General features: G+C 37.4%; 1 protein-coding gene across 2 annotated transcripts; it reads left to right on the top strand.

Moving 5' to 3' along the window:
• Positions 1 to 32,944: 32,944 nt before the first annotated feature.
• PLOD2 (procollagen-lysine,2-oxoglutarate 5-dioxygenase 2) lies at positions 32,945 to 138,468 on the top strand. 2 transcript variants are annotated; one of them, XM_065876003.1, is made up of 20 exons: positions 32,945 to 33,056; positions 73,824 to 73,915; positions 76,804 to 76,940; positions 88,309 to 88,472; positions 91,793 to 91,905; positions 93,452 to 93,515; positions 94,727 to 94,824; positions 116,385 to 116,486; positions 120,347 to 120,472; positions 122,135 to 122,256; positions 125,526 to 125,630; positions 127,984 to 128,109; positions 130,303 to 130,444; positions 131,632 to 131,694; positions 132,699 to 132,812; positions 135,355 to 135,420; positions 136,494 to 136,598; positions 137,765 to 137,911; positions 138,021 to 138,146; positions 138,313 to 138,468. In XM_065876003.1, the coding sequence occupies exons 1-20, from the start codon at positions 32,945 to 32,947 to the stop codon at positions 138,466 to 138,468; spliced, it is 2,280 nt and encodes a 759-aa protein (XP_065732075.1). The 2 variants fall into 2 exon arrangements, with proteins under 2 accessions (XP_065732075.1, XP_065732076.1); XM_065876004.1 differs by lacking the exon at positions 131,632 to 131,694.
• The last annotated feature ends 1,255 nt before the right edge of the window (positions 138,469 to 139,723 follow it).

The raw sequence follows: 139,723 nt of genomic DNA, 5'->3' as shown, positions 1-139,723 counted from the left end.
TTACACTTATTTGTATTAAGTAGTTAAAAATCACAGTGTATTAGTGAATACACTCTGACAAATCAACTTGCCTCTACTGCACTTTAGCTTCTTATCTGGACCTGAACTGTGTTCTTTCAACACAGCCAGTACATAGAATGGAATGTATTCTTCCACTGCTCTTTATTAGAAGAAGCAAGACTGAGTGTTCTTTGGTATGAGATGAAGGCCTTCACCCACAGTTCCTATTGAAGTGAAAGAAAGGTGACTCATTTTAAAATTATATTCATCTTTTCATGGTAAATGTTGTTTTACCCAGTTTCTTGTAATGTTCATTTTTATATGCTACTACTAGCTTTCTAAAAAAATGTAAAAACTGCTTGTTTCTAAAATAATAATTACCTTATATTTAAGGCAATTGTAGTCTTAAATGGACAGATATATTATTTCTTATAATGATGTCTGACATTTGATAGAGCAAATCAGACAATAGTATTCAGAAAGTTTACTATATAAACTTTCCATTTTTACTTGCCTACATCCCTACATTCTAAGACCTGATGCATACTACTAAGAAAAAATTATTTCTAGCGTGACATTTCAAATTTCTGTTTTAAGTTGTTGTGGTATTAACATGTCTCTTACAATTTCTTTCTTTAAAAATAATACTATGTTTCTTATATTTTTATACTACAGTTTATATTATAATTTTTATGTTTCTTAACGATATTTCATTGTGTAAAACTGATCAGATTGATTAACAAAACAAGCCATTCTCTGAAATGTGTGTGTTTTCATGTTTCATCATATTGTTTTTGGCTTCTAAATAAATATATTATAGTTTATAGTAAAATACTGTTTTATTTTTGACTTGTGATTGAGGCTTTGCAATAGACTGGATGTTTGTATTCCCCCCACCCCAAATTTATGAATTACCTGTGTGACGGTATTTGGAGTGGAGCCTTTGGGAGGTGATAGGTCGTGTAGGTGGAGCCCTCATGAATGGGATTAGTGCCCTTATAATCTGCCAGCCTTGATCTTGGAATTCCCATCCTCCAGAGTTAAATGTTTGTTGTTTAAGCCACTCAGTCTGCAGTATTTTTGTTATAGCAGCCCGAACAAACTGACAGAAATTGGTACCGAGAAATGGGGATGCTGCATAACAAATAAGTAAAAATACGGCACTGGCTTTGGCACTGGGTGAGGAATAGAGGCTGGAAGTTTTAAGGTGCATACTGGTAAAAACCTATATTGACATGAACAGAATTTTAAAGATAATTCTGATGAGAGCTTAGGAAGAAAAGAGGCAAACTGTAGAGAAAACCTCAGTCTTCTTAGAGAATACCTAATTAAACATGAACAGGATATTGGTAGAAATATGGACAATAAAGACCAGGATGGAAATGAGGAACATGTTATTGAAAACTGTAGAAGTGATCCTTATCGTAAAGTGGCCAAGAGCTCTGGCAGAATTGTGTCCATGTTCTAGTGTTTTGTGGAAGGTAGAACTTGCAAGTGGTGAAATGGGATACCTAGCTGAAACAATTTCTAAGCAAAGTGTTGAAGTGCAGCTTGGCTCCTCCTTACTGCTTACAGTAAAATTCAACCTGAGAGAATGGACGTAAAGATGGGATTGTTAAGCAACAAGGAAGCAGAATTTATTTACTTATTTAGAATTTTATTTTATTTATTCTTTTATACAGCAGGTTCTTATTAGTCATCCCTTTTTTTTTTTTTTTTTTTTTTTTTGCGGTACGCGGGCCTCTCACTGTTGTGGCCTCTCTCGTTGCGGAGCACAGGCTCCGGACGCGCAGGCTCAGCAGCCATGGCTCACGGGCCCAGCCGCTCCGTGGCATGTGGGATCTTCCCACACCGGGGCGCAAACCCGCATCCCCTGCATCGGCAGGCGGACTCTCAACCACTGCGCCACCAGGGAAGCCCCTAGTCATCCATTTTATACATATTAGTGTATACATGTCAATCCCAATTTCCCAGTTCATCTCACCACCCCCCACCACTTTCCCCCCTTGGTTTCCATATGTTTGTTCTCTACATCTGTCTCTATTTCTGCCCTGCAAACTGGTTCATCTGTACCATTTTTCTAGGTTCCACATATATGCATTAATATACGATATTTGTTTTCCTCTTTCTGACTTATTTCACTCTGTATCACAGTCTCTGGATGCATCCACGTCTTTACAAATGACCCAATTTCATTCCTTTTTATGGCTGAGTAATATTCCATTGTATATACATGTACCATATCTTCTTTATCCATTCGTCTGTCGATGGGCATTTAGGTTGCTCCCATGACCTGGCTATTGTAAATAGTGCTGCAATGAACATTGGGGTGCATGTGTCTTTTTGAATTGTGGTTTTCTCTGGGTATATGCCCAGTAGTGGGATTGCTGAGTCATATGGTAATTCTATTTTTAGTTTTTTAAGGAACCTCCATACTGTTCTCCACAGTGGCTGTATCAATTTACATTCCTACCAACAGTGCAAGAGGGTTCCCTTTTCTCCACACCCTCTCCAGCATTTGTTGTTTGTAGGTTTTCTGATGATGCCCACTCTTAACTGGTGTGAGGTGATACCTGATTGTGGTTTTGATTTGCATTTCTCTAATAATTAGTGATGTTGAGCAGCTTTTCATGTGCTTCTTGGACACCTGTATGTCTTCTCTGGCAAAATGTCTATTTAGTACTTCTGCCCATTTTTTGATTGGGTTGTTTGTTTTTTTAATATTGAACTGCATGAGCTGTTTATATATTTTGGAGATTAATCCTTTGTCCGTTGATTTGTTGGCAAATATTTTCTCCCATTCTGAGGGTTGTGTTTTTGTCTTGTTTGTAGTTTCCTTTGCTTTGCAAAAGGTTTTAAGTTTCATTAGGTCCCATTTATTTATTTTTGTTTTTATTTCCATTACTCTAGGAGGTGGATCAAAAAAGATCTTGCTGTGATTTATGTCAAAGAATGTTCTTCCTGTGTTTTCCTCTAAGTGTTTTATAGTCTCCAGTCTTACATTAAGGTCTCTAGTCCATTTTGAGTTTATTTTTGTGTATGGTGATAGGGAGCGTTCTAATTTCATTCTTTTACATGTAGCTGTCCAGTTCTCCCAGCACCACTTATTGAAGAGACTATCTTTTCTCCATTGTATATCCTTGCCTCCTTTGTCATAGATTAGTTGACCGTAGGTGCGTGGGTTTATCTCTGGGCTTTCTATCCTTTTCCATTGATCTATATTTCTGTTTTTGTGCCAGTACCATATTGTCTTGATTACTGTAGCTTTGTAGTATAGTCTGAAGTCAGGACTTTGATTCCTCCAGCTCCGTTTTTTTCCCTCAAGACTGGGAAGCAGAACTTAAGATTAGAAAAATTCTCAGCCTATCCATATTGCAAAAAATGAGAACACTAAGGGCGTGGTCAAGTGACTGATAAGGAGATTAGTATGGATCAGCCATCTGATCAGAAGCCAGGCACTATTCTCCAAGGCAATGAAGAACGACCCCCAAAGGGGATTCAGAGATCAACAGAGCTGCCACTCCCATCACAGGCCCTGAGTGCAAGGGCCTGGGGAGCAACGTGGTTCAAAGAAGGGACCACCAGCACCTGTGAGACCTTTGTGCCAGCTGTATGGTGCCATTCACATGTAGAGCTCTGATCTCTGTAGTCTGTGCCACACTCCTTCAACACCCCAGGTGAAGTTCTGGTAGACCCCCAGTGTAGCATGGGCCTCAGTGGTTGCCCTTCCAAAGGGCACAGGCAGCAAACTTTGGTGATGACCATACGACCCTGTCTCCATTGGCTCAGGTCTGGTGGGGCATGGCTGCCTTTACCTAAATTTCAGAGGATGGGGTCACCTGGGAGACTCATGGGCCAAGGACCCCAGACCCAGAGAGCCATGGAGCCCAGGCAGAGAGTCGCTACAGGCCTTCCTGCTGAGTCCTGGGATGATATTGCCATCCCAGTGGGTCTAGAAGGCAGGTCATTGAGTCAAAGAAGATTATTCTTGAGCCTTAAGGTTTAACGTTGTTTGTTCTGTTTGGTCTTGGCATACCTGGGAACTTTCCTCCTTTATTCTTTCCTGTTTTACCCTTTTGAAATGGAGATGTCTATGCTATGCCTGCCCCACCATCGTATTTTGGAAGCACACAACTTGTTTGGTTTCACAGGTTCACAGCTGGAGAATAATTTGCCTCAGGATAAATCACACCTTGTGTCTCACGCATAGCTGACTTGGCCAATATTTAAATAAGACTTTGGACTTTGTAGGAATAACTAGCTTTCTGATATAACCAAGTTATTTATAAGTGCTTATTTGTAATTCACTTATTTAAGACACATTTAAATTTTAAGTATAATTTCAATGCCAGTATATCATGCAGAAAAGCTGCTAGAATTTGTAACTGTTGGTGAAGGGTACCTTTCAAACATTTTTTTTTCTTAATGACAGATTTCCCAGAAATATTATAAAAATCTGGTTACTAGACTAATTTACTAGCTGAATTTTCCAAACAACTAGATGTTAAATTAAGCTCAAGTCTGGAATAAGTAGTGATTCTGGGGAATGTCATCCTGCCTCTGATGGGACTGCTGGCTACTTTTCAGTCCTTTTTCCCCCCAGTAGTCAAAGTTGAATGTAATTTATACTGAAAGATGCAAGCTTGGGAAACCCATAGGTCCAGATTTAATCAACGAATACCAAACTCAGCTTTTTGGCTGGTGATAGCTGATATTTAAAATGGACCTATTCCCGTAAGTTGGTTGACCATTGCAGAATGCATTTCCCATTTGCCTCTAGCTCCCTAAATTGTAAAACCCAGAAAAGAGAAAAACAGAATGACGCATTCCAAGTGTAGTCAGAGTGAGGCGCATAGTATGCTACCTGATTAGACGTGGTACGGTTAGTAATAGCACACGGTAGGCGTTCACTCAGTAGACATTCACCTCTGCCTAACGAATAACAATAAAGTCAGTGGATATATTTTTGCAATATTTGTTATAGTAGCCTGTAAAAAGTTTTAACATCCTCTCCACTATTTCGCTCTATCAATCATTACTTTGTTGAGCATCTTCCAAATTCAGACACTGAGCTATTTCTGAAGCAGAGGGAAGCACAAATGTGAAAAGTACATAATTACTACTCTCAGGGGCTCACAGGCTAGTGGATGAGACAGATTTTTAAACAAAATACACGTCTTTGAGGACCAGAGTGGACATGTGCTCAATGGGTTGTTGGCATATTCAATAGAGGCCATGTCACTAGCACAATCTAAAGTGTTGGGTGATATATTTCTGTCCCATTTAATCAGACAGGCTGGCTGGTTGTGTCATAAGCTCAGGTAAACTTCCTGGCATGGCTGGAGATGAGTAGGATGCATTTTACAGTGTGTTGGCAAACTGAATACCTGGTGAATGTAACTGAAATGGTCCATTTAGTAAATCTTCATCAAACAAAGCGGGGATTGATGGTTTATTACAGTAAACATAGAGCTCAAGACAGTTGTACATTTAAGATGCTCAATGAACATTTGTTATCTTTAAAAAATTTATTGATGTAAAATTGGCATATAACGTTACACTGGTTTCAGTTGTACAACACAATAATTTGAGAATTGTGTACTATGAAATGATCACCACAGTAAGCCTACAGGCATACCTTGGGATATTGCGGGCTCGGTTCCAGACCACCACAGTAAAGCAAATATTGCGATAAAGTGATTCACACAATTTTTTTTCTGTTTCCCAGTACATGTAAAAGTTATGTGAATGCTATACTGAAGTCTGTTAAGTGTAAAATAGCATTATGTCTAAAAAAAAAAAGTACAGATCTTAATTTAAAAATAGTTTACTGCTAAAAAATGCTGTCATTTGAGCCTTTAGCAAGTTGTAGTAACATCAAAGATCACTGATCACAGATCACCATACAAAGTATAATAATGTTGAAAAAGTGTGAAATATTGCAAGAATCACCAAAATGTGACACAGAGACATGAAGCGAGCAAATGCTTTTGGAAAAAATGGCACTGATGGACTTGCTCTACACAAGGTTGCCATAAACCTTCAATGTGTAAAAAACGTAGTACCTGCAAGCACAATACAGTGAAGTGAAATTAAATGAGGTACGCCTCTAGTTCCCATCTGTCACCATACAAAACTAACTTTTTGGCACCTTTCACGTGTGCTCTGCAATGTTACTGACTATAGTCACGATGCTGCACATTCCATCCCCATGACTTATTTATTCTATAAGTGGAAGTGTGTACATCTTGACTCCCTTTCACCTATTTGACTCACTCCTCAACCCCCTTCCCCTCTGGCATACACCATTCTGTTCTCTGTACCTATGATTTTTGTCTTGTTTTTTAGATTCCACATATAAAGGAAATCATTCAGTATTTATCTGTTTCCTGTAGCATAACTTCCAAAGGTCCATCCATATTTTCACAAATGGCAAGATTTCTTTCTATTTATGGCTGAGTAGTATTCCATTGTGTGTGTGTGGATAGATAGATAGATAGATAGAGATAGATACATGTATATACAGATATACCACAATTTCTTTATCCATTCATCTTTTAGTAGACACTTAGGTTGTTTCCATATCTTGGCTATTGTAAATAATGCTGTAGTGAACATGAGGGTACATGTATCTGTTTGAATTCGTGTTTTTGTTTTCATCGGGTAAATACCCAGAAGTAGAATTGCTGGATTGTATGGCAGTTCTATTTTTACTTTTCTGAGGAACTTCCATAACATTTTCCATAGTGGCTGCACCAATTTACATTCCCGCCAATAGTGCGCAAAGGATCTCTTTCCTCCACATCCTTGCCAACACTTGTTATTTCTTGTCTTTTTTTTTTTTTTTTTTCGGTATGCGGGCCTCTCACTATTGTGGCCTCTCTCGTTGCGGAGCACAGGCTCCGGATGCGCAGGCTCAGCGGCCATGGCTCACGGGCCCAGCCGCTACGCGGCATGTGGGATCTTCCCGGATCAGGGCACGAACCCGTGTCCCCTGCATCAGCAGGCACACTCTCAACCACTGTGCCACCAGGGAAGCCCTATTTCTTGTCTTTTTAATGATGGCCATTCTGACAGGTGTGAGGTGATATCTCATTGTGGTTTTGATTCACATTTTCCTGGTGATTAGTGTTGTTGAACATCTTTTCATGTGCCTGTTGCCCATCTGCATGTCTTCTTTGGGAAATTATCTATTCATATTCTCTGCCCATTTTTAAATTATATTGTTGGTCTTTTGCTATCGAGTTTTATGAGTTCTTTGTATATTTCGGGTATTAACTCCTCACTGGATATATGATTTGCAAATATTTTCTCTCGTGCAGTAGGTTGTCTTTTCATTTTGTTGATGGTTTCCTTTGCTGTGCAGAAGCTTTTTAGTTCGATGTAGTACCACTTACTTATTTTTGTTTTGTTGCCTTTACTTTTGGAGTCAGATCGCACTGCCAGAGAGGCAGTGGGAAAATGCCTTGACTGTGCCTGCCAGACAGCTTCAGTGATGCAGCAGGAGAGTGCCTTTGTGTGCATGACTGCAGGCTTTAGCAAGGGAGTGGGAGAATGATGCCACAACTCATGCTCACTGGTCCGAGCCAGGGAGCTTGGGGGTGCTGCAACCTTTGACCCCTGCCAGCCTCAGCAAGGCAGTGTGAGGGTGTCACATCCACATATGCCCTCCTGTGCTGTCAGGGTAGAGAGAGAGTGCAAAAATGACGTCAACCATTGTCTTTTTCTCTGGAGAGAGTCCCACCTGCCACCCTGCCCCTCCAGCAGCACTAAATATGTTTACTGTTTCTAATGCTGTTGTTAAGTAAAAAGTGATTCATTTAAAATGGTGCCAGATCTAATGGAAAAAAATCTAAACCACACACACATTTATATAAATATATGTAACTGAATCACTTTACTGTACACCTGAAACTAACACATTGTAAATAAACTATATTTCAGTGAAAAAAATTTTTTAACTAGGTATAATAAAAATATTATACTTAAAAATAAATTAAATGGTGCCAGCTATTCTGTAAATCAGACTCAGATAAATTTATTTGGCGAAATTACAGGAACATTCTTTTCCTTGAACAGTTTTTTAAAAAAAATGTTTGCTCAAGTTGTCTTAGCTAACAGTCATTAAATATAATTTATTTTTTAATTCTTCTCATTATAACACATAAACACAGTTAGAAATTAGACAGTTTTAAAAACTCTTGATTTTGCAGCAATAGGTACATAGAGGGTGCCAGAGAGACACAATTAGAATGACAAAATATTTGTCTAGTTTTACAGCACGCCCTACACCTTGTCAGTCTACTATAGGGGGCAGCACCAGCTCATGGATTTCTTTAGTACACTCTGCTCATTTTTTTCAGTCAGGAATATATTGGTACTAATCTATAACTTTTAATGAATAGAATCAAAAGACTTTAGACTTAGAAGGGCATTAAGGTCTATCTGCTCTACATTCTAATATATAAATGAAGAAATTGAGAGAGGCCCTGGTCATGTGTCCAAAGTTATAGCAGGAATTAGTAGCAGAACCAGAAGTAAAAATGGATGTCCATTCTTTTTTTTTTGCTGTGCCACGAGGCTTGCCGGATTTAGTTCCCCAACCAGGGATTGAACCCGTGCCGCCACCGTGAAAGCACCGAGTCCTAACCACTGGAGCGCCAGGGAATTCCCAGATTTCCATTCTTTATTCCAGTTTCCTTCCACCAGACCAAGAATTTAGCAGCGATTTAAAACATTTTAATGCAACATCTTTCATAACACCAGCATGTTAACCAATAAAAAAATCAAAACCCAATTTAAAATTTTTCTAACTCATTTTTAAGCACATGCATATAGAGTCTACGGTACTTCAATACACCATACTAATTTCACAGAGGTCTCCTAACTACAAAGGAGAAACTAAATTACAATGTTACAAAAACAACAACAAAAACATTTAAAATGTTTATGTCATGGGTAACATAGAGGGTTACTTATTTATCCATTTATCCACTGATACAATTGATACCTTTTATAGTCACCACTCACATCTGAGTTCAATTTCCTGATTAAAATATGTATTTAGATTTTTTGGTAAAAGGCTCTTCATTGTTTAATAGATTTTCCTGCTTTGAAGAAATATAATTGCTAGTTCAAAATGGAGTATCAGTTGTGCAAAGACAATCATAGCACTACCCTGAGTAGGGAAATGGAAATACAGACAAATGGACAGTTGAACACAACTCTTGCCTAGATGTGTCCTGGTCTGCCTGCTGGCCCATCAGATGACATGGAACAGATGACGTGGCTGAGGATGTGGGAATATTTTATTCAGGGATCTGGTAGAGGGGGTGAGAGTCAGCAACGAGGATTATTCCTGATAATGCTCAGTGTCTATTTTATCCCCTTAAGTTGCTTTGCTATCATTTTTTTCTGCTAGATAGACCATTTCTATTTTTCTCTCTGTTTTCTGTGTTTGTATATCTCTCCCCATTCTATAGGGCTTTGTGTATGTCTGTTTACAACATGTTCATGGCACATGTTTGAGATAAGGCCACAGGACTCGCCTGGATGTGGAAATCAGGAAGAGTTTATGCCATTTCCCTCACTGATAGCTCTGTAACTATTTTTTTTTAATTAATTAATTTATTTTTGGCTGTGTTGGGTTTTCGCTTCTGTGCGAGGGCTTTCTCCAGTTGCGGCAAGCGGAGGCCACTCTTCATCGCGGTGCGCGGGCCTCTGCCTCTCACTGTCGCGGCCTCTCTTGTCGCGGAGCACAGGCTCCAGAAGCGCAGACTCAGTAGTTGTGGCTCACGGGCCTAGTTGCTCCGCGGCATGTGGGATTCTCCCAGACCAGGGCTCGAACCCGTGTCCCCTGCATTGGCAGGCAGATTGTCAACCACTGCGCCACCAGGGAAGCCGAGCTTTATAACTTTTAAAGGGAAACTGTATCTATATTGCTGGTGTTTTGAAAGATTTATCTTGTGAATGAAATTAATTGCGAGGTAGACAAGGGAGGGAAGCACAAATTATTTTTATCCTCGTAAGGCTGTTTTAAGGATATTGGGGGTTCTCTGGCAACAGTAGGTTTACAGAGTGGTATAGAATCAGTTACCTTCCCTGTCTCAGGCAGAGCTGGAAGACAGGAGGAGTTCCTGGTGAAAACTTGCACTTATAAAACTTACCCCATAGAAGAGCTGGGAATGTCGGGCTGCCTCCCCAAAGAGAGGCAAAAACAAGCAACTGCTTGTGTCCCGTTCCTTCTTTTAAACTCACTAGCTGGATAAGTCATCCTTGCTCCCTGAGGCAAGTAAATGAGGGGAAGGAGAGTGTCCAGCAGTGTTCTCCAGTGCCACTGCCATCGCATGCAGCGTCAGGAGTAGTGAATTATTGCAGTAGAGGTGGTTCTGTCCCCTCAAGTCTCCTCTCACCTTCTTCCATTATATTTTAGCTTCTGATTTCATTGATTCACAGTGAAGCTTTGAATACACATAATATTTCCTTGACATGGTGACACGGCAAAATTTTGATCCATTAAATGTGAAGTCTGGCAACTTCTTTAAAAGATAAATGACACATGTCACTTGCCTCTCATTGATTCCCCCTTCCTGAAAGCTAGCAAAACAGATCAAGCTTTTAATAGTGGATACCTCTGGGAAGTAGAATTGGGGAAGTTCATCTTTATTTTAGATGCTATTTTATTTCTTGGATTTATTATAAAATTTTTATTATAATTTTTTCATAATTTAGAAAAGTAAAAATAAACTTTAAAAAGTTTTCTATAGCTGGCTGTCTCTAGGATGTCATATTTTAGGCTATAATTTAGGGCTTCCTAATGCTGCAGGTACATTGAAAATTGACTTTTCCTTAATTGCAGTGTAGGGGGCCTGCCCCCCCCCCCCACCCCGCTCCCCAGACACTGATTTAATTGCTCTGGGGTAGGATCCAGGCACAAGTGCTTTCAAAAATTCCCTTAGACTTCTGTTTTGTATAGTACAGGATGAGAATCACTGGACGTCAGTCACCAGCTTCTTGCTATTCCAGTGTCACCTGGGATGCTTTGAAAAATTCCGTCCCCTGGCTGAGTCTGAGAGCAACAGCACCAGAACCTGAAAGCCTCCAGGAAGCTTCCAATTTGTATATAAGCCCATAAAGTAAACCTTCTTATTTGTATCCATGTTTTAGCCAAACTAGTAGGGTTGCTAGATAAAATACAGGATGCTCAGTTAAATTTGAATTGCAAATATCAATTTTTAGTAAAAGATTATCCCATGCAATATTTGAGACTTGGCACACACATGAATTATTCAGTGCTTACGTGAAACTCACATTGAACTGGGCTTTCTGTATTTTTACTTGTGAAATCTGGCACTCCTACCAACAAAACAAATGCTACTCCAAAAATCACAAAAGAGCAATGTAGACTTTCTCTGTATGTAAAGGATCTTTAAGGAGGTTGAGTCCTTGAGGAGAAAGCAAAGAGAGATCACATTGCTAATGCCCAGTAAAACAACCAAAAAGTCTTTTTTATCCATCCCTCTTACCCAGTAGTCCTATGTTTTATGACAACTGGCTCAGTTTCTTTGCTGGATTCCACCCAACTTAATACATAAGCGAGTTACCCCAAAACTCTGCTCCTGTCGCTCTCACACCACCCTCCATCTTTCCTCCTTCCGACCAACCAACTAAATCAACCTACTTTCAGATGTTGCTAATTTTTTATCTGAGCCACGCAGAAAAGGTACTAAACCAAGAAACTGTTCCGGGCTTCCCTGGTGGCGCAGTGGTTGAGAGTCCGCCTGCCGATGCAGGGGACGCGGGTTCGTGCCCCGGTCCAGGAGGATCCCACATGCCGCGGAGCGGCTGGGACCGTGAGCCATGGCTGCTGGGCCTGCGCGTCGGGAGCCTGTGCTCTGCAACGGGAGAGGCCACAGCAATGAGAGGCCCGCGTACCGCAAAAAAAAAAAGAAAATGTTCCTATGGGTTGACCAGTGTGTGTGTGTGTGCGTGTGCGTGTGCGTGTGCAGAGCTATTAGAAACCTTTCTTTAGGTGTCATCCCGCTTTTAAAATTCATGTGGAAATGTAAGCTTCAGGGTATATAGCCTGTCAGTGTTGAACTAGGAATTTGGGTAAATTTATTGGCTAACTGCTGCTTTCAGTGTCAGTTTCAACATAAACCACAGAGTCACCTTCAGTCAATGGTCTGTTGAAGAGAAAGAAAGGCTATTGTCTCTGCCAACTTGAAAATTTCATTGTCTAGAATTCTCCGTTAACCACACAAATCACAGCTATAGATCACAAATATATGATAAGAAAACAAGAAAGTTTAAATTGTATACAATGTCTAATATTCAGGTAGCGGTGGGGAAGCTTGTATCAGGTAAGTATTGGGTGTTTTCTGCAGAGACATGTGATGTATCAGAAAGAATGTAGTAGACTTTGTGGGGCCCAGACTTTGCTCCCTGTTCAGCTGCCGCCCTTGCTAACTAAGCGACACTAGGCTTGAAATGAAGCTCTTGTGCTCCACCACTTCTGTATCTGTAAAATTAAAACCATAATGTCTGACTTGTTCCTTTTGTTTGTTTGTTTGTTTTGCGGTACGTGGGCCTCTCACTGTTGTGGCCTCTCCCGTTGCGGAGGACAGGCTCCGGACGCGCAGGCTCAGCGGCCATGGCTCACGGGCCCAGCCACTCTGCAGCACGTGGGATCTTCCCTGACCGGGGCACGAACCCATGTCCCTTGCATCGGCAGGTGGACTCTCAACCACTGCGCCACCAGGGAAGCCCCAAAACCATAATGCCTGACTTGTTTTTATAACAGTGTTATTGTGAGAATTTCAGTGAGACAATTTATGTGTGTAAAATTGGACTTTTTCACACATCAGCATTTTTACTAAGTACAAGAAAAGAAGGAAGAGTAGGACAGGGTTTGTTTTGCTGTATATATACGAGGAAACTTAGCCAGGCTCTTGTGTAGTCTGTAATGAGATATCAAAGCAAACTGGTCCAGAAATACCCACAAGGGATGAAAGAAATGCCAGTTAGTAGGCCAACTGTAAGCACTGATTTTTTTAAAAGAAAAAGAAAAGATGAAAAGTGCCAAAGCCACAAGGTTAGTTTCTTCAGAGGCTCCTGGCATCCTAACTGGGAATCGTGGATTGTTAAATGATCATGTTCCCTTCCCTGGGTTAGATGGAAGCATTAAGTCATCTGAACCAAGGATGAGTCACAGACAAACTTACGGGAAGATCCTCAAAGTCTGACTGGTAAAGTCAATGAGATGGAAAAAATGTGTATGGATGCCATGTCTCTATATACTTAAATAGATTAGCTAGGTTAAGTTTCCCTTATGAACCAGAATCATTTCTGTTTTTAGAGTTCAAGGAAACTGCATTACATCTGGCTTCTCTAAGTTTGAATATGTGATCATTTGGACAAGCTCTGGAGTCAAGTATACTATTACAGTTTTCATGAAGAATCTAAAAAAAAAAAAAACAAACAGTATACTTAAATCCTCCCAAAAAGAAAAAAATTTAAAAAGTAATATAAGTCATCATATTATCTAGCTACATATAATTTACATGTTCAGTCCTTTACACTAAATTCTTTATAAACTTATCTGCCCTCATTATATATTATATATTTGTATATCTCATTAACAATGGTATATACTTCCACTGTATACACACAATGTATATAACAATGGTTATATACATCCATTGTTAATGATATATTTACTCTTTGTAAGGACTCAGTGAGGGCAAGGCTGGTGTGGGAAGCCTTCTGTGGTCTCTGTTGCTAACAGGGTTTTGAAAATCATCCTTTAGAAATGACTTCCCAAACTACAAAACTCAGTTTGTACCATAAACTCTATGACTCCAAAGACTCACTGACGACATTCACCTACTTATCTCAAATCTACTCTCAAAGATTATCCAAATTAAGTTACTGCCTTCTGAAAACGCTGCAGTAGCTTTCCATTTATCCACATGTCAAAAAGCAAACTGTGTTTCCTCTCTGGGCCCTGGATCATTCTTCCCAGATCTTAAGTTTGCTTTTTCCTTGTCTTCACAGTTCACCTCCTCAGAAAGGCATGCCCTAGTCCCTTATCTAAAATATTTCTAAGTCCCCCAAATTCACTCTCTCCTTGTTGGCACCCAACACCATCAGAAATATTATTTTTTGTTTATAATAATTACTGAGAAGGCAGGAATTTTGTATGTCATGTTTATCGCTATATCCTCACTGCCTACAAGAGTGACAAACAAGAAGCAGAGACTAATGAATGTTGAATAAATGCCATTGAATATAGGTAAAATAATATGATAGTTTCTGTGAAGATAGTTTTAAAAGAGGAATTTAAAAGGGTATGAATGAGAACAGCATCATTAGAATAATTGCATCTCTAGCCATGTTGACTACTTTGAATGAGACACTACTTTTTTGGACATATTCATTGGCCATAAGAAAAAAAAGAAGTTTTTTGTTTGAAAATACAACACATTATACGTACACACACGTGTATGCACACACAAACTCACACAACTCATAAACATTCTCACTCACATACATGCAGACGTAACACTGAAAGAAACACATCAGAATGTAAACTCTGGTCACTTCTAGGTGATGAGTGGATTATGAGTGATGTTATTTTATTTCTACATTATTTTCCCATTTAGTTCACCGAGCTTTCTTATTCAAATTCCTCATACCCAGCTCTGCACCCAGAGAACCCTTGATTCTTCTCAAGCCCAATCCAGCCAAGTTCCAAGCTGTCCAAGTCTACCTCTCACTCCCTGGGCTCTGAAGCCACTCCTGTTCATTCTTCATCCCTGGGTCCAATCTCACAGGGTTAGACATTCTTTACCTTAAGCTCCAAAGAATAGCTTCCTTGCCTGGAACTCAAACAGTTTTAAAACATTGTCACAAAATTCTTTGACACTAGTCCTATTGAGTGGTGGGGTCTATGTCCTCTCCCCTTGAATACAGGCAGTCTTGTGATAGACTGTTTCAACCAATCCAGGATGGTGAGAGTGATACTATGTGACTTATGAAACTGTGTCATAAAAGGCACTGCAGTTTCTAACTTGTTTTCTGGAATACTCACATTGAGTCCCTGTGTCAAGGCTGACTACCTTGAGGCTGCCATGTTGTGAGTTAACCTCAGATCCGTGGAAACACCATGTGTAGGTGCTGAGACCAACAATGAGAGTGAATGAGCTCTCAGCTGATCCCAGCTCTATAGGGTTTCTCCCCACCTTCAAATATTTCCAGCTGAGGTCCAGACATGGAGAAGCAGAGTCAAGCTGTTTATATTGTGCCCTGTCCGAATTCTCTACAGGAGAATCTTTGAGCTTAATAAAATGGCTGTTTTAAAATGCACTGCCAAATTTGGGGGTAATTTGTTACACAGCAATAGCAGCCACAACAGGAAACTTGAACCCAATTTGAGTCAGACTTCTGACAAAGAGCTGGTCAGCCTTTTTTTTCTTTTTTAATGGCCCAGGAGCCAAATGCAACCATTCTCCTCAGGTTGATATAATGCTTTTCCCAAGTGTTTCATCAGTCTAAGGAACCTGAAAGAGAAACTCTGTTTCCTATTACAGAGATGCCCAAGGAGGCCCTAGGAATTGTTAGAGACTCCTTTTAATATGTTATATCCTTTCCTTAATAAGGAAATATCCTTAATAAGTTGTTTCCTTCCTCTGTGAAACTTTTGGACCCTTGGAATTTAAGGACTCATTTTTTTGCCTCCCAGGTTCTAGAAATCTTATCATTTCCTAAAAAGCATGCACTATCCTGCCTCCTGGCCCTCCAATTTGGATTTAGCTGAAGATTTTAATTTCTGAGAATTTTCTTCAGGCTTGACCTAAGGCCACATATACCACGAATGTCAGAGATCCGAAGAGGAGATGAGGTAAAAGTAAAGAACAAGAATAGAAATGGAAAGTACAGGAGAAAATTAGGAACTAAAAGAAATGTGAAAAGAATTATCATTCTTGGTTATTTACAGTGTGCCAGTATGTTACATGTATTATATTATTTCAATATAACATCAGTCCTAGTGATGAAGGTATTTTTATTATCCCCATAATAAATGGATGTACAGATTTTTCCCAGGGTGGCAGAGCTGATAGTCATATCCAGGAGTCTGATGTGCGCTCCTGCCCTCTTAACCACTAGACCATACAATCTAGAAATAGTCAAAACTATTTTCATAATAATATTAAAGTTTGACTTTTTTCACCCTTATTTTCTGAGTGTGCAGTGAATTTTCCTTTGTGTATTGGGAACAGCTGCATGACTCAAAGACCCAATGTATCTCAAATTTCCAATGCACAGTGTTATAACGTCACATGTGGGTCAAAGATCCTTTCAAAGTGCAAAATAGACCAACGGATTTTAATCTAACAGGGTGCCAAACGTTCACTGACATGGTTTGGGGTTTCACTTTGCAACTAATCTTTCAGAAACTGCTACTTTTCAAATGTTCATGTGACATCAAGGAAGAATGTGAAAAGTCAGTTACAATAATCCTGTCTTTTTAGACTACATATTTGTGTGAGACTAGATATTCTCCATATACTTCAACCAAAAAGCAAAAACATTACAACAGATTGAATGTAGAAGGAGCTATGAGACTCTAGCTGTTTTCTATTAAGACACATATTAAAGAAATTTACCGCTCTTCCTACTAAGCTTTTTGTTATGGAAAATATAGTTTTTTTCATAAAAATATGTTACTTATGTATAGTAGCTTTTTCACTTGTACTTTAAAATGAATAACTAAATATTATTAAAAAGTTTGTTTTAAATTTGAATTGGTAAATATCAATGACTATAACCTACATAACCAAAAAGTCTTTGGGAGTTGTCTTAGGCAATTTGGGCCGCTATAACAAAATATCTTGGACTGGGTGGCTTAAATAGCAAGTATTTATTTCTCTTAATTTTGAAGGCTGAGAAATCCAAGATCAAAGTGTCAAGAGAATCCATGTTTGGTAAGCACCCTCTTCCTGGTTTTGCAGATGAATATCTTTTTGTTGTATCCTCACATGGCAGAAGATAAGATAGGTCTTTTTAAAAAGTCACTAATACGATCATGGAGGTTCCATCCACATGACTTCATCTAAACCTAATTACCTACCAAAGGCTCCACCTCCAAATGCTATCGCATTAGGGATTAAGCCTTTGGGCATATGGACAAATAAATTCTGGGGGGACAAACAAACATTCAGTCCTTCAAGACCTTTAATAATTTTTAAGGGTGTAAGGTGTTCCTAAAATCAAAAAGTTTGAGAGTCTCTGGTCCAGAAATTGGGTGGATGGTTATGTGGAGCCAAAAAAGTGTGTCTTTTGATTTTATTATAATGGAATCTGTAGTGTGTACAAGTGCTTTAGAAAAGTGCAAAGAAAGGTGTTGCAGGTATAGGAGAGAAGGCCATTGATAAGGTCCAGTATGTGAGTGAGTTGAAGGGATTCATCCTAGAGCACAGGTGGAGGGACCCACCTGGCAGGGTCAGTGATGGCAATGAATGAACTTACATCTTTCATTGGAGCAATGGGAATAGGGAGAGAAGGTAGTTCAAAAACCTTCACACTGTTGGCTTCCACTTTTTCTATTAAGTAGAAGACAAAGGATTCTTTTGAGATTGCAACTGTGAGTTGAATCTTGAGGAAAGAAGTATAGAACTCTACAAACTATTATGGAAATGGTAGAGAAAACTCCCTGGGAGCATGTAGTCTTATGTTAGCAAATGATTAAAAATAAATTTTTGAATTCCTGAAACTTCCTATGGAAAAACAAATTTTTTGTTGTTATTGAATTTTGTTCTTTCGTATGTGCTTAGCCCATGTGAAGAATGAAAAATGAGGAAAAGGTTGTTATAAAAAAGATATGACAACATCTTGGAGTTAAACGTCTTAGGTAAATCTTATTAAACTGCATAGCAAATCAATGGGTTTTTTTTCTTTTAGAAAAGTCACTACCCATCTTCTTTTTGCATGTCCTACTGTAGATTAAAAGCAATGTGATTATTTCAGATTTAGTTTGTAGTTTAAAAGGGTAGGGCAAGAGTTACACTATTTGTAAGGTTGAAAATTCACACTTGATCAAAAATCTTTTCCTGGAACTAGCACGCAAAGTTTCCTAAAACAGAATTGCACTGACATAACTTTAAAAATACGTGGTGGGCTCTGCCTTGTTTTTGTTACAACCCAAGATGACATGTCTATTTCTCAAGCAATTCTATGAAAGTATATTTAAAATGCTGTATCAACTTAATTCATATTTCAGAATGCTGAAAAATGTTTTCATGGGGGGAAGTTGGTTCGGAGTTAGAGCCTGCAAGGCAGATGGAAGGCCTTGGTATAACTCTGGGCCCGTCACGCGAAGCGGGCTGGGAGGTGAGAGAAGGCAATTTCCAGTGAGAACTCAGTGGAGAAGCAGAAGACCTTGAGGCACAAAAGGTGACCTTATTCATTATTATATCAATAGAATCATCCTACTTTTTACAGTCAGCTACATCCCTCTAGGCGAGGCTCCGTGTTTCATTGCTGAAATGCACAAGAGCTTAGTGACACCAACGATGATGTCAAATTGTATCAGCAGAGCCTTGTGATGATTCAGGGAATGTAAAACCTATGTCTCATGTCAATGACAACCTCTTCACACTGTCATGGGACCAAAAACCCTTCTTCAAATGATGCATCAAAAAGCCACATACATATCTTTCATAGATGGACATATGAAAGTCTCAGTAACAATTGACGAGAAAAACACAATATCAACTTGGATTTTCTTGACGGTGACCAAGGGCCAAAGCCCAAATCTTCACCGTAGCCTTTAATACTCTATGTTGTCTCCTCTGCCAGTATGAACCCTCCGCCCCGCCCACCGCCACTCCATTCTCCTTCTCTAGTCCATTTCTCCTCCCACACCCCTTGCTCATTACTAGTCAGCAATTTGCTCTCTTGCCTGTGATCCTCAGATTCCTAGAACACCCTCTCCCCAGCTCCTCCTTCAGCTCACCCTTCAGGTCCTTGTTTAAACATTTCCTCAACAAAGTCTTCCCTGGCTATGTTAGCCTCCCACACTCACCCAGTTCCAAGCACTTTGCGCTTCCCCCTTTCGTGACACTTATCACGCTTGTAATTCCTCTTTCCACCTTTGTCCTCTCTGATAGGTTGGAGGTTCCAGGAGGATTGCGAATACTTCTGTTGAGTTCAACACACTCTAGCCCCATCACTCAGGATGTCCACAATGCTTAAAACTTCACAAATGAATTAATATGTTTGGCATTTAATAAAGCATCAAAATGGGTTTCATAAAAGATGTTTGCATCCAGACCTTTTGAACTACCTCTGTTGATTTAAAATACTGTTAGCACATTTTATTTCTTCAAGGGAAAGCAATAATAAAGCAGGGCAGTTTAGTTGGAAGCACAAATACATTTCTATTGACAGATAAAACAAGCACAGACTGTCTATAAAAACCTCTTTAAAACATTTCTCTCCAGATCACCTCATTCCTTTAGATCAAGTTTAAGTTGTATTGAAGTATAATTACATAGATATATCAGATGCACAAATCTTAACACGGTATCAAATATATAACCTATGTAAACAGTACACTAGTTAAGATATAGAGCATTTCCATCGCCATAGAATATTCTCTCATCTTGCTTTCCAGTCAATTCCCCTCCTACCCCAGCAACAACTACTGTTCTGATTTCTATTCCCAGCAACACAAAAGAAGGAGCAATTGATTCAGGCCGCCATATGAATGAATCTCGAAAATATTACGTCGAGTGAAAGAAGCCAGACACAAAGAACCCACACTATGATTCCATTTCTGTGAATAACCAGATTTTAAAATGCTTTCTTCAACATAACTCTGGCTGCCGTCATGTACTGATAAGGATCTGCTCTGCACTAAGACACATGGCAAGTCTTGGTCCTCAGGCTTTGGAGGCAGGCACACGGGAAACATTTTAAAAATACAAGAAAGATCGCTAATTCAAAAATTCTTTCTTCAAATACTTCTATGCTTTCAAATTTCATCCAATACACTGTACTCATTTTTTGAAATTTCTAGCCCCATGATTGCAATGAATTATATTATTATATGTGTAATGATTGCTAGGGGCACACCAAGACCTACTTATCTATACAATAAGAAAACAAGCATATGTTTAAATAAATTCCCATGGCCCCAAATTAAACTTTACCTATTTAGCCCCTCAAAACACATGCAACTTTTGTCCTTAAAAAATTCCACAATTCTATACACTGGAGAAACAACAAATATTTTATAGTAAACAGTTGATAGGAAAATGAATGTCTTCTGAGGAAATCATCATGACATTGTGTTATTAATAAAGCCCAGTCAAGATTAGTAGACTTTATAAAGTACTGGCCTATATATTATTAAAATCAGAAAAAGTTTTTATCAACCAGGTATAGTTTTGTAAACTTGCCTATAAGCTGCCTCTTGTTGTTCCATTGACTTGGATTCCAATGAGAGAGGTACGCCTATAGAAAACATTTTTGGTTCTTATTGACATATTATTTCAAACCTGATAAATTATCACACTTGTTTTAAAATATTTTTTAAATGCCAGTTTTGAGATAAATTCTGATAAGTTTCACAATAAGTTAAAATGTAAGACTGCAAACTAACACCGTTTTTCATTTATAATAGAAGTTTAGAATATGGCAGGGAAAAAAAAGTATGGTTCAACCAAACACCCCTCACAGGACTGAAAAAGTACATGTATCGCTCTTCCCAAAATGATACATGTTGACAGGCTTAATACCAGCTTCCTAGCATCTGACCAAAAAGATGTGGAGAAGTGGAGATTCATATATAATGATGCAAAAGAAAAGAGCAATTAAAAACAGGGAAGTGCAATTATGATAGTCTTTGGATCTGGGGTGGTTAAAATTATGTATGAAAAGTCAATGTCCTAAAACAAAAAAAAAAAGAAAAGTCAATGTCCTGTTTTACTATTCCGAGTATAGTAAGTAAAATAAAAATATATCAATTAGTGAAACCTGGGTTAGAAAAGGGGGCCAATGAATTAGATTTTTGCATGTGACAGAAAGGGAGAAAATAACAAATGTAGTCATTCATTCATCAGATATTTATGGCACGCCAGCAGTTTTCAAGGCTTTATGCCAGGACTGTGAGAAATACACACATGAATCAGGCCCGGCTCTGCCCCAAAGGAGAATACAACCCATGTGTGAGGAAGTATGTGAACTTTGAGATAACAAGGGTGATGAAGGGATGCAGATGAAATACCAGGCAGGGCAGAGAGGGAGGGAGGACTTGCAGCTGCTGGGATCAGGGAAACCCTTTAGTGATAAGATGATTAACTGCTTCCCTTTTTCAATGGAATGTCCAGGCACCACTGAATTCATTCTTTAGTGACTGCATTCATCTTGATGATACAGTTTTCTAAGAATATACCTTTAATAATATGTTGATCACTTGGACTTTATGTATCCTTTAGTGATGATATTTTCTATCGGGCAAAATTAGGGTAGTCCCTCAGTTTTTGATAAATGAAAGTTTCAGAATTAGAAATATTAGAAATATTTATAGATCCATTTTCAAGTCTCATCTGCCCCCCTCTCACAAATTATTTTATTAAAATCAATAATTTTCCTTTAGGAAATGATTACAGAAATATAATTATTTATAACCAACACAAAGAGATAATTATTTGCTGGGTGAGGCAGAGGGAAATATATTTTCCTATGCATTATTTACTGTGTGTAAATATATGTACATTTCTTATATAACCTTAATAATAATAAATATTAAGTTGCTGCTTTCTATGTGTTAGGAAATATACTAAAATTTTTCATGCTTTGCCCCTTTAATCCATCGACCACACCATGAGGTAGGTACTGTTAATATTCTCATTTTACTGATGGGGAAGTTGAGACTTACTATAGCTAAGAAACAGAAACCTGGTTAAACATAGCAGATTAAACACATGCCTTTATGTCTACTTTCTCCAGAAATCCCACTAAAATGTAAGTGAAGGAATAAAATCCAAATGGGTAAACCCAAAAGGTGATATGAATAGAATGGGAGTGGATGATGTCAGTAAATTATTGGCAGATGTAAAGCAGATACATCCATGTTAACTCTCTTAGCAGGGAGGAGGAAGCTGAAACCTGATTGCCTGCAGAACAGGGATTTCAACAAGAAACAAAACAGTTTTTTCTAGTGAAAGGCTCATAATTGGGAACTATCAAACTCCTTGGAATGTAAGTTTAAGTGGTAGAGCTACAAGCAAAACCTTGGTTTAAGGTATGTATAGGAAGGTCTATGTAGATCCCCTATCCAACAGGCATGGCCAGAAACCCATCCCTCCAGTGAATTCCCCCTTCCCTACCCTCCAGGAGCATGGAGATTTATTCTCTGCAGAATATGGAACAGAGAGGCATGGACACAGGGACCCAGATCCGCTGAAAATGATATAAAATACCACACTGAAAACAAGATAGTTAAATTTTTTTAAAATGTAATTATTAATTCCAGGAAAAGCAGAGAGAGTATAAAAAAGGAAACAAAACCAAAGTAAATTATCTAGCTTAACAGTGAATATTATTTACATGGCCATAATCATGCAAACCTTAGATATTAATCTAACTAAAATCATGACATACTTTGGAAGGTTTGGAGAAGGTGTGTGTGTGTGTGTGTGTGTGTGATGAGTACTGAATCCTCAACTTCCTTGGTAGCCAGTCAACTAATAGATAATGAGATATGTTGGCTGTCAACATTTACACATTCTTCCCAATGGAACCTAACTTCGTTTAAGTTTCCAAAACAAACTCTCTTCATGTGACTCACAGAAAGCCAACCCTATCCACAGCTCTAGGGAAAGATCTCCACTAGCTAAACAACCTTTTTCCCCCACCGTGATTGGTTTAAAGATGACCATGTGACCTAATTCTCACCAATGACATCAGGGGAAATCTTTTGATATGTTTTTTTTTGGGGGGGGGCAGCTTCTGGACGTGAAAAAAAGCAGCTTCTTTCCTTTTTCTGGATATCTTCCTGTAAATGTAATGCCCAGAACCCCTGCATGCATGTTACTACCAGCCCAAGAACCAGAGTAGGGCATGTCAAGAACATCAGAGAAAAATAGGGCCAGAGGCTTAACACACTGTGCCTGAGGACCTCCCTACTTCTGGACACCTTTGGATGTGCAATAGTAAATTTTCTTTAATTTCAGCCAGTTCAAGAGATTAAGAAACCCAGTCACAGGTACTACGTGGTAGAACTAGGATTGGAATACATGTTGTCCTGAGTCAAAGATTTGAGATAAACATAATGCCATATCAGCATTGCTGAATTATCTTTAGGGTATACCTTAAAAATTAAAATCAGGGCTTCCCTGGTGGCGCAGTGGTTGAGTCTGCCTGCCGATGCAGGGGACGCGGGTTGGTGCCCCGGTCCGGGAATATCCCACATGCCGCGGCGTGGCTGGGCCCGTGAGCCATTGCCACTGAGCCTGCGTGTCCAGAGCCTGTGCTCCGCAACGGGAGAGGCCACAACAGTGAGAGGCCCGCGCACCGCAAAAAAAAAAAAAAAAAGTAAAATCAATTTTGTGACAGAGAAAGAAATGAAGGCATATGAAATTTAAGTGACATGCCCTATTGATCAAAAGTAAAGACTACATTAAAACCCTAATAACTTTCATTGCTTTATTTTTTGCAATAAAAAGGGCATTTTTTTTTGGTAACTGACGTATCCAAATTAATTATTTCCTTGGTCTACATTATATCAATATTTCCCGAAAAGACTGATACTGAGAATTGACATGGCCAAAAAAAAAAAAAAGACCTGAAAGTACATAATATTTCATACTTCTATTATTCAGCTATATACCAAAATCAATATACCTTATCCTTACAAACAACAAATGACAAAAATATATTATCTTTAGAGGATAATTCAAATTATTGTTTTATCTGGGACATTAAGATATACAAAATAACGTAATATCCAAAAAAAAAGATGGTTAATATTTTTTCTTTAATAAATTTTAATTTAGGTATATTATAGACTACAGAAATGCATAATATGATTTAGTTTACTATTTAGCACAATGATTTACACATGCATGAATAGCTGAACAACTGTGAACCTACTTTAAGGAAATCATGGGTAAGGAAGAAAAGGGATTTTTGCCTTTGTGATGGATTTGGGGCAATTTTTCTGTGTGGATGCTAGTTGTAACATTAATTTGTTTAAACATTAATTTGTTCATACAATAAATTATAATTGCTGAAAAACTGTAGAATTCAAAAGGAAATATTAGAGTAATTAGAGTAATTGCTAATATTTCTCAATTTGAGAGATTTTTAAATGTTTAAGAAAAGAAACCAATTCTTATTTAAAAATCAATTGATTCGATAATATTTCTCATTTTGAGAGACTTTTAACTTTTTAAGGAAAAAAACCCAATTCTTGTTTAAAAACTTGTTCTTTTTATTTTTTTGCGGTACGCGGGCCTCTCGCTGTTGTGGTCTCTCCCGTTGCGGAGCACAGGCTCCGGACGCGCAGGCTCAGCGGCCATGGCTCACGTGCCCAGCCGCTCCGCGGCATGTGGGATCTTCCCTGACCGGGGCATGAACCCATATCTTCTGCATCGGCAGGCGGACTCTCAACCACTGCGCCACCAGGGAAGCCCAAAACTTCTTCTTTAAATGATTATTTGCCTTTTATAGTCTATACCTAAAACTAAAAAATACCCATAATCCTGTGCACCTAAATAGTGTTTTCACTTTGGGCTAAAATTGGCCAAATAGTTATCTTTAAATTGTGATTTTTAAGAATCATATTAACCGTTGGGGGAAAAAGTAACACTAGAGCAGCAATTAAGAAAAACACTGTGATTGAAGTAAAATATAAATTAGAAGGCAGTCACCAAATGGCTACCTGCAGGGAGTTCACTGAACATTTCACATACAATATGAAGACGCTCAGAAGCAGTCAGCAAATGGGCTACATGATCATTATGGTTAGCTTCAAAAAGTATGAAGGGGCTCTGTGAATTATGATCTGTGTCTATAGTACAGAAAATTATATCTGAAGCAAACCATCCCTTTTGGAAACCTGTAATGGAAAATGCTCTAAAGAAGACAATAGTTATAACCCTGGGTGTTGCATTCAGACTGGGCACGGCACGCTCTTCCCTATTGCTACACCCTTTACAGTAAATTCTCCTTCAGTTCCATTGCCAAAATATTTACTTAGTGTATGTCACAAAATTCATTTTCCAGATTTTAGGAATGATGGATTAAAAATAATACTAGCACTTTTATGACAGATTTCTAAATAATATCCATTTATAATAACCTTTATGATTTTCTATTATTTTATCCTCTCTGTTCTTTTTATGATATCTAATATTAGAGTTACTTACATCTATTTTATTGTGTGATGGATCTGTATATTTTCTTAGTTAGGCTCTGCTTCATTTCAAATAAGCATTCTTGGAGTTCTCACCAAGTGACATTATAATTCAGTTATTTAACTCATAGTATTCTGTTAAATCAGACACTTGTAATCAACATATGTTAAGTTCAATTCTATCAAAATCAGCTCTGCCAGGACAGAGATGACCAGAATAAGCAGACCAGCCAGTAATGGGGCAGGGGACATAAGGAAGCATCCAATAGCAGGTGGTAAGGTAGTACCAGCAGGAGGCCTGGAGGGGGTTCAGAGGTGGGAGGCAGTTACAGAACTCTGTTCTCCGGAGATTTACGAGATGACAAGGAAAGATCTTGGTCTGAGATGAAGTAGGCTATCAGACAGTGATCCAAGATAAGGACTAAGATGCTTGAGCTAAGGTGCATAAGGGGGACTTCCCTGGTGGCACAGTGGTTAAGAATCTGCTTGCCAATGCAGGGGACACTTGTTCGAGCCCTGGTTCGGGAAGATCCCCCATCCTGTGGAACAACTGAGCCTGTGCGCCACAACTACTGAAACCCGTGCGCCTGGAGCTCGTGCTCTGCAACAAGAGAAGCCACTGCAATGAGAAGCCCGAGCACCGCAACGAAGACCAAATGCAGCCAAAAATAAATAAATTAAAAAAAAAAATAACAGGTGTGTAAGGAAGAGCTCAGTCACAGAGGAATAAGGTAACAATTTCATTATAGGAAACTGGGCAGAGTGTAGGATCCTAGTTGACTAAGGAAGACCCATCTCGGTGCTGAGCCCAGAAATAGTTGATTGTAGACTCCTTATAGTCGCAATACTTATGGAAAGGATTGGGTCTAGATTCTAGGGATAGGACAAGGAGCGAATCAAAGTTTAATGAGGCCTAAGGTTTATATCATTTTAGGGATCGTTAAGAAAAAAAAAGACGATAGAGTTACAAATATAAAATAAGGTAAAGAAGTGAGTACTTATTTAGGATAAGAAAAGAAAATCTAACCACTTAAAAATTTATGGGATTCTTGGGCTCCAGTCTTTTTTTCCTAAGATCTCCTTGGATAGTTTCTGAGAAATGCTTTCTTAGTAATTGTTCCTGATAACAAACTGGCTTCCTTCCCAACCCAGGATACTGTACAATCCCCAGCCACTCCCAACACTCACAGAGGCCTTTGCAAGTGAGGGACACTGACACTTAAACTTTATTAGCTTCATGGCAAATCTGCCTCTGGACAGAGATGATTCCAGAGAAAGGAGTTCAATGGTCCTGGGAAGCAGGAGAATGAGGGACCATAAGAGCAGAGAGCCATAAAAAAACATGAGAAACTACAGCTGAACAAGAAATTTTTGACACGAGGCCATGTAATTATGTTAATCATAATTAATGTTATTCTGGAGTTACCTATGTCAATAAATATGTCATAGCTTAAAACTTTGGTAAAATATGTTTGGAAGACTGAATGCAGAAGCCACAAATGTCTGCTGGTGACTCATGGCCTAGATAGTTCTATCCCAATCAGTGTGACTAGTCAGAAAACATCTGCTAGGATCATCTTTGGAACACTTGTATACTCTCTGGCTCTCTTTACTATCCTGGCCTCCTCTTCTAACTCTGAATCTGGCTGCGTATAGTTTTACATCTGACATCATTCTGCTAGTTACAAGGGTTTCACAATTCATATCTGCAGAGGGAAGATTCTATATAATCACGTTCAGATGACTAAAACATATAATGGAGGTTAAAAAAAATGGTGCTTTGGCTAGATGTGCTGAATGAGAACCAGGGTTCATAAATAAAGCGTTCTTGAAACCAGAGGGAGGAGTAAAAACCTTCAGAAGATCACCAAGGCACATTTCCCCTGTGATAAATAATTGTTTTTGTTGGCTGAAGAAATCTATTTTGCTTACCATCTGTTAAACAGTTCACCTTCTTTTCTCACACTGGTTTTGTTTGGATTTCCAACTCTTGAAAAAGTCACTCTGGAAATTGTTCTCTTCAAGTTGCAACTTAAAGAATTTAAAAAGAAAACAGCTGGGGCCACAAGCCTCTCATATACAGAGGGTACCTTCAGAGTGGTGGCAATTTTCTCACCCTGCAATTAGAAAGGTGGCCCCCTGACATGGGCAGGAGAGGTCTGATTTAGTTGAAGAGTCACAGAATGAAAGCTCTGTCTCACGGGACCCTCCACTCCCTCATCTCCAGTTTGGACCTTACATTCACTGTCCTTTCTGCTCCCATCTGAAGTTTGATATGAAACTCGTGTCCCCAGTGCTAAAAATCAATGACCTTTTCTCAGGCTTCCTCTTCCCATTTCCCAAGTCTCTCTTCAGTAGATGTTTTCCTGTTTGTCTGACTATCAGTCTCCTTTGCTGACTTCTCTCCTCCTCCACCCCCTATTGGGTCTGGCTTCTCCGAGTTTCAGCTCTTGGCTGTCCGGTTGTTTTTCCTTCTCATCTACTGCATTTAACCCCTCCCTCCTTCTCCACCCCCAGGGCTTTTATATGTGTTTTCAAGGCTTTACCTTTCATTCATTCAACAAATATTCATTGAATAAATATCTTGACTCCTTTTTTTTCCCTCTTAACACCCACAGTCAAACCATTAAGTTTTGTTGGCCCTACAATCAAAAATCTATTTCGAACCTGACTTGCTTTTACTGTTACCAACCAAGCTGAAACCACCATCATCTCCTGGACCACTGCCTTAGACTCCAAATTGGCCTCCAGACTTTGCGGTTCATTTTCCCACCCATCTCCCTCGGTTTAGTCTCTCTCGGCATCTGTGATCCTTTTCAAAACCTACGTTGAATCATGTCACTGCTCAGCTTGCAACCATCCAAATGGTGCTCTCTCTTTTTTCCAATTGCAGTAAGAACACTAAACACGAAATCTACCCTCTTAGCAGATTTTTTAAGTGTACAATAGAGTAGTGTTATCTACAGGGACAATGCTGTGCAGATCTTTGGAACTTATTCATTTTGAGAAATGGAAATTTCACCCCTGTTGGTTAGTAGTTCCGCTTCCCCCCTCCCCCTAGCCCCTGGCAACCACCATTCTATTCTTTGCTTCTAAGAAGTTGATTACTTTAGATATAAGTGGAATCATGCAGTATTTGTCCTTCTGTGAGTGGCTTCTTTCACTTAGCATAATGTCCTCAGGTCAAAGTTGATATCAGGCTCCACACAATCACACTGTGATTATCTGTTTACCTTTCCCATCCCTTGCTTGTTACCACCCAGGCTTCAGATCCTACTAATCTTACAGTCACTGAACTCCTTTCCAACACTTCAGACATGTTCTGGCCCCAGGGTCTTCGCACTTCCTGTTTTTCTTCCTGGACATAGTTCCCCCATAGAGAATGACTACCTCTCTCCCTCACCACTTTCAGGTCTTTGCTCAAGGATCATCTTCTCAGTGACGGCTTCTCAGGACAGCCCATTTCAAAATTTCAGCATAACCTCTCCTTCTTATTTAGCTTTCCTAATTTATTTTCTCTCTACAACTTATCACCATTGTGTGTTTATTATCTCTTTCTTTACACAAGAGTAAAAGCTACATAAGGGAGGGACTTTGTTTTTTTCACTGATCTATCTGTCTTACCAGCATCTAGAACAGTGCCTAGATGTAGTAGGCACACAGTGGCTGCATTTTGAATGAACAACTGAATGAATGAATACACGCTATTATGTGCCAGTACTGAGTATAATGATGAAGAAAAATTGGATCCTGCCCTTGATAAACAAACTGTCTAGTGAAAGACTGTCAAAAATGAAAGAGTTTTGTTTAAACAGTTAGAAAGCATGGAGCAGGGATACTTAATCTGTCCGGAGATAGGATGAGGCACTCAAGTTGGGCTTCCTGTAGGAGGTGGCACCTGAGCCTGACAGAAGTTGGCCCAATGTAAGGAAGAGGAGAGATTTGGAGAAGAGTTTTTTTGTTTTTTTTCCTTGAGAACATTTACCTTTAATTCTTTTTGTTAATTAACTTTTATTGGAGTATAGTTCCTTTACAAGTTGTGTTAGTTTGTGCTGTACAGCAAAGTGAATCAGTTATACATATACATATATCTACTCCTTTTTAGATTCTTTTCCCATATAGGTCATTACAGAGTATTGAGTAGAGTTTCCTGTGCTATACAGTAGGTCCTTATTAGATATCTATTTTAGAAGAGCTTTTAAAATAGAGAGATAACATGAACAAAGGCATGGTGGCTAAGAAGATGCTGTTACTGCTTTTCTCATTTCTCCTCAAATCTCCTTACCACTTCTGAGCATGCCAACCTCACTTCTCGTGGCTAAGACGTGCATCATTCTTGGGGAGCTACTATGCCTGTGAGCATAGCAGGCTGGGAATGTCTGAGAATGAATGAGTGCCCCCAGCCCTTAATCCATGACAGATGAGTGTTGGCATATATATATATATATATATATATATATATATATATATTCCTATTCTCCTGCCCCTTGGCTAGGATATTTCTGTGGGGCGTACTTTACATCAATTCTGTGGGATTGTGGTTACCTACTGTGGTAGATTTAATAATGTACCCATTATTGGCCAGTTTCCTTTTCTGTGTCACTTCACCCTCAGCTACCCCTTTTCCTTGAAACTCCCAACAAACTGCTGGTGCTTGAAACTTGGCTCTGGGTTGGCCTCTGTAAGAACAAAGGGGAAGATGGTGACTACTTCCCAAACTTTAGAGAATAAAAATTACAGTCTTTGGTCTGCTTTGGGAGGTAATAAAGCAAACCAGATCGGCTATAGGGAGAGGTGAAGTGAAGGAACTTGAATTCTAGGTTAAGAGAGCTGGTTTGCTTCCAAATTTTTTCTGAAATCTTTGAGTTTGGGGATAAAGTAATTGAAAGGATATTTGAGTATGATGAATCTAGCTGTGGTACGTGGGGTCAGGGAGGGTGTACACAGAGGGTGATCAGTTAGGACACAGTTCAAACAGCACAGTTAGGAGTGCATTAGTGAGGTGGCAGTGAGAATGGAAAGGAAAAGAGGAGAGGCAATGTGAGGGGGAAAAAATGACAGGATTTGGAGTCTAGCTCTGTGTTGTGGGGAAGGAGGTAGTGGGAGGAGAGAAGTAGAAAATCCCGGAGGCTCTGTGAGCTAAAGAGCAGCAGTATCATTAACAGAGATGAGGAAGCCATGAGTGGGATCTGGATTTCATGAGTTAAAGACATTTGGAGTTTGTGCCAGTGGAATGTCCAAGTAGAAATGTCCAGCAGACAGCTGGAAATATAAGAAGGGAGGAAGGATTTGGTTTCAGGATTGGGGCTCTTTCAGGCAGCGATAAATGTGGCTGGCTATTTTGAAAAGCCCAAAGAAACACTTAACTTTTTTTTTTAATAGATCTTTATTGGAGTGTAATTACTTCCCAATACTGTGTTAGTTTCTGTTGCACAACAAATCCAATCACTTAACTTTATACAAGTCTTATAGTCCTGAGCTTGTGACTCTCAGTAGAGAAGGAGGAATGTCATAGTAACCTGCAATTATTGGTGGACTTTGCAGTTGAAACACACACACCCTTGTGATGTGGAGAGGCTGTAAGTATGCATGTGGGCAAGTGGGGGATTGGAAGGGCAGAAAGCTAGGCTCTAACCATGCAAGTTCTTGAAGACACTGGACAACCAGGGAAGTGAGAAGTCAAGTTCAAGGACTTTGGCAGGGTCAGGCACAGCAGACAGATTTGGAATTCTGGAGACTGAGATTTGGCCAAAAAGACCAGCCAATCCCAGCAGAGACCTCAGATTTAGAAGACTGATGCTCTTTGTTTTCTGCCTAGTTTTATGGAGCGGCACTGGCCAGACACAGAAGGATGTTATTAAGGAATCCCTTCCTTAGCCTTTTCTTCTTCAGGCTAAACAATCCTTATTTCATTCTCACGTGTCATACTTTCCATTTCTTTATTTGTTGCTCTTCTCTGAACTTTCTCCAATATCCCTCTTAAAATACGGAGACCAAACCTTACACACACCATGACAACTGGCTTAGGGCTGGGCACAGGAAATTATTCTTTTTCTTAAGTGTCACACACAGGCAACATTTCTTTACAGGTTTTCCACCTGTTTTTAAGGTGACCATTTAGTACTCATCTAGACATCATGCTAATTTCAGACAAAATGTGATCATAATGGAACGTCTTTTCCAATAATTTTCTGTTTTAACTTCAAAGGCTCATAGTTGGAAAGGGTATTGGCTCAAATCAGCTCCCCTCCCCTCCCCCGCCCCTGCATTTTAGGAAGATAGAGGTAGAACATTATCGAATATTGCCATACTAACAATATGATTTTTTTTCTCCCATAGGACAGCTCGTGTCGTGAAATATACGAGGCAGATTGTCAGGCTTTGGCTTTAATTTGTGCTTTTGCCCCTGCTCATCCCAACAGATTAAACACTGGGCTAGCTAAAATGTGCTGAGAAGTAATACATTAAAAGGAATTTTCTCAGACATGAGTCAAAACTGGAAGCAGGGGAGGACGCGCCAGGGAGCTGAGAGATCGCTCGCTCTGACAGCATCTCTGGGAGTAATTTTCCATGTAGACTGAAGGAAGATCTTGTAAGGCAAAGCCCCGGGTTACACATGCTGGACTCCGATTCCGCAGGATTTACAAGCCATTACTGGAGAGAGTCTAAGGCTCTCCTGGCACAGGCAGAGGAGGAAGAAATGTTCAATGGACAATAAAAACTTTCTGTTTATAGAGTAAACTAGAAACAGGGCCTTCCTTTCACAGGGTTTAGAAATTTGCCCCTGAGTTAACGGGGGTGCGGGATGTGTCTACATTTCCATCGTTCATTGTCGGGCGAGGTCCCATTCAACCAGGATTGCTGTGGATTTGACGTCGCTTCTGCTCTGGGGGTAGCATCTAAATGTAGAGAAGAGCAGATTCGCACCCTTAGAGGCTACCGGGAAGCTCAGGGCGCTGAGGAAGCCGAGAGGAGGGTGCGGGGAGCGCCGCCCGTCGGCCAGACTCTCAGCGTCTCCTCCCCCTGTCTCGGGCCCACTCCCAAACTTAACTGCACGCTTCCGGGTTCCAGCCAGAAGCCCTGCGTGAGCCTCCACACGTAGCGGCAGACGGCTCCTTAAATAGGTCGGAGTTGAGCAAACAATCCCAGACGTGGGGCTGGGACAGGCGCCCAGGCAGGCGAGCGCAGGCAACCGCACGGTGCACTCAGCAGCGCGGCGGGTCAGCCGGCGGCCAATAGCCGGGGCGCGGCCCGCCCCGTCGCCTCCCCCTCGGGGAGCCTATAAGTCACCCGCGGCGCCGCAGGCGCCCGCCGCTCTGCGCCTTCCAGACCACCTGATTCCCGCCCCTGTCCACGCCGCTTGACCTGCTGGCCGCGGTTACCCTGCGCCCACTCTGCCCGGCCGCCTCCGCCCTCCTTCGTCGGCCCGGGGCGGATCAGGGGTCCCCACTCTCGCGAGAAGTGGGCCGCTGCAGGGCGTCAGGGGCGCCGGAGCCCGCGCGGGCCCTCGACGGGCCGAAGATGGGGCGGTGCGCGGTGCAGCCGCGGCTGCTGCTGCTGCTGGCGCTCGTCCTCCAGCCCTGGGACCCTTGCCTGGGTGCAGACTCGGGGAAGTCCTCCAGCATCCCCACAGGTGAGCACTCCCGCGGGCCGCCCTGTCCCGCGAGGCTCGGCCGGATGGGCAGTTCATTCATCCACCGGTCCTTCGCGTGGGGTCGGCCGGGTGAGTTGGTGGAGGGGAGCGCCCGTCCCTCCGAGGTCCACAGAGGTGATTTGGTGGGAGCCTGTCCTTCCGCAGGACCACCGAGGTGAGTGGGGGTGGGCTGGCCATCCTCCTCAGGACCGCCCAGGTCTTCCCCAGAACTGCGCTCGGGCTGTGCTGATCCCCAGGGGAATGTGGGAGCATCCGCCCTCGTGGGCTCTCGGAGTTCTCCTGTAACCCGAGAGCGCACGAAGTTTTCTTCAGCACGAGTTGGGGTTTCCTTTTGGTCTTGCAGGTCGGTGGGCACCAACACCTTTCCTGCAACTTTGCTTTCTCCTCCTTTGCTGGAGTTGGCATGATTTATCCGTTTTGGACGAAGCAGTACTCCCTCTGTGACCTAAACACTGGGCTAGTGTACTTTCTGATTGATGGTGACACATTCCTTCCAGCGCCCCAGGAAGTAGCTGGTAACACCTACCTCCTGCCAGAAACAACGCTCAAAACCGTGGTTGTTTTCAGTAAGGCTGCTTGGCTACCTAATACCTCCAGGAGGTAGCTTTCCTCTTTGGGGATTATGGAGGGGAAGCTGTCCACAACTTTTCCGCTTAGCCACCTTGTTCGTAAGCCTGGTGCCCTTCCTTGTTTTCAGAAGCTGGAACTGCAGCAAATAGTCAAGTTCATGTAAAATAAAACTTTTTACATTTAGCAAGATTAAAGGGAGCCTCACCACACGTTTGTCGAAACATACTTTGCTGCCATTTGCTGCACGTGCGATATCCTTGGAGTGTTCCACTTTTGTGCTCTAACTCTGTGCTCTCTGAAATTAGATCTTGCATTTAAATGTCCTTCTGCTGTACCACTTTTGTTTAAAAATTAAAATCATTCTGTCATTTTTTTGGGGGGGCGGTAAATAGGGCACTTTTCTTTTGAACTTTACTTAAGCACAAGGACAGAAATTTCTATTTTAGGTTTACATTCAGAAGTTGACATTTGCTGTAGAACCCAGTCAAATCCATGTAAGCAATACTTTTGTTTTCATCTGAAACAAACCTTTCCTAGGGTTTGTTTCCTAGGGTTTGTTTCAGAAAACTTCAGTGGACTAAGTTGCCCATCTTTCTACATTCCTGCCAAACAGTACTTGCTTTGTTAGTTTGAGAAACTTCAGCATTTGGATAGATTTTTGTCAGTTACAGTATACTTTTCTTTCTCTCAGATATATGTGATGGCTTCAAAATGAGTTTCTCAACTCTTTGTGGTTTCTTTAAATTTGAACTGAATTTTTTCCATTATTTTAAAATTATCTTTTACTGTAACATCTAGAAAATAGACAAGAAAATGCCTTCAGCAAACCTGGAAAAGGAGACATTAAAAAAAAATTCCCAGAAAAATGACTTTCTTTGTTGAAACACCCAAGGAGACTTACTGGGAAATAAAATAACCTCTAAGGACTTTGCCACTTTTAGAGGGACCTCTTCAGCCTTTGTATATTTTATTTCACTTCCTTATCAACACCCCTTACTTTTTATAGAAGACATCTCTTTGTGGCTGAGTTTAGGTTTACATTCAAAATTATCTTTCTTTGCTAATCTGACTTTTACGTTTCATGGAGCTGGACAGTGAAGTTTTAATGGATTGTAACATCAGAGAAAGGAATTTCAGATATGAATGCTTTTCTCAGAAAATGACCACAGAAAACCCACTGCTGACAACTGAGGACTGATTTTGGTGGGTGGGCATGGGGAATTCAGACATCATCTAAATGCAGAAAAATATTGATTTGTCATAGATGGAGCCAGCAGTAGTCAGTTTGATTATGAACTGTGTATAGGTAGGTGGGATAAGCCAATAAATATAGATGGTACAGTGCTTGATAACATGGGGAGAATCGTGGATTATGTTCCATTTTCTCTCTAAACTATTACAACGGAAAATTGCTAAATTGGAAACTTATCTGTGTAAATATCAAGCAAACTTTAGAACTCTTAAGTTGTCTGGCTTGCTTAATAGGAGGTCTTTAAGAAGCGTGCTTATCATCTCTAACCCGCTATTTTTGTCACCATGTCCCAGCTAAACATGAAGAAATAGATTAGACCAGGGTTATGTGGCTGTATTTACATTTTGAGCTAGATAATTATTTATTGTGGGAGACTATCCAGTGCATTTTAAGATGTTTAGCGGCATCCTTGGCCTCTACCCACTAGATGCCAGGAGCACCCTCCTCCAGGAGTGAAAATGAAATGTGTCTCAAAATTAAAAATGGCCATATGTCTCCTGAGGGACAAAATTGCCCAGGGTTGGAAATCACTGGATTAGACAAATCTATGTGTATTTGAGGCAATGTGGCGTTATAGTGTACTGGAATGATAATGGCTACTCTTTTTTCGAAACAAATATTTATAGTGATTTTTCCATTTTTCCACTGTAGTAGGGAATGTGTTGTTTGAATCACATTACATTAATCAATTTTTGAAATATAGTTTTTCCTAGCTTTGATGCTGTGCATTAACCAGAGTTGAGAACACTGCTTTTTGTTTTCTTTGCTGAGAGTTCTACTGTGTACTGCATTCATTCCTTTTCGGTTGCCACTTTATTCTCAGCATGGAAAGACTCTAAATAAGAATTTGGTTAAAAACAATCATTTTCTCCTAGAATCATTTATAGGAATTTTGCCTTAAACTTTTATCTCCATGGGAGCTTTCGAGGCAAAACCCTCCTAACAAGCATCAACAAATCAAGTTCATACCCTGATTTATGTTTCCTACACTTTTTTCCTTCTCAATGAGAGAAGGTGTATTCCTGCCAAGAATTTGTAACTGAGTCTCCAGACCTAGATCAACATTTGGTGTGTTTTCTAAGGTACCTTGCCTATTCCATGATCTAAATTGGGCAGAAACCAAGTTTTGCACAAAAATGGAGGAAATGGTTTCAGATGTTTCTGTCAAAACCAGTATTTTTCAACCATGTTCATTTATAAACTCTTTAATTTACCCTGGCACATTCAAGGAGGAAAGGAAAGGTCTGTCCCTATCTGCTGATGCAAACTGACAATTTACGGGGTGGAGAGGAAAAAACCAAGGTCCTGGAAAAACCTCGAGAAGAAGAGAGGGAGGCTTGTGCTTTGTGTACTTTGTGTGTCCTGGGCTCCAGCCACACAGAATGACCAGTCTCTGCCTTTTGTTCGTGTAAAAATAGACATACAAAACAATTCTAGAGAATGTGAGGACCAGAAATGAAAATTAAATTGAGATACCCTTTTCTACCCATCACATTGACTAAAGCATTAAAAAAATAAACTCTGATCATACCAACTGTTGTGAGGGTGAGAAGTCTCAGGAAGCACAACACCTTTGGAGAACAATTTAGTAATGTCTAGTGGAATTGAGAATCCGCGTATCCTGCCATCCTAGATACACATGTACAGGTCTCTCACATTTCTACTTCTGTCTATTCTCCTTGAAATTATATTCTTTGTTTATATGTAGCTCCTAAGAAATTCTTCTCCATCCTACCTTTTGTTTGGCTCTCTTTCTAACTGCTTAATGCAGTTGGTTTATACGATCATATCTGCTTTGTATGATAGATGTTCATGTTTAATAAATTAAATTTTTTGGAATAAAGGACTGAGGCTTATTCATTTTTGTGCCCCTCACAGTACCTTCCCTGTTCTTTTAACACAAAGAAGATTCTCAGCTTATGTTTGTTGAGTTCCTGACCGCCTCGGAGAATTATGAAAAGTGGCATGCAGTCAATGAGATTTCTAGCTGCTCCTTTTCCTAGGGTTTTAACTAAGTTCACTGAGTTTCCTTTCTCTACCCGGGGACCCATGCACTACCATGATCAAGGAGCTTACCCATGAAACATCAGGCAAGGCTTTGTTTCTGAACAAGTTGTTGGCGACTCTTTTTTTTTTTTTTTCTCTTGGCTGTGTTGGGTCTTCGTCTCTGCGTGTGGACTTTCTCTTGTTGTGGTGAGCGGGGGTTACTGTTCACTGCGGTGCGCGGGCTTCTCATTGCGGTGGCTTCTCTTGTTGCAGAGCACGGGCTCCAGGTGCGTGGGCTTTAGTAGTTGCAGCGTGTGGGCTCAGTAGTTGTGGCTCGCGGGCTCTAGAGCGCAGGCTCAGTAGTTGTGGTGCACGGCCTTAGTTGCTCCACGGCATGTGGGATCTTCCTGATCTAGGGATCGAACCTGCGTTCTCTGCATTGGCAGGCATATTCTCAACCACTGTGCCACCAGGGAAGTCCAGTTGTTGGCAGTTCTTCTCCAGAAGTTATATTTTCTGCTCTACCTAGCTTTCTCAATATAAAATCATACCTTCAGAAATACTTTCATGTGGTTGGATACCATGATCCTTTTTTTATAGATGGTGAAATAGACATTTAGATGGTTTGTTACTTGAAGATCAGATACTGAAAGCAACACAAGAGGGACTTGTGCCCTTACTTCAGGCCATGCTCTGTGTCTTCCCTGACCCCTTTATGCTTTTGTACTTTCGGTACCGATGGGAGAGAGATAGAGACTGGGCATCAGAGATCTGAAGAAGCAAAAGGGCTGCTTTGCTAAAGAGCACTAATTTTGTAGGTTTCTATAAATGGAGGGGAAAGGGATAGGCAGGGGCTGAAGGAAAGCTGGGCCCCTGGTCAGGGATGACAAACTACAGCCCATGGGCCAAATCCGGCAGACTATAAACAGCTACCTGTTTTTGTACAGCCGGTGAGCTAATGATGAGTTTTACATTTTTAAATGACTGAAAACTATAAATAAATAAATAAATAAATATATATATGTCTCGTGACATATGAAAGTTATATGAAATCCAGTATTCAGGGTCCGTAAAGTTTTATTGGCTCACAGCCACATTCGTTCGTTAACATATCATCTGTGGCTGCTTTGGTGCTACAAGGCAGAGTCAGTTAGTTGTCACAGAGGCTATATGTCCGGCAAAGTCTAAATTATTTGCTCTCTGGCCCTGTACAGAAACCCTTTGCCGACTTTGGCCTTAGGAGATGACATTCCCTCTTAAGCCATGTCTCCTGCAGATCTGCTGCTCTCTTGGAAGGAGACCCATTCTGGACAGTAGCAGCTGGCTCTGGGCACTTGAGAGAGCTGTTTTTCATTTTAGCCTTTGCCAGTGATTCCTGTGGCATTTTGAATTCAAACATAGAGCTTCTCTGTTACATCTTTTTAAAGCTGGTGCTTGATGCTAACTAGACATGTACTTTGGTGTAAATAGTGTGCTTAGGATAAAAAATGGATTTATATATACTACCAAATGTAAACTAGATAGCTAGTGGGAAGCAGCCACATAGCAGAGGGAGATCAGCTCGGTGCTTTGTGACCACCTAGAGGGGTGGGATAGGGAGGGTGGGAGGGAGGGAGATGCAAGAGGGAAGAGATGTGGGGACATATGTATATGTATAACTGATTCACTTTGTTATAAAGCAGAAACTAACATACCATTATAAAGCAATTATACTCCAATAAAGATGTTAAAAAAAAAAAAGAATAAAACACCCTGGTGGCCGATTGGAAAGGAGATGCATATTTCTTTTTCGGAGCTTGTGTGTGTTCTAGAAATTTGGTCTAGAAACTTGACTGTGAATCTGTGGCTTGATTCCTGGGAGGAAATGATTGGCACATTTATCAATGACTATTTTTATTCTTCTTCAACCTTTGCTGTAAAACTTAAGCTAAACTGAGAAATTGGTGCTTTTAAAATGACAGATATTTTTCTTTTACATTTTACCCCTTTGCATTTGCTGCGATATGTTTGCCTCACTAAACTTAAATAACAACTAATTTTCAGAACTATTGAGATTTTAATTAGCCAAGAAATAGTTATCCAGAGTCGTAGAATTATAAACAGTGCATTATGATTTGTTGTCCTTATGCTACTTACTATCTTTTTCAAATTGAAATACACTTGATTTGCTACTTACTGTCTTATGGCCTATTATGTTGCAACCTTTGTTTGGTAATGGGGCTACTGAATTTTTCACTACGCTATTAACTGTGTCACGAGAACGCTCCGTCAAAAAATACTGTTTATAATTAAAAAATACGGAAACTTTAAATACGTTTTAATGTTTCCCATTCAGGATAACTTTATTTAAAACAAAATTTAAAGAGTGAAGGTATGTGATTTTTATACCCAGAAGGAAGATTTCCATTACATATTTTCTTTTGTGTGTTAAAAGAGGCACATCAACTTCTGTTAATGATTTTGATTTCGTTTTTAAATATAAATCTCTTTATTAAAAAAATAAACTAATTCAGGTTAGTGCATTTACGTACTTAGTTACTAGATTGATTCATCGTAAGTATTTTTCAGGCCTTGGTTGTATTAGTAGCATACTGTAGCAGTTATGGGAAGATAACATTTTTTATTCCAATTGAAATGTGGGTATATCTCCCCCCTTAAATTTATTTCTTAAAAAAAGATGTGATTATATGAGAAAATGCTTGATTTGCTAGTGTGGACATATACTTTGTTTACTGTTTATATTCTGCTGTAAAAATTTTGGTTTAAAGTTTAGTTTGTATAGGGTTGGAATTGCATTTTATGTAGTTAGGGAGAAAACTTTGAATAGTGAGTAGACTATCTTTGCTTTATAACGAAAATCTTCATTAGAAATGGAAAAAACACTTTAATTTCATACAATTGAAAGAACATGCTTATTGCTATTAATATATTCTGTGAAATTTTTAATACCAAAAGAGTTTTTGAGGACATACAGCTAAAATGAGGGGGCTAAATGGTCAGGGAAAGTGCTTCTAAAAAACATGGTTGAGTTTCCAAAATGGGCTAGGGTTATAATAAAATCTCATTTGTTATATTGATTTTAACATTGCTTTTATTATTTTGGATGTATAAGACATCCTGGTGTTATTACATTAACTGACCATCTGCTCATTTACTTTAGGGTTACATACTAAAATTTTTAAAAGGAATTCTGTTTATTTTTCTAGTTACTGCTAATCTGTTTCAACATTTCTTCCAAAGAGAAAGAGAGAGGGGATTTTCCTCTGATTAAAATGCTGTGGTTCTGTTCTTCTAATGCTGTGGACATCATATGGTAAAGATTCTTATGGCAGGAAGGAACTTGCAAGCACATGTAATTTTTATCGCTCTCATCACCAGCCCTAGTCAGACCCAGACATTCAGTGGTACCGAGGAGACACTGAATATGCATCACGCCACCCAGCTTCACTGCCTGCAGGCACAGCAGCAAGTGGAAGAAGGACGTGAGGTCCTGGCAGTCTTGAGTTCCTGATTCTTGGACACTGTCCAGGAAAAGCCCCAGAAACTCTGCATCTCAGTTCCAGTGACCACAGAGCCCCAACACAGAGCCAGTGTCCCATCAGCAAGGCTCTTTCATTGACTAGTCTGTTTTACTGGTTTGAAGCTACAACTTTTATTGGGCCTTAGGGTGCTAATTACTTTTAGGTGCTACACACCTGGCTAGGAAGGGAGCCAGTTACTTTTGGATTTTTAAAATTCATTCTCAAAACTGGTTCTTTAAATATTTGATCCTTTTCTTCCTGGGTCTAGCAGTATGCTAAACACGAGCAGCTGTTTTAGCATGCCAAACAACAACAAAAAAGCAAATGTAGAATTAACTTTTTTTTTTTTTGAAGGAAACTGGCTAACAGTTTGTAGGCAGATTAAAATGACCTCCCTAATTCAATTGCCTAGGGAAGTCTTACAGAGCCATCATGCAGAAGGCAAACTGGCTCTCTGATGGGATTTTCCAGTCGTGCCCAAGCCAGCTCCGGGGCCCCTTGTCTTCCGAGGGCCCCTTGCTCTCCTGCGTTAACCTTGCAGACCTCTCGCCTGGCCTCCAGCTGGCACCACAACTGTGACCAGGGTGCCTTGGTCATCCAGAGCCTCTGAAATTCCTGTCGGCCACGTCGAGAGAGGGACAATTCTCCTTTTCTTCTTAGTTGAGTTTAAACAGGGGTGGAATTTTTTAAACAGTGACTTTACTGGGTAACCAAGGGCAAAACAAAACAAAACCCCAAACTGGAAAAGCACCAAAGCAAAGCAATGAACAGACTTACAAATTAGAGACTCAGAGTTCTTACTCCACTGTGACTTTACTTAAAGACCTGCCTACCTGCACATCCTCGGGGATTCATAGGTTCTGTGTTCGTGCGCAGCTTTTCTTTCTCCTCTCTTCCGTCCTACTTCTCTTCACCAGCTTCTTTTTACACAGACAGCTCTTTCTTCTCCAGCATTGGAGTCCATGAAGTTCATAGATAGATAAGTGTTACTAGGTTGTGAAATAATAAAAAATGTGTTTATTTTGATCTCAACAGCCACCCCCCTCGCCCCATTCCTGCTAATATTTGGCCTTTGAGCCTTGTTCCTGACACAGAGCTCCTAAAACCCTTGTAATTTCCTGAGTGATAGGAGTGTCTGACACAGAGCTCCTCTATCCCTTGGAATTTCCTAGGTGATAGGAACATCTTTTGTTCTAATGAGACACCTCTTGGTGGGCTCTTGGGTGGAGTCTGGTCACTAGAAAGACCAAGCCGTGATTAGAAACTTGGAGCTTTCAGCCCTACCCCCCGTATTCCACGGAGGGAGAGGGATTTGAAACTAAGTTAATAATCGACCATGCCTGTGTGATGAAGCCTCTACAGAGATCCCTAAAGTTCAGGTTTTGGAGAGCTTCTGAGTCTTGGAATGCATCTACAAGCCAGGAAGGTAGTACATCCCAACTCCAGAGGGGACAGAAACTCCTGCCCTGGGGACCCTTCTAGACCTTGACCTATGTATCTCTTCATCTTGCTGTTCATTTGTATCCTTTAAAATATTTTTGTAATAAATTGGCAATAGTAAGTCAGCTGTTTTCCTTGCTTCTGTCAGCCACTCTGGAAAATTATTGAACCTGAGAAGGGGGGGTCTTGGGAACTTCTGATTTGTAGCCAAGTCACATAGAAGTTGTGGGTGACCTGGGGACCTCCTACTTGCGATGGGCATCTGAAGTGGGGGCAGTGTTATGGGGCTGAGCCCTTAACCTGTCGGGTCTGTGGTAATTCTGGTTAAATTGAATTGAATTGCAGGACACCCAGCTGATGTGAGAGAAGGGGTCTGTGTGGGAAAAAACCCACACATGGATGTCAGAAGTATTGTGTGTGTATATAGTAGAGGAGAACACCATAGTGTTTTCTCTAGGCATCGGTGGACGAGATATTTTTATAGTTTCGTAGGGACCTATCAGCCTAACCCTAGTCATTCATTTTCTTCAATGGGTAAGTTTTTAATGCATTTTTGCTCACAGCTCTTTTGATAGTGCTTTTTTCTTGGTTTTGAGTAGTAATTTACATTGGCTTATATGAATCTACACTCTTCAATAAATCTACACTTATTTAAATAACTTTAAAAATTCTCCCAGAATACACTTTTTCTAGAGGTAATTAGCAGTATTGTAACTTCTTAGATACAAATGCACGCTAAGAACAATTCCTACTGTGTAATATTCTGAAGTGTCACAATTAATATTTCAAAATTTAATTCTGTGAGTATTTATTGAATGGCTAGTCTGTGTTCCAAGTTGCCTTATGTGGAGGAAAAAGAGAAAAAACATGACAAACCAAAAATGTGTTAGGCTCAGTTCCTGTTCCACATTGAAATTCTAAGATTCTTACATAGAAAATAATGCATATATAAAACTGAACAAATCGAAAGAGCACTTATGATGAAGCCTGGCCTGTGGGGAAGACGATAGACATCTGGGCATCGGGAAGCTTACATCTAAGTTCTAACCCTTCCACTCACTAACCTTGAGTCAATTACCTTGCCTCACCCAACTTCTTTGTAATTTATGATCTCTCTAGCTCTGTTATTTGATGTTCCTTGAATTCTAAGTGTCAGGATGTGTAGTGGAGACAAAGTGCTGCAGGAATCAGAAATGAGGTCTCAAGGAAATTTACTACTGATGATTTTTTTAGGCCAAAGAAAGCATAGATACAAAGTTGTTTTGTATTTTAATATTCTAGTTATTCTATCAGGAGCTGGACTTAGGCTTTGATTTTTTTTTTCCTAATTAACTTTTGATTTAGAGGTAAGAAAATAGGGCCAAGAATAATTAAATTTACATTTAAAAATATTTCAAGTGTTTTAATGTGAGAGGAGAAAACAATCTGGTCTTTATATGAAGCTATTTTCCATCTCCTGAGAGGAATCATATACTCTTCAGTACATTTAAATATTGTGTTTTTTCTTTTTGTAAGCTATTTTTAAAAATAACTGTATATTCCTCTGTTTCCACCCTGTTTAAGGCCCGTTGGTTAACAAAAATGATGCTGATAACTCTTTCGAAGTTAAAGAATTTTTTTAATGAAATGTGCTGTTTAAAAATTGGAAGCCCTCCTCCAGATTGTTCTGAAACACTTATCAAATCACCTAGATCTACTTTTTCGAGTCATTAAATACTTGTAAAATATGATTGCATTTAGTAAACTAGAAACATGGTAAAGAAAAAGAAAATCAGCTCATGGGAGAAAAGTTTTTGTGTGCATTGTATGTGTGTATGCATAGTGTTTGCTACCCACAGAGATAACTGTTAAGCCTTGAGAGTGGAATAGAAATTTGGGATGCCTTTCGATCTGGACTTTTCTTGGATATATTTTTCGTTCATTGTCACAGTAACATTTATTCTGCATGTGTTTGCACCCCTGGAGTGAAACATATCTAGTAAATGGTATAGTCTTAGACCCAGGCCTTGGAAGAGGTGGTGGTGCTTTTCTCTTCGTACTATTTTTCCTACTGCTGCAGATGGATTTTATGTAAATTGAAGGAAGCAGTTCAAAGAAAACAATGGGATGGGAAAGAGGGTGGCTTAGTTTTGAAAACATACAGTTGTTAACTTTTTCAAGTATAAGATTACCAAGAAATCACAGAACCATTTAGTCTGGGTGTTGTTTTTGGAGATTAACTGTGATTTATTGAATAAGCAAGTAAACATTAGCAGATGTTTCTCCTGTAGCGTTGGTAAGGTTGAAGAAAAATCTGTTTCAATAAAATAATTACTTTTGTATTACTATAAAATAGCTGATACGTTTATGTCCCTCAAGTGTAAGCATGGGTTGTTTTCATAGGGTATATAATCCTAAATAGTCAAGCTCCTCTTCTCCATAGCAAGTCGCTGAATGGCTCTGTTACACGAGTGACAGCAGCATCACGGGTTGCAGTTACAGCGGGTTACAGTTTATGGCTGAGTGGGATTTTTTTAGGTTGAGGTAAGAGATAAACTAAGAAGCTTATTTTAAATCGTACACGTAAACTTAAGAAATGTCCACACTTGACAGTTCTGTCTCTTCTAAAGCTGGATTTAAATTCTTCGTTGATGTAAGGTATGACTTTTTCTTAATAAGTGTCAGAATAGTCCACATTTGAATGAGTTTAAAGCATATCTGAATTGTAGAAGATTCTTTTGAAAAACGAGTCTTACTCAGTGTGAAGAGGTGATGGGAGGTAGAGGTGAAGTGGAGGAGAGGAGCTGAAATTGCTTGCAAGCCTGTTAGAAAATTATACAATATGTGATTCGAATGGGTTCAGGCAATTAATTCAGAAATACCTGAAAGTGCCACGGCCTCAAATGCTGGCAGGGGGCAAGTTTGCTTATGTAAAACTAGACACTCCCTAAGCAGAAATTTGGTTTGAATAGTTTCACATGAGGAATTTCTTTCCCTGGTTTGTGCTAACTGATAGCGTAGCATTTTGTTTTAACCATAATAAACCATACGTCCCGGCCATTCTTGCCATGCAGTGACTCCCAGGCTGCAGGCCCGGGTGCATGGATCCTGGTGGGACATGCACGCTGAGACAGTGTGCAGTACTGGATTTGCTTTTCATTTGGTCATGGGGAATTAGCCGGTTGCTGTGGTAATCAGCAGAGGTTCAGAAACCTAGACACTGTGACTCTACGATGCCAACCATGGATGTGTTCCATGGTGGAAGAGGTCACGTCACATTTCTTGGTGTTTCTGATAAATTAAGGTGCGAGTCCGTTGTGCTTTGAATTATCTGGAAAGCTGTATTGTTCCTACTTTCATCCTGAATATATTATTAAGAATTTGAGCAAGATGCTACTTTGCTCTTGACACATTAGGGCAACTGCAAAGGCAGTACAGAAGGGGATGCTTGCTTTCTAGATATAGCCAGAGAGGGTTCACCATACAGGAAGGGGGCTAGACACCTCTAAGTGCGAATTAAAGGTATGTATGAGCTTGCCTGTCTTACTGTGATACATGATTTATTTTAAGGCCAGATGTTCATAAACTGCTTGTGTGCTAATTATGAAAGATGCCCCGTGGAAGACAGTATAGGATAATGCTAAGGAGATGGGATTATGGAATCAGACAGCCTGCATTTAAATCCCATCTCTGCCACTTATTTGCTGATTGTCCTGGGAACAAGTTAGTTAACCTCTTTGAATCATAGTTTCTTTATAACAGTAATTGCCTCCTGGGTTTGACTTGAGGATTAAATATGATAATGCCAGTAAAAGGCTTAGCACAGAGTCTGCAAACAGAAATTGCTCAATAAGTGCTACTAACTAAATTTATCATTTAGTTAGAGTATAATTTTAAAGAGTAGAATTCCTGTTAGCATTATTCTAAAGTGGAGCATATAAGGTATGGAATTAATTCTTGTGTTCTGATTGATAATGGAGAGGAAAGAGTGGGCTGTCAATGAATTCTAGAAAATAAGTTTTGACAAGTTAAGATATAAAGACAACTCTTTCCAGGGGAACCCAAAGGAAATAAATAAGTTTAGTGGTGCAGTCTCTTTGGTGATGTTCTTCGATTGCTTATTTGAATTCAAAATTTTGAAGTCACTTTTCCTCATTCCTCTTATTTACTCTTAATATTCAGATATGTTGAGTTTTACCCATTATTTTTTCTCTCTCCCTGTTTTTTGTTTCATCTATAGTGGAAAGCATATATATATATATATATATATATATATATATATATATACATATATATGTATATATGTATGATTACATACCACAAACAGATAAGGCCTGTCTTTTTTTAAACATAGTCTTAAGACTGTTATCACACTCAATAGTAATTCCTTCATATCATCTAATACTTATTCAAGTTCACTTTTGCCCCCTGTTCTCAAAACTGACTTTTAACTGTTTATTTGATCAAGATTCATCAGTTTCTCCTAAACACCCCTTCAAGCTGTCATCACCTTAGTCTAGGCTACTGATCTCTGGCAGCTTGAGGGTCAAATTCAGCCTGCTTATTGTTTTTCAGAAAACTTGAACTAAGTCCTGTGGTGGTGTTTTTTTTTTTTGCGGTACGCGGGCCTCTCACTGTTGTGGCCTCTCCCGTTGCGGAGCACACGCTCCGGACACACAGGCTCAGTGGCCATGGCTCACGGGCCCAGCCGCTCCGCGGCATGTGGGATCTTCCCAGACCGGGGCACGAACCCGTGTCCCCTGCATCGGCAGGCGGACTCTCAACCACTGCGCCACCAGGGAAAGCCCCTTTGTTTTTAAAATTAGGAAAATTTACTGAAGAGTCTGGAATTTATTTCTCTTGGGGTGGGGTGGGGTGGGGAGGAGGCCTGGAGACCCTGGATTTGCCCTCCCACGTGGCAGCCACAGCCGGCTGTTGCTGAGTGGTGTTCCCCCGTAGGTGGTACTTGTTCGCCATACTCTCCTGTTCGCCATACTCTCCCCGCACCGCCCCACCTCTTCACTGTTTATTGTGTGTTACAACTCCTGGTCTGGGCACACATCACAGAATAAGATAGTTATACTTGCTTCTTAAATTGTTAAATTATCTTGCCTCATCTTTCCATACTAATCTTTCTCGAGTCTAGTGGCTTTTAACTGGGAGTGGTTTTTTGCCCTCCATGGCATGTTTGGTAACATCTGGAGACATTTTTGATTGTCGTGAGTGGTGGGTGCTCCTGGCATCCTATGGGTAGAGACCAGGGATGCTGCTAAAACATCTGACAATGCACAGCACAAGAATTATTTGGTCCCACGCGTCAGTAGAGCTAAGATTGAGAAACTCTGCTCTTGTCTGATGGCACATTTCCAATTTCACTGCTCTGTTTAGAAACTTTCTGTGCCTTCCCTATTTTCAAATGTATTTATCACTGTTTCCCAATTTTCACTTGACAATGCATACTGGACTCCTTATCCAGCCAAGATACCACAATTTTATCTTTTTTTAGTAATATCTGTTTTTCCAGTTTCTTCTCACTGTCAAAATCCTACTTAACATTTTTTTTAAAAAATTTTTAATTTTTTGGTCTCGCTGCGTGGCATGCAGGATCTTAGTTCCCCAACCAGAGATCGAGCCCGTGCTCCCTACAGTGGAAGCATGGAGTCTTAACCACTGGACCACCGGGAAGGTCCCCCCTACTTAACATTTTTAAGTCCTCTGTTTTGCCCCTTCATGAAACTGGTTTTTTTTATGACACTTTTCCACATTATTCTCCAAAAATCATCTTATTAGAACTGGAAACTTTCTTAAAGATGATCTTTAAACTTTCTTAAAGATGATCTTTCCCTCAATACTGTTTCTGCTTCTCCAAACCGAGAAACTGCATCTGGAGGTATTACATGGTATATGCAAGGTATCTCCTAGTTCTTTGTTTTTCCCCTCCGTGCTGGACTCCTGCAACATTATTTGCTAGCTTATAATCTGTTACTTAATTAGGGATTTAGTATGTTATTTTCAGACTTTTCATGTGAATTAACTTCATATTCTCTGCTGGATTTTAAACTGCAATAGGACAGAGACAGTATCTCTTATTGTTGGTACCAAGTCTGTGATTTGCTGTGCCTCAGACCTTTCTTTGCCTGTAGGCCCTACAGAGGGGTAGTCAGATAACCCATGTCACCCCAGTCACAACTAACAAGGTGAGTGGGCACCTGTGTTTCTCCATTCCGTTCAGGAAAGAGAGACCATTCTAGATATCTTGAGCAGAAGGGGATTATTTAACAAAAGTAATTATGGGTTTATGCAATTGTTGGAAAGGCTGGAAGAGGAGGCTTTAGGCTGAGCGTCCAGCATTGATTCCTAGAACAGCAGAGAGAGCTAACCAGGCTCGGAGGTTACGACCTCAGTCCCAACTGGGGGGAATCAGGAGGCCTCCATTAGAACTACTGCCACACGAGTATATGATGCTGTAAATGTAATCCCGGGATCAGGAAGCTTTCTCCATTGACTTCTGCTGCACCGGAAGCTGGTGACTGGACTCTAGAAAGCAGAAATCAACCACTGCCTCTGCTGCATATCTGTCTGTGTGTCTCCCTCCTGCCCTCCATCCCTCCCTCCACAGAGTGGAAGACTGGAACACTGAGGTACCTTCCTGACCGTATTTACCAATGGAATCGGCCAGCAGTGGCGGGAAGACCACCTGTCTTCCAGATTTCATAGGAATGCATCTGAAAAGGAGGGGCGTGATTTTCATCGAGAAGCTTAGCTCCAAAGGAGTTGGGGAAATGTAGCTTTAATATTTATTTTTCCCATGACTTTCTTCAGTAATTGTTCTCCTTGCAGCTTGATAAATCATTCAATAATTTTAGACACTTATAAGTCTTTTTGACAGTAGGAATGCAAGTATGGGCTCAGCATTACGTGAAACACGTGCTCTGAGTGTTAACACGGACTCTGTTATAAAGTTTGAAGATTATTGAATACTTTCCCAAATTTCAACAATTACTGAAGACAGTCATGGAAAAATGAAATAAAACCATAATATAGAGGAATTTACCTCGCCTTGCCCTCCAGTTTTAGGCCAGTGGATCATAACTTACGTAGTGCAGCTTATCTCTAATTACCATTTTGTAGTGTTTGTTTGACTTCCAGCTATTTTTTTTTCTTTTTTTTTCAGCTATTTTAAAATTTTATTTTCTAGTCCTTTCATCTTATACAACACCCTATTAATTTCAGTAAGTACTTAGCTGGCTAAAGCGACTTTTCTGAGATGAAACGACTGGGGCTTACCCAAGGCTTCTGGAATTTGAGAAAGTCAAGAGATAATGGAAAAATTCTGGCTCATTTAGGAAGGAAGGGTTTTATTTGACTCCACTTCTTAAGTATTCATGGAAGCAAAAGTACAAAACAAAACAAAACTCAAAACCTTTGTGGATCACCATAACTACACTTCATAATTATACATTTATTTTTAGTGATTTTTATTTGAAAGCTTGGTTTTCAGGTAACACTTTTTTTTACCTTTGTAGTTTCTCTGCTCATAGCAGAAACTATAAATAAGCTTGTGGCTGAAACTTCTGCTGAGCAAATCTACAGAAGATTATCTTGCATTAGACTTTGAATGTTGGTTTTCCTTAAAATTTCTTAGAGTTGGGACATGCAAATATGCTTCATTTTATTTGACTTTTCTAGGTTCTTCCCAACTACACATTTATTTCTTTTTAAATTACATTTGTTTTGCTTATTGTTTGTGATAATTCCAGGTGATAAATACATACACTTCAATGTTAAAATGAATAAGCAGACAGAACTAGTTTGGAAATGGATGGATTTGGTTAATAATTACCTATATAGGTTTAATATGCTGCCATGGGAATTTTAGCTTTTTGGTTTTGTGTGTGTGTGTGTGTTTAAATGAAACACCTCCAAAATTTTCGCTTTTGTTTTGATGAAGATAAAAATAAACCTTTGGTGAATCTGGATTTATTTTGATGACATGTGCCCAATACTGTAACATGTGCCCAGTATGCAGTCAGTTTAACCTTCTCTCATAATGTTTTTATCTATAAATCATTCTGAAAGCTTTAGTAAGAAATGACAGATCTTTTGTAAGAAATGGTGAAACACCAGTAGGAATCCCTAAGAACTAGGATATAACAAACTTCATGAAAATGGTATAACTTCACTTAAAAATTTGCATTTTTGGTTACAATGAAAATAAGTGCTTATAACTGAAAATAAAGACATTTAAGGAGATTAAATTTGTTCTTGCTCTCACTATCATTAGCAAACAATGTAAAATATTGTGATAGTATTTTTTTCCTGTTCATATATCCTCATATATTTTCTTTATAAAATCAGGATACATACACATATTGACAAACATAGAGAGATAATTTTTTATTCTATGTTATTCACAAAACACTATATTGTAAGTATTTTCCCATGGCTTTGAATAATCTTCAAGTCATGAATTTTAAGTAACATTTTGATAACTGTCATGAGATTATACCATACTTTTTATAGCCACTATCCTGTTATTAGGTATATAACAATATTCAATATGTAATAATATTGGATATATAGTTTGCAATTTTGTGCTAACAGAAGTAATATTGTAGGGATGTTCTCAAAAATGAGTTTTGGCTTCTGTTTTTACAGGATAGGTCCAAGAAACAAGACACTGAAATCAAAGGATATGAACTCTTATATCTCTTGTTCCACATTCTTGGGTCACTTTCCAGAAGGTTGTACGGATTGGCATCTCCCCTAACAGGGTACCAGATGGTCTGCAGCATGAAATTCTCAGCAGCATTACTTTTTAAAGAATCTCTTCTAATTTTTAGGGAAAAATAAGTTTTGCTTCTCTTTATCCTCCTTTTTTAATTTCTTAAATTTATGGTGACTTATTTCTTTACTTGCCAAACTAGACACTTTCATTCAGTTTTTTAGTCACTGCTATTTCTTCTGTGAGCCGCATATTCATATCAACGGAGTGTCCATCTTAGTGGAACGAGAAGGGACAATAAATAGATGTATCTAGTGGATTCAAGTACTAAGAAGAAAAGTAAAGTGAGATTAGGGGCAAGAATGCTGAGGTCAGAAATGCCATTTTAGGTGCTGCTTTCAGGGCAGACTTTTCATACTGGTTACATTTGAGCACGGACCTGATGGGAGGGGATTTTACTAGGAGAAGAGTGAGACTGACAGGCAGCAGGGATCACAAGGGCAAATGCCTTGAGTGTAGAATGTGCTTGATGTGTTCCTGGAACAGCACATTTTCCCACGTGCCTGCAGTGCGACAGGAGGGGGCTGGTTGCTCCAAGAGGAGATCAGAATGACAGGACCAGATTGCTTAGGGACTTGGGGACTATGGTGCGGAGTTTGGATTTTATGGAGAACAAGAAGGAAACTGTTGAACTATTTTGAGTCAAAAAGACACAAGACACAAGATCTGTGTGAATTAGAATAAGTTACCACCTGTGAATGGAGTGGGGCTGGATTTCAGCCCCATCTCCCCTTTGACTTCTCTGTTGGGTGGCTGGGTGCAGTGCAACCGCACAGCTGTACACTGCGGCCCGCAAGGGACAGAATTGTAGACATGTTGTCTCGGTTGGTGGCCATGTAGAGAAGATTGAAGTGGGCACGGGTGAATGAGGGGAGATCCCTTAGGAGGCCATTTCATTGTCCAGGGAGGAGATGATGGTGCCCAGTCCCAGAGGCTGGTCACAGAGAAGGTGGGTATGTGAGGCTGGATTCTCTCCTGCTGGTAGAACTTGCAGATTGATTGATTGGATGGGGAATGTGAGAGGAACAGAGGAGTTAACACTTCACATGTTAAAAGTTGAAATTTGGGAATTCCCTGGTAGTCCAGTGGTTAAGACGACTCACTTCCACTGCAGGGGGCATGGGTTCGATCCCTGGTCGGGGAGCTAAGATCCCTGCAAGCTGCGCAGCACGGCCAAAAAGAAAAAAAAAAAGTTTAAATTTGCCGAAGCCTGCATCAATTAGGAATAACTCTACCAGCCATGCTTTATATTCTCCCTCTTGTTTACATGGATTAAAACTTCCTTGTGAAGGATTTTGGTGACTCTTTTAGTTATCTTAATAATCACCGTTATTAAATTTATAGTCTTTTTTGTGCCTCTGCTGTTGGTACCGGGGTGTTTATTCAGTAGAGTGTGAGTGCTGAGAAACAGGCCACCGCAACAGAAACTTTGCAAGGGAAGGCCGAATGTTAAGCTCTAGGAAGAAGGCCAAAACAGCTGCTGTGATTCACTGAGCTGTGAGTTTGGAAAACCAGCACTCTGCAAAATGGTAAAGTGCTGAAAAATTACAGAGCAGCTTGAAGCAGAATTTTAAGTTTACAGGAATTGTCATGTAACCAAAGCAAGTAAGATGGGAACAAATAGTGTGCGGGGAATGTAGCTTCATGACTATAGGCTTAGTACTGCTGCAGTGCACCCCCGAGTCAGCTGTGGTTTGTACCAAGGCATTGGTGCATTTGATTTGGCAGGGGAGCAGAATGTGTTGACCATGCCCTTCTCTTATACTTTGATGCAGTCTATTAATCAAAAAGCTTTATTGTGAATTTAGTGTTTATTGTTATTTTTTTATGCTTAAATTATGTTTAAAGACAAGCACTGGGAGATATATGTGACCGGAAAGTCCTCCCCTCTCCCTCTGCTTTCCTTTTAGTTCGGTGGGAAAATTAACCTTGTGAGATGAGAGGTTTGGGTTTTGTTGGATTTTCACTGATTATCCTTTGCATAAAAATGCCGCTACCCTGTACTTGGAAAAATGGTCCCTAGAGATTCTGATATGTGCCACTCTTAGTTTTCAGAAGCAGATGGAGGAAGAAACACAGGAAAAAGAGACTGAAAATGAATAGGCAAAGGGAGGATACTTACTTAGGTTGCTTCCACGTCCTGGGTATTGTACATAGAGCTGCAATGAACATCGTGGTACATGACTCTTTTTGAATTATGGTTTTCTCAGGGTATATGCCCAGTACTGGGATTGCTGGGTCGTATGGTAGTTCTATTTGTAGTTTTTTAAGGAACCTCCATACTGTTCTCCATAGTGGCTGTATCAATTTGCATTCCCACCAACAGTGCAAGAGTGTTCCCTTTTCTCCATACCCTCTCCAGCATTTATTGTTTCTAGATTTTTTGATGATGGCCATTCTGACCGGTGTGAGATGATATCTCATTGTAGTTTTGATTTGCGTTTCTCTAATGATAAATGATGTTGAGCATTCTTTCATGTGTTTGTTGGCAATCTGTATATCTTTGGAGAAATGTCTCTTTAGGTATTCTGCCCATTTTTGGATTGGGTTGTTTGTTTTTTTGTTATTGAGCTGCATGAGCTGCTTGTAAAGTTTGGAGATTAATCCTTTGTCAGTTGCTTCATTTGCAGATATTTTCTCCCATTCTGAGGGTTGTCTTTTAGTTTTGTTCATGGTTTCCTTTGCTATGCAAAAGCTTTTAAGTTTCATTAGGTCCCATTTGTTTATTTTTGTTTTTATTTCCATTTCTCTAGGAGGTGGGTCAAATGAATGGATAAAGAAGATGTGGCACATATATACAATGGAATATTACTCAGCCATGAAAAGAAACGAAATTGAGTTATTTGTAGTGAGGTAGATGGACCTAGAGTCTGTTATACAGAGTGAAGTAAGTCAGAAAGAGAAAAACAAATACCGTGTGCTAACACATATATATGGAATCTAAGAAGAAAAAAAAAAGGTCATGAAGAACCTAGGGGTAAGCTGGGAATAAGGACACAGACCTACTAGAGAATGGACTTGAGGACACGGGGAGGGGGAAGGGTAAGCTGTGACAAAGCGAGAGAGTGGCATGGACATATATACACTACCAAACGTAAAATAGATAGCTAGAGGGAAGCAGCCACACAACAGTGACCACCTAGAAGGGTGAGGTAGGGAGGGTGGGAGGGAGGCTCAAGAGGGAGAGGATGTGGCGATATATGTATACATAGAGCTGATTCACTTTGTTGTACAACAGAAACTAACACAGTATTGTGAAGCAATTGTGCTCCAATAAAGATGTTAAAAAAATACATAAAAAGGAAAAAAAAAGGGAGGAAAAAAAATAGTAGAGGGAAGCATCAGGAGGATGGTTTGGTACAGCTGCACAGTGAATTTGACACTAAACCTTTTGGCTAATTGAATCAAACACGGAAACTTGTTGGATTATATAATTGTCTACTTAGTGGAAAAAGAAAACGCTGTACACATATTGGTTTAGGCGACAAAAATCTGTTTAGAAAAAAATGGTTTCTTTTAATGAAGAACGTTAAATAACAGTAGATGGTAGCTTCAGTTGTGGTTAATTTAGAGTTACTTTCAAAGGGATAAGTATTTTCTTCCTCTTTTTGAAAAGTAAGGAAGGAATGGTGTTAAATTGTAACTCGGTAATTGCTTTTCTGACAGGAACATCTGGTCAGTGACACAGTAAGGGGCATTGTTACCAATCCTGTAACTCTCTGGGGGCAGTAGTGAGAGAACCCAGAATAGATGACAAAGAGGGGACCTCTGAAATGTCGATATTGCTGGATAATATTGAATTCCACCCTCTTATATACAAATAGCACATTTCTTCACCTGGAGTCATCTTTCCTTCAGGTCTCAGCTTTAATCTAGTTCCTCAGAGTTCTTCCCTAACCTTCCCATTTAAAACCACTTCCTCTGTTAAAATCTCTCACCTCATTCCTGTTTGCATTCATTTTTAAAATTTACCATAATTTCCACTTGTACTTATTTATGCAGTTATTTACTTACTGTCTGCCACCCCAGCCCTACCCCCCACTGTATTGTAAGATCCACGAAGACAGCGATTGATTCTTCCAAGGCTATTTATTGAGTGCCTGCTACGCGTCAACTAGGAGTTGGGGATACATCTGCTCCTGGAGTTTAGATTATCCTCAATTCTAGTGTATGGCTTTTTTTACGATCGTATCTCTAACATTTAGTACAGTGCGTGGTTCACAGAGAATGGTTAGTAACTAGTTGTTGAAAGAATGAAGGTAGAAGTTGTTGAGGATTATTTGCAGAGCTCAGAGGTAGAGAGGAGTCAAGGCTTAAATCTGTAGTTCAGGAATATAAACTTCTTCTGAGGCTGGGGGCTCCTTTTTCCTACCACAGGCTGAAATTTCCAGCTCCCCCTGCCTCTGTGGTGCTCCTTGGATGCGCAAGAGTTTCTCTCTGACCACGGTGATCTCCCTCTCTGAAAGGGGAAATAAGAAGAACCCAGAGATTATGAATGATGAATTGGTCTGAGATGAGTTCTGGGCTCTTTAGGTGACTGTATTACACATGCAGGGTCCAAAATTACATCTTCTAAAGCATGAAGAGTATGGAGTTTTTGTCTAGAGGGTTCTCTTCTCGTCAAATACTACTTGTTTTATTTTGGCAGATGAATTTGTAGGTAGGGTTGTGTGCATGTTTGCGTGTGTATTTTCTTCCCCTGAAGGAGTTTTGAATTTTTTCCATACTGCTTGAATAAATAGCAAAGCAACACAAATTTTCAGCAAATACCATGGAAGTCTGAGATATTTTTCACTACTTCAGCTTGAGAATGTTTTAGGGCAGCCTGATTTTTCTTTCAATATAAAGTAGAACCCCCTTAGTGTTAGAACTTATTCTGTAAACTGCATCTGGGGAGTATATATAGTTTAAGCAGGCTGCAAGATAAATCTCTGAAGACTTCGTGTGGTAGTGATCATTTTATTATTGGTGAACACTTATAAAATACAGCAATTTAAATTTTAATATAGTTTGTACTTTTCTTTTTTTGGCCATGATTAATCTAAACCTCCAGCTGTTTCTTTATATTACTTATAATTAAAGATGGGAAAGCCATCTTTAATTTATTTAATATACAGTATGAACAAATGAGTTTTCTACCTCTGTGTACATAATATAGTATAAAAATTATAAGGGGGAGGTAACTGGAGAAACGTGCTGTGTTACTGGTGGAAGCAGGCATTCTGACACTCAGACATCAAAATGGAGACCAAGAAATTAAAGATCTGAAACAGCATGTGAAAAATAATGTCTGAGCCCCCTCATTATGGGGATAAATGGCTGTGGAGAATGAGATGCATTTTGGGGAATTACTGTATCACTGGAAGGTGCAGTAAGAAATGAACATGAAGCATCAGGAAGAGGTTATATTTGTTTGGAATTCTTTGCTTAATTATAGTATTTTATACAATGATTTCTATTAAAAAGTATTTAGAGAAAGATTAGACTACTGGGCATGTACCCTAAGAAAACCATAACTCAAAAAAGAGTCACGTACCACAATGTTCATTGCAGCACTGTTTACCATAGCCAGGACATGGAAGCAACCTAAGCGTCCATTGATAGATGAATGGATAAAGAAGCTGTGGTACGTATATACAATGGAATATTACTCAGCCATAAAAAGAAACGAAATTGAGTTATTTGTAGTGAGGTGGATGGACCTACAGTCTGTCATACAGAGTGAAGTAAGTCAGAAAGAGAAAAACAAATACCGTATGCTAACACATATATATGGAATAAAAAAAAAATGATTCTGAAGAACCTAGGGTCAGGACAGGAATAAAGAGAGATTCAGACGTAGAGAATGGACTTGAGGACATGGGGAGGGGGAAGGGTAAGCTGGGACGAAGTGAGAGAGTGGCATAGACATATAGACACTACCAAATGTAAAACAGATAGCTAGTGGGAAGCAGCCGCATAGCACAGGGAGATCAGCTAGGTGCTTTGTGACCACCTAGAGGGGTGGGATAAGGACGGTGGGAGGGAGATGCAAGAGGGAGGGGATATGGGGATATATGTATACATATAGCTGACTCACTTTGTTATACAGCAGAAACTAGCACATCATTGTAATTATACTCTAATAAAGATGTTAAAAAAAAAAAGAGACTCCACAGCTTAAATAAGTGGAATTCTCAATGACAAAAAATGCTAACAGAGAGTAATTTGTGAATTTGAGAAATCTTCTCTATTCTTGTTTTAAGCTATGTTGTTTATTTCTGAAAAAATACACAGTGTCATTTAATCCAGATTCTTTGAGGCATATGAATATTTAACATTATACCAGTTAATGACATCATTGTGAGTTTTCTTCTACTTTGAGAAATTTTGGAATTAAGAGGGAGTGAGGAATGTTGCAGAGGTACCCCTATGCTAAGAAATACTGAATGCTTATCCCTGTTCATCAGAGCAGCTCTCTGATGAGTCATGCTAGGACCCCTTCAGCAGTGGGAATGTCTTTGATTCTGGTGTGTAGAGGCTTCTTGAGAGCTTGGACTTTTGAGGAGTCTTTGCAGCAACTGGCCCCATGTGACACTGGCCAAGCTTTCCAACTAGGGGATCTTCGTCCCTGATACACAGGGTCCCTGATTGAGCTGCTGACTCATTCAGATACACCCTGACCCCAGTATACAGGAGCATCTCCCCCCAACTGGATTTATACTGCTGAGATTAGATTGCATTCAAAAGGGAGCTATTTTATAAACATCTGCTTTAAATATGTATGTTGTTTATGACAACTTCATGACTTGCTGTGTTTTTGTTCTTCTTTTTGAGGAACCAGTGGGTGAGGTATTAATTGACTATGATTGTTCAGGAGATGGGGAAAGAGAGAGGGAGGGATCAACGTTTTCACAGTGACCTTCCTCTAACAGTGCTCTTTGCCAGCAGCTGATATTTCTTTCCCCAGTTGCTTTTCTACGTACATGTTCTAATCCCCTACGTACATGTTCTAATCGAATCTGACACTTCTTACTAATGACTTAAAGTGATGGCATTTATACAGGAATGTGCAAGTATGCCTTGCTTATTCTACAAAAATAGATTTAAAAAAAAAGAGAAAACCTCTGCATTTTGATTTCTGCCTAAAACTAGTGAGAATCTAAATAACTATTATGAAGTACAGAAAAGCTTTACATTTTAGGGTGAGCTCAGCCATGATCCTATTTTATGTATTAAAATAAACTACTTCGTTTATGTTTAGGTTGTCGATAGTTGGGGTCCATCACTGCTCCAGGAGCAAACAAGTAGCAAAAGAGAAGTTATAAGGACTATCTCCTTCAGGACAGGGAGTGTGGCATTTAGCTTTTGTATCATCTTGAAGGTCACAGTAATCGCCTTTGATTTAAACATTTTCTTACCATTTTACCCATGCAGCAGACTAATCTTTTAAGGTTAGTCTTCTTAAATCAGTCTGGAGTCCTTCACACCTTTCTTTCAAATCCCACATTTAATGTCATTCAGTCTTGTTTAATCTATCAAAACATATCCAGACTGATCACTTTTTACCTTCTTTACTGCTACTCCTTGGTGCATGTCCCCGTGGCCTAGATTATTTATTTGGTTGTGCCGGGTCCCAGTTGCAGCAAGTGGGCTCCTTAGTTGTGGCATGTGGGCTTCTTAGTTGTGGCATGTGAACTCTCAGTTGCGGCAGGCATGCGGGATCCAGCTCCACGAGCAGGGATGGAACCTGGCCCCCTTGCATTGGATGTGCCAAGTCTCAACCACTGTGCCACCAGGGAAGTGCCATGGCCTAGATTATTGTTGTAAATTTCCTCCCAGTCAGGCTTCCTAATTTTACCCTTGACCTCTTTCAGTCATAGCAACCAGAATGAATAAACTTTATTCGGATTTTGTCAGATTTAAACTTTAGTCAGATTTTGGAATGCAGTACTGTATTGCAGTTACGGGCACAGACTCTGGAGCCAGGCTGTCTGGGTTCTTATCTAGGTCCTGACATTTATGGTGTGTTTAATCTTGGGCAACATATTTAAATATAAAATTGGAATAGCTGTAGTGTATGGATTAAAAGTTAATAGTAACTACATGGTAGACACTATTATTAGTATTAGTATCAGCAGCAGCAACAGTGGTAGTTGTAATAGTAATAGTATTAGTATTTGAACAACTGTTATGGCGTCCTTTGACTCAAAATCCTCTAAGAGCTTCCCGTTGCATTCGGAATAGAAGCCAAAATCTTTGCAATGACCTCCTAGGCCCTGCACAATCTCGTCACTCTGATTTCTGGATGCATCTCCTTTTCTCCCTTGCTTAGTCTCCTCTGTATTCTGGTGCCTGTAGTGTACTCCCCTCTCTCCCCCAAGCATGTGTGAGTCCTGAAACTGGCTCATTCAGATTCTTTGCATTTGTTCCTTCCACTTACGGGAAAGCATCCCCTCAGATACCTGCAGAGCTAACTCACTTCCTTCACTTCACATCACCCTGTCCGTGAAACTTGATTATGCTATCCCAAATGCCAACAATTCAAGACTCCCTATGCCCCTTCCTCCTTTCTCTTTAGCCGTGTAAGTTAGATGAAGTTATTTTTTGTTTTGGTTTTTGTCCCCCTGCATTAGAATGTAAACTCCATGATGGCAAAGATTGATTTTTTGTCTCTTGTGTCCACTCTGGAATCCCCAAACTCTCGAACAGTGTCTGGCATATAGTAGGCCTACAATAAATATTTTTTGAAGGAGTGAATGAAATTATGGCACCTTAACAATGTTAATTCTCTGCTCAAACCCTTCTGTGGCATTCCTGTCCCTTACAGAGCTCGGTGCCCTTGGCCTTGGCCTCCATGGTCTGCCACATCTCAGCTGCCAGCTGGTCTCTCTCACTCCTAAATTATGATTTGCGATTAACCATTTGCTGTCGTTCTGGATACTGAAAACACTATTATTTCCTCCTCATTTCTGACTAGCTAAGTCTTATCCCATCTTTGAGGCCCCCTAAATTTTTTTTCTTCTATGGCACTACCCCCCCCCCCCAACTACTTTTGATTTCTTTCTTCATTGTTTAACCTCTTCATTGGGCTGTTATCTAGAATTAGAGATACCGAAGTGTGTATATTCACTGGCCTACCTAGGATGTGGTTCTTAGAATGCGATCCTTGTTCAGCATTATGAACATCTCCTGGTGTTGATGCCTGGTGCACAGAAATTATTTCTGAACCTCTCCTAAGACATAACAAATCAAAAATTCTGGGGGTGTGGTCCAGAAATGCATGTTTTAGTAAGGCTTTGTGTATTTCTGATGCAAGCTGATGTTTGAGAGCTGCTGGACAAGGACATCAGCATGATGGACCAGACTGGGAGTGTCTGAATTAAGGAACCAGTTGAATCTTCAAAGTTCAGCAATCCCCAGAGACGGGAGGAAACTAAAATGGGTGTAGGAGGGCCAGAGGTAGAATGTTCCAAGAATGAAGTAAACAAAAACTTTTCTTTGAAAAAGAAACTAGGAAACATGTCTACAGGATAAAGGACAGTCAGGGGAATGGAACTCTGTTAGTGAATGCTTATGTCCGTGATTCAGATTTTCTTCTTGTGGAGTAGGTTTTGGACAGTAGAAGGTTAGCAGAGAACTTGGAGGTTGTGAGCATTAGCTCTGGGCAAATCTTGAGAATGGTGAGCCATGCAATGTCTGAGGCAGCACGTATGGCCTTTCCTGGTAAGCGTTTGGGGTGCCGGCTCTGAGACCGGAATACTTTGACAGGAACTAAAATTGAGGAAGAAGGTACAAAACCAGATTCTTCTAGTCGTCTATTGAAATAATATGTCATGATAGGTATCTGATCACTGATGGGAAAAGTGAAGGACAGACAACCCAGTTATTAAGGAAAGGAACCTGTCTCTGCAGAAGAGCTTGGCATGGAAGCACCTGAGGACTGAGAAGAGGTTGGTATGAACTCTGGGATGGAGGTTAAATGGCCTCAGGGGTGGGTGTTTAGAGGCCTGGGGTGGGGGTGGGGGCGGTTATCACAGAAACCATTAAAGTCAACAAGTAAGTGTCAACTCTGTGTTACATATCAAATTAAATATTTTACTTGAACACAGGTAATGTACCAGTATACATCTTTCTATCTCTTTATTGCCTGAATGATAATGGATTGAAATCAAACACTTAAAATGACTGGCTCTTTATAAGGACTTATTTTAATCATATAATTGTGTTTGCTATATGATACCAATCTTTTTGAATTTTTTTCCCCCAATTTCAAACTCGAATTAAACTGTACTTCAGACACTGGGAGAATATAAACACATGTTCAGAAGGATCTTTGGCTTCCTGTTAAAACTGACCTATCATACACATTATAATGGGCACTGAACTTAGAAAACTTAACATGTTCAGGGCTTTATATTGTCTTGCATGAGATAGGCTGAAAGGTCAATCGGGTAGATTTCTTCTGCTGCTGTCCTTCAAGAGTTCTGAGCCGCATGTTGAGGTGCATGCTTACCCACACACCACACCATCCCTACCCTATGGAATCAACCTAGATCTGGAAGTGTGGTACAGGGGTTCTGATGAGCCATGACTGATGTGACTGAGGCCATTCTGGGAGGTTGGTTATCTCAAGGTCCTGAGGTTGATCAGCCACAGACTTGTTCAACAATGACTTGTCAGTGAGAATCATCCATGTATGTCTTTTAACATATGACCTGGTTCAGAATTCAAGAACGTCACTATTGAAAACTGAAAGAAGAAATATAAGAAGGGAAGAATATCAGGCACTTAGACAACAGGGAGCTGATTGGGTCAGAGATAATTCCATCTTAGGGGAGTTTTTGTCAGTGTGGCAGATGGGAGCAGGTAGAGGACCTTTTATGTGGGACTTTATATCCAATCAAAATAGTGTTATAAAGCCAGTTTTACTTACAGAAAAACAAATTACCGGACAGTATTCTGTTCCTGTTACTTTTAGTGTTCTCAGCCTTTGTATATTTTGAGACATTTTTTGGGGTTTTTTTTCTGTCTTTAAAAAATCATAGGTCACCTTGCGATCATAGTTGAAATAATTACTATTTCTCTTTAAAACATTGCAGGGAGCACGGGTTTGATCCCTGGTCGGGGAACTAAGATCCCGCATGCTGAGCAGACTGAAATGAAATGAAATGAAATAAAATAAAATAAAATGAGAGGGCTATCTAGAAAAGAAATCTATCTATCTATCTACCTACCTACCTATCTATGTATCTATCTATAAAATTCAGAATGGAACCCAAGGACTTCCTTGTTTGGAATAATATGAGAGAAAGCCTCAACAGGTTCAGCATTTCATTTATTCCACTTCAGCCACATGATAAAAGAAATAAATATGAAAAAAAATATAAAAAACTGGAAGAAAATATGGAAGAATTATTTTATAATTATAACATGTGGAAAGACTTTCTAAAGTATAACACAAACCTAGGAATGTAAGAGTTAATGGCTGATAAAAACAATATTGTAGGAAAGGGTATTTTGCCTGGCAGAAATCATATGTCAAAACAAAGTCAAGGGCTTCCCTGGTGGCGCAGTGGTTGAGAGTCGGCCTGCTGATGCAGGGGACACGGGTTTGTGCCCCGGTCTGGGAAGGTCCCACATGCCGCGGAGCGGCTAGGCCCGTGAGCCATGGCCATTGAGCCTGCGTGTCCGGAGCCTGTGCTCTGCAACGGGAGAGGCCACAACAGTAACAGGCCCACGTACGGAAAAAAAAAACAAAGTCAAATAATAATAGTGATAACGAATGGGAGGAAATCTTTGACTCAGAAATTCTATTTTGAATTTATTCTACAGATACAATCTTACATGTAAGAAATTACTTATATAAATCATTATCAATTGCAGATTTTTTTTTTGTACAGTATTATATTGGAAATAATTTAATATCTGCCACTAGCATGGTGGTAATTAAATTATGGTTCATCCATGTAATGGAATACTGTGCTGCTGGATTCCATTTGAAAATATCTCAAAGATATGTAAATTTTTTTTAAAAGATGCAAAAAAATATTTAACTACAAAAATAGCCAGAAAATTAACAAAATGGCAATAAGCACATGCCTATCAATAATTAACTTTAAATGGATTAAATCCTCCAATGCAAAGACATAAAGTGCCCTAATGAATTAAGAAAAAAGGCCAAGACTCATCTATGTGCTGCCTACAAGAGGCTCATTTAGATGTAAGGAAACACACAGACTGAAAGTGAAGGGATAGAAAAAGATATTCCATGTAAATGGAAACCAACAGAAAGCTAGAGTAGCTATACTTATATCAGACAATGTAGACTTTAAAATAAAGACTCTAATAAGAGAAAAGGTTCCCTTGTGCAGTGTTGGTGGGAATGTAAATTTGGTTCAGCCACTATGGAAAACATTATAGAAGTTCTTCAAAAAATTAAAAATAGAACTATCATATGATCCAGCAATTCCACTTCTGGTTATTTATATGAAGAAAATGAAAACACTAATTCGAAAAGCTATGTGCACAGTCATGTTCATCACAGCAGTGTTTACCATAGGCAAGATATTGAAGCAGCCTAAGTTTCCATTGATAGATGAACAGATAAAGAAGCTGTGGTACATATATATACAATGAAATATTATTAGCCATAGAAAAGAATGAAATCCTCCCGTTTGTGACAACATGGATGGACCTTGAGGGCATTGTGCTAAATGAAATAAGTTAGAGAAGGACAAATACTGTTTGCTCTCACATGTGGAATCTTAAAACATATATATATTTATACACACACACTATATATATATATATATATATATATATATATATATATATATGTACACATACATATATATATACACACACATATGTATGTACACACATATATATATGTTCATGGACACAGAGAACAGATTCATGATTGCCAAAAGTTGGGGAGTTGAGGGGTTGAAGAAATTGGTGAACTGGTTTTTTTTTTTAAGTGTAAATAAATTGAAAAAAGGAAAAAGAAGCAAAATGGGGTATAGATTATAAAGTGTTTGGCATTGTATGCATTGACATCTCTTGACACATCCATAAGAACAATATCATTGGTATCTCCTGAGGGAAAGTCAGCTATATGTCTGGGAGAAAGGGCTGGGAAAGAATATCACTTCCCACTTTATCACCCAGTCCAAAAATTAAATTACAAAAAGTGGCTGCAGAAGGAAAAAGCAGTCATGTGTATATACAAATATATTGTTTTAATCTCTAACTTGGCATAGTGAATACTAGAATATTTCTTTTATTTTCTGGAATATACTCCAAACAAATAAGACATTTCTCATATAAAGATGATAGTTTATGACATTTTATGACACAAAGTGAATAATGAAGCTTTCTTTTGGAGTCTTGTAGTAATTCCATAGGAGAAGGTATTTATAGTTGTAGATGTCACATCATCTACATTTAATTTTATGTCCCTGAAATGTCTAATGTGCTGATTTGGTTTTATAGTAATCTTTTATATGGCAACTTCAACTTGTTGGACATTGTGGGGAACTAGCAAGTTGTGGGGGAGGATTCTGAACTGCCAGCAAAGATGCCATAAAACTCTCAAGGCAGGTGAGGATGGGCTGCTGCTCAGATTAATGGTACTCATTTTATGCTACCTGGGTACAGTAGAAAATGCCCTCTTAAAATATATATAATTATGTGTTCATGGCAATGTGGAGTGGGAGAAGCAAATGTTTCCATGTACTCGAAGATGATGAGTTACAGTTACGACTTTTCATTTGTTTCCTTTCAGCCCCTCCACACTTTGTCAGGTCTGCTTTTAATTTTACGTCCCACATTGATTTATTTTCATTCCTTTAGGTTAAGCAGACTTCTTTAAAAAGATTTTTTTGTTTTCCATTATCGAGAAATAAAGGTCATCTTGGCTCAGGCACCTCACCCTTGCAGCTTTGTCTCACATGGACCACAAGTGCATCTCAGGATGTTCTCTGCCCTAGGACAACTGTTTTTTTGTGGGTTTTTCTTTCTTTCTTTTTCCATTTGTAGGTGAATTAGCAACAGTATATGATCTCAGCCCCTGCTGTTTTGTTCTGGTAATTAACTTTATTATTGATGCCCTTTGCTGATGAGTCTGGGAAATACTTTCAGTGCCTATGCAAAATATGGAATAAAGAGCAGTAGATCAGATTGTAAATCGAACACAATAATTTGTTTGAACAAACCGTACAACCTTGGGACCAAATTTCTGGCAGGCGGGTCATACTCTCTGCTAAAGCATTTGGCCAGCAGATGGGTTATATCATCCCACTCAAAGGAGGTTCTCATTACTGGTACATCTTTCTATTTTGGAGGTTGCTGCAACCTCTTTTTAAAAAAAATTTATTTATTTATTTTTGGCTGCATTGGGTCTTTACTGCATAGGGGCTTTCTTTAGTTGCCGCGAGCGGGGGCTACTCTTCGTTGCGGTGCTCAGGCTTCTCATTGCGTTGGCTTCTCTTGTTGTGGAGCACGGGCTCTAGGTGCGTGGGCTTCAGTAGCTGTGACATGCAGGCTCAGTAGCTGTGGCTCGTGGGTTCTAGAGCGCAGGCTCAGTAGTTGTGGCGCACGGGCTTAGTTGTTCCGCGGCATGTGGGATCTTCCCGGACCAGGGCTCGAACCTGTGTCCCATCCATTGACAGGTGGATTCTTAACCACTGCACCACCAGGGAAGTCCTGCTGCAACCTTTGAGCCCTTGAAATTCAACAGATTGGAGTCAGCTCTGGCTGAGAAGAGGGCAGGTCCTTTTTCCTTTGACATTAAAATTACATTCAAGGTATGCATCTCATAACTTTTGAAGGGATCAGTTGTGCTCTCCAAGTCATAAATTCTGGAAAATGGTCCTGTGCTATTTATTTTAATACTTGTAAAGATAGGAAATGCTGCTTTTCCAAGACAGTCCATTCAGCCTGGGTGCTTTTAACTGTACTTTGTATTTGCTACGACCTGAATGTTTGTGGCCGCCCAAAATTCGTATATTGAAATCCTAACCCACAAAGGTGATGATATTAGAAGGTGGGGTCTTTGGGAGATCCTTAAGTCATGAGGGTAGAGTCATCATGAATTGGGTTAGTGCTCTTATAAAAGAGGTTCCGAAGATACCCCATCCCCTTTCACCATGATAAAATTATGAAGGTGCTTATACTATGAAATATTCGATCCCATTTGTGAGAAGGATATTCATTAGAAGGTCTACTTAAGCAAATATCCAGAGACCAAAGCTTATTCTTATTTGCCCACTATAACAGTTCCCATGGATGAAAGTGTTTCATCAAATAGCCATATTTTTTAGTCAACAGGTTGGTAACTATAATGGTCTGAATGTTTGTGTCTCCCTAAAATTCATATGTTGAAATCCTAACATCTGAAGACGATGAAGTGGAGCCTATAGGAGACACTTAGGTCATGAGGGCAGAGCCTTCATGAATGGGACCAGTGTTCTTATAAAAGAGACCCCACAGAGTCCCTGGCCCCTTCCACTATGTGAGGACACAGGGAGAAGGTGCTGGCTATGAGCCAAGAAAAAAGCCTTCACCAGAACGTGTTCGTTCAGGTGCTGTGATCTTGGACATCCGGCCTCCAGAACTGGGAGGAATAAATTTCTGCTGTTTATAAGCTACCACGTCTGTCGCGTTTTGTTATAGCAGCCTGAACAGAGTAAGACAGTATTGATAGAAAATTTGCCTCCTCTCCATTAATTCTTCCCCTAGCTAATTATCTCTTTGAAAATAAAACAGAGGAAATCCTTTTTATTTTTTCTCTTCAAATATGGTGAGGTAGAGAGGTGGTGAATCTTTCTTATCAGGTAGAAAAATTCTCACTTCCTCACTTATTCAATATGTGAAATGATTGCCAAACCTCTAACCATGCTGGTCAAACTCCATGTTTGTCAAAATTCTCCTTAATGTAGCACGCCAAACGTCCGATAATTTTTTGTACATGAACTGCACAGGTTACAGTGGGATCGTCGCCTCTTTCGTTAAGATTGTGTTTTTGTTTATTTTGGTCAGCAGTTCACACATTGGCTCATTTTTGAGTTTGTATTTGAGTAATGTTATGTGAAAATGAAATGCTTCTCAACCAGCGGAGGAGCAGGGTATGATTGTCTTATCTACCAAATATTTCCTTTATGGAGTCTATTTGGAGTCTTTGCTGTATGTCTCTAGCCTGGCCTCTGAGCCCAGAATGTAAAACTCAGCCATGTATCCGACATAATCAGTTAGGCGCATAGTGTCTCTTTCAGATGAAGAAATGCTGCCTGTAGCTGGAAGCATAGTGGGTCAGCTATCCCCAAGACAATGTTCAGATTCAGCAGTTCAGTAGGAGGACTCAAACGATGCAGTGTATCGTCATATTGATAGCTATGACTTTTTACATTGAAAGAATACCAAGCAAAGGCAGCAAAGGGAAAAGGCACGTAGGCAAAGTCCAGGGGAACCAGACACAGCTTCCAAGAGTCTTTTTCCAGTAGAGTCACAGAGGATTAGCTTAACTCCTCCAGAAACTAGTTGTGACAACACACGTGAAACGTTATTTGTTGGGAAAGCTCATTAGAGACTCAGTGCCTAAGGTTTTTATTCGGGGCTAGTCATAGAGGCAACCCCTGTACCAGAATTCCGAACTCCTAGAAGGAAAGCTGGTGTTCAGCATAAATACCTTGTTTGTACAATTCAGATACAATGAGCTGTTCTTATCTGGCAATGGTGGGAATCCTCTCCAAATCCAGCTTTCCAGATGCCAGCTGAGGATCAATCCTGCAAACTAAGATTGAAGTTTTAGGCTTGCTATGTTATCTCTTTTCTGTACATTTAAACAGATTTTAATTTTAATTTTAAACAGATTCTAGCCTCTTGACCTCTTACCACCAAGTGAGGCCACATGAAACATTGGAAAGAAATGGACTTTGAGGAATACCCAAAGTTCCACTTCCAGCTTTGCTAGTAACTTGTTGGGTGACTTTGGCTAAGTCAACCTATTTAACCTTATTTTCTTCATCTATGAGTTGGATGTAATAACGCAAACTACATAAGGATTTTGTTGGGAACAAATTATTTTATACACCCACACAGATAAAATATAACATCCCTTGTTCCTGAATCCACTCATTCAACAAATATTTATTAAGAATCTACTATATGCTAAACACTTTGATAGGTCCTGGAGGTGTAGTGCTGGGCAAAAAACATCCTGCCTTTCTGGAATTTACAGTCTAGTCGGAGAAAGAGACTTTACTCTTGAATAATAATCATGCAAATTAATATGTAATTAGAATTTGTCATAAGTGCTCCACAAGAGAGGTAGAGAATGCAGTGAAAATGTATAATGGGCACTGACATACTTGAGTAGGTCAGGGAAGTTTCCCCCAAGGAAATGGCATATGTGTAAGAATCTCAATGAATTGAACAAGCAGTGGCTGCATCAAGAGATGAGAGGTGACATTAGATAAAGGTTTGGCATAGGCTCTTCTCCTCAGGGCGGGAGGGAGCAGGCATTGCTGGAGAACTGAAAGAAAAAGAAAAACTGTGCAGTTGGAGCAGAGAGAGCAAAGGGCAGAGAGATAGTGGGTGAGATTAGAGAGGATAGAGGTAGTCAAGGGCCACATTAAGGTAAAGTAGCTTGGCCGCAGTGCTAATAGCAATGGAAAGTCATTTCAGGATGTTTAGCAATGGGGTGACATGATTAGATATCTAATTTTTTGGAAAAGATTAAGTGTGCTTTGTAGAGATACGATTGGAGTGGGTCTAGTGGGATTTAGGAGGGTATTGTGGAAACCTGGGCTAGTGATGATCGTAATTTGAGTTAGCTTACTTGGAGATGGAGAGAAATGAAAAGATTTGAGACAGTGTATCTGTAGTTACATGCTAAATTATTTTAGTGCACAGTTTAAATTGAACTCTTTTTACATAGATTTTTTTCCCCGCATTACAGTTGCCTCCACCCCTTATCTGCGGCAGATAAATTCCAAGACCCCCAGTGGATGCCTGAAACTGTGGATAGTACCGAATCCTATATATACTCTGTTTTTACCTATCCATGCATATCTATGATAAAGTTTAATTGATAGATGAGGCACAGTAAGAAATTAACAACAACAATAATAAAATAGACAGTTATAACAATATACTGTAATGAAAGTTATGTGAATGTGGTCTCTCTCAAAATATCTTATTGTATCAAGTTAATGCCTTTTTATCTTAATTAAGCACTTACCATGCACTGTGGCCATGACTTTTACAGTTTGAGGCAAGACAGCAAATCTAGCATGAACTTCTTTTTCTTTCTTCACAGTTTCACAGACAGATTTGTTCCTAGCGTAGATCTTAGCAACCTCAGTGTATGCTTTCCTTTTCCTTATTAAATCAAGAGCATTCACCTTTTCATTTAAAGGAAGCGCTTTACAGCTTTCTTTGGCTTATTTGAATTACCAGCATCACTACTCTTGTGCTTTGGGGCCATTATTAAGTAAAATAAGGGTGACTTGGACACAAGCAGTGTGATACTGTGACAGTGGATCTGATAACTGAGATGGCTACTAAATGACTAATGGACAGGATACACTGGACAGAGGGATGATTCACATCCCAGGCAGTACAGAACGGGATGGTAATTGATTTTACCATGCTACTCAGAATGGTGAGCCATTTAAACAACTTATAAGTTATTTATTTTTGGAATTTTCCATTTAATATTTTCAGACCATGACTGACCCTGTGGGTAACAGAAACCTCGGGTAAGGGAACAGTACTGTACTGGCATCATAAAATCTTGAGAGTTGAAAGAGATATTTGGTTCTTGAATGAATAACTCTGGTAGAGAAAAAGATTGAGTTGCATAACTTGCTGAGATTTGCACACCAACTCCCTTACACATTTATCTGTTGAGTGGAAATAATAAGATACTGTCATTAGACCTATGTATGGACTTAAGTGTATCATCCACTTTACATATATTAACTCATTAATTCTCACAGCAAGGCTATCAGGTGCTATTATTACACACATAGATGAGAAACAGATGAGACACAGAGTTTAAGTAACTGACCAATTTCAAACAAGTAATAAATGGTAGGTCTGAGATTGGAACCCAAGAAGTTTTTTGTCAGATTCCTATGGCCAACCACAGTGGCAAACTATGACCCTTAGGCCAAATCTGGCCCATGGCTGTTTTTGTACAGCCAGCCAGAAAACTAAGGATTATTATTATTTTTTATTTTAAAAAAGTTTTAAAGAAGAAAGAAAAAAGGAGAATCGTGACAGAGATTGTATGTAGACCACAAAGCCTAAAATATTTACTATGTGGCCTTTTACAGTGAAAGTTTGCTGGCCCCTATACTAACCATTCCTAGGAAAATGCGTTCCTTGAATAGAAAGTTGAGCACCACTGATCCTTTCAGATGAAGGACATGTCTTTCATTAAATGAGTTATTGCAGAGTAAAGTATATACTCAGAGCTCCTTCTGTGGTAGAATTATTTTTCTTGATTTTTGCAAATTTAAAATTAAGACTGGGTGTAGGGAAAGTTTCTTGGGAAGTAGGGAGAATTATCCCTCTGAGTGAGAGCAAAGGCAGCTGGGCTGGCGCTGAGTCACTGAATATGATGCCTGTTATTAAGACAATTAATTTCAGCTGGATTTATGGGCTGATTTTTTTTTTTTTTTTTTTTTTTTTTTTTAGCAGTTTGGAGATAGGATATATTAGCACAAAAACTTCCTGTTTTAAAGCCATGATTTGTTTTTGGAAAGAAAAATTATATCAGCTCTAAAAATTGATGAATTCTGGTATTGTATCAGCAACTATTTGGAGAAAAAAAAAAAAAAAAAAGACTAACAATGCCATTTTTCCTCCCCAGAGCTGTAATTTCATTAGTAAGAAAGGACATAGCGGGGTGTTTTTTGCCTTTCTAAATAAAAAAGATTTAAATTATTGGAGAAATTCTGTTATTCATGTAAATTTTCGTAGGGGGCTAAATGTTAAGCTATTTAACAAATATTTATTAAACCTTACTACGGTGCTAGGTGTTTTGAGGGACTTTGTAAATATGATTACAGAAGGTTTTTTTTTTTTTTTTGCTATGATGTGATTTTCATTTGATAAATGGTTGTAATAGACCACACTCTATAGATGATTTACATGTTTCTTGCTCATGCAAACTGTATTAACTGTTTTCTAACAGAGTCAGGCAGTGGCTCTAGAGTTTATGTTTGGTCACAGTTGGGCTTCCATTTGTCTTTTCTTTGACACCATCTTAGACTGGTTTTGGTAGTGGTTGATGGGTACCCATTATTCAAGCCCATTTCTTCAATCATCTCACTTGATCCTTTTGGTTGTTGTGGGTGGATTGGGTAAGGTACTAATTATAGTTGTTTAAATTATAATATTGTCTGGTTAGAAAATTTCTGCTGTCTATTCTGTTTTTCCTTTTACTTAGATGATTCAGATTGTTGAAAAGAGTTTTATATTGAATATTTTTCTGATTGGAAGATTAGGGATTGTGCATAAAGTTGAACTCTCTTTTTTTAATTTAGGGATTTCCAAACATATGTAAATGGAACCCACTTTTAATAGTCATCATACGTGGGCAGTCTTATTTACTCTTTATCTTCCTCCTCCATTGTCTCCCATCTACCCCTAATAATTTTAAAACAAATCACAGACACTACTTCCTTTCATTGAGTAAATACTTTATTATTTGTCTCTAAATTATAAGAACTCTTTAAAAAATACCAATGCCATTAGCATGCTAAAAAATTAACAATAATTCCGTAATATTGACAAATACAAGTTAGTGTTCAGATTTTCCTAATTTTCTCATAAATACCCTTTTACAGTTGACTTTTCAGATCAGGACCCAAATAAAGGCCGTGATGTATGTTTGGTTGAATCGTCTCTTAATTCTGGTGATATACTATAATAGTTTCCCTTTCCTTTTTTCTCTTTTGCCATTGATTCTGTAGATCAGTTGTCTTCTGTCGTTAATATTTCTGATAAATTTGTGGTATAAATTTCAGTGGAATCTAAAGTGTGTGTCAAATGTAGGTTAAATTTTTTGACACACATACTTCGTAGATGGTGAACAAGTTGGACTGTTGAACTGGTTGGCAAGAACTTGTGAGTGGTGCATGTCAGCACTTTCTTCTTTTACTTCCCCCAGTTGAGTAAGATTTATTTCTCATCATAGTCACGATAGTGAATAGCAGGTAAGAAGAAACAGAAGTTTCTACGTAATGTTATTGAACAGGCCTGCTTTTGACAGAACTACTTATTTATTTCTTGGTTTTGCTTTTTTGTAATTAGCAACAGTACTGAAGCAACAGGAGTCCTTATTTGGCATAGGCTTGCCAGACACAGTCAGACTACATATTTTTAGTTTTGCCTTCTGAGTCATTAGATTCCATAACATTTCTGTCTGCCCAAGGGTCTGGCCAACATTACTTTTTTTATTTTTTTAACATCTTTATTGGAGTATAATTGCTTTACAATGCTGTGTTAGTTTGTGCTGTATAACAAAGTGAATCAGCTATATGTATACATATATTCCCATTACTTTTCCTATTAAGGATGATGAAATCCTTGCTTTTAATTTTGTACTGGAAATTATAAGTATAAAAATCCATCCAGGTAAAATCTATAAACTTCTTTTGTGTAGAAAAAGTTAAGAAAGCAAGCTATCTTGTCATTTTATTATGCAGAAAAGAGACTTAAAAAGTATTCCTTTTACTCTTATGAAATAAAATCTTGTGTTGCCTATTTCAAAATTTATTGTAAATGATAAATAGGTCAAGTTTTCTTAATTGTTAAGCCCTGTTTGAAACTTCACAAATGAAATTTTGTTTTTTAAAGAATAGTTAATTGAAAAAGTACTCTTAAAATATATTTGCTTCAGCCCTGACAGCTTTAATGAAAATGACTTTTATTTTTCCTTAAATATCTATTTCTCATAATGGTGAAAGTTATGTGAGAAATACATATTTCTAGAAAAATATCTAAGAATGTTGATATTTATTTTCATGAAAATGTTTTCCTTTTTTTTGGTTGACTTTTTGAATTTCTTTATGTGTCTTACACTTATGTATATTTTGTTTAAAGTATTTTCAAAATTTGATGATTACCTTGGGTCATATGAAATTGTTTTTAATTGATTCCTATAATACATTAATGCTATATATTTCATTTTCAATGATTGTCTACTGTTTAAGGGATATTTAACACTGTCTGACGTTTTTCTTATTGATAACAATCAAGTGAGAGTCAAGTGATATAACTCAGTGCCTAGAATGTTAAAAAGATGTTAATTTTGTTTTCTTAGTCCTTTGGTCCTCCTATATCCTAAAGTTAAAAAAAAATGCCCTGGCTGCTAACCTTTGGCATTTTCTGACGCACTTGTTTCTTTTATGCATTTTTCCAACATGTCTTTTCCTGATAAGCATTTTCCTTAATAGCTTCTGTAGGTATTTTGAAATGGCTCCTTAAATCTATCTACTTCTGCTAAGAAGAGGTGTTTTGTTAGATTGAAAATAATAATTCATTATAAAATGGTGACTCAAAGCTGTATTTACCAGGGAAGTGCTGATTTTAGTTCCTTTTATTCTTTAAAGAAAAAACAAAGCACTGAAGGTGGTGTAAATGTGGATTTTATAGACTTCCCATATACAAAAATTCATTGATAGGAGGAAAAATTAAGATTCTCTCTCTTTCTAAATATTTGTTCCCAATTCATCATAATTTATTTTAAAAAATTAGGATCAGTCTCATGATTGGATCTCTTCTTTTTGTACATGTGCTTTGAGGAATATAATGTGCTTCTGGACTCACTGATGTGTGTAATAAATCAGTGATGGTTTATAGGTGACAGTGAACCTTGTTGGTTAGATAACATTTAGGAGAGTTTGTCTTTACAGATAAAAACTTTGTGCGTTTTATGCAAGTGTTTCTCTTAGTGTTGAAATCCTCTGTTGAGGGCATGCTTTACCTTAAAAATAAATGCACTTTTTTACCATTAAAATAATTCATTGTTTGGCAGTAATATAACCAATTTTAATTGCCTAGTTTTTCAACAGCTCTTTGTTTAGCCTCATGTAGATGAACAAACCAGAACATTCCCATAAGGTTTAATGAGGTCTCTAATCACTGCAGTGATCTGTAAAGTGTGAGGAGTTAGCCTCTTGGTAAACTGTCTTATGTTATTCCCTCTGTCTTTGCAGATAAATTATTAGTCATAACTGTAGCAACAAAAGAAAGTGATGGATTCCATCGATTTATGCAGTCAGCCAAATACTTCAATTATACTGTGAAGGTATGATATATCTTTTAATTCATGGAGATCTTAGAATATGTGCCTGAAGTACATTTTTCATAACAACAACAATAACAACCATAACATGATCTGCAATCCCCAGAAGGATGATGAAATTGGGTTACATAATGGTGTCAGTTTACCTGTACTTGATTGTTTTAAAGATACGTTTTGGCCTTATTAATACTCTGCCACTCAGACAATAATTTCTTAATATTTGCTAATGCTTTGTGTAAACATCTTCTATAAAACAACAGAAAAATATATTTATACTTATATTTCTTTTGGGGGGTCATGTACAAGTACAGCATAACTTAGATTTGACGGTAATTTTTTTCACTTACTTTGAAGAATTGTAATGGGTTTGTCTACCCTGAGAATTGGAAACATTACTGTGAAGGAGATACCTTTTCTGTTCCAGTATTGAGAGGTGCTTTTCCTGTTTATTTGTTTGTTTCAGAGGAATTTAATAACATTATAAAAGTATAAAAGGGTTTTAGAAGACTTATCTCCAGGGAAATAGCTCACTGATAAATGATCAGAGGAAACCTGGCATATTAGGTAGGACTAGTAAACTGAGCTGTGAAAGGCCTGCCTTTAAAAAAAAAAAAAAAAAAAACTTATTTATTTTCTAATAGAAATTAGGCTATGTCATCCAGGTCTTTTCCACATGCAGAGGAGAATAGGGAAATATCCCAGGTAGGAAAACAAGTAAACTTAGTTCATTTACAAAACAAAACAGCAGAGCTTCCCAGGTGACGCGGTGGTTGAGAGTCCGCCTGCCGATGCATGGGATATGGGTTCGTGCCCCGGTCCGGGAAGATCCCACATGCCGCGGAACGGCTGGGTCCGTGAGCCATGGCCGCTGAGCCTGCGCGTCCGGAGCCTGTGCTCCGCAACGGGAGAGGCCACAACAGTGAGAGGCCCGTGTACCGCAAAAAAAAAAAAAAAAAAAACAGCAAAGCAAAAAAAAAAAAGGGAGAGAAAAATTGCTTTTTTGCTTAGGGAAAAACTGAGCTATTTCAGAAAACTGAGCTATTTCAGAATGTAATGCACAAAAAGGTAATATTTGCTACCTAGCCACTGGAAGACTAGGTACGGATGTTAATACAGAATAACTATTAAAGAGGCTAACTTTGCTAGAAAAGAGATGTAGATGTTTAATGTAGGATAAATGAGAAATATGTTAGAGAAGTTTGTTAGAAGGGAAATATTGTAGTATGCATTGATAGGGGGCAATATGAAAGAAAAATCAGGGTAAAATAATGCTGAAATCCAATGAGGGGCATCTCAAGGGGAGAGTGTGGAATATTTTTTACATGTGAGGCACTGTTAGGACCTTCATATATGGTATGCTGTTGATTCTTTGTATAAACCATGTAAGGTAGGTATTACTTTACTTATTAGTGAGGAAAACTTGCTCCAGGGTACGCACCTGTAAGGCGTCAAATGTTGGACCCCAGCCCCGTTTGACTGACTCTGGAGTTTCTGATCCTCCTGCTGTCTTTCCGTTGTGAAATGCAGTGGTTCTCAAAATGTGGACCCAGACCACCAGCATCATCTGGGAAATAGGAATGAGGATTCTTAGGCGCAACCTCACTTACTGAATCGCATACTCTGGGAGAAGGGACCAGCAGTCTGTGTTTTAACGAACCCTCCACGTGATTCGGATGCATACCAAAGTTTGACACATGGATGCTGTGGAAAGAAAACAGAGACTAGAGCTTAATCAACAAGTGCTGCACAGAGTAGGCGCTCAGATGCACTTAGGCCCGGTATGACTGCAATATTGGAGAAGTCCAGAAGGGTTGTAGAACAGAAGTGTAACAAATCTTAGGGCCGGAGGAGGTCACTTAGGGCAAAAACAAATAATTCTATTAGAGTAGCCCCTGTATGAATCCAGATGCCCGCCACAGTTTGAGTTAACATTTATCCCTTCAGCATAAGTAGTGATGAAGTGCTCACTAGAGATTTGAGGCTGGGAACGCCACGAACTCTTGTATTTGGCTCGATGTTAAGTAAATTTGGAACTAATAATATTTATTTTCTAAATTAATTTGATCTTTTTCTTTTGTATTCTTAATTTCATTCCCCCTGAGTTTCACAAATCTTTTAGTAGATCCTTATTTTGGGAACTTCAGACTTTGTTTTGGTGAAACTAAGATACAAGGTGTGTGTGTGTGGTGGCAGGGGGCGTAGACCTGCTTCCTGCTCCCTCCCAGCCTCCCAGGTGAGTCAGCAGGCATATGATTCAGGAGGCAGCTGCTGAGGCTAAGCAAACAGAGCCGAGAATGGCTGCAGGCTTAGCTCTGAGTAATTGTGCTTAGGCGATTTCTTGTATTGATAAATTATTAAACTTTTGAAGATAACCTAAACTTAAGATTTTTAAGGTAAAGAAGGTGCCGTTTGACTTGATGCCCTCTCTGTTTCTCTGGACAACCCATCTGGTTTCAGCAGGAAAATCGCTTAGGGGCCCCAGCCAGGAATCACTGAGCTTCCAGGGCTCCCAACGTTCATCAGATTTCCAGCCAGATTGAAAAGTGTTACGGAAAGTTTCTTCATTTTCTTTTTCATTTCAGTCTGAATAAAGAGAAATAGGATATGAGAAATACTTTCTAGGGTTTCCCCCACCAACCCCCAGCTTCCTTGGATTAGACTCCACTTTTGAAATGGTAAAATTAGGAATGGCATTCCACAGGGTAAATAATATCGAAGAATTATGACCTAAACGAGGCATCAAACTTTTTTCTGTTTAGCATCATGATTTAGTGTAACATTAAAAGAGTGACACTGTGTTATACTGTACAAGTTGCTGGTGACTTCCAGTTTTTGTAATACTATCATAATCTGAGTTTTGCCCAGGGATGAAATGTTGATTTCATTTATAGGTCCTTGGTCAAGGAAAGGAGTGGAGAGGTGGTGATGGAATTAATACTATTGGAGGGGGCCAAAAAGTGAGATTGATGAAAGAAGTCATGGAACATTATGCCAGTCAAGAGGATCTGGTTGTCTTGTTTACTGAATGGTAAGAGAAAGAACCTGTGGCTTTCTAAGTCTGTATTAAATTATTTTAAAAGAGTTGAAATTCTTATTTGTAGATTATATATTAAATTATTTTATTCACATGGGATCATTGTTTTAAAAAGTAGATGTTACTCACAATTATAAAACCATGGTCTGACGTAGTTATGTAATATGATCAAATTTGATGAGTTACCATAAACACCAATGGGAAAACAGGGCATGAGCTAAAATTTTTGTGAAATTCATGTTTTAATCCTCACTTGAGATGGAATAAAGATCATATTGAATTTTTCTATTGAGAGAGCAACTCAGTGGATTCTGGTTGTCTGGGAGAAAATACATCATGTAAGTTATAAGTGAGAAATAAAAAAGCCTATGTTTAATAATAAAGAAAAACCTTTCTCATCCGTAAATATCTTTTTGTCTACTAAATTTGGAGTGTTCGCTGTGTCTCCATCTTCTCACATGTTTTTAATAATGTCAAGTTGTCATGAACCATTATTGGTTGCCGCCTTCTTTCTTCCATTTTCTCTACATTCTTTTTTTTTTTAAAACATTTTTTTTTTGGCCATGCGGAGTGTGGGATCTTATTTCCCTGACCAGGGATTGAACCCACATCCCCTGCATTAGAAGCGTGGAGTCTTAACCACTGGACCACCAGGAAAGTCCCCCTTCATTCCTTTTTATTTTTATTTTTTGGTCATTGGTCATCATTTTAAATCCCTTTGCATTTTCCTCTTTAACTTAGGAAAGTTATTTTATATCTCTCCCTCAATTTGAAAATCCAAAACCACAGATTATTACAGGTGAAAGTAAGAAAAATGCTTTTATGCAAATGTTAAATAAAGGCAGAAATTTTGAAATGAAATGGACATACTGAAGTCCTGGTGCCATCAACACTTACAGGTTTTGAAAGGGTCCATATACTTGCATCTTTAGAATTTCTCTACTGTCTCCTGGGAAAAAATAAAGTTCTGCTTATAGTTATTTATTCTTGCAACATGAGATGTGGTATAGATGGGTGTTAGCTTGTGTACTGAGAATTTTTCTACAGAATCTATTATTATATATATTTTTTACCCTTAGAAAAAAGAGGAAGAAGTTGATAATAAACAGTTTAGATTAAATATTGAGTATGTTTGAGTTAAAATTACCATGGATTTTAAACAACTATTTTGGTCAGCTTGAACTTGCCACACCTGTGTTTTGACTCTGACTTTGAGGCAAATTCTCCTTGTAGAAGTTACCACATATGAGCCAGTAATAGTTTTGGATTCCCAAACCTCTTTCTGCATTTTAGGAAGGACTCGTTTTCCTCTCCCTTTACTCTCCTGTCAGACTGCCCCTCCCCGCTATCCCCCATCTAAGATTTAGGCTTGGAAGAAACTGGTTTAATAAGGGGCCAGTTTGTTTCTAATAAGAAAAGGGACACTGTGAGATATCTGAAGACTGCCTGAGGTTGCATTTGTTTATTTAGATGATACTTTAAGATCCAGTGTGACAGAAAAGACAACAATAAAATTTTAATGGGAGGTCCAGTGTGTGCCAGGCACTGTCAGTATTTGGGATTTATCAGTGAACCAAAGATTAAATTTCTTGACAACTCCCTCGGTGAGAACAGCCAGCTAACCGAAAACATGCAGGCCCAACTCAGCCAAGCCCTTGTCTAGGAAGAAGCGTTAACATTTTTCTCTGTCATCCCCACCTGCCATATCTGTCCTCCTGGAGAAACCTAGGGATAATGAATAAGTAACCAAGATAAGGAAGGATGGACAACTGGTGCCACTTTAGAGCTCTTTTCTCTTCTTTTTTTTTTTTTTTTTTAAACAACACCCTTTTAAAAAAGTACTGTGTACAAGTAATCAATACAGTAGAAATTGTGGGTAATCCAAGGTCTAGGAGAAATGAATTAGACTGTAAGTTATTTGAAATAGGAAAACCATTTTGTAACAATATTGCTAATCTCCTAATTAAGCTTACCTCTGGTTAAGGCTACAGTTCAGAATTTATTGTAATTTTAATAAATCAAACGAATTCCTACTTCTTATATGATTTTTTTAAAGGACAGTTTAACTGTACTAATTAGTTTTATGGAAGCATAGATTGCTACTATATGAAAAAAATACCAAGATTTATGTACTTAATAGTTTAAATAGTATTTTTTTTAAAAAAAAACAGCTTTGTTGAGGTAGAGTTTATATACTGTGACACACTTATTTTAAGTGAAAACTTCAATAATTTTTATTAAATTTACAGAGTCATGTAGTTATCTTCACTATTCAATTTTAGAACGTTTCCAATAACCCACAGTGATTCCTTGTGCTCATTTAGATAGGCTTTTGTGAATTAACTTGGAAGCAATCTTATAGCATCGTATCCATGGGAATATATTTTCTAAACTGACTTTTGGATGAACGTTTAAAAGTAGAGACTGGGTGTTTATAAATATACTCTCTAACTTAAGATTTATCATGTTTATTTCAGATAAAAATAAATATTTTGCAAGGGTTTGGGTTCTACTTAAAATGAAAACTGAAGCTCTCCATATGAGAAAGTACCACAGAATTTTTTTCAAGTTATTTCATACTGCAACGTGTGTGTGTGCACGTGCGTGTGCATATGTGTTTTATTGCAATTAAAAAAGTTTGTAAAGTTGACAATCTCCCTTTGATTAGAACAGCCACCAGTAAATATAATGGATTTAATGACTTTCATGGACAAAGCGTGATGAGTTCTTTTGAAATAGGCTCATAAAGATTTTGGGGACAAATATTGTAACATGATAGCTGAAGATTTCCTATGGATTAAAATTATAATGATTTTATAATTCACCTGGGTCAAGGTAGCTGAGCATTTTGAATTTATAATAAGGTACTTTGCATTACTTTTAGAATTACCTAGTAAAACATGTATTTCTTTTAGTCTAGTCACATTGAAGACATATGGTCAGACCTAATTATTATTACATAGTGGGCAGTTTTTTGTTTTTTGTTTTTTTTTTAAGGATAATACGTAGGCCAGTATATAACAAAAGGTGGTTAAGTTATTGTGAGTAAATTCGATACATACTGAATATTCCCACAAACTTGTTCTGTGCTGGGTACAGTAAAACATAAACCAGCAGAGTCCAGACCTTGAAGTAAGTATGTTGTAGAATACTTTTGAGTATCAGATAAATAATAAAAACTTTGGTCATTTGTTTTATTCGTTTTCTTTTAGGCTAAAGAAAATTCTTTAGAATAAAAGTAGTTAGAAATACAGTTGGTGTGATTGAGTTTGAATTTGGACGGAGCAGAAATTTATATTTTTTTGGCGGCACTGAATATAACACCATTAAACAGAATACAGATGTGCTTTGTTTTGAAAGACTCCCAATATATGAAATAATTGAAAGACGTATTTGATGGTGGTTCTTGGCCTCACCAAAAGGAGTATTTCATCTCTGAAAATACCTACCCAAGGATTTTGCTATATAGCAACTCCCCAGTTCATTAAAGTATAGCAGCTCCCCAGTTCATTAAAGTATTTGTTTAAAGATGACTAGCTCTATGACTTTGAGGTAAGATAAGGGAATTGACTTTGTAATTTATAGGCTTTTGCTAACTAATGATAGCAGTAAGGTAGACTGAGTTTAAAAAAAACTAGAATGGTACTCAATGTCACAATATAAAAATAAAGTTGATATTGAATTAAAATGAATATAAAGTAGAGCTTCCCTGGTGGCGCAGTGGTTGAGATGCCTGCCGATGGAGGGGACACGGGTTCGTGCCCCGGTCTGGGAGGATCCCACGTGCCGTGGAGCGGCTGGGCCCGTGAGCCATGGCCGCTGAGCCTGTGCGTCCGGAGCCTGTGCTCCGCAACGGGAGAGGCCACAACAGTGAGAGGCCTGCATACCACAAAAAAAATAAAATAAAATAAAATAAAAAAATAAATAAATATAAAGTAAAGCTGATATTATAGTAGTTTTCTAGGTGGCTGTGTTCTGGGAGATTGATCCAGCAAACACTAGTTGAAAATTGAGGGATAGTCTTAGTAACAGAAATCTTTGCTGTTAGTGTATATGCCTCATCTCACTTTGATTGTATATTGCTAGCTTTTGTACACTTTTCATGTTGAATTGTAATTGTTTTTATGCTTCAGACAGTGAAGCTTAGAGCTGTACCTGATTTACATATTGTCAGGGTAAATAGCAAGGAGTCAATAAATACTAGGTAACAGTATATTGCATTAAAAGACGGAGAAACATCTTGAAAGAGGCAGAAATATGGTGGATGTTTTGAGACTATTTTTAAAGATTTTTTCTTCATTCATTTGGAGAAATAAAGTGACTTAAAGGGAGGAAGGCATCCACATTTTCTAAATCTCAAAGATAGAAATTATGTTAAAAATTGATTTTTGATTAGAAACAATGAAAATGCTGCTGCTGCTTCTTTTGATCTTTCCCATGTCAACCAATGTTTGTTTCTTTTAACTTCTAATTAAATATTAGAAGTGACATCAGTGAGCATATTTTTCACTTTGCATTCAGCATACATGTCTTGAGCAGAAGCTTTGACCCAGGTATTGAACTTAACGCTGTAGAAAAAGAGATCGACACAGATCCCACCCTCAAGGAATTCTCGTATTATACTAATTCTGCAAACAAAACTGAACCAATCAAATTTAGAAGAGAAATGTGTGTCTTCAAAAAAAACTTGAATGTTGGCATAATCTCTTTAGAATCATATACTTTAGAAAATTGTGAAAGATTATGTTTTATTTGATCATTTTGCTAATTGTGAAAATATTTTTATGATTTTGTTGTTATTAAGAAGTATAATTTATATATATTAATTCTTCAGGGGACCAGATCCTATCTTATTTTATTCTATGAAATAAATATTTTATATCTCTCATAATTTAGGTTACATTCCCAATATGCCTACATTTTGTATTGTCTTACATAGTTTACACAGAAAGCAGAGTGAAAATTTTCTAAAAGCAAAGCTTTTTAAGAATGATGGCTGGGCTTCCCTGCTGGCGCAGTGGTTGAGAGTCTGCCGGCTGATGCAGGGAACGCGGGTTCGTGCCCCGGTCTGGGAAGATCCCACATGCCGCGGAGCGGCTGGGCCCGTGAGCCATGGCCGCTGAGCCTGCGCGTCCGGAGCCTGTGCTCCGCAATGGGAGAGGCCACAACGGTGAGAGGTACCGCAAAAAAAAAAGAATGATGGCTAAAATTTTAACTAACTATGGCAGATTTATTTGATGGACTTCTTTTTGGCAGTGAGGGCAGCTTAAGTGTGCAGACACAAAGAACCTAGTCATTAGTGATGGACAACATTTCATTATATTAGTATGAAAGAAAGCCAGAACACATCAGAGTTTTCAGTTTCTACACTGCTTTTTATTTTTTTTGAAGGAAAGGTTGAAATCTTTAGCTGACACTGAGACATATGCAGTGCCTTAAGGCTCCTCCATGGTAGTGTGAAGTATGAATAGGAATTATGTAGGAAATGAGTGACATTTTTTCAAATTGTTCAAATGTTCTTATCAGTGTTTACTGAGTATATTGGTGGGTATGTTGAAATAAGGAAGAAGCAGATTGAATACAAAAGAAGCATTGGTTGTTCATATATATCTAGATAAATGGTAGTAATTTGTCTACTTTTTGTGTCTGTACGTGTATATATCTATCTATCTATCTATCTATATATATATATAATTTTCCCCCAAACCAGATTATCCTCTCCTTGAATCTTGTTTTTTTTGAGTAAACATATATTAAGTATCTGTTACTGTGTAAAATATGGTGCTAGCTGCTGTGGCTGGATCAGGGAGGTGACTGGGACAGAAATTTTGCCCCCTGGATACATTTTTCTATCCATAGGTTTGTATATGTTGTATCTGGCATGCTGTAGCTACATCATAATAAATGCTGGGGATTAAAAGCATGCTTCTTGATTTCTTCATTGATTCAATGAATGTTTATTGTGCACCAAATAGTTATCAGATTTGAAAGTTCTAGTGTTGCAGAGATAAGTTTAACTATCATTTAAAATTAGAGGGAGATTTTCATTTCACCATTTATTTTACAATAAAGAGACTGATCCAGAAACACCGAGTGATAAGGACAGGTAGCTAGCAGCTTGGGCAGTTTGAGGCCTTTGCCACGTTCTCTCCTTGGCTGCCCTCTCTGCTAGTGTTGCTCCAGCACAAGGCTACTCTCAGGAAACTGTCTGGAGAAAATGACCCTCCACCTAGCCAGTGTCCTTATTTGACTCCTACCTCTACCCAGCCTCAGTAAAAATTCTATATTCAGAAAATGAAATTATATACCATTTGGAGGAAAACTCCCCTAAGTAATAGTTTTTAAAACCCACTTTATCCGAACTAATTCCTTCCCCATCCTTCAAAATTTCTGAAATAAATTCAATCATTTCTATTGGGATTTCATTGTAATCTATTATGCAAGTTCAGTTGGGTGGACATTTCCAACTGCTTTTTCCTTTAGGTGTATGTGGGGGGAGAGTGGTTGCATAATACTGGTTTGTGGCATTAATTAGCTATGAAAATATAGATACGTGTTTAAGGTGAAGACATGAAGGACCTAGAGTCTGTCATACAGAGGGAAGTAAGTCAGAAAGAGAAAAACAAATACCGTATGCTAACACATGTATATGGAATCTAAAAAAAAAAAAAAAAAAAAGGTTCTGAAGAACCTAGGGGCAGGACAGGAATAAAGATGCAGATGTAGAGAATGGACTTGAGGACATGGGGAGGGGAAGGGTAAGCTGGGACAAAGCGAGAGAGTGGCATGGACATATATACACTACCAAACGTAAAATAGATAGCTAGTGGGAAGCAGCCACGTAGCACAGGGAGATCATCTCGGTGCTTTGTGACCACCTAGAAGGATGGGATAGGGAGGGTGGGAGGGAGGGAGACGCAAGAGGGAGGGGATATGGGGATATATGTATATGTATAGCTGATTCACTTTGTTATAAAGCAGAAACTAACACACCATTGAAAAGCAATTATACTCCAATAAAGATGTATAAAAAAAAACAAAGACAGAATTATCAGGTGTGTTGCTACTTGCTTGCTTCAGTTTCATTAGCTTTTAAGCTTTTAAACACTAGCTGCTAATAGTTTGGGTGATTATAACTTTTGGCTTAAGTTTATATCAGTGGCGAGGAACAAATAAATACGCTTAAGGAACACTTCTGTTGCTTTCTTCTCTGGCTCCCCAGTAGGGGGAATATACAGATGAATAAAGTCGTGGATCTAAAGGAAGACCATGCATTCTAGTATAAACAGGCAATCCCAGCATGAAGAGTAGAAGATAATACATTCTGTGAAAAAGGAGAGGAAAAGAGCTGTGGAGGTTAAGAGCAAGGAAACAATCTTTTACATTTATGCTGCTCAAATAGAGGTTTGTAGAGGAGGTGACCTTTGAAATGGGTCTTGAGGGTGAGTGGTTTGGACATGATTGGGAATAGACGTGCTAAGCAGATGAAACATGGTTAAAGATATGGAGGACAGATCAAATAATTCAGTGTGACATCAGAACAGGTTATTTAATGGAACGTTATTAATGTGAGACTGATTCATTTAGATTTTATTTTACAGGCCAGGGTTTGGTAGACTATGGACTGGCCCAGGCTCTTTTTTGTAAATAGTTGTATTGGAGCACAGCTATGCTCAATTATTTGCATATTGCCTATGGCTGCTTGGTACCACAATGGCAGAGTTGAGTCATTCAGCAGAGACCATATTGCCCTCAAAGCCTAAGGTATTTTCTGTGAAAGGCTAGATAGTAAATATTTGCTGAGTCCTGCTTTAGACCATAGTGGAGAACGACCGATTCGGTCAGGGGACTGGCACGGAATAGTTTTCAGGAGAGTTTGTCAGACAGTCCTTGTTAGAAGTGGGGAGGAAGGTGGGTGATGTGGAGGCTTGTAGGGTGTTTGAGTTAATCTAGTCCAGTGACTTCTAGTGGGAGTAGAGAGGCTTTAAATTCTAAATAGATTAAGTAGATGGAATCAATGGGATCTGGAAAAAGATTTGATGAGACAAGCCTTGGAAAGGGAGGAGGGAAGGCTGAGTGAAAGATTTTCAGCTTGGGTGACTGTGTGGTTGCTGGTGCCGCAGAAACAGGGAGCACAGAAGGACAAACACTTGTAAAAGTTTCAATGACCTGTTAGAGCTAGAACACTGACGTGTCTGCTAGAGGACTCGGTATGACCACATGAGGTTTCTACCTTATGGTTTTTGCAGGACCCAGGAATATTTACCACAGTTAGCTGTGGAAAGTTTTATTTTATTCTTCCTATTTAAATGGACCGATTTACTATGAGAATTATTTTTATGACTGTTGTGCATTTTTTAGAAAGTTTGAGCTTTTGGGTTGTTGTGGCTAAAATAATTTTAAGTAGAAAACCTTTCTTGCTCTTTGAAAAGTTAAATCGGTTCAAAGAACTTTCCTGAAGTACTTAAACACAGAAACAGCAATGCTACTAGAAGAAAAGGGGAACATTTCAGCAACCTTCAATTTTTATTCAAAGTCAGATCCTCATTTGAATTACATGAAGATAATTTTTGCCTTTTACATTTTGCTTTACAGGAATTGCTTTTTGTTTGTAAAGGTAATGCCTGCTTATAAAATACTAAATTATAAGAGCACAAGTTGCTAACACTCCTTCTCAAGCTACTGACGTCTGCTAATAGTTTGAGCTATACTGTGGAGATACTATATCCTTTGCCAGGATTACAAAGACAAAACAATCACTTTGCCAACTGTGCATTTATAGCTTTGAATACATGATGCTACCTACAAAATATCTGAATCAATTTGGTCCAAGTCTCCAATCATATGATTCTCTGACATAATGAACTCTCTTCATCCATCTCTCCAGACAATGTGTTGGTGTTCCTCTGCAACTTGCCAGGCAGTCTCTGCCTCAGAAGGTTTGCTTTGCTTGCCTCACCGCTCATGGCTCACTTACACGTAAAACTGGTCTTATTTCCTAATCTTCAATATTAAAAAAAAAATTATATTGGTGACTAGTAGTCTTGAGGAAAATATCCCTGTTAGAAGAGATAGGATTATCCTAGGAGACAAAAATCTAAAGTGATCATACTGATGAAATCAGTTGTACTTATAAGAAAAAAAGAAACTTGTTGTATTTATGTAAATATCATTTTGTGAAGTCAGATTAATTCAGTTTTGTAAATAAACAGGGAGGGAAGAGTTGGCTTGAGGTTTTAGTCAGAACAAATTTATTCTGATTTAAAATTTATCTTAAAATGTATGTGTATTTGGCTAAAAATAAAGTTGTTTAAAACTACAGACTGGTGTAAACTTAAAAGTGAGTTTTTCTCCTACCTCTTGTTTCCTCCGTCCCTTTCCTATAGTAACAATAATGTTAATTTTGTTAACTTTTTTGAGAGATTATAATGTGTCAAGTATTGTTAATTTTTTATTTTTAACAATAACTTGATGAGATAGGTACTACTTTCCCCCTCATTTTATACTTAAAGAAACTAAAACATAAAGAGTTTAAATTACTAACTTGTCTGTGGTTACTCAGATAGCAAGTGACAGAGCTGGAATTAGAAACCCAACTGGCAGACTTCAAATTGTACGCACTGAGTCACTTTATGATTATGTTATTAATAGTATTAAAAATTTCCTGCCCATTGATCCTAGAAGAAAAAAACATATGCCAAAAAGTGTATCTATGTACACATATATCAATATATGTTTTAATCCTCTTTTTTAAAAAAAAAAAGATTGAGAAATGGACTGTCTGGTGAGGACGTGTATACTTGTGAAGTCTGGTTCTTTAAGGGAAAAAAAGAGAGAGGAAACAGAGGGTAGGCAGCTTCCTTTTTAAAGCACAAGACCTGGAGACTGCAGGAACACACTAGTTCCACTCACACTCTGTTGGACAGACTTGGTCATGTGGCCACATGGCTTCAGAGTAATCTTTAGCCATGTGCCCAGTTATCATGAGGGATTCCATTGTTAAAATAAAGGCATAGGAATGCCTTTGGGGGCATATGGGGGTCAGTTAGCATCTCTGCCATAAGTATAAACTTACGCTATTCTCCCTAAGCTAATTTTTTAAAGTTTCATTGGATTTTTTTTATAGAGATGAGAAATAGTCTTTTATTTTGATAAAATAATTCATATATAGAAAATTATTAAATGTTGCCTAATGCATTACTACTGTCCTAGCATATTAACAAACTCCTTGAGAGCAAGTCTGGCAAAGGCATGTGGAATAGCCTCCTTACTCCCCAATTCAGATATCACAGCAGTGCATTTGGACTATTGGCTATTAGGAAGACCTGGTGCTGAATTAAAGAGCATTAGTGGGACTTCCCTGGTGGTGCAGTGGATAAGACTCCACACTCCCAATGCAGGGGGCCTGGGTTCGATCCCTGTTCAGGGAACTAGTTCCCACGTGCATGCCGCAACTATGGAGCCTGCCTGCCGCAACTAAGACCCGGCGCAACCAAATAAATAGTAAAAATTAAAAATATAAATAAAATTAAAAAAAAAAAAAAAGAGCATTAGTTTACTCTTCTTGTTTGCCACCTGGGATGTCAAGTCATTAAATTATTATCTTTGGAAACCTTTGGTTTTGAGGTACTCTGATGTTAAAAAAAGTTGCAAAAGAATTTGTAGTTGTAGCAAGAATTATAAGAATTATTCTAAGAATTATAATAATTTCATATTATAAGTCATTATGATTCTGTGGATGAACTATGAGGAATAAAGTCCCCAGAAAAATCAGTGAAACTATACATTTCATTTTTTACATATTTTTTTCAAGTGTATGCAGCTTTAAAAAATGCACTTGTCCATATACTTTTATTTTCGGATTTCAGGCTAAAGAGTGACTCAAATATAAATTTATATTGATGACATTTAGTAGGTAAATACATTTTGTAAAAGATAAATCTTCAGAAATTGTAATGGATGGGTACAAATTAGATAGAAACATTAGGCAGTTACAATGGCAGCTTCTGTCAATGATTGTGTTTATATTATGTTATACAGCAAGTTACTGATTTTTAACATTTCAACACTGTTTTAGAATTTTGATTTTGGAGAGTAAGTGATTATTGAAAAATATTAATGCTAAATAAAAAAGCTGTCTTTTATTTGGATTTCATTTGCCAATGTAATGTAAACACTAATAATTTAATACAATCCATATAATTTAAGTTGAGGGAAGCTTGTTTGGTTTACTCTGTAAATAGTTGGTATTAATCCTGTGTTGGATTCTAAATTCTGACTTTTGTTAGAGACTGTTTCTTGGTTTATATGTCTAAATTCTGGCAACTATATTTTAAAACTTCTTTTTTCCCTCATCAAACAGTTTTAATGTTATATTTGCTGGTGGTCCAGAAGAAGTTCTAAAAAAGTTCCAAAAGTCAAACCACAAAGTGGTCTTTGCAGCAGATGGAATTCTGTGGCCGGATAAAAGACTAGCAGACAAGTATCCCATTGTGCACATTGGGAAACGCTACCTGAATTCGGGAGGTGGGTAAGGTGCTGGAAGAAAAGCGTAATGCAAGACATAGTAAATTATAAATATTGATGAAACAACCTTTTTTAAAATATGTAACTGTAGACATGAGGTTTGAAATAACCATTATCTTCTTTTCCTATGGGAAAATTATATCAGTTTAAAATCCAGGGCTTCCCTGGTGGCGCAATGGTTGAGAGTCCGCCTGCCGATGCGGGGGACGTGGGTTCGTGCCCCGGTCTGGGAGGATCCCGCATGCCGCGGAGTGGCTGGGGCCGTGGGCCATGGCCACTGGGCCTGCACGTCCAGAGCCTGTGCTCCGCGACGGGAGAGGCCGCAGCAGTGAGAGGCCCGCGTACCGCAAAAAAAAAAAAAAATCCACAGTGCATTTTAAAGTTGACAAAGCATTTTTTCATCTATTATATTATATGATACTCCTAACAACACTAGGCGGTGTAAATGTTATTATTTCTGCATTATAAGTGAGAAAACCCATGTTTCCCCGATTTAAGTGACTTTTCTTAGAGACATTTAGTTATTAAAGGAAAAACAACAGGGATGCATGTCTTCTGACTATAATTTCATTAAGAATTTCCTGGCTCTAGAATAATGGGTTCAGTAAATTCCCTTACTTAGGAAAAAGTGCAAGTTACACTCATGTAGCTTTAAAAAATAGGCATTACTTAATTTTATCTATATTTTAAATATATTGGAGTAAATTATTTATCTTGAAATCCCTAGTCAAAAAAGAATTCAACATTGAGTGTCTAGGTGTACTTTAAGTACTGCATTAGCTATGCCACCATAGATTAAAGGAACAAATTATCACATTTCTCTCTTTCCTTCAAAAAATAAAATAAAATTTGACTTTGGACCTTATTATAACTCCAAAATGTTTTCCTTAGATTGTGAATAATATAAACACATGGCCAGAAGACATGGCTGTAGGATGGGGGACATGTCAAAGAAACAAGTTGGGTAGAAATTGCAAGCCACACTGGGAAAACAGATTTTGGGGTAATTTATATATAATAACTGATTGTATTCAGGTCAGTTCAAATAAGTGCTGCTTGAGATATCATCATGTCTGGAATCTAGACTTTGATCAGTTACTTTTGTCAATGAAACTTTCAGCAAGTAATTCCCTTTCTCTGAGATGCCACAATTGCAGCCGTACTCACCTGCATTTTACTTTAGCAACCCATTTCCATATGGTACCTTGGAACTTTGTCAACCCACATAAATATCACATTTTTGAAACCTCAAATCCCAGTGTGTACTACCTAGTTTCAGCTCACTTTTTCTCTTCATCTCCATATGTTTTTAAAAAGTTCATAGTTTGGGGGATCTCCTGACCATTTTATTTTTCTCCTAATTTATCTACCACCTTTGGATTTTACTTCAATATTCAAGACAGAACCCAGGGTTTCTCATATTGGTCACTTTGTCCTCAGTATTTTAGCAGTCCTTCCTCTTAGATTTACAGTAGAGATGGCTGCCCACTCTTGACTTTTCTGAGCAATTGAATTGGGAATGAGTGCAGCTTCCATCTCCAACTGTCAGACCCTCAGTGACACATGGCTAACCTTTTAACTTATCCTAAGCCCTAGGTAGTTTAAGAGCCGCTTAGCTATGGAACTCTGAGATAAGTTTTACTTTGTATTTATTAGTTTTTCTAGACATGTAGAGTGAAATACATCATATGTAAATGTATCTAGATAACGATATATCTGCTCCAGAATGTGAATCTCAAACAGATGCACAATACCGTGGAAACAGCAAAAAACTAGCGAGTGCCTTTGTGAGCAAGTTTAGTTAAGGAGGAAGGTGTTTATATGTGGGAAAGTGATCATACAAGGACGTGAAAACGTCATCCTTATGCCCTCTGTAGTCAAAATAATTAAAGAAATGCTAGAAAATCTAAGTATGTTCAATAAAAGTTTGTGTAAGTTTATGAATGATATATTGAGAGTTATTTAAGAGACATGAGTTTTGTTTGTGGGTACCTCATTTGGTTAAAAAAAATCTTTATCATGGAGAGTAAACATGTTTCCTTATGAGGAAAATTGCATAATATTAGAAACTTAATTCTTTTGAAATAATATGACAGTTTAATAGAAAAATGTAAATCATACAATATATATCACATACTATGAAAATAGATGTAATTCCTTTTCACTTTTTAGGACACTTGGGATTTATGAAACAGATAAGGAAACATAGTTTTTGAAAAACAGTCGTATAAACCATTGGAAAATATCATGTGTTGCTTCTTGAATATGTTTTTTATCCCAAAAGATTGGTTATAAGAATTAAAAAAATACATCTTTTTCAGTGTTTTGGGATTTTTTTATTTGGCAAAAATGACACAAAAAAATGAGCCACCAGTGATTGATTTAGTCATGTTTTCATTTTGTCTTGTTTTCTCTAGTTAGCAATAATATTCCTTGACCTATTTCTTTTAATTCTTTTATTCCTATGAGGACATTTTAATTTTGAGGATAACAAACTAGGTTTCCTTTCGATTCACAGGAATAAAATTGGTCCTTTTTAAAAAGTACTGCATATCAATGAAGCATAGCAGTTTGGCTGCATTTCTGAAATTCAGGGGAAGACTCAAACACAGGAAAAATGATCTTGTTTTCTGTGTCTTTTACAGACAGCTGTTGTTGGCATATTTAATGCTTATGCCCTAAGGCCAAGGTGAACAATCCAATTTTAGACTTCCTTTCTCCAGACCATGACACACAAAACCCAGCCAGAAAATGGTTTAGCAAACACACTACTGACTAGCTCAGTGAAGGAAAAATTCCCCAAATGTCCTAGATATAAAATTTCTTTGGGATGTTTGCAGTCAGTGAGAGATCCAACATTCCTTTGATTGCATACTAACATTAAAACCACTGTAGTAGAGTTGTTTTTTTTTTTTTTTCCCAGAAACAGTGAATCCTTTACAAAGGATCTAGGAACAGCATTTTAGAAGGTCAAAAAGAAAAGTCTTCTGTCTGATTCTAATTTTTTCCTAGTAACTCTTTTTTTCCCTTATAAGCCTTCTAAAACATTAGTTCTCCCTCTTGTGTCAATTAATTTGGGGAATACGTTTATTCAAAGAGTCTTTGATTTTGCAATTGGTAGTAAAAACTTCCTCTCATGTAGTTTATATATGGAAACAAAGGATACCCAATAACTCATATTTCTGTCATGGTGAGCTGTGAAATTCAAAATTAAGGATTAGAGCTTTACAAGTCTGTGCGACTGGTCTATAAAATTAACATAGACATGAGTTTCAGTCTTTGAATTCTGAATCTTCTATTCTTTCTCTTTTGTATTGCAGGATTTATTGGTTATGCTCCGTATATCAACCGTATAGTTCAACAGTGGAATCTCCAGGATAATGATGATGATCAGTTATTTTATACTAAAATTTACATTGATCCATTGAAGAGGGTAGGTAATAGCTCTCACTTTCAGTGTAACTTCCTTGTTGAAATGGCTACTGGTGCTCCAGCCATTGCATCCATATTCTGGGCAGTTAACAGGCAGAATAGTAAATAAAGGGCCATTTCAGTTGTGTCAGTGCTCTCTAAGTAGCTTATCTAGAAGTCTTACAAAATACTTTCTCATACTTTTCTTTGACCAGAGCATATTTATTTGGTCACATAAAATATGCAGAGGAGTTTTGTTCTTTATTTCAAGTACATGTGTCCTACTAAAAATCTGAATTCTCTTATTAACGGGAGAAACGTTGGGGACAATAGCAGCCTGCCGTAAACCCTAAGGACAATATTCCTGAGACTGGTTTAAATGAAACTTTGGAGAAAAGTAAAAACAAAGTTCTCTAATTTGATATTATTTTTAGTATATTCACCTAGTGTAAGTTAATGTTTCATACGTTTACTATGTATAACCAGTACAGTTCTAAAATTTACCGAATTGTGTATTTCTAGGTGCTGTCATTAGGAAACGTGTTTTTTAACGTATATTTTACAATGAGTTTGCAACTGTAGCTGCTGCTTTTTCTTAAATACTCCAGTTATCTATATATTTTCATTAGATACTTCTTAAGAAACTGTATTCTTTAAATGTTTGTTTTTCTTCTCTCCAGTTTTTTACTGTCTCTACGTGCCTGGTACTGCCAGACTGAGGACTTGGTTTCTAATCCAAGAGCAGAAACCTACTCTTGGCATGAGTGCTAGCCCATGCAGCTTGATGCTTGTCTTTCTGAGTGTAATTCAACAGTGAAAGTGCTCTGAGTCTTATTTAATTGTTTTTGCTTTAGGATGCTTCCTCTGAAATATCACTGCTGGGTCTGTAATATTTTTTGTTGTGTAAATCCTATTTAAGTTTTTCTCTAAGCATAAGATTTTATCTGGTTAGCATGTGTCTTAGTCTGCTTGGTTGACCATAACAAAATATCATAGACTGGGTGGCTAAAATAACAGAACTTTATTTTCTCACCATTCTGGAGGCTAGAAGTCTGAGATCAGGGTGCCTGAATGGTTGGTTTCTGGTGAGAGCTCTCTTCCTGGCTTATAGACGGCAGCCATCTTCTTGCTGAGAGACAAGAGACGAGAGACAGAGACAGAGGGAGGGTTAGGGCTTGAACATAGGAATTTTGAGGGAACACAAAAATTCAATCCATAACAGCGTGCAAAGACAATTTTAGGAGTATTATTATGACAGAGCAATGTAGCTGAAAAACTACATTGAGAGGAAGATTAATCTTTATGATTAAAGATTAAAGCAGATTAATCTTTATGATTAGGTTTGATTCATTATAAACCTATTGTAGCAGTCAGGGAGGTTATGCTGCATAATAATAATCCCCAACCTCAACAGCTTAACATAACAGGGGTCTTTCTGAAGAAGGTTGCTATAATAATTTATGTATAGGATCTTTAAATTCCCTAAAAAAACAAACTATATTAACATGATAGTGTTGTTTGCTGTTTTTATTGTCATTTTTAATATTTTTTTCTATTCTCATTTTTAGGAAGCTCTTAACATCACACTGGATCACAAATGCAAAATTTTCCAGACCTTAAATGGAGCTGTAGGTATGCTTCCTAAATACTGGGTTGCTCATGTGTGCAAATGAACACCTGTGTTTTCAACTGTCTGTCTTTTGTTATATACATTTGGGGCTATGACTAAGATTGATGTGTAGGTATTGCAGCTTTTAAAAAACATTGTACTCAAGTGATATAAATACTTTCAGTTAAAATCATTTCCTAAGAATAGTACGAAGAGATGCTTCTGCCCTTAGGTAACTTAGACTTTAGTATCTCACCATCTGGGGACTGTAGATATAGTTTTGAATTAATTACACTTTGTTATTACACGGTTTTCAGTATCAGCTCTTTACATTGTGAGTTACTCAGGAGTATTAGAGTATTTTAACCTAGGTTAAAGGTAACTGGTAACGAGACATGTACACTGTGGAGTGAGTGTGTGTGCGTGTGTGCATGCCTATATGTGTTTTCCTGATAGACATGTATCTTGATAAAAATACATTAACACATTAAATTTAATTAATTGATACATTAAAAATAAACATACATTAATGCATTAATATTTCAGAAATTAAAAATACATTGCAGTTCAGTACAGTTCTTCAAGGCAGATCATAAGTAAAAAGATTCTTAGAATGAATGGAAGGCATTTAGTTTGGAGTGCTCTGGAAATGTGAGGAAAGGAACTTGAAAACAAAAAAAAAAATGTTTCTGCTCCCATGTGACTTGTATATTCCTGGAATTTACATTAGGCCTGATTTTCAAGAACTGGAAATACTGGCCAGTTGTAGAAACCTAGCTTATGCCTGGCAGTTTTCTATTTGCCATACATATATTGTTATTATCTTTATAATAACCTAGAAAAGCAGGCAAGAATCCCATTTTATAGATAAATAAATTGAGACAGTAATTTAATTCATCTGGGATTATGTCACTCTCAAAAGGCAGAGGCAATACTGCAAAGATGCTTTCCTTCCACCAAGACCCATTGGTGTCTTAGCACCTCAGTTTGCCAGCACCAGGTTGGAGACAGTCAGGTGCTCAGAATCCATATCTGTGTCAGTGTTGTCCTTCATTTTGGATATCTGCTGACTTGGAGCAGGCCAAGTCTCCAAAAGTGTAGCACATGGAATAGCATGCATGAGAAATTTTATAACAAAAACAAGATGTAGAGATAGATATATATATACATTATATGTATATATGAATACATACACACACATTTTAAATTACTAAAATCTGTCTTTTTAACCCAGATGAAGTTGTTCTGAAATTTGAAAATGGCAAAGCCAGAGCTAAGAATGTGTTTTATGAAACATTACCAGTGGCAATTAATGGAAATGGACCCACCAAGGTGAGTCACAGTGACCATTCTCTGTTTCCTTATTTCTTGGAGGCAGATTATGGAGCAATATATAGAATGACTTCTTCTCCTCCCCCTTTCCCTCCTTCCCCTCCTTCTTTAATATCTTTAAGAGGCTTGGTAAACAACAAGATCCTGCTGTATAGCACAGGAATCTGTATTCAATATCCTGTGATAAACCATAATGGAAAAGAATATTTAAAAAAAAATGTTTATATGTGTATAACTGAGTCACTTTGCTGTACAGCAGAGATTGGTACAACATTGTAAATCAAGTACACTTCAATAAAAAGAAATTTTAAAATATCTTTAAGAGGTTTTATTTTGGTGCCGACAATTTACTAGTTTCATCTTTTACACAGTGTATTATCTGGTTTCATTTAGATTAATCAAACTGATGATTTTTCCTCAGCAGATGGATAACTTTCTATTCTATTTGTAGCACATTTCAGTTTAGTGTTTAATGTACTAGCTTACTTGAGAGTGAGCCACATTTCCCTCATACAGAGTATCCTCTCTGAATAAGAAATGTTGAGGTTTGTAAGGGATCATTTGTTTCACCTGAGTCACCGTTGTCAAAGTTAATAGCTCTCTTAGCGTTGGGGTGTAACTGTAGGTCCAGAATGCTTCCTCTTGCACTTATTCTATAACAAGGTTGATGGATTATAGTTGACAAAGATATGATTTGTCTAATGAAATGTTATGTGCTTTTGGAACATGTATAATTGAGCTTGCTGACAGTGTTACTGACTGCAAAATTTGTAATAAGATTGTATCACCGGAACCTAATTAAAATAGAAAATGAATTGTTATATATACATATAAGTATATATACACGTGTATACACACATATATACACACAAACATACACATATATGTTTAGTAATACAATGCTTAAAACAATGTTCTGAGATAATAAGATGATGCCTGGCTTACTCATAAATACCTAGAAAAGAGATTATCAGATAAATTTGCATTGTGGGAAGAGAGGATGGGGAGATGGAGTCTGCTGTTTCAGTGGAGTGAGTAGCCTGAATTCCAATAAAAGCTATCTGCATGGGAAGACATTCAAGGAAAAGCCCACACTGGCAGCCTTTCCACCATAAAAATGGAGGAAGTAGATTCCCCTTCTCTAGTTAATCTTTCCACCTTGCTTTTCATCCCATTCCAGCCCTCCGACAGAGCCTTCCCAGTGGGCTCCTTTTTCTGTCTGGTAGCAGTTTTCCCAGCTCTAAGTCTCATCAGAATTTTAAAGACCCTCAAGCCTTTCTTATCCTAGAAACCCAGCCAACACAAACTGCAACATCCTTTTCAATCTACCTTGCCTCCCAGCCTGCCTGTCCTTTTCCCTCCCCTTCACAGCCACACTCTTTAAAGTAGAGACGACTCACTGCTACCACTATTCCTCTTCCCATCACCCCCAGGAATGGCTCCTGTCAAGGTCTGTTGTGACATCCTTGTTGAGTAGCAGACACTCATCAGCCCTCATTTCTCTTTCATCCAAAGATAACATTTGACGATGTTCATCCCGTTTGGTCCAATTTGAAATACTTCCCTTTGCTTCCATGATGCTCTGCTGGTTTCTCTAATAATTTTCTGGCCTTTTCAGTCTCTCTCTTTCTCTTTCTTTTTTTAATATACCTTTTAAAAATTTAACACTCTGTGTGTGTAGGGGGTTTCAGGGGTTGGGTGATCCTCTTCCTGCATTTTTTTTTTAACATCTTTATTGGGGTATAATTGCTTTACAATGGTGTGTTAATTTCTGCTTTATAACAAAGTGAATCAGTTATACATATACATATGTTCCCATATCTCTTCCCTCTTGCATCTCCCTCCCTCGCACCCTCCCTATCCCACCCCTCCAGGCGGTCACAAAGCACCGAGCTGATCTCCCTGTGCTATGCGGCTGCTTCCCACTAGCTATCTACCTTACGTTTGGTAGTGTATATATGTCCATGCCTCTCTCTCGCTTTGTCACAGCTCACCCTTCCCCCTCCGCATATCCTCAAGTCTGTTCTCTAGTAGGTCTCCTGCATTGTTTTAGTTAAGTGTTCTGCAGGTGTCTGTCTGCGACATCTTTCCTTTTCCCAGCTACATGCATTCTTAGGTAATCCGCTTCATCCCCAAGTCAGCAGCGCTGATTATTTTCAAATCCTTGCTGTAGTGTCTATCTTTCCTGAGCTGTGGGTGTGAATACCCAGTTGTTGGATTTATCTGTGTGTCATACAAGACCTGGAGGTCAGAACCTTCAGCTCTGCCTCTCCTTCCACCCACTTGATTAATCAGAACCTGGGTTTTGTTTTGACCGTATTTACCTCCCATTCCCAATCCAAAAGACATCCTTTCTAACTCCCATGCATGGTGGTTTGTCTAATTTGCTTAGAGTCAAGAGCAACCTCCTTAGTTCAAGCCACCTGCAACCTCCCACCAGTAGCAATCACCCACTAGCAGTCTGGAACTCGACTATTCTGCTGAAGCAGAAACCCAGTTACATTACTCACCTGTGTTATGCCCTCTATAGACTTAGGTATGAAGTTCCACATGCTGAACTTGGTTATTTTTATGTTTTTTTTTGTTTTTAATTTTGCTTCCGGTTTAGGGGTCCCAAGTCTACCATCCTATATACTCCCCCACTCCTGATACTGTAATATCTATACAGAATATCTCATTCTCAATTCTCTCCCTCAGCTCCTGCCATACTGAGTTAATTTGAACTTTGTAAATGTTTCATGTGTCCTCTGTCTGCAAGTCTTCTGTACATGCATTTCGCTCATTCTGGAGTCCTCTGACCTAATTCCTACTTGCTGTACCCATCTATTAGTGCTGTTCATCTTTTAGGTGTCAACTTTGCTTTAACTCCTTAAGTCTCCTGAATGCCTTTATAATATCTGGAACTTTGTCCATCACAGAACATAATACCACACGTTGAACAGGGATGGAACTGAACTTTTTTTTTTCGTCTCTTACTGGGTCTTTAGCCTAGGAATTACAGAAATCATATCTATCCTGTTTACTTTTTGTTTTGCCAGGGTCCAGCACATGTGTAGCATATATTAGCCTTTCAATAAATTGTGATTGAATGTCAGAGTCTATAAATAATCTAATGACCTAGCATTATTCTTGGGAATGGTGAGGTAGATTTTCTTCTGGCAGGGCAAAATAGTCATAAAATTTCTGTGGGCTCCTGTAACTGTCCCTAGGCAGGTAAATGGACTTTTACAACTGGACATCTATAACTAAATAGTGTGCTATTCCTCCTTGGTAATGTAATATTTTAATCAAATTTAAATGTCTTTAAAGAGGGTGCTTGGTCACAATTTAGTTATTGTGAGTGAGGCCTGATATTCAGTGATTCCATTGTTTTCACCAATTTTTTCCAAATTTCCAGGATAATGTTGATAGGAGTTTTACAAAGCGATTGAAAGACTTCTCATAAGAAAAGAAGCTCTAGTCCTCAGTCATTTAGAAAGACCTGTGTGTACTAAGAAATTTTAAGTCTTCCAAGAAACATTTTCGGTTTGGGCTATCACTGTTTCCGGCATTTCAAGCAGTATGATGACCCTATTATATTTCCTGTGACATGATTTTATGATTCTATTTGGCAATAAAAATGAAGTAATTTTTTTATTGTAAAAATTATGTTTGGTATAATATAAAATTTGAGAAAGGATTATATAAATAAGCATTCAACTAATGCTAATACTTTAGGAATATGTTAAAGTTAAATAATATCATATTTTCCTCTGTGTTCAGGATAATGAGGAAAGAAAGCAGATTACTCATTTTAGGTATACCCTTTTTATTTAACCATCATAAAAGATGAAAGGATTTTTATATGATATTCTGTAATTTAACTTATTATTTTATTTACTAAGAGATGATTATAATGTCAGTAAGTCATAACCTTCATCCGAATGTTAATATTTAAGCCATTTTCTTATTTAAAAGTATACATAGTCTGAAAAAAATATAATCTATAAATGATAAATTGTTTATAATGTGTTTATAGACAAAAGTATGTAAAGGTGAGTTTATTTCTTAGTTACTTTCTCTAAGTCTCATGCTATTAGGAATAACAACTTTTAAATTATAAACAGTTTTAAAAATCACTTATAATTCCACTACCTTCTCATATTGTTTTCATTCATAGTTGCTTTCAGTATTTATGTCCTTGTGGTATATAGATATGAGCATTCATATTTTTCATTTGTTTTCATAATGGTGTATAAACAATTTTGTGCTTCTTAATTAACATTTTATTAGAAATACGTTTTTAATTCTACATAATTATTTTCATACTTGTCTAGACACAATGTAATATAAATCAGCTTTTAGATAGAAACCATGACTTCTGGTTTGAAATTTTCCTTTTTATTCTTGAAACTTATTTACTGTTAGTAACACATCATAAGATTTGAATATTTGAATACCTAACTTTTTCTTTTAAATATCAGTCATTATGAGATTGGTAGTATTTTTTTTTAACATCTTTATTGGAGTATAATTACTTTACAAGGGTGTGTTAGTTTCTGCTTTATAACAAAGTGAATCAGTTATACATATACACATATGTTCCCATATCTCTTCCCTCTTGCATCTCCCTCCCTCCCACGCTTCCTATCCCACTCCTCTAGGTGGTAACAAACCACCAAGCTGATCTCCCTATGCTATGCAGCTGCTTCCCACTGGCTATCTATTTTACGTTTGGTAGTGTATATATGTCCATGCCACTTTCTTACTTTGTCACAGCTTATCCTTCCCCCTCCCTATATCCTCAAGTCCATTCTCTAGTAGGTCTGTGTCTTTATTCCCGTCTTACCCTTAGGTTCTTCATGACCTTTTTTTTTTCTTCTTCTTAGATTCCATATATATATGTTAGCATATGGTATTTGTTTTTCTCTTTCTGACTTACTTCACTCTGTATGACAGACTCTAGGTCCATCCACTCACTACAAATAACTCAATTTCATTTCCTTTTATGGCTGAGTAATATTCCATTGTATATATGTGCCACATCTTCTTTATCTATTCATCTGATGATGGACACTTAGGTTGATTCCATCTCCTGCTATTGTAAATAGAGATGCAATGAACATTTTGGTACATGACTCTTTTTGAATTACGGTTTTCTCAGGGTATATGCCCCGTAGTGGGATTGCTGGGTTGTATGGTAGTTCTATTTGTAGTTTTTTAATATAATTTAATATAGATTTGTAGTTTTTTTTTTTTTTTTCCGGTACGCGGGCCTCTCACTGCTGTGGCCGCTCCCATCGCGGAGCACAGGCTCCGGACGCGCAGGCTCCAGACGTGCAGGCTTAGCGGCCATGGCTCATGGGCCCAGCCGCTCCGCGGCATGTGGGATCTTCCCAGACCGGGGCACGAACCCGTGTCCCCTGCATTGGCAGGCGGACTCTCAACCACTGCACCACCAGGGAAGCCCTGTAGTTTTTAAATATAATTTAATATAGATCCATTGATATTTCTGTTTTTGTGCCAGTATGATGCTGTCTTGATTACTGTAGCTTTGTAGTATAGTCTGAAGTCAGGTAACCTGATTCCTCCAGCTCCATTTTTCATGCTCGAGATTGCTTTGGCTATTTGGGGTCTTTTGTGTTTCCATACAAAGGGTGAAATTTTTTGTTCTAGTTCTGTGAAAAATAGCAGTGGTAGTGTGATAGGGATTGCATTGAAGCTGTAGATGGCTTCGGGTAGTAGAGCCATTTTCACAATATTGATTCTTCCAATCCAAGAACATGGTATATCTCTCCATCTATTTATATCATCTTTAATTTCTTTCATCAGTGTCTTATAATTTTCTGCATACAGGTCTTTTGTCTCCTTAGGTAGGTTTATTCCTAGATATTTTATTCTTTTTGTTGCAGTGGTAAATGGGAGTGTTTTCTTGATTTCACTTTCAGATTTTTCATCATTAGTGTATAGGAATGCAAGAGATTTCTGTGCATTAATTTTGTGTCCTGCTACTTTACCAAATTCATTGATTAGCTCTAGTAGTTTTCTGGTAGCATCTTTGGGATTCTCTATGTATAGTATCATGTCATCTGCAAACAGTGACAGCTTTACTTCTTCTTTTCTGATTTGGATTCCTTTTATTTCTTTTTCTTCTTGATTGCTGTGGCTAGAACTTTCACAACTATGTTGAATAAGAGTGGTGAGAGTGGGCAACCTTGTCTTGTTCCTGATCTTAGTGGAAATGATTTCAGTTTTTCACCATTGAGGATGATGTTGGCTGTGGGTTTGTCATATATGGCCTTTATTATGTTGAGGAAAGTTCCCTCTATGCCTACTTTCTGCAGGGTTTTTATCATAACTGGGTGTTGAATTTTGTCGAAAGCTTTCTCTGCATCTATTGAGATGACCATATGGTTTTTATCCTTCAGTTTGTTAATACGGTGTATCGTGTTGATTGATTTGCATATATTGAAGAATCCTTGCATTCCTGGAATAAACCCCACTTGATCATGGTGTATGATCCTTTTAATGTGCTGTTGGATTCTGTTTCCTAGTATTTTGTTGAGGATTTTTGCATCTATGTTCATCAGTGATATTGGCCTTTAGTTTTCTTTCTTTGTGACATCCTTGTCTGGTTTTGGTATCAGGGTGATGGTGGCCTCATAGAATGAGTTTCAGAGTGTTCCTCCCGCTGCTATACTTTGGAAGAGTTTGAGAAGGATAGGTGTTAGCTCTTCTCTAAATGTTTGATAGAATTCATCTGTGAAGCCATCTGATCCTGGGCTTTTGTTAGTTGGAAGATATTTAATCACAGTCTCAATTTCAGTGCTTGTGATTGGTCTGTTCATATTTTCTATTTCTTCCTGGTTCAGTCTTGGCAGGTTGTGCATTTCTAAGAATTTGTCCATTTCTTCCAGGTTGTCCATTTTATTGGCATAGAGTTGCTTGTAGTAATCTCTCATGATGTTTTGTATTTCGGCAGTGTCAGTTGTTACTTCTCCTTTTTCATTTCTAATTCTGTTGATTTGAGTCTTCTCCCTTTCTTTCTTGATGAGTCTGGCTAATGGTTTTGTTTATTTTCTCAAAGAATCAGCTTTTAGTTTTATTGATCTTTCCAATCGTTTCCTTCATTTCTTTTTCATTTATTTCTGATCTGATCTTTATGATTTCTTTCCTTCTGCTAACTTTTGGGTTTTTTTGTTCTTCTTTCTCTAATTGCTTTAGGTGCAAGTTTAGGTTGTTCATTTGAGCTGTTTCCTGTTCCTTAAGGTAGGATTGTATTGCTATACACTTCCCTCGTAGAACTGCTTTTGCTGCATCCTATAGGTTTTGGGTTGTGTCTCCATTGTCATTTGTTTCTTTGGTATTTTTTGATTTCCTCTTTAATTTCTTCAGTGATCACTTCGTTATTAAGTAGTGTATTGTTTAGCCTCCATATGTTTGTATTCTTTGCAGATCTTTTCCTGTAATTGATACCTAGTCTCATAGTGTTGTGGTCGGAAAAGATAGTTGATACAATTTCAGTTTTCTTAAATTTACCAAGGCTTGATTTGTGACCCAAGATATGATCTATCCTGGAGAATGTTCCATGAGCACTTGAGAAAAATGTATTCTATTGTTTTTGGATGGAATGTCCTATAAATATCAATTAAGTCCATCTTGTTTAATGTCATTTAAAGCTTGTGTTTCCTTATTTATTTTCATTTTGGATGATCTGTTCCTGGGTGAAAGTGGGGTGTTAAAGTCCCCTACTATGTATATGTTACTGTCAATTTCCCCTTTTATAGCTGTTAGTATTTGCCTTAGGTATTGAGGTGCTCCTATGTTGGGTGTGTAAATATTTGCAATTGTTATATCTTCTTGGATTGATCCCTTGATCATTATGTAGTGTCCTTCTTTGTCTCTTGTAATAGTCTTTATTTTAAAGTCTATTTTGTCTGATATGAGAATTGCTACTCCAGCTTTCTTTTGATTTGCATTTGCATGGAATATCTTTTTCCATCCCCTCACTTTCAGTCAGTATGTGTCCCTAGGTTTTAAGTGGGTCTCTTGTAGACAGCATATATATGGGTCTTGTTTGTGTATCCATTCAGCCAGTCTGTGTCTTTTGGCGGGAGCATTTAGCCCATTTACATTTAAGGTAATTATCGATATGTATGTTCCTATTCCCATTTTCTTAATTGTTTTGGGTTTGTTATCCTAAGTCTTTTCCTTCTCTTGTGTTTCCTGCCTAGAGAAGATCCTTTAGCATTTGTTGTAAAGCTGGTTTGGTGATGCTGAACTCTCTCAGCTTTTGCTTGTCTGTAAAGGTTTTAATTTCTCCAGCAAATCTGAATGAGATCCTTGCTGGGTAGAGTAATCTTGGCTGTAGGTTTTTCTCCTTCATCACTTTAAATATGTCCTGACAGTCCCTTCTGGCTTGCAGAGTTTCTGCTGAAAGATCAGCTGTTAACCTCATGGGGATTCCCTTTTGTGTTATTTTTTGTTTTTCCGTTGCTGCTTTTAATATGTTTTCTTTGTATTTAATTTTTGATAGTTTGATTAATATGTGTCTTGGCGTGTTTATCCTTGGATTTATCCTTATGGGACTCTTTGTGCTTCCTGGACTTGATTAACTATTTCCTTTCCCTTATTAGGGAAGTTTTTAAGTATAATCTCTTCAAATATTTTCTAAGTCCGTTTCTTTTTCTCTTCTTCTTCTGGGGCCCCTATAATTCGAATGTTGATGCATTTAATGTTGTTCCAGAGGTCTCTGAGAGTGTCCTCAGTTCTTTTTATTCTTTTTTCTTTATTCTGCTCTGCAGTAGTTATTTCCACTATCTTATCTTCCAGGTCACTTATCCCTTCTTCTGCCTCACTTATTCTGCTATTGATCCCTTCTAGAGTATTTTTAATTTCATTTATTGTGCTGTTCATCATTGCTTGTTTCCTCTTTAGTTCTTCCAGGTCCTTGATATATGTTTCTTGCATTTTCTCTATTCTATTTCCAAGAGTTTGGATCATCTTTTTTATCATTATTCTGAATTCTTTTTCAGGTAGACTGCCTATTTCCTCTTCATTTGTTAGATCTGGTGGGTTTTTACCTTGCTCCTTCATCTGCTGTGTGCTTCTCTGTCTTCTCATTTTGCTTATCTTACTGTATTTGGGTTTTCCTTTTTGCAGGCTGCTGGTTCATAGTTCCTGTTGTTTTTGGTGTCTGTCCCCAGTGCCTAATGTTGGTGCAGTGGGTTGTGTAGGCTTCCTGGTGGAGGGGACTAGTGCCTGTGTTCTGGTGGATGAGGCTGGATTTTGTCTTTCTGGTGGGCAGGTCCACATCTGGTGGTGTTTTGGGTTGTCTGTGGCCTTATTATGATTTTAGGCAGCCTCTCTGCTAATGGGTGGGGCTGTGTTCCTGTCTTGCTAGTTGTTTGGCATAGGGTGTCCAGCAGTGTAGCTTGCTGGTCATTGACTGAAACCAGGTGTTGGTGTTGAGATGGAGATCTCTGGGACATTTTCGCTGTTTGATATTACATGGAGCTGGGAAGTCTTTTGTGGACCCGTGTCCTGAAGTTGGCTCTTCCACCTCAGAGGCACAGCACTGACTCCTGGCTGGAGCACCAAGAGCCTTTCATCCACACGGCTCAGAATAAAAGGGGGGAAAAGTAGAAAGAAAGAAAGAAAGAGGATAAAATAAAATAAAGGTATTAAAATAAAAAATAATAATTAAGAAATAAATTTTTTTTAAAAAGTAAAAAAAAAAAAAGGAATGGACGGACAGAACCCTAGGACAAATGGTTAAAGCAAAGCTACACAGACAAAATCTCACACAGAAGCATACACATACACACTCACGAAAAGAGGACAAGGGGAAAAAATAATATATTTTGCTCTCAAAGTCCACCTCCTCAATTTGGGATGATTTGTTGTCTATTCAGGTATTCCACAGATGCAGGGTACATCTAGTTGATTGTGGACCTTTAATCCACTGCTTCTGAGGCTGCTGGGAGAGATTTCCCTTTCTCTTCTTTGTTCTCACAGCTCCCAGGGGCTCAGCTTTGGATCTGGCCCCGCCTCTGTGTGTAGGTCGCAGGAGGGCTTCTGTTCTTCGCTCAGACAGCACAGGGTTAAAGGAGTAGCTCATTCCGGGACTCTGGTTCACTCAGGCCCCGGGGAGGGAAGGGTACGGATGCGGGGCGAGCCTACGGCGGCAGAGGCCGGCGTGATGTTGCAGCAGCCTGAGGCGCACTGTGCGTTCTCCCGGGGGAGTTGTCCCCGGATCCCGGCACCCTGGCAGTGGCGGGCTGCACAGGCTCCTGGGAGGGGAGGTGTGCGGAGAGTGACCTGTGGTCGCACACAGGCTTCTTGGTGGCGGCAGCAGCAGCCTTAGCGTCTCATGCCCGTCTCTGGGGTCTGCGCTCTTATCCGCGGCTCGCGCCTGTCTCTGGAGTTCCTTTAAGCAGCGCTCTTAATCCCCTCTTCTCGGGCACCAGGAAACAAAGAGGGAAGAAAAAGTCTCTTACCTCTTTGGCAGGTCCAGACTTTTTCCCCCGGACTCCCTCCTGGCTAGTCGTGGTGCACTAACCCCTTCAGGCTGTGTTCTCGCTGCCAGTCCTCTATTGGTAGTATCTTTACACAAACACGTTAAATGTAAGAAGAGCCCATCGCCTAATTTGCACATGAAAACAAGTCATTTCTGAAACGAATTTGATTTACAATCTAAATAGGTATCATAATTTTGTGCATATAAACCTCAGTGCTTGGGTCACTATGACCTTGAATAATTGGATGAGTTGAAAAAGAAAAAGAGAAAAGTAAAAAAGAAAAGATTCAGTTGGAAAAGTTTCTCTGCCAATGACATGACATCACCCTTGGAACCATTTTGACATTGTGAAGAAAGGATCAGGAAAGTACTACCACCTAGTAGCTGGGGATTGCCCATAACAGCCTAACTACATAAACAGTTTTCTGTACTTTCCAAAGCTGCCAGCATAAATGTCTGAGATTTTTAATGAAGAAAACAGATGTAAATGGAGGGTGGTGGTGATGGTAACCTCTGCCTGTGTGATGAGAGATCTAAAAGAGGGAGGTTTCCAGTCTTAATTATGTATGAAAATCAAATATAGGTGAAAAGTAGAAAGTAGAAAAGTTATAATATAGTTTTAATTCTGAGAAAACTAAATGTAATGCCTTCTATGCTCTAACCTTTTAAAAAAGATATTGATCATTTTCATATTCACACAGGGATCCTATGAGATCAAAATTCATGAAATAAATATTTATTTCTTATGAGATTTCTGAGATGAGGAAAGTGCCAGTGTTTATATATAGATGGGAATTCTAGATATGTCCAACTCTGTGGGGGATTTTTTTTCTTTCTTTTAAAAAAATTCTTTCCCAGGATATATGAAACACTAGCTTTAAAAAATTTCTCACTAGCCTTTTAAAAAATTCCTGTTAGAAATAATGCTTAATAGAGAATCCATTTTCACATGGATCTTTTTTATTTTCTTCAAAACCATAATATTATATGGAACATGAATGATTAAATTAATGATTGCACTTTAGTTTGACAACAGTAAAATTTTTGTTTTTGTTATAGAGGCAAATTCAGATGACCACATTGACTCTTGAAATATCATTAATGAATGTCATAACTACATATTTCCTGCCTTGTATTGAATAATTTGTTTCCTGAATTATGTAGTTCAATAGAGATGTGAATGAGTTATCTTTTCCACATCTTATGATTGTGCTGTACAGAATAATGGAACTGTCTACAATATCTGTAAAACACAAAGGTTTTCTCATTGTAATTAATACGGTACTTGTTTCAATAGCATTTGCTCCAGTTTTAGTACAATAGAAATATTTGGATAGAATACCAGATATTTGAGAGGAATCGGATAAAATGGTACTGGACTAATTTCCTCATCTATTCTATACCATAACATCTCTTTTAGGGTCTTAGGAAGCTAGAAAAAGTCAGTTGGCACCTGTGTACAACTTTGACCATCATATTTAATGTGTAAACATTTTTTCTTTTGAGTTCGTTTCGCATTTTCAGTGAAAAATTAATGATTGTATAAACATAGTGAGGATTTTAGGTGCTTCCCTTTAACAGTAATATAAAATTACAGCCAAAGCTAGTTTGCTTCAGCTTCATTGTGTTGAGGTGAGATAATTATAGTTTATGACAAGAAATAATAAAAAAATTAAAAACTATAACTGTTCCTACCACTACAGATATTAAAATTGCAGTAGAATGTGTAGTAATTTTTAAAAGAAGATTGGCAGAATTTTCCCTAAAATATTTACACTCTAGATATATTCAAGATTTTTTTTTTTTTGAGGGTTCAGAGCATCTCTCAGTGTGTTTACCTCTCTCTGTCATCCATCTTCCCTCACCTTCTCCTAAACCCAAAACATACACAAGGACTCAGATTTTACATATAAAATGAATGCCAAAAGATGCTTAAGGAGAAGGGGAGGTAAGTCACGAAGGAGATGCTCTGAGAGATCTGAAAGGAGTAAGTGGGGAAGCAATATTGTACTTTATTTTTTTTCCTTCCAGTCTTACAATTGATATACAGCACTGTATAAGTTTAAGGTGTATAGCATAATGATTTGACTTACATATATCATGAAATGATTACCACAATAAATTTAGTAAACATCCATTATCTCATATAGATACAAAATAAAAGAAAAGACAATTTTTCCTTGTAACGAGAACTCTTAGAATTTATTCTCTTAACAACTTTCATGTATAACCTACAGCAGTGTTAATATTTATCATGTACATTACATCCCTAGTACTTATTTATCTTATAGCTGAAGTTTGTACCTTTTGATCACCTTCATCTTGTTTCTTCTCCCCCGCCTCCTGCCTCTGGGAACTGCAAATCTGATCTCTTTTTCTGTGAGATTGTTTGTTCGCTTGTTTGTTTTTGAAGTATTGCCTAAAACACCATGTTAGTTCCTGGTGCACAACATAGCAATTCGATATTTCTATACATTACAAAATGATCACCACAATAAATCTAAGTATCATTTGTCACCATAAAAGGTATTACATTATTTTGGACTATATTCTCCATGCTGTTCATTTCATGCCCATGGCTCATTTATTTTGTAACTGCAAGTTTGTACCTCTTAATCTCCCTCATCTATTTCTCTCACCTCACCACTCCCATCCCCTCTGGCAACCACCTGTTCGTTCTCTGTTATGACTGTTATTTGTCATGTTTGATCATTTGTTTTGTTTTTTAGATTACACACGTAAGTGAAATTATATGGCATTTTTCTTTCACTGTCTGACTTATTTCACTTTGAATAAAACTCTCTAGGTTCATCCATGTTGTTGCAAATGGCAAGATTTCATTCTTTTTTATGGCTTAGTAATATTCCATTTTATATATGTATCACCATTTCTGTATATTAATACATTCATATATTGGTGGACATTTAGGTTGCTTCCATATCCTGGCTATTGTAAATAATGCTGTGAACATAGGGGTGCATGTATCTTTATGATTTAGTGTTTTTGTTTACTTGGAAAAAATACCCAGAAGTGGAATTACTGGATTATTTTGAGGGACCTCCATACTATTTTCCATAGTGGATGCACCAATTTACATTCCCGTCAACATTGCATGAGGGTTCCCCTTTTTCCACATCCTCGCCAACACTTGTTATTTTTTTTTGATAATAGCTGTTTTAATAGATGTGAGATGATATCTCATGTGTGGTTTTGATTTGCATTTCCCTGAGTGATTAATTATGTTGAGCATCTTTTCATGTGTTGGTTGGCCATTTGTGTGTCTTATTTGGTGAAATATCTTCAGATCCTCTGCCCATATTTCATTGGGTTGTTTGGTTTTTTGATGTTGAGTTGTATGAGTTCTTTGTATGTTTTGGATATTAACCCCTTATTGGACATATCATTTGCAAATATCTTCTCCCATTCAGTGGGTGACCTTTTTGTTTTGTTGATAGTAGTTTCCTTCACTGTGCAAAAGCTTTATAGTTTGATTTAGTCTCATTTGTTTATTTTGCTTTTGTTTCCCTTGCCTGAGGAGACATATCCAAAAAATATTGCTAAGATCAGTGTTAAAGAGTGTACTACCTATGTTTTCTTCTAGAAGTTTTGTGGTTTCAAGTCTTACATTTAGGTCTTTAATCTTTTGTGAGTTTATTGTTGTATATGGTATGAGAAAGCAGTTTGATTCTTTTGCATGTAGCTGTCCAGTTTTCCCAATACCATTTATTAAAGAGGCTGTCTTTTCTCATTGTATATTCTTGCCTTCTTTGTCATAGATTATTAACCATAAAAGCATAGTTTTATTTCTGGGCTCTCTGTTTTGTTCCATTCATCTATGTATCTGTTTTTGTGCCAATTCTATACTGTTTTGATTACTGTACCTTTGTAGTATAGTTTGAAATCAGGGAGCATGATACTTCCAGTTTTGTTCTTCTTTTTTCAAGATTGCTTTGGCTATTTGGCATCTTCTGTGGTTCCATATAAATTTTAAGATTATTTGTTCTAGTTCTGTGAAAAATGTCATGGGTATTTTGATAGGAATTGCACTGAATGGAGATTGCTTTGGGTAGTATGGACATTTTCACAATACTAATCCTTCCAATCTGTGAACATAGTTTATCTTTTCATTTATTTATGTCTTCTTCAGTTTCTTTCACCAATGTCTTATAGTTTCCAGAGTACAAATCTTTTACCTCCTTGGTTAAATCTATTCCTAGGTATTTTATTCTTCTCGATGCAATTGTAAATGAAATTGTTTTTAAATTTCTCTTTCTGATAGATCATTATTACTATATAAGAATGCAACAGATTTCTGTATATTGTTTATATCTTGCAACTTTTCTGAATTCATTTAGTAGATCTAATAGTTTTTTTGTGGAGTATTTAGGGTTTCCTATATATAGTATGATGCCATCCATCTTCAAACAGTGGCCCTTTTACTTCTTCCTTTCCAACTTGGATGACTTTTATTTCTTCCTCTTGCTTAATTTCTCTGGCAATGATTTCCAAACTGTTGAATAAAAATGGGGAGAGTGGGCATCCTTGTCTTCTCCTGATCTTAGAGGAAATGCTTTTAGCTTTTCACCATTGAGTATGACAGTAGCTGTGGGTTTGTCATATGTGGCCTTTATGTTGAGGTATGTTTCCTCTATAACACTTTGTTGAGAGTTTTTGTTGTAAATGGATGTTGAATTTTGTCAGAATTCTTTCTGCATCTATTGAGATGATTATATGATTTTTATCCTTCTTTTTGTTAATGAGGTGTATCACATTGAGTGATTTGCATATGTTGAACCATTCTTGCATCCCTAGAGTAAATCTTACTTGATCATGATGTATGATCCTTTTAATGTATTATTGCATTTGGTTTGCTGGTATTTTGTTGAAGATTTTTGCATCTATGTTCATCAGTAATAATCACCTATAATTTTCTTTTTGGTAGTGTCTTTGTTTGGTTTTGGTATTAGGGTAATGCTGGCCACATAGAATGACTTTGAAAGCTTTCCTTCCTCTTCAGTTTTTTGAAATAGTTTGAGAAGAGTAGGTATTAAGTCTTCTCTAAATGTTTGACAGAATTCACCTGTGAAGATGTCTGGTCATGGACTTTTGTGTGTTGGGATTTTTTAGATGTTTGATTCAATTTCTAGTCATGAGTCTGTTTAGAGTTTTTATAACTTTCTGATCACTCTTGGAAGATTGTATAGGCATACTTCATTTTATTGCACTTCACACATACGTTTTTTATAAATTGAAGGTTTGTAGCAACCATCTGTTGAGTAGTCTATCAGCACCATTTTTCCAACAGCATTTGCTCACTTCGTGTGTCTGTGTCACATTTTGGTAATTCTCGTAATATTTCTAACTTTTTCATTATTGTTTTGTTTGTTATGGTGATCTGTGACCAGTTAGTGGTTATGGTGATAAGTGATCTTTGATATTACTATGTAATTGTTTTGGGGTGTCGTGAACCTCAGCCATATAAAATGGCAAACAATCGAATATTGAAATGATGACAAATCATTTAGAATATTACGAAAATGTAGTTTTAAAGCAGTGGCATGGTTTGAGAGGTTTACTCCAAATTTGAAGAGTTCTGCTGTGGGTAAAGTGCTATTAAACAGCACTGCATGCTACAGAGAAATAATTTGTGAAAGGAAGAGTCAGTTGATGTGGCCGACTTCTTAGCTGTCTTATTTTAAGACATTGCCACAGTCAGCCCACTCTCCAGCAGCCACCACTCTGATCAGTCAGCAGCATCAGCATTAGGCAAGACCCACAACCAGCAAAAAGATTATGACTTACTGAAGGCTCAGATGATGGTTAGCAATTTTTAGCAATAAAGTATTTTTTCAGTAAGGTATGTACATTGTTTTTTTTAGGCACAATGCTATTGCACACTTAATAGACTACACTGTTGTGTAAACAAACCTGATAACTGGGAAGCCAAAAAATTTCTGTGACTTGCTTTATTGCGATATACGTTTTACTGTGATAGTTTGGAACTAAACCCGTAATATCTCTGAGGTATGCCTGTATGTTTCTAGGAATTTATCCATTTCTTCTAGGTTGGCCAGTTTGTTGGCATATAATTGTTTGTAGTAATTTCTTATGGTACTTTGTATTTCTGTGGTGTCCTTTTTAACTTCTCCTCCTTCATTTCTGGTTTTATTGATTTGGGCTCTCTTTTTCTTCCTGAGTTAATCAGGCTAAAGATTTGTTGATTTTGTATCATTTCAAAGAACCTCTTAGTTTCATTGACTTTTTTTCTTTTTTTATTATCTATTTCATTTATTTCCACTTTCATTATTATTATTTCCTTCCTTCTACTAACTTTGGGTTTTGTTTGTTCTTTTTCTAGTTCCTGTAAGTGTAAGGTTAGATTGTTTATTGTTTTCTGGTTTCCTCAGATAGGCCGGCCTGTATCACTGTATATTTTCCTCTGAGAACTACTTTTGCTGCATCCCACAGATTTTGGATCCTTGTTTTTCCATTTCATTTGGAGATATTTTTTATTTCCTCATTGATTTTTTTCAGTCACCTATTGGTTGGTTAGTAGTATATTGTTTAGCCTTCACATGTTTGTATTTTTTGCATTTTTTTCCCCTTGTAGTTGGTTTCTAATCTCATGCCCTTGTGGTTGGAAAATATGCTTGATATTATTTCAGTCTTAAATTTATTGAGACTTGTTCTGTGGCCTAGTGCATCATCTGTCCTGGGAAGTGTTTCATGTGCATTTGAAAAGAAAGTATATTTTGCTGCTTTGGGATGGAATATTCTATACAGATCTATTAAGTCCATGTTCATTGCAGCACTATTTACAATAGCCAGGACATGGAAGCAACCTAAGCGTCCATTGACAGATGAATGGATAAAGAAGATGTGGCACATATATACAATGGAATATTACTCAGCCATAAAAGGAAGTGAAATTGAGTTGTTTGTAGTGAGGTGGATGGACCTAGAGTCTGTCATACAGAGTGAAGTAAGTCAGAAAGAGAAAAACAAATACCATATGCTAACACATATATATGGAATCTAAAAAAAAATTGGTTCTGAAGATCCTAGGGGCAGGACAGGAATAAAGACGCAGATGTAGAGAATGGACTTGAGGACATGGGTGGGGGAAGGGTAAGCTGGGACGAAGTGAGAGAGTAGCACTGATACATATACACTACCAAATGTAAAATAGATAGCTAGTGGGAAGCAGCTGCATCGCACAGGGAGAGCACCTCAGTGCTTTGTGACCACTTAGAGGGGTGGGATAGGGAGGGTGAGAGGGAGACGCAAGAGGGAGGGGATTTGGGGATATATGTATACATATAGCTGATTCACTTTGTTATACAGCAGAAACTAACACAACATTGTAAAGCAATTATACTCCAATAAAAATGTTTTAAAAAAAGTGAAAACATAAAAAAAAAGAAAGGTCCATATGGTCTAATGTGTCATTTAAAGCCAGTGTTTCCTTAATTGATTTTCTATCTGGATGATCTGTCCACTGATGTAAGTGAGGTGTTAAGGTCTTATCCTATTATTGTGTTACTGTCAGTTCCTCCCTTTATGTTTGTTAGTATTTGCTTTATGTGTTTAGATACTCCTATGGGTGTGTGTATGTACATGTGTGTGTTGTTCTATCTTCTTGGTGGATTGATCCCTTTATCATTATGTAATATCTTTGTCTCTTTTTACAGTCTTTGTTTTAAAGTCTATTTTGTCTGATATAAGGATTGCTATCACCAATCTCTTTTCATGTCTGTTTGTATGGTATGGAATACCCTTTTCCATCCCCTCACTTTTAGTCTTTGTGTGACATTAGATGTGAAGTGAGTCTGTGGTAGGCAGCATGTATATGGATCTTGTTGTTTTTATCCATTCAGCCACCCTATTTTCTGGATTGCAACATTTAGTCCATTCACATTTAAAGTAATTATTGATAAGTATGTACTTACTGCAATTTTGTTAGTTGTATTCTGGTTATTTTTGTTCTTCTGTGTTCCTTTCTTCTCTTGTGATTTGGTTACTTTCTTTACAGTTAATGTTTGTATTACTTCCTCTTTATTTTTGTGTGTCTAATATCAATTGGTTTATGGTTACCATGAGGTTCTTATGTAACAACCTATGTATATAGCAGTCTATTTTAAGTTGATCATTGCTTAAGTTTGAGTGTATTCTAAAAACACTACAGTTTTACTCCCCTCTGCCATGTTTTATGTTTTTGATGTCATATTTTACATCTAAAAAATTTTGTGTATCCTTAAATAATTATTGTAGATATATTTGATTTTACTAGTTTTTTATTTTAATCTTCATACTAGCTATATAGTTGCTTGATCCATTACCTTTACTTTGTATTTGCCTTTACTGGTGGCATTTTTCTCTTGCACAATTTTCATATTTCTGGTTATGTTCTTGTCTCTTCTGCTTAAAGAAGTCCTTTTAACATTTCTTAAAAGGTTGGTTTAGTGGTGATGAACTCATTTACTTTTTGCTTGTCTGGTAAACTGTTTATCTTTCCTTCAATTCTGAACATTAACTTTGCCAGCTAGAGGTTCTTGGTTGTGTTTTTCCTTTAAGTTCTTTGAATGTGTCATGCCACTACCTTTTGGCCTGCAAGTTTTCTGCTGAAAAATCAGCTGATAACCTCACTGGTTTTACCTTGTATGTGTCAAGTTGTTTTTCTCTTGCTGCCCTTAATACTCTCTTTATCTTTAACTTCTGCCATTTTAATGATAGTGTATATGTGAAGATCCCCTTGGATTCGCCTTTTAGGAATTCTCTGGGGTTCATGGACTCAAATGTATTTCCTTCACCAGTTTAGGGAAATTTTCATCCATTGTTTCTTCAAATAGGTTTTCTGTCCCTTTCTTTCTCCTCTTTCTGGGACCCCTATAATGCAAATGTTAGAATGCTTATTGTTATTCCCGAGGTTCCTTAAACTATCCTCATTTTTGAAAATTCTTTTTTCTTTTTTGCTATTTTGATTGGGTGATTTCCATTACCCTGTCCTCCAGATTGCTGATCCTTTCCTCTGCATCATCTAATCTGCTGGTGGTTCCCTCTAGTTTCTAGTTTTTCTCTATTTCGTTCAGTTTTTTCTCAGGTTTTTGTCTTGTTCTTTCATCTGGAACATATTCCTTTGTCTCCTCACTTTACCTAATTCTCTGTGTTTGTTTCTATGTATTAGGTAGATCAGCTATATCTCCTGGTCTTCAAAGAATGGCTTTGTATAGAAGGTGTTCTGCGGGGCCCAGTGGTGTGGTCCTTCCTGGTCACCAGAGCCAGGTGCTCCAGGAACGTCCTCTGTGTGCATCCCCCTGTTGTGGCTGGGCTGCAGTTGCTGTGGGTGCACTAGTGTATGGGGCTGGTCCCCAGTACAACTGGCTATAAGGCCTGGCCACAACAGTTGTGGGCACTCTGGTGTACTGGGTTGGCCAATGGGATGGGACCCTCTTTGGGCAGACACTGGTGCTGACCAAGGGCACCTGCTGGGACTGGCAGGGTGAAGGGCTGCTTTAGTGGGGCTCTGGTGCTGGATGAGGGTGCTTGTTGGGACTGGCAAGGTAGGGGGCCACTTTGGAGGAATGCTGGCTGTGTCAGGTCCATGGGCAAACCGGGGTGGGGCAAATGGTACTATTAAGTTTGATGGAGAGAGTCAGAAATGTCACCTGCTAGTGCCAGGTTGCTAGGTAGACGGTGAGCCAAATAAAAACAAAACAAATAAAAACACTGGCACCTGCCAGCCCCTTTATACCCAGAGAAAGTTGCAACAGATCCCTGCCCCTCAAGCACATGCCCTAAAATTAGTAAATGAATTTCTTTCTTATATCATCCAGGCACTTTTCTAACTGCTGCCTCCGCACTGGGACTTGGAAAGAGTGAATCTGTGCATGTGCCCTTTAAGAGCAGAGTCTCGGTTTCCTACGGCCCTTCTGCTCTCCTGAGCATAAACCCCAATGGTTTTAAAGCCAGATGTTATGGGGGCTCATCTTTCTGGTGCAGGTCTCCCAGGAAAGGGGGCCCAAGGTGGGGCTTGGACCCTTCGCTCCTTGGGGAAGACCTCTGGGGCTGTGATACCCCTCCCACTTGTGGGTTCCTTCACTGGGTACACGGGTTCTGATTAGACTGCATCTCTGCCCTTCCTACCTGTTTCATTGTAGGTTTTTCTTTTTATCTTCAGTTGTGGAAAGTATTTTCTTCTAGTCTTCAGGTCATTCTCAGAGACGGTTCTCTATCTGTAGTTGTAATTTTGGTGTATCTCTGGGAGGAGGTGAGCCCAGGGTCTTCCTTCTCTGCTATCTTGTTCTACCCCCACTTTAGTTTATTATTGATATGATCTGTGAGGTGGCTCTAATTAGGACTTGTTCTAGATCTGTTTTAATCTGCAGGCTTTCTTTTCTTCATGTTGGTGCCCTTGAATCACTGCCCAGAAGTCTGGGTTATAGTGGGTAACATAGTTTCCGAGAAGAGTTTAGTGCCTTTTGGTGATAAAGTGTATACAATATTTGTTTTGTGTGGTGATGGCTGGTAGGAGGTCACACTGGCACTGCCCCATTCACTGTACACACTGGCACTGCCCCATTCACTGTACACTGTATTAGTAGAATATTAAGGGGATATCCTAATGCAGAAAACATGCTTTGAAGTTAGAGGTTTATAGAATGAAAGCACATTGATGGGAGAGGCTTACTTCTTTTTTTTGAGAGGGGTCTTTTAATTAATTAATTATTTAATGGCTGCGTTGGGTCCTCGTTGCTGCATGCAGGCTTCTTCTGGTTGCGGTGAGCGGGGGCTACTCTTCGTTGCACTGCACGGGCTTCTCATTGCGGTGACTTCTCTTGCTGTGGTTGTGGAACACGGGCTATAGGTGTGCGGGCTCAGTAGTTGTGGCATGTGGGCTCAGTAGTTGTGGCTCTCAGGCTTAGTTGCTCTGTAGCATGTGGGATCTTCCCGGACCAGGGATCGAACCCCTGTCCCCTGCATTGGCGGGCGGATCCTTAACCACTGCACCACCAGGGAAGTCCAAGGTTTACTTTTGTTAATACAGTTTTCCTTCTTTTGCTAGATTCTCCTGAATTATTTTGGAAACTATGTACCTAATGCATGGACACAAGACAATGGCTGCACTCTTTGTGAAGTGGATACAATTGACTTGTCTGCAGTAGATGTAAGTGGAATTGACTCTATGTGAAGCATAGTAATAAAAAATAGTGAGGTGGATGGACCTACAGTCTGTCATACAGAGAGAAGTAAGTGAAAAAGAGAAAAATAAATACCATATGCTAACACATATATATGGAATCTAAAAAAAAAATGGTACTGATGAATCTAGTGGCAGGGCAGGAATAAAGACGTAGACATAGAGAATGGACTTGAGGACACAGTGGGGGTAGGGGGAAGCTGGGGCGAAGTGAGAGTAGCATCGACATATATACACTACTGAACGTAAAATAGTTAGCTGGTGGGAAGCAGCAACATAGCACAGGGCGATCAGCTTGGTGCTTTGAGATGACCTAGAGGGGTGGGATAGGGAGGGTGGGAGGGAGGCTCAAGAGGGAGGGGATGTGGGGATATATATATATGCTTATGGCTTATTCACTTTGTTGTACAACAGAAACTAACACAGTATTGTGAAGCAATTATACTCTAATAAAGATCTATTACAAAAAAGTACATTGTCATGAAATACAATAATTTTTAAAAGAAAAAAAGCACATTATTTTATAATATTAATAATATGATAGATAATGGATTTAAAAAGCTAAAACATGATGACTCCGAAAGTTGCTGGATTTGTGTATTTCCAGCAAAACCAGTTAATAATTGACCCCAGCGAAAAGGGCTTGATTGTTAATATTTACTAACTTGCTATGATTGGGTGCTCTTGTTTTATTTTAGTCTGGTAGCTTGGTCAAAGTGTTGAGGTACAATGCTTCGTTATTTATATGGACTAATTTTATCTGTGCTTGATTTTCAAATTTGATGATTTTAAAATAATATTATATGACTAAGGACTGTTTTAATATTTTATAGATAGTAACTTATATTAATTTCACAAATCCCTTAAGTAGGTAGTGCTGTTGACTGAGTTTTACAGATGAGAAAACTGAGTTACATATACGTTCAGTAACTTGCTTAAGGCATGTGATTTTTTTTTTTAAGTGTTGGGGGTGGGATTTAAATTTAGGCAGTCTGGCTCCAGATCCTATAATCTTGATCACTGTGCAATTTCGCCTGGATGTAATGTACATATTATATGCCAGACACAGTGCTACTTATGCATGTGTTTCATAGAGAATTATAGCTATAGTTTAACGTTTATACATTGAGAGTAAATGAGCAACTGAATGTAATGATTATGTGTCTATTAAACATTTTATGTATCCTTCTCTCATCAACCAGAGCAGTTTTAGGATATCCTATAGTAACATTTTTCTTCCAAAAAATTTCTCTTGTAACTTGGAAGACGATTATGTGTATGAACAGTTGAATTCTAGGGATGATTTTGTCATTAAGGCTGATTCTTTCCTTCACTCACCATAGGTTTATTGAGTATCTACAGCATGCCAGATAAGTATAGACAGAAATAAAGTTCACCTTAATATAGTTCTGGTGACTCCTGTACCCATGCAAATACAAAAATACTCTCACCGTAAAGCACTCAGACTCCTGAATTAAATAGTTTCTGTTCTGTTCTAAAAAGGAGGATAAAGAGTAACTTGTCCACGTTTAGGACCTTCTGAATATAACCCTATTTTACTTGAAAATAAGACTTTTTGGCCAGTCTCTCAAATAACAGACTGCATGTTTCCTATCTGGAAAGAAAGCCAGAAACTTTCTGACTGAAGCTGCATCATGAAGATGTTTAAAAATTCATCCTGATCGTTTTTTGCAAAGTCTTCTGGAGAGAGAGTTAAAGCTTTTTATCTGTTTAGTATCCTTTTACATAAACTTTCTGGTGCAAAGATTGAAAAATATTTATATTATAGTTTTTTGTCTTTATTTTTTGCATATAGGTGAAAATCACCTAATTCTTAAGCTAAGCTTTTTTGTCTTATAGACTGTTAGAAAGGAAAAACATTTTATTATGCAAAATAAATTTCTTATGTGTTTTATATGTGTAGTAATTATGCAACAGGGATATAAAAATTAAAATGGTGTGGGTAGTTAAGATCTAGGGCTACCATATACTTAGGTGTGGGCCGTAGGCAAGTTTCTCTATATGTAAAAATGATAATGGCTATTTCAGAGGATTGGTAGGAGGGTTAAATGAAATTATATAGATGTGTATATATAATGATATTTTATATGTATAAATTATATATATGAGGTGCTAAGCCTTGATAATAGCTAACTGTTGTACTCTTAGTATCATTAGTATATAAAAATGAGCTTAGATTGACAATGGAGACGTAGCATGTTGAAGCCCAGTTCTTTACCTCCTAAGTTATGTGTTCTGAGTTACTTAACTCTTCTAAGTCCCATTTTCCTCATGTGTAAATTTGGGGTAATAAATAACTTCTAAGGTTATTACAAAATTTAAATGAAATGCATCACATCATTTGATAAGGGAGAGTTGTCATCTAGTTTTTACTCATTTTCCCTGTTAAATTGAGAACTCCTAGAAGGTAGATATTTTGTCTTTAGTTGTTTGTATTTGTTTATTGATTTAGCAATAAATATTTGGGTGACTGAATGAATTGATAAGAAGGACAACAGTGTATGACTTGTACTTCAGTGCAAACAAATAATGTTATTATCCAGATAACAGAGGAATATGTGAGGCATCATGTGTGAAAAGATGGGGGAGGGGTACCTAATTCAGCACTTAACATATATGGTACTTTAAAATATCTTGGGCTTCCCTGGTGGCGCAGTGGTTGAGAGTTCGCCTGCCGATGCAGGGGACACGGGTTCGTGCCCCGGTCTGGGAAGAGCCCACATGCCGCGGAGCGGCTGGGCCCGTGAGCCATGGCCTCTGAGCCTGCGCGTCCTGAGACTGTGCTCCGCAACGGGAGAGGCCACAGCCGTGAGAGGCCCGCGTACCAAATAAATTAAAAAAAATCTGTAATCTTTATTAAAAATTTTTTTCTTGCTCAGTAATGCACTGTATTTATTTATTTTTTACCTTTTGACTTCCTTCACCCATCTGTATGTAGTTTGTAATTAAAAAATCTATAATCTTTAAAGTCAGGCTTTAAGACACTGATTTAAAAAGGCATTATAAAGAAATCTTTCATATGGTTCTGGTAATAACACTGTTACATGGCATTTACTTATGTTTCTTTCTTCCTCAATCATTTGTAAGTTTTCCAAGCAACGAATGTTCACTCCTTTTTTAAAATGTTTCTTAACACAAGGACAGATGAATAGTGGATATTTCAGAATTGTTCATGCAATGAATGAAAGAAACTATTCTCTAAAACATACCCAAACAGAAATTAAGAAAATGTTAAAAATCGATACAAGATGAAATATATTAATGAAAGAAAGTAGCTTTCCTTATATATAATATAATGAAGAAGCAAAATAAAGTACTATCAGTAAAATGAGATTAAAGGTTCAAGGATAGAAATAAAGTCTCAAGTCCTCTGTGACTGTTTTCTTTGAGCTACAAATTAACCACTAAACTTCCAAACCATGGAAACAAACATGGAAGCACGATTAGCATTCTGGCTTCATAGATGAAGCTGTCAAATAGATTTAGATCTGAAGCAAGTTTGTTTTAGGACTATCTTAAAGGAAGCATTAAATAGTAGAGCAGGTAGTAACCTTAATTACAGTATCCCTATGTTATACGATAGTGAGTTTCCTCTTCAACCTAAATCATAATGTTAAGATGTGATTCAGTAAGATCACTTTGGTGGGGTCCACAAAAATGTATTAGAGAATTGTCATGGGGCAGTCAAATTTAGAAGGTTAAGTTGTACTGATATTCTAGTATGTTTTATTGATTAAAACTTGAATAGAATTTAAAGTAAAACCATGCTAATTCTAATTTGCTTTTATGTTTGCCACAAAACAAAGGTTCACCCAAACGTAACAATAGGTGTTTTTATTGAGCAACCAACCCCTTTCCTACCTCGATTTCTGGACATATTGTTGACACTGGATTACCCAAAAGAAGCAGTTAAACTCTTTATTCATAACAAAGTAAGTATTTGAGAAATGAATATTTTATGGGAAAACTATTTTGATCTTATTTGGAACTATTTGTTATTATTTACTCATGTCTAAAAAAAATTTTTTAATTTGAGTTAAATTCAGTGGGGGATTTTTGAAGTCATTACTACTCTGCGTATTTAGGACCTAAGGATTTTAGAGTTTAGAAACTAGTATCGTACTGTTGGGATGAGACACATGAAACTGTCAATTTTTTGTAGATCAAAAATGGTTGAATATCAGCCATTTTTATATGTTCAACCTTATAATGAAGAGATGTTGTCAAAGGGCCTATAGTCCTTTGCCTTTGGGTTAGTTCTGGTACTTTCTTTTATAGAACCGATCATTAAATTGTTTGCAGCTAATGATAATACCCAACATCAGAACTTGAAATATCTTCCATATACAGTATTGTTTTGATTAATTACACAACGGCATGCTCTTCCCCTAAAGATTTTGATGCTGTCATTTCCCTCAGAAATATTCAGAACCTCCCAAATGCCTCCTTTGTATAGTCTAAATTTAAAGACATTTTTCCTCAATATTTTTCAATTTTGCTTGTCTCTTCCCTGTTAAAACAGTTGGCATTTATTATCACCTAGAAAAACTCAATAGCTGTGAAGTATGCTCTTTTCTCTCTTTCGTCCTAATACTTTTTGTTTAAGATTGTTCTTTCTTCCTGATGTACATAGCGGCTAATCATTTGCCTTTTCCAGAGACTATTTTGTATTTGCAGAAAACCACCTCAGATAAGTTTAAAGGGGTGAATGTATTGAGCATTGGCTTTGTAAAATGCATTGTAATACATGTACTTACATTAAAGTATTTTGTTTTTATGTATTGTGTCTTTTATTTATATTTTTCCTCCTTTCATAGGACCTAAAACCTCTTGATAGCAGGAGTTATCTTCTTTTATTTAAAATTAACTCTGTGCAGCTTTTGCATGATAAGTAGTTTTAACAAGCTGTGAAAAGCTTTCAAAAATACTTAGTGAGACTTGATACATAAAGAGCTCTGAAATGCTCTAATGATGGAGATAGATAACCTTATCTAAATTTTAGCACAGTTGAATCACACTAATTTGATGACTTTTCATGTTGATAATTTTCTCATCAATAAAATTTTAACTTTCCCTTCTTTTTGTAAAAAACACAACTTTTTATGTGACCATTAATTTCCTCTCTGCTTAAAATAATATTGTAATATTTATTTTATTAAAAAGATTATAACAGATTAACCTGTTAGGTTTAATAGATATTTTTTATGGATATTTTACAAAACATGTCTAAGATTCTCAGGGCACAAGCCATTTTCCCCCTCAAGTCAGAAATATTTTATAGCACTCAGGATTTAAATATTAATGCAAGGACTAGGAGTAGATGTTAAAAGAATTTTGAAGTATCTTTTTTTAAAAAAAAATGATATGTATCTATTTTAGATTCTACATGTGATATTTAGATGATATTTCAATATAATATGCTTTATATAGTTATCACTTTGCCTGTAGTGAGTGAATATGTGAATGGTGGAATTCACAAATTTTGAATGTGAAGTCATCCCTACATATGAATACTTCAGTCATCTTATTGTCCTTTTTCTCACTACTTTTCTTCTTTTTTTAAACTAATTTTCAATTTTTAAAATATGTTACAGGAAGTTTATCATGAAAAGGACATCAAGGTGTTTTTTGATAAAGCTAAACATGAAATCACTACTATGAAAATTGTAGGACCGGAAGAAAATCTAAGTCAAGCCGAAGCCAGAAACATGGGAATGTATGTTTTAGCAAATTTAAATTCAACCAGTATCTACTAAAGAAACTTAAAAAAGAAAGACAACTTTTCTTCGAAATTAGTGTCCTAAACTTGTATGTCTCAACTGTGTGTGTGCGTGTGTGTCTGTGTGTGTTTGTGCCCACACATGAGCATACCTCTGCTGTTCGAACTATATCTATGTTTGTGTGTATTTATGTCTAAAGGGCCATGAAAGTTATTTACGTTTTTCTTTTAATGGCTAAGAGTCAATATATTTATTCAAACTATTAACTGAACTTCAGATCAAGATTCAAATCCCCAGACAGATGAGTGGTGTGACTGATGTAGCAGTGATTTAAATATACATTATCTGAAGCTTTTGTGTGGCAGAAATGTGTGTTTCAGATATTCTAGTTACCTATTGATCTAAATAGTACTGTAACCACAGAAGAAATATTTTAGGTCCTTTGTTTAGCCCCTTTAATACTTCAGACAGATTACTAATAAAATTCTGGTAATAGCAAAAACGATCACTTATTCAGTGAATGTGAATTGAATATGCCCATCAGTGGGTTAAAAGTTGGTAATGAAAAGGTAAGACTCAGTGGTTTCTCAGCAGGAGATGTTCTTGTCTTGTGCTGTGGAAGCTTCAGGCCCAAAGTGATGGAAAGTGCCTATTATGGGGGTAAAGGGACAGGCAGGAAAACGGGCCTTAGAAAAACCAAACAGATGTTATTACTAATGGTTCCATAACTTCATCATTGGAGAGTACCTTGGGTCCACATTTAGAACTTATTTTCTCTATTTAAAATTTTTTTGTATGTGCTCTGTTGTATCTGGCTTTGCCTGAGCACAGTGTTTTTTAATTCACTCATGTCATTACAATTATCAGCAGCTCATTCCTTTTCATTGCTGACTAGTATTTTATCATATGAATATACTGCAAGTGGTCTGGTGATAGACATTGGGCTATGTCCAGTTTGGGGCCATTATGAATAAGGCTGCTAATGAAGATTCTTTATTAGAAGTGTGAATATGTGTGTTGTGTGTGTTTGTGTGTGTGCGTGTGTGTACATATGCTTTAGTATAGTTTGGGAAAATACCAAGGAGTGGACTAACTAGGTCATAGGGTTAGGATAGATGTATGTTTATAAAAAACAGCTAAGTAGTCCAAAATGGTTGTACATTTAAAAAAATTAATTAATTAATTAAATTTTATTTTTGGGTGTGTTGGGTCTTCGTTTCTGTGCGAGGGCTTTCTCCAGTTGCGGCAAGCGGGGGCCACTCTTCATCGCGGTGCGTGGGCCTCTCACTATCGTGGCCTCTCTTGTTGCGGAGCACAGGTTCCAGACGTGCAGGCTCAGTAGTTGTGGCTCACGGGCCCAGTTGCTCCGTGGCATGTGGGATCTTCCCAGACCAGGGCTCGAACCCGTGTCCCCTGCATTAGCAGGCAGATTCTCAACCACTGCGCCACCAGGGAAGCCCTGGTTGTACATTTTATACTTGTAACAGCAAGGTAATAGACCTCCATCTGCTCCACATGTTTGTCAACATTTGATATTGCCCATCTTTTTTATTTTAGCCACCCTACTGGGTGTGAAAAGGTATCTTACTGTGGTTAGGTATCTAAAGGTATCTAAATCTTTTGTGCATTTTTGTTTACATTGGGTTATCTTGTTAGTTGTGTATTTGTAGGAATTCTTTATATATTTTGTATACAAAATCTATCTATCTAAACTCTATCTCTGTCTCTATGTTTTGTGAATATTTGTTCCATTCTATGGCTTGATTTTTTACTTTTTAAATACTGCCTTTTAATAAGAAGAAATTTTAATTTAATAAAATTCTATTTCATCTTTTTCTTTTATGCTTTGGGGTTTATTTTCTGTTTAAGAAATCTTTCTTATTCCAGTGTCATGAAAACATTCTTTGGAATTTTTCTTTCATAAGCTTTATCATTCTAGCATTTATGTTTCAAGATGTTTCAATCTGCAATTCATCTTGAATACATTTTTGTGTTTGGAGTGAAGTAGGGGTCAAGTTTTATTCTTTGCAAATGAAATTCCAGTTGTTTCAATACTCCTTTTTAATTTAAGACTTTTCTTTTCCTACTTAATTGACTTGGCCTTGGTCAAAAATCAGATAACTGAGTATTTATGAGTGATTGTGAGCTCTCACTTCTGTTTTGTTGCTCTAAGATCAGTGCTACACTTTATTACTAGGGATTTATATTAACCTTGAAATCATGTGGTATAAATTTTTTTCCAAGATAATTTGAGCTGTTTTTAAAAAATTATTTAATTTTCATTTTTATTGAGGTATAATTGACATATAATGTTAGTTTGAGGTGTACAACACAGCTTCAATATTTGTATACATTGTGAAATAATCACCACAATAAGTCATTACCATCTGTCACTGTGCGTAGTTACAGTATTTTAAAAAAATTTCCTCTAATTTTTTTGCACAATTTTAACAAACTTTCCTGTCTGCTGTCCCGCTTGACAGTTGCTTAGAAACAAATGTGTCATAGAGTTAAACACTGACAGTAGCAGAAAGTGATAACTTGGATCAGCAGTGAGGGAGGAGAGCTCAGAAAGAGAGAGCTCCAAATGCAGAAACTGTAATACTTGGAAGCCTATCATGTATCACAAATAGTTCATTCCTTCGTGTTCCTGATGATAACACTCCAGGCTCTACCAAGAAAGCATACATCACAATCCGTGTCCTTGGATAAGAAGCAGGGCAGTGACCATCTTAGAAAGAATTCCACGCAAATCAAGTTTTAAAACTATTAACACCTAAAGAGTTATATATACACCTGTATTTCCAAGATTCAATTAAAACTGAGTTGTTGGATATACAGGATTTTACACTGTGAATGTGTGTGTGTGTGTGTGTGTGTGCAGAAAACATTTTGATTTGTGAAAAAAAGTTGTTGATAAGTACATTGGTATAAATTATGTTCCCTTTTTAGAGAGAATTAAATGCTGAATTATAAATTGCCCTTCTGACTGGATGTTTTATGCCTTGAAGTATTTAGTGGCTTGAAAATATATTTCACTTGCCCTAAAATTTTTAGTTTCATTCTACCCATGAACATCTGTGTTGATCAACTGACCATTTTGAAATTTAAGATAGTATTTATCCTTTTGGGTATAGTCTTACTATTTTGATTAGAAAAGTATTTTAGAGAAACCTTATGTTGCTTATGAGCTTTATGTTAACATTTTTCAACCAGCAAATATTTATTTTATTTAATGCATATTTTATTTCTTTTTCAATGACAGGGATTTTTGCCGTCAGGATGAAAACTGTGATTATTACTTTAGTGTGGATGCAGATGTTGTTTTGACAAATCCGAGGACTTTAAAAATTTTGATTGAACAAAACAGGTACTATATATTATGCAATGTCAGTTTATTTTTAAAATTATAATTATTTTCTGTATCTACATGGACATGCTATAATTACTTGTCTGTGTTTAGCAAGTTGAGGGAACTCACAAGAAATTATTTTCTACACCGTATAAACTTTCAATTCTAAGTAATTAGTTTTCTTTTAAAGAAGTCAAATAGAAAACAACCTGATGAAAATTTCAAAATATTCAATATTAGTTACAATCACAAGTGTGATGTTTATCAATTATATTTGACCTATTTTTCTATTTAAAGCTAGATGAAATTGTGATCTATCTAAAAATAGAATTGTCTTATTTTCCACAGATATTTTCAAAGTAGAATTTCATAAAACTTCTGACCTAGAAAGTTATTACAGAGTTGGAAGTTCTTAGAATATGAAAGAAATTTCAGAGGTACATACTATTCCACAGCCTGATCTGTAATTTTGTTTAGTACTGAACTAATTATCTCTAGGCAATACCTGTTTTCATTTAACTGAATTGAAATGGGTAAAAGGCACCATCTATACCGGCTTATAATGATATTAATCTTCATTTATAACTACTACTGCTACTACTATTAATACTCTCACTAATACCCCACCTTTAGTGAGTGCTTATTAAGTGCCAGGTATTACTCTGTGTATGTTCACATATATTAACACAATTATTTCTCTTAACAAATAGAATGGTTAGCAATGAAATGTTAGAATTACTGTTTTCATTTTGCTGAATAAAATATGTAAGAAGTCTATTATACTCCACTAATCCATCGTTTGTATAATTTGAGAATTCAGTTATTATTTCAAAAGCTAAAACCTCTCAGTATTAATCTTCTAATTCCGTACTGAAAACATTGAGGCACACAGAAGATGGATTTTGATTTTCAATGTCTCTTTCCCTAGCTCTGTCAGGCAGCTAAGATTATAAATTACAAGATTTTTTTCTATTAAATATTTGATCTTGTTAGTTATCGACATTCAATTATCATCCATTCCTTAGATTAACATAATATGTAGATTCTAATTTATGTTTTTATTTCCAATATTGTAGGTATTCTAAACAAAACAAAATGTAAATGTATCTGGTTAACATTTTATTCTAATAGGAAGCAGGAAAAATAAACTACAATCATTATTTTGCATGAAGCGTATTTACAGACTGTGTGTCATTTTTCCATAGGTAAGAGAAAGGGCACACTTGGTCTTCACAAGATTGGAGGGTTGTGAAATAGGTTTTTTTGTGGAAATAGTTGGTCTATAACCTTCCTCTTGGAGGAGTTGTGTGAGATTTTCTTCAAAATTGTGTGACACCATTACAATTTACTTCATTTAAAAAATAATTCTAACAGAACTTCAGATTTTGTTACCTCATTTGGAAAATGTTGACACATTATAAATTAGATTTCCTTAAAAGAAATCTGGCATGTTTTGAATTTGTAACATATACTTGTCTTAAAGGGGCTGCTTTCCTGGTAGGTAGTGAGACAGCATGGTATAGCAGTCACCTTTTATTTTGTTTTCTAAAATAGTCAAAAGACCAGAAAAATGTTTAGTGTTGCCAGGGCTAGCACAACCCATTTTAAAAGTTTAAAAAAAAAAAATGGAAACATACTTTAAAGTAATTCAAGGCTTAACTTTAGGAAAACTGGCCTACTTACAAATATCTCAGCCCATCTTCATACATTTTTTTATTCAGCAAATATTTATTGGATACCTTAATGCACCAGGGACTGTTACGTCTGCCTAATAACAATGAAAATATTTGATTTCATTTAGTATAATTTTCAAAATACTAAAATAACTAAATAATTAAGGTAGCTATACTTTTTGGATATAAGTATGATACTTTTAAAAGTTGTTTTTATTCTTTCATTTGCATTTTCAATTACTTTTCCTTCCTCATTAGTCTTTTTTCTTTTTTTGCGGTATGCGGGCCTCTCACTGTTGTGGCCTCTCCCGTTGCAGAGCACAGGCTCCGGACGCACAGGCTCAACGGCCATGGCTCACGGGCCCAGCCGCTCTGCGGCATGCGGGATCCTCCCGGGCCGGGGCACGAACCCATGTCCCCTGCATCGGCAGGCGGACTCTCAACCACTGCGCCACCAGGGAAGCCCTCATTAGTCTTTTTTAAAAAACATCATTGAAAGTCATCAATGTACTTATTTTTAAAGAAAGTGAGGGGAGGAAATTCCTCTCTTTTATTTTACATTTAGTTTTTTGGACTAACTACATGTGTGCTAAATGAACTTTATTGTTTTCTGTGTCATGTTAAGCCCAAAACACATAATTCTGTGGCAATTAAAAAGTAAATAATTATCTGGATTTGTTTTTCTCTCTTCTCTTTAGAAAGATCATTGCTCCTCTTGTAACTCGTCATGGAAAGCTGTGGTCCAACTTCTGGGGGGCCTTGAGTCCTGATGGATACTATGCTCGATCTGAAGATTATGTGGATATTGTTCAAGGGAATAGAGTGTAAGTTACTTGATTTGATCTTTTAATGTAAAATACTTTTATCTAAAGATATGGTCTTGTTAATATTATATTGAATTTTCAAACATTTTTTATCCCTTTATGTTAAATGGAAATTTGAAGACCTGGAGACCACTTGGAATCCTGCAATACTAGTGTAAAACTAATATTTAAAAAATTGTTCTTAAAGCTGTAAATCTTCAAAGGCACAAACTCTCAGTTGTGGGAAATACTAAAAGGCAATGTATGATTACCATGGGTAGTCATCTTATGGTTGTTAGAAGAGGAATATTCTTTAAAGTTTGGAAAGGGAATTTAGTTTAGCTAATTTCTTTAGTGGCTAGGGTGAAGGTTGTTTGATAGCTTATAAAATTTTATAAATGAGCAAACAAAAACACCAACAATCAAACCTTCCAACATTTCCTTTTGCAAGAATTTTCTGTGTAATATAGCTAATATTCTGCTTTAAAGAGAAATTGCTTTGCCAGTATGATTTCCATTTCTAGAGTTTGAAAAGAATATACTTACTACAAAGTATGTGCATGACTGATATTTATTTCAGAGACAACAATTGATGTTTTTTAAACTAAAAATTAATCACACCTGAAGTAGTTTTTTTGCTAAGGTAATATTAAGGAAGAATGTATCCTGTTTTTCATACAGATGGTGGACCAGAGTGACTGAGACATTAAGTGCTTTGCCTAATTTCTCAGATACATCAGCGCAATTAAAAAGGGTTAAAATGTAGGGAAAAAAAACCCCCACACTTCTTGTTGAACAGTTGAGTGGTAAAGAGATGTTTTGCTTGTGAAAATAATAATAGGTGTAAAAGCAGTAATAGTCAATTTGAATGATGTAAACGATAAAGGCTTCTGTTAGCTGCAGTTAAGAAGCATGATAACTGAGAAAATACTATTAAGATCATATTCTGTTGTTTCAAAGTACGTTAATTGATTCTGGAATGATCAGGATAGACCACATGCCCGATATTGTCTGTGGGTATAGCGGGAATAAGGCTTCACAGAAGTAGAAATAGAGAACTCATATTTCATTTGTTTTAAGCACTGGTGTTTTTCTGTCCAGCCTCCTGTAATTGTTGTCTAAAGTGTAAGGAAAAGAATAAAATAGAGGTTTTTGATTTAGTTAATAGAAGAACATACCTTATGTATAAAAGCTACATGAAAGAATGACATCTTGTGACGTGTGTGTGTGTGTGTGTGTGTTTTCCTTTAAAATTGAAACAGTGCACACTCTACCATACCAGTGGTTAATTTCTGAATTCAGCGGACACATTGTATATTTTTGATTGGCCATTTCCTTTGAGGCTCATCTAGTAAGACAAAATCATGTTACGTATATTGCTTTCAATTAACTACATTTCCTTGGTCAGGATCTTCCCTTTCTGTACTCTAAAAGCAAAGGTATATCCCTTCAGGTGAACCTCTATTATACTGTTTTTATGAAATGAGTCATGTTCAGAATAAGGAGACAAGTGTGGGAAAGAATAAAGGACAAAATAAAGTGTCTCCCAACACTCAGGTACTTCTAGCTCTGTTTCTTTATATCTTCCTTTTTCTACAGACAATTGAGATAGCTTAATGAATTTCAAAAGGCTATATTTTAGGAGAATTTTAGGCTGTATTCAGTGATATGCTGGTAAATGTCTAACAACTAGTTCTTTGAGTTGGAGGATGCCCTGATTTGTAGTGTTAGCCCAGTTCTGTGTTCTGAATAGTTCTACCACGGCTGATTTCAGGCTTCCAATGTGAAGTCAGAAGGAAAGCCAAATGCTCTGGGGAGCCAGTGTGAGCTGGCTGTAGTATGCCACTGGCTGGATGTGCTATTTTTTGCTATCAGGCTGCTTAATCTTAAATGTACAACAGAATATTATACTCTAGCTGTATCAACAGAATGAGGGATGACAGCCAAAATGCCAAACATATCAATCTTAAAATGAAGTTTATGTAGGGAGATAGTGATTTATCTCATAGTATGTAGTGTTTGCCAAGTAATCTCATGTATATATATATATGTACATATGTGTCAGATATCATTAAATGTGTTTGCATTTGTGTGTAACTTGATTCAATAGTTTATATCTGCAAAATTTAAAAACATAGAAGGCATTTATTTTAAAAACATAAAAATAAAACTTCATATTTGTGGTACTTTGGAACGTCTTATCTTTACTTTCAGAGGGATATGGAATGTCCCATACATGGCTAACGTGTACTTAATTAAAGGAAAGACACTCCGATCAGAGATGAATGAAAGGAACTATTTTGTTCGTGATAAATTGGATCCTGATATGGCTCTTTGCCGAAATGCTAGAGAAATGGTAGGGTATACAATAATGGCTTGCTTGAATGTCTCTATAAGATGGCTTGCTTTCCCAGTTGATGTGTCATTTGTTTTGGTGCCCTTTTTCTTTCTAATTTATAGTACTAGCCAATTTTTTTGGTTCTGTATTGAAATACTGGAAGCAATTATGGAGAATAATTTACCTGTGGAACATTTACCTATAGAAACAACTTGAAAAAAGTTAGGCTTGGTGCTTAGGTTAACTCATAAGCAACAGTAAGATTTTCAATAATAAACATAGAGATTTATTACAAATCAGCTTTGCATTTTTAAGAATTTGCCTTTACTTTCATTTGAAATTCTATAGTTAAAACCTGACCTAATTAAAGTTAACTGTATGAAGCCTGGGTGAAATGATTAGTTACACATTTAAGAAAAACACACTTTTGTCCTGAAATCAATGTCCATATTTTCTCTATCATTATTAACCCCATACTCTCAAAAAGTAGGTTCCTTACCACTAATCTGGGAGAAGGATTGAAACATGTAGTCTATTTAATCTATGTGAAAAATTAATGATACATTGCTATTCTACAAATGTACTGTCTTGATAAAACTTAAGTGATTGTAGAAAATAGTTTGTTTTTCAAAATGTGTTAATACGTCTTAAAACGTATTAACGTTAATACGTCAGAAAACCATTTATATGGTTTTCTGTTTTAAAATGGTTGGGTTATTTTATTCAAATTTATATAAGCAAATGTGATTTTGGAAAAAATCAGGAAAGTTGGCAAGTACTTTTTTTCTGGTTTAATAAGGCATGTATTGTTTGAATATATTTGTTTTTCCTATAAACTTATGTCCATTGTTACATTGAATATACTCAGTACTTGTGATTGTAATTTGTGCTCATGTTTGGCTAATTTGACTCAACAGCGCATCCTGGAATGGCCATTCTTACACCTTTTTCCTTTCTCTTAATTTTGTATCTAATGACAATTCTACTAAGGAATGAGCTTGGATTTATGTTTGACCAACAGAAAAAAAAAAGGGCTGGAGTTGTTTCTTTGTGTGTGCTGTAAGCTTTGCTTGTTCTGCATGTTGTCTGTGAAGGACATTTCAGAATGTCAGCTTTTGATCAAAGGCTGCTATTTTTATTTACCTAAGAATACCTGAGAGAGTGGGTGTGCAGGTCAACTTACCCAATCCTTCTCTTCATTTTAGACTTTACAAAGGGAAAAAGACTCCCCTACTCCGGAAACATTCCAAATGCTCAGGCCCCCAAAGGTGTTATTTTTATTTATTTTTACTTGTTTTGGTTTATTTAATTTTATTTATTTAATTAAAATACTAGATATTGTCTAGAAGTAAAGTTTAAGAGTCTTCTTTCCTTTTAGCTTGGTGTAAACAGTCGGTATTCATTGGTTCTGAATCTGTATATGTATGTGTGTGCTTTGCATGTTGGGGTACACATTGTGTGATATTCACTTCTTAGTTCTTTGGGCTGATTTAGATTTTATGGTTGACAAATGAGAAAGTTAAATCCAAATCACTTTAACTAGTTTTTCCAGTTTTTGTTTTTTTAAGGGAGAGAAGCAGTAGGAGTAAGTATAAAGTACATCCTGATTAAAATGAGATTTGGCTACTCTTCACCATTTTTTTTTTTTGTATTACTAACTAACTCTTTTACTATTAAAACAGGTACAAAAAGAAACAACCTTACCTTAATGGTGTTTGCCACGTTTATTTGGTTTGGGGCAAGGACAGGAGACTGATTTTCTTTAGCTGCCTCGTAATGCAGGAGTAATTTCTGTGTTCAGTCTCTAAATATCAGGACAATAAAAGTATGAAATAGACTGACAAAATAAAATTGACCTTTGAATTCTTATTTAAAAATGTGATATCTTCTTTGAAAGGGAAAGAAGCCGAAAGAGGTACAATTAATTGCACTTTGGTGTCTCAAAAATATTTCTGCTTTCAAACAGGAATTCTTTTTCCTTGATGTCTACATTTAGGACCAATGAGAAAGGGACAAAAACAGTTATCCTTCTTTTTTTCAGTTGAGTGTCAGTGCTATCAATTAGTTTTGTGTGGTGTCTGAATTCATAATTAATGAAAAGTTTATTTTTTATTTTAAATCATGCATGTTTTATATGAAAAATAAAAATGCATGTTCCTGAATGAGATATAAAAGTTGAAATTAATATCTTCTGTATATTTTTCCTGTGGTTAAATTTATGTTCTTGTACTTTCCTCCAAGATGATTAATACTATTATTTTTTGGCATATAGGGTGTGTTTATGTACATTTCTAATAGACATGAATTTGGAAGACTATTATCAACTGCTAATTATAATATTTCCCATTATAACAATGACCTCTGGCAGATTTTTGAAAATCCTGTGGTATGTATTTCATGCTCAGCTTCATTTATTACTTATTTTCCTATAACTCTAAATGGATGTAAATCAGTTAGGTTAATAATATGAAAATATGGTAAGAGGCTTTAAAAAGGTATCTTTAATTATATTTTTTAAGGCATAATTATATTTCTTGACTAAGAACTTTCTTTTTAAAGACATGAGGTTTAGGGAAGGGAATTATCAGTTTCTTTGATTTCTCCCAATATCTCTGTTTATATATTCAAAAACTCCAACAAATTTTTAATCACAATTTCAGAGGAAAATGTTTAAAAGTAGCTCACGTATGACAATATTACATTTTGACTTTCAGGAAAAGAATTCAAAAAGTTAGTTTGTGAAAATGGATTTTATCATTTTGTTTGTTTTTTATAACAATTTTGTGAATGTACACCAAAGATAGCTAGAGAAAATTGCAGAGTAAGTGGATTCAGCATATAAAGTCTTAAGTTGAGGAAATGATTTCCTTTTGAAGTCCAAAATTATTTATTTTCTGAAAGATTTGAATCATGTAGACATTAATTCCTTTTTTGTTTTACTGGGTTGGTTTTCTTTAGTCAAGTTGGCACAATTATTCAAGGGAAAATACTCTCTCTAATCTCTGTAATACTACTATTTATGGTTTTCTCCTTCCCAATAGTGAAAGTTTTAAATTACAAAGACTCAATCCACCTGATGAGAATTGTCTTTTATTTTGTAGTAGTTGACTTTTGGGAATAGTAAATTTAATGGTCTCTGGAACTCTGTTGAAGGAAAAAGAATATCTTTTGACTTTTTTGGGGTATTTAAAAAATACTTTTGTTTCATTTTAGCTGCGTATCTCCATCTTTCACAGGAGTAGAACTGAAAAGAGGCATTTTTTAAATGGTGAGGGTGGAATTACATATTTTACTTTGGCACTGAATCTCTTGGTATTTTGAGACAGAATTATTTGATTTCTTGGGTAATAATTAGTTTCCTGAAAAAAATTTCCCAAGTTATATCCTGTAGATATTTGTGTGAGAATTCAAATCTTTAGAGAGTATGCAATGAATATATCAGAAATAATAGGAACTGCTTTTCTTTCCATACTTTGTTTTTGGTAAATTAGCCTGACTGACATGCCTCATGAGGGGTATCCCATAGCAAAATATTTAATGATTATCCCATTATCAGAACTTCTAAGAAATTAGTAAAGTCAGTTTGTTCTATGACATTTGAAAAGCAGTCTAAAATGAAAAATTAATATTAATGCTTTAATGTAAAATCTTAGGAGCTTATTTCTTTAACTTCAAAAAATCTATAATGATGCCAGGAAACGATACTTAAAAATATTTAAAGGTTCTGAAATGTTATGTATGATTATTTACTGCTAATTTTCCCCCATGTTTTGGAATCAGAGAACCAATTAATATTAAAGGGAATAATGAGATAATACAGTAATTTCATCCTTATAATGATATACTATGTATAAAGTAAATTTGTTAAAGAATTTGAAGATAACTTTTATTCTTCCATATCAAAAATTTCTGAGTTACACATAAGCGGAGATATGCAAAACTAAGAATGGCAAATAAATTATCAGAGCCCTTCTGAATTGTGGCCTCAAAAGATATATTTCAGACAAATATTTTTGAAACATATTTTGATTGGAATTATTTTGAGCCTGTATCTCAATTCTTTCCTGTTTGCTCACTTAATTTGTACTTTGCAAAGAGAAAATTAAGAATTTTGTTAAATGGTCTAAATATATTTAAGAAAAGATCATTTTGGATATTGACTCATATTTTAATATATACCCTTTAAATATTGGGCTTTTAAATAAAACACTTGACCCAGGAAAAGGATTCCTTAGCTGATATTGACAAAAATTGATGTATCTTAGTGTGGGGCTTACGTGTCAGTGATTGGACTAAGAGAAGATTCAGGTTCATGAATTAGTATGAAGAGGAGCTATTTTTCAATATACGGTCTTATACCTTAATTTCAGTAACTAAAAGATATGAAATAGTAACCCCATGATCATTCTTTGATACACATCTAAAACTGAAGGCAGAAATTTTAAATACATTTTAAAAAATCAAAATTATTTTAGAGTAATTCACTATAAAATTATAAGTAAGGCCAAGTTGATTAATATTTTTACGAATTTTAGTAATTTTTACTAAAATTTTACGAATATTTGTTGGTAGGATTATGTTCCTTATCTTTCACTTTTAAAACACACACATTTACCTACACCTATTTATATGCATAGAATATAGTATACAAATATAGTGACTATAAGATTACTCAAATTTTAAAATCCTGAGTTATAAAAGTCCGTAAATAAAAATTTTGCATTTCATAAAATGACGTGAACATACACAGAATCAGGCAAAGTTTAAAAAACATAAACTGTGGTTTCTGAAAATTCCTACTTTGTCCACTACATGTAGTCATTTATAAATTGCTTGAGCAATTTCTAAAGTGCATGTACTTTATATTTTCTATTAAAGTATTTATGAAAAGGTTTTTGCTTTAATCTGTGCAATTGATTTTTTTGTAGGACTGGAAGGAAAAGTATATAAACCGAGATTATTCGAAGATTTTCACTGAAAATATAGTTGAACAGGTTTGTATTAATAATTACTATGATATGTAGAGCATTTTTGCTGTATTTTCCAGCAGGGAATATTATTAATGCAATACTGCTTTAGCAGCAGATGTTGTGAAAGTGGAGAAACTTTATCCTTTAGGTAAAATTCATATGACATAATTACCAGTTTTACAGCCTTAAGGGTCATGCAGTTGTAAACATGTAGAAAAATGAGAATTAACAATAATTTTAAGATCATGCCATTGTTTTAGCATACTCCCAAATGTTATAGCTATCTCAAAAATAAGGAATTCTTGGCAGATCTCTGGTGTAGGCCTCTTTCAATGAAAGTTTATCTTTGAAAGAAATTGAGCTCCAAGCGTCTCTTCTCAGAGAGGTCTTTTAAAAAACGAACTCTGTTTGAGGTTAGTGTTCCAAACTATTGCTAATACCTTATTTCAGAGAATGTAACGTGTCTAAAATGTCTTTAATTCTGAGATGCTCTGTTATTTTGTGTACCATGAGAAAGGAAAAAAATACTGCCAATTAAACTATGACGCAATGTTTTCTAGTCACTTAGAATTTTTAATTTTACGCATATTGAAAGAGCTATTTTAGACTTATTAAGGCATATATGTTATAGAGCACTGTATACATAATAGCATTTCATTTCAATGAGTGGTAGTATAAATCATTTAAAAAGATGTTTCAAAAGGCAAGTCAACAAGTGCCGTGCCAACTAAATGTGCCAACTAAAGTGAGGACAGAATGAATGCCTGACCAAGTGTACATGCCCTGTGGCGTTAACAACATCACTATGGCTGCCTGGCCAACTGTGTCTCTAAGACACGTCTTGATTGCACAGATGTTAAAATGCAAACAAAATAAGTAAATAAATGAAAATAAAAGTCTTAGAAATTGTTTAAAAAAAAACCAAAACCCAAACTAGTATTGTTTGTAACAGTACTGTCAGTAATGTTGGGCAAACTTCTTAAAAAGACATCTAAGTGAGATAAATATTGAATATTCTGTACTTTTGAAATGCCATTTCTTAGTAAAAAGACACAAAATGTGATTCTCTTAATGGTGATATCATGTTTTATATATAGCCTTGTCCAGATGTTTTTTGGTTTCCTATATTTTCTGAAAAAGCCTGCGATGAATTGGTGGAAGAAATGGAGCATTATGGCCAGTGGTCTGGGGGAAAACATCATGTAAGTTGTCATTTCACACAAAGAACTAAAATGTGTATGTGGGGCAAGGAGGAGTGTAGATATTTAGAGAAGGTAGAGGAGGTTTGTCCTTTTTGTCTTACATCTCTGAGTCTTAGACCTAAATGAAGGGGCTACCCAAGGCTGTCAAGAGAACTCTTGTTTTTAGCCTAATTCTGGTACTAATTGTTTAACATTTAATCTATCCGGGCCTCAGTTTCATCTCCAGTTACACTGGATAGGCCTTAAGGGTCAGTGTCTCCTGGCTGGGGATGGTAAGGTAATGCCTATTGTGTGACACTGCTCTTCTCCAAGGTCACTTTTTATTCTCTGCATTTTTGCAGTGAGCTGTAGTGAAAATACCAAGACAAAGTTTCTCTGGTTGACTGCCAAAGCTATTTTTTTGTGTGTAGACATAGGAAGGAGGAATCTGTTTGAATGCCTTTGGTGTAATTCGGTTTTGCATTTACATTCAGAGTCAAAGACTTGGCTGAAAGCATTACTGTAGGTGGTTCAAAGTATTTCTTTTCCTCTGAGAACCCACAGATGCCAGCTCCATCACAGTACTGAGGAATTTTCGTGGAATGTTCTGGAATATCACTGCCTCTGCTCAATTATATATTCCCCAGCTAGTTAGCTGATCATGAAGACAGAAGTTCAAAGTATGAGGAAGAGCTTGAAGTCAGCAGGTTGTAGGATAATGAAAAGCAATCATGGAAGGACTTTGGGTGCCACAAAATAAAAGTGAGGAACTTGGCAGGGAAAGTTTATTTTCAGTGACAGGTAATCCAAGTGGCAGACAGACAGAATCTATGCCCATCACCAGCTAAGACTGCCTGAAGGGTCACTGTAAAAACACTCATTTTTTAGGGGACACGGGAAGGCTTTGGCAATCAATTTTATTTACTTTCTCATCAGACCTCACATACCTATTAAATAAGTAGGAAAGCAGTCTTACTCTGTAATACTTTGCTTCATCATTGATACATTTGCAAAGCCATGTTATCTAAGTTATTTTGATAGTTTCGCAATTAAAGCAGATGGTACAGCGTAATTGAACTGTTATTTTTATTGTCTGTTATGATCTTGTGGTTGAAAAAATTCCAAGATAATGTAAGTGTGAATTGCACACAGACCACAGTTTATGATGTCATGAATACTCTTTTTAGGATAGCCGTATATCTGGTGGTTATGAAAATGTCCCAACTGATGATATCCACATGAAGCAAATTGGTCTGGAGAATGTATGGCTTCATTTTATCCGGGAATTTATTGCGCCTGTTACGCTGAAGGTCTTTGCAGGCTATTATACTAAGGTAATTATCCTCCCATTCCTGCTGCCTACCTCCTACCAGTTTTTACACAAATGTGCTATTTTATATTGTTATTGATAAGCAAATCCATTGATTTACTTTGCTCTTTTAGGGGTTTGCACTATTGAATTTCGTAGTAAAATACTCCCCTGAAAGACAACGCTCTCTTCGCCCTCATCATGACGCTTCTACATTTACCATCAACATTGCACTCAATAATGTGGGAGAAGATTTTCAGGTAATTATGGCTTTTTTTTTTTTACATTTTTCAAAAGAAATATGTCATTATGAAAGGGCTTTGCCTTATTTTTTTTTAGATTCTGCTTAGATATCATCATTTGAATTTTATCACTCATGAAAAATGAAACAACAAGTTGATACATTTATTGGTCTATCTTTTTTAGGGAGGTGGATGCAAATTTCTAAGGTACAATTGCTCTATTGAGTCACCAAGAAAAGGCTGGAGTTTCATGCATCCAGGGAGACTCACGCATTTGCATGAAGGACTTCCTGTTAAAAATGGAACGAGATACATCGCTGTGTCATTTATAGATCCCTAAGTTATTTACTTTTCATTGAATTCAGTTTTCTTTTGGAATGGATGCCTGGCATGAACATGTCTTTGAAGTTGTGCTTGAGACGATGAGAAGAATATTTAAATAACTTCCACAGAACAACTTCACTTTGGGCCAAACATTTGAAAAACTTTTTATAAAAAATTGATATTTCTTAATATCTGCTCTGAGCCTTAAAACACAGATTGAAGAAGAAAAAGGAAAAAAAATGTAAAAGCAAATATTTATTTCTATGCTTTATTGTCTCTGAGAATAATAACAATTTTCTGAAATTGTGTTTCAGTTGATAAAGTATTCAGGTACAGATGAACAAGTGACAAATGAGACTAATAATATTTTCTTATTAAAAGGCTGGGAAGAGTTTTATTTATCAACATGTAGACAAAATGGATATAAATGAAAATTTCAAAAATTTTAATTTTTGAAATGCTGAAAAACTGGAGTTCTAACTGAATTTGTATGCAACTAATTGTGTAAGTGCTTTTTTGACTGCCTATATAGGTACCTTTTACAGTAGTTACTGAAGGAATACAAAGAACAATATTACACAGTGTTTTTCCTCAAGAAACTTAGTACAAAGTATAACTGAGGTACATATCCAGTGGAAAACATTTCTGTTTAGATTGTTAGACAGATTTTTTTACATTTGCAGTAGAAATCAAGCCTTATGTTCCTTCAGATGAATTTTCCAAGGTAGATTATATTAAGTAGATGTTAGATTTAGGACAGCTTTTGAGCCTTTCGATTTCTTAAAGTACATCAAGTATCAATTTAAGATCAGCAAGTGTCCTTAACTCAAAACAGGGTTGTTGTTTTTTTTTTTATTCTAGAAAATAATGAGGAAAAAGAAAATTTCATTGAGATTAGTAGTAACACTTTATGACTTTTTTAAAAAAACTCTTTTTACGTTTTTAAGTACTTGAATTTTATATCAGGAAGATAAAGTTGGTGAGCCTTTGTTCTTCCCTTTTGCCTTTTGTCTTCCTCCTAATTCTTTTCTTCAGGAGGGTGATTCACTTTTTTGTCTTTCCAGCATAGTCTCCATTTTGTCATTCTTACTCTTTTTTTTTTTTTTGCGGTACGCGGGCCTCTCACTGTTGTGGCCTCTCCCGTTAAGGAGCACAGGCTCCGGACGCGCAGGCTCCGGACGCGCAGGCTCCGGACGTGCAGGCTCAGCGGCCATGGCTCACGGGACCAGCCGCTCCGCGGCATGTGGGATCCTACTGGACCAGGGCACGAA

The sequence above is a fragment of the Phocoena phocoena genome, chromosome 4 (assembly GCF_963924675.1).
Source record: "Phocoena phocoena chromosome 4, mPhoPho1.1, whole genome shotgun sequence".
Classification (NCBI taxonomy): Eukaryota; Metazoa; Chordata; class Mammalia; order Artiodactyla; family Phocoenidae; genus Phocoena; species Phocoena phocoena.
Note: the sequence above shows the minus strand (reverse complement) of the source record. Positions and strands in the feature narration are given on the sequence as shown.

Coding starts and splice junctions, on each gene's coding strand:
- PLOD2 (XM_065876003.1), top strand. CDS start 32,945: ATGGGGCGGTGCGCGGTGCAGCCGCGGCTGCTGCTGCTGCTGGCGCTC. Junction 33,057..73,823: donor GTCCTCCAGCATCCCCACAG/GTGAGCACTCCC, acceptor CTGTCTTTGCAG/ATAAATTATTAGTCATAACT. Junction 130,445..131,631: donor GCCGAAATGCTAGAGAAATG/GTAGGGTATACA, acceptor TCTTCATTTTAG/ACTTTACAAAGGGAAAAAGA.